Here is a 144,179-nt window from a genome sequence, read left to right on the forward strand (position 1 = left end):
GAACACCTTAGACACACTGTCCACAGAGTGCAGCAACGTGGAGGTTTCCTGTTATTTTGGGGTGGCATTATGTAGGGTCGACGTACGCCCACAAATCGGCTGCATAAAGTCCAGTAGAAACCAAGTATGACGCACAGCCGTTGAAAAGTGCGACAGGAATAAATGTTACATGTTGTCAAGTCAACCACGGTGACAGAGTCCCCCTTTTTTCCAGTGAGGGAGTCAGGAACGCCGTGAGTCCACTACTGGCAGCTTCCATGGTCAAGATGTTAGATGTGCAGGACAGCGACGTCGTGAAGGCGGCTCTCAATCGAGTATCGTGATCGATGGAAGTCTTTCAGAATCGTCACTTGGCCCAGGACAGTCACTCAGAGCGAATTGATCTCTTCTGGCTTTTTCCTTTACTTATTTTTTTATTCATTGTAATTTTCTCCCCCACCCACGGTCCGTATGGGGTGCGGGTGGATTGGCTGACAGCGGTACAGTCAACCCGCTCTTCAACCAGCTATATTAAATGAGACGAAAGAACAAGAAACAGAAAGGTAAGATGTTGCAATGAATTTAAAGCCTTTTAGAGGTGAAAGTAAAATAGAAGTTTTTGTATACTACAGATAGTGTAAGCCGTTACTTGCTTTAACCATAAATATATGTCTGAGTGATGCTAAACGTTATTGTCTTTACACAAAGGAAAGTATTATCTTCTCAATAATTTTCCAATCGCAAGCTTCACCCTTGATTTTTATGTATGAATTAGTGGATTTACTGATGGCGCTGCCGGCCGCGGTGGTCTAGCGGTTCTAGGCGCTCAGTCCGGAGCCGCGCGACTGCTACGGTAGCAGGTTCGAATCCTGCCTCGGGTATGGATGTGTGTGATGTCCTTAGGCTAGTTAGGTTTAAGTAGTTCTAAGTTCTAGGGGACTGATGACCTCAGATGTTAAGTCCCATAGTGCTCAGAGCCATTTGAACCATGTGGTTCATGCTGGATTTGTCAAATGTCACACTACCGAATCAGGACAAATAAGTTCACCCTCGTGACACACGATGTGTTCGACATGTTATGCAGTTACATTGCCGATATAGTTGGAAACTGCAACTGGTAGGCCGTGCGGTTTGAGGCGTCATATCACGGACTGAGCGGCCCCTCCCGCCGGATGTTCGAGTCCTTCCTCGGGCATGTGTGTGTGTTGCTCCTAGCATAGGTTAGTTTAAGTTAGTTTAAGTAGTGTGTAAGTCTACACCGAGATCATGACCTAAAATATTAATATTAATCTGACTGACATTGTTAATGTGAGAGAGTGGTGTGCCACCTGTTAATAGGACTTTTTGCACTTATAGTTGAAACAGTAATAATAAAAGTTAAAATGAGGCAAAGTAGGAGAACATTTAAAATCATTTCATGCCGATATACTAATAAACGAATCTCTTCCCTGGCACTTACAACTGGGAGAACCTGCCCTGTGGTTTGGACTCTACTGCTGAAGGGGGGTAGGAATGTGGTAACATCAGGATGGAGGACTGGTGCGTAATATCAATGGGGTAAGAGTGGCTGTTGGGACAGGAGAGAGGATAGAGAAAAGGGGGATGTGGTGAGGCTTTTTAGTTTTCGGGAAAAGGTGGGTGGGGAAAGAAAGGCAGATAGGGAAAATGAGGGGAGGGAGAGGTTGCCCTGATGAGGTAGAATGGGTGGGGTGCGTATGCAGCTAGCAGGGTGGATAAATGTCAGGGTGATGTTCATGATGATCCGGGAGGGGGAGATAACTGAATTTTCTTTAGGAGGTTATGTGGAGAGAGTGTAGGTGTAAGGTCGGACTCCACTTGTACTAGACCTAAAACTTCCAAGACTATCACCTCAAGACTGTCTACTCCTAAGCCAAAAGGGACAAAACATCTGGAAGAAATATCGCCCATTCCTTCAATTGATAATACAACGAATTTTAAGAGGAAGGCAGGAAATTTATCCAAAGGGCTAAACTCTGATGAAAGCATTGAAACTGCAAGGGAAAAGAAAGGTAAGACAAAAATAGAAACACAAAACAGGCACAAAAAGATCACCAAAGGGAAGTACTAGTGAAGAGAAAGACAGACTAAAGAAGCCAGAAAAGAAAAAAAAAGCTGCAAACAGCGTACTGTGTTCACCAGAGCATTGTAGAAGAGTACGAAAATAACTTTGATGAATAGGATGAAAATGAATGTGTAGAGAGTGGTGAAATATATTACGAATTTAATAAAAATGACGATTGGATTCAGTGTGTTTCCTGTTCACGATGGTCACATGAGTCTTACCCAACCTTTGGTAATAAGTGCTGTGGTGAGAGAAAGACAGACTAATGCTTCAACAAAACCAACAACTCATTAGAAAAGTCAATGTTTGATTAATATTTGTAATAAACTGATAAAATATTTAATAGTATAATTCTATATTCACTAACACATGTTCCAAGTGAAAATATATACGTTTAGCTGTCTGTTTCCTTTAAGTGTAGCCATTTTTATGTGATTCATCTTTCCCAGTACATCTCACCCATGCACTTACAGGTAAGACGGAGCACTCATCTGTATTTTCGTTTTATTATATCTTTTGTATTTTAAGATATATTGCCTCAATAATTTATTCAACTTCAATCTGTAGACACTCTATGTGAATATGCTGCCAGAAGTCAAAAAAGTTGAAAAAACAAATTTTTTTTCGGAAAAAAGTGGTCCAGCTCTCCCAGGCCTACTACACATGGACTGTTAGTGCGGTTTGTGGCAAAAAATGAAAAGGAAATAAACGGTAGTAGCATACGAGAGAATGAATAAATTGTTCGGTGATGAATTTCAACTGGGTGTGTAGACATAATTTTCACAGGAACAGAGACCTACTAATTACCGAATTGATAAGCTCTTCAAACTGAAGCGTTTAAGTAATGAGAATAGGGCAGAGAAACGTAATTCGTAAAGAAGGCATCATTACCGTTATCCAGTAGTATATTCTTGGATATCGATAATGATGAAAATGGGGGAGATACTAATAAATATTATTTTGTGACAGATCACTGAGGAACCAGCGGTTGAAGGAGATTAGTCCATAGCGACAAGCGGGTATCAGACCAAGACAAAAAAAGTTTGAGAAACGCTTTTGGACTTGTCCGAACCGACGATTCGATGCTGTCTGCTCTGGACTGGAGACATGGTACACAATCACTGTTCCAGGTCCTTTCATTACCGAATCAAAAGGGCCTCGTACTGCAACAGCGATATCAGCATCATGCCGATAGGCAAAATGTGATTTTCAATGAGTTGCACTTTAACCTATCTTATAGTGTGGCTGTACATCGATCTGGAAGGCTGGCTGGCACAATGGACAATTATGAAGTGTAATCGCCTTAGGGATACGACACAGCATGCCAGCTCCAATATACGGAGGTCAGTTTGAACAGGAGACAACCTATCACGGAGGAATTAAATCCTGAGATAATGCCACTTCAACTTACACATCCACAAAGGCCGGCTGCATGTGACATTTTGTGAGTTTTCTGGAAAAAATGTTTATTTGTTGCAGTGAACTAAACGTGGACTGGTTCCTTACTTTACACTTCGTTTGTGTTGTAATGTTGAACATGCAAGTTGTGCAATTACAGAAACGCTACCTAACTAAATGAGAAGCCAAAACTATCTGAAATTGCGTACCTTTACCTAAATAATCAGAGAACGTAACACTGCTTGCTATAGAAACTGTCCCTGAAATACTGTAGTGCGCAGTGCTGTGAGCAGTTCCACAATGAGAGACGTCACAGTATGTGACCGTACAGAACTAACATAATAAAATGCTATATAAAATTAAAAAGCAAAATTTGAGAGAATAAATAGCCCAAAATGATTCTACAAAAATTCCCTGTGATTCTAGGTACCCCAAAAGCCTAAATAAAATACCTAAGGTTGCATAATGCACCCACGAATGTAACTCTGCACTGAAAGAATGAAATCTGAACTAATCTTTATTTAAACTGAACCTGACAATGATTTTGAAAAACAACACCTAAAGTTGAATGCTCGGACTGTGACATAAAGGTGGACCTACGTAACACCCTTAGCTTATCTGTGTCAACGGGAACTTGGTACGGCGCGAAAGCGATAAACTCTGAAATATAGCGCAGAAGCAAACCAGCTAAATAGAAAAGAAAGCATTCTATAGTGCAAAACAAGGATGTGCAACTATTCTAAGCATATAATGCTTCAGTTTTAACCATTGTGTCCCACTCAGTGCAGTGTTGCGACGCACGTAACCAGAAAATAAACTTTCGTGGGGAAACGGTGGTACAACTTAAACTTTTCAAATGACTGAAAAGAAACAAACCTTTTTTCAAGAACTATAATTTGAATAATGAAACTCATTGTCAGACGGTTATAATCATCTTTACAATAATTACTCCTTACTTAAAATACGACTTCGCCATGAAGTAAATTATTCAAATGGTAAAGAAATGGTATCAAAACATGTGAATAGCTAACTTGTTTAATCATGTCTAAATAATGAAACAGCTGACCAAAACGGAAAGAAAAATACTTTCCATTGTCCAAACACATTATAAAGTACGCGCAAGCAAGCAGCACAGCAACAGCAGTATCACGAAATCGTCACTTCTGAAATTAATTTGTTCAAAATTCCATATGCTCCGTATCTTTGTCTCTTTGTTCCACAAGCTATTCCCAGACCGCTATGTAGCATGACAGACATCCGACCCATCAATAGCTTCTCTTAAAATGATGCAGCAACGATAGTGCTCCTAGCAACCAAAAATCACAATGATTGTACTCAGAACCAATGTGACGTAACATATTGAGTATTGGAAATCTCTGTTTGAAAAATAGCCGTTACACGCGTGTGAAGCATGACACGGCAAATGAAATTAGAGCATACGTCACCTTTCTCGAATACGAAAACAAGGTAGCAACCTTAGAAATGAAAATGGAGATCATCTTTAAAGGACGGTGAATATTTCTACTTCCTTGGAATGAACATTCTCCTGACACTTCAAGCAAAGTATCTGGCTATGATATGGCGGTTCATCACTCTTCTCCAACAACTATGTTGATGCTTACTGGTCCCATACCAATACCATGTTGTAGGAGATTTTCCAGTAGCACTTCAGGTCTTCTTTAACTAGATATTACAATGTCTAGAGGCTCTGATTATTCTAAAGTAGACATAGAACAGAACTGACGCATTCTTCTGTATTGCTTGTTATTTCTGTCATCATCTACTGGTATCCAATAAAGGGCATAAAAATAATCCTCCAGTGCGGCATAGGAATCTCAGGAGCTTTAACACTAATAATTCGCTGCCAATATAGAATCTTACATGTGCATTCAGAGCCGTAAAATACATCATACGTCCTGCCGTATCTCGCTAGAGTTGCTGTGTTGTAGTAGGAACGACTAAATCATATATCGATCACGTCTTATGTGACATGTCAAAGAGCGTCCTAGTACGTTCCAAGGCAAAATCTAAAATAATAACGGACAGCATATGATGGAATGTTATAAAGGCAGCATCTAAAGATTTCTCATTCCCGAACTCATTTGAAGAAGTGCGTCCTATACTTGCTCTTTCTCTGCCTCACCATATCCCTTCCCATCGCCATTTCCCACCACCATCCATAAAAACCGCCACGGTGAGCGACAGAATTAAGGGATCATTAATTTGAAGCCTCTTAATTTTCTCCCATAACGAAATTTGGGTCAAAAATTTTGTGTCGACACGTGTAAATAAAAGGCTAGAGCTCAGAAGTTCATGTGAGCTGTATGGTGGGTGAGTGTTCTCACAGTGGAACCAAATTTCATCATAATTCTACCGAACGCCACTATGGACGAGTCACAAGATGGGAAGGTCTTCACACTCACTCTTGCTTACAGTTCAACCCCTCGTCTGACGCCTCTGCAATGGAGGTGAAAACCGTAACGCCTAACTTTGGAATAACGTGGGTTTCTTATGGGTGACCGAGAAAAATATTTAGAACGCGCCGACACTCAGAACCGGCACAAAAACGCCTTTTGAGGTAGCATAAACGTCGTCAATGAATCCACCCCTTTCCTAGGTGACTTCATTTTATCACATTTTGTGCTCGAAAACGACAGTTTTCAGTGAGAGGCACGGCAGGACAACTTTCTTTTCCAATTTCAATGTGATCTGAAGCAGAAAAGGGGTTTTTATGCTTCTCATCCCTCATTTTCGTGAGCATTGCGGGATGCAAAATTCAAACCACAGGTACAAAACACGAAGGATCCCCTTTAGACCTCCTCCCCCCCCCCCCCCCCCCTACACGCCCATTTCGTCACCACCATTGGCACTACCGGTACACTTGAGTTGGGCACTTTAAAAATGGCCCGGTAGAGAATACTCATTCACTGGTCCCTACCAACACGTTGGAAAATCAACCCCCTGTACATTAGCACGTGCTTGCTGCATATGAATTCAGAGGGATGTCGAAAGGGTTGCATAAATGGGCGGAGAGTAGAGATCGGTAGATGGCTGTCTCCGTCCAGAAACGTTTTAAAAGAGCCCAACAAAAGTGTGCAGCTGGCACCGATGGTTTTGCCGAACTTGAGGTTCCAAGAGGCACCATTTGCCGTTTTAGTCACCTGTGATTGAATACACACTCCACAGAAGGGGTCGAAAAAGGAGGAATGAAAGCATTAAAAACCCTTTTCTGTTTCGGATCACTTATAAATATCGCCGAATGGTTTTCAACGGTACGTAGTGCTTTTATTCTGTAAATTAAAGCAAATCTTGTGGCCACTCTACACTCCACGAAGATTAGAACACTTACAATAATGTTTCAGCCACGCAGTGTCCTTACAAAAGGATTGTAACGTCTGGGGGTTGAGGGGACTTTACAGAAGAGAGAAATTATCTCAAGAGCGTCGCCACGTTGCGCACAGCACTGCAAACTGTCGCTTTCCGCCGGCCCGAGCGGTTCTAGTCGCTTCAGTACAGAACCGCACTGCTGCTACGATCGCAGGTTCGAATCCTGCCTCGGGCATGGATATGTGTGGTCTCCTTATGATAGTTAGATTGAAGTAGTTCTAAGTTCTAGGAGACTGATGTTAAATCCCATAGTGCTCAGAGGCATTTGAACCATTTTATTTTGTCGTTTTCGAGCGCAAAATGTGTGAAAATAAACACTCCTAGGAAAGGGATGGTTTCATTGTCGCCCTTTATACCATCCCCTGATGTCTCCCGTGTCGATTGTGAGAGACATTGTGGTCTAAATGTTTCCCTCGGCCACCCATAAGAAACCGAAATCGTTTCAATGCTAGACGTCGCCGCGCGGGATTAGCCGAGCGGTCCATGGCGCTGCAGTCCTGGACTGTGCGGCTGGTCCCGGCGGAGGTTCGAGTCCTCCCTCAGGCATGGGTGTGTTTGTCCTTAAGATGATTTAGGTTAAGTTGTGTGTAAGCTTAGGGACTGATGACCTTAGCAGTTAAGTCCCATAAGATTTCACACACATTTGAACATTTCTTTTTTGTTAGACGTCATGGTTCTTACCTCCACTGTAGAGGCATTAAACGAAGGGGTGATATGTGGCTAAGAGGAGGTGTGACAAACGTCCCTTTGAGTGACTCATTCATGACGACGGTGAGTAGAATTGTGGTGAAATTTGGTGCCAATGGGGCTTCATTAACCCATCTTACAACTCACATGAACTTGCGAGCTCAGATTTTTTTTTTTCCTCATGTGTCGCTACCTTGCTGTTTGAAGCATTGCCGAGCCCAAGGGTGACGTCACAGGGTGCCACACTTCCACACCGTTACAGAGCAGGGTTGGAGGCCCTTCTGAGGCTGATTTAAAACTTCCGTGTTGCTCAAAATGGTTCAAATCGCTCTGAGCACTATGCTACTTAACTTCTGAGGTCATCAGTTGCCGAGAACTTAGAACTAATTAAACCTAACTAACCTAAGGACATCACACACATCCATGCCCGAGGCAGGATTCGAACCTGGGACCGTAGCGGTCGCCCGGCTCCAGACAGTGGCGCCTAGAACCGTATGGCCACTCGGGCCGGCTTCTGTGTTACCTTGGGAGACATTGGCGGGGTGTCAAAGAAACGATCCTTTACTTGTGTTGCGCAGTGTAAATACAGTTCTGCACTTTTTTTCGATCTATACTGTATTCTTCTGATTCTTATTGTGATACGCTATTTCTGAGTTATGCCTGAATTGTATCATGGATTAGCTGTACAATAAACAGCTTCCATTGTTATTATTCAAATAAAGACCGTCTCATGACAATTTAGACCTGTCTCACAACATGGAATTGTGGGGTAAAATATTTTCGATGGCTACCACCTTCAGCTGCTTTTCTTTCCATTGTTATTTACACAATGAAGTGTTTTGACTTCACGAGGCAGGTATGTCCAGTTTCTGTGGTCAGTAAAAATGCCAAACTTCCTTTGTGTTGACTGAGAAAATCTATACATATACGTAAAACAAGAATGAATCATAATAAGGTGATCTTTTGTTTACAGCTATCTAGAAACGTCCTTCACCTGAAAGATTTGAGAAACAGAATTCCACACTTGAGAGTGTATTGAATTGATAGTTACGGTCGAAGAAAGAAACATGCCTCGCCAGCCCTTGCCCCTATCATGAAGGAAACCAGAAAAATATATAATCTGAATACCCAGCGCTTGGGTCACTCGCAATTTTTTATTCAGGTATTCTAGTATCCTTACCTCTAGCATCCTCACCATACTGACAAATTGATTTCACAGCACTAGCTGTTTTAGACACTTTTATTTAAATTTTATATAAAGCTGACACGAAACACAAATAATCTGTGTATGACACTTCCGAATTCAAGGAAAAGGGTTTTAGAGACGAACATAAATTTTGTTTATTTAGTGGTAAATGCTTAGTACATACAAATAAAGATGAGTTTTTGGATAAGCCGAAACTCTTAAGACAAGGTGGCATGAGAAACTGATGACAACAGCGAAACTCGACACTAACTTGCAATCAATGAAAATGTACATTTATTAATGTTTCTTAATAAATTGCGAGGAGGAACATAAGTAAAAACAATCAAAGATGGCTATTTCACTACTGACTTAAAATTTAAAAAAATTATCTGTAATATAAAAATCTCACTATCTCAAAAAAGAAAAATAAGGGGATATATTAATGAAACTTCCTGGCAGATTAAAACTGTGTGCCCGACCGAGACTCGAACTCGGGACCTTGGCCTTTCGCGGGCAAGTGCTCTACCATCTGAGCTACCGAAGCCCGACTCACGCCCGGTCCCCACATCTTCACTTCCGCCAGTATCTCGTCTCCTACCTTCGTGCTTCGGTAGCTCAGATGGTAGAGCACTTGCCCGCGAAAGGCAAAGGTCCCGAGTTCGAGTCTCGGTCGGGCACACAGGTGTAATCTGCCAGGAAGTTTCATATCAGCGCACACTCCGCTGCAGAGTGAAAATCTCATTCTGGATATATTAATATATGCAATATGCAAGTCTGCCTGACTAGTTATTTTACATAAACGCAGAAAAATCTGCCGTTCCAGAAAGACATAGTGTTCCCTCTACAAGGTGAATGAGAAGTCCAACACCAACTGCACCGAAGTATAGCATCTCATTCACGTAACAATTTACAGTCTATTGTCGCACGTAAGAATGGTAATACTCGGTCTATGATTTTTTTCTTCGGGAAAATGTAGTCAAGATGTACTGGAATGGTAATATTCACCCTTCGGTTTCTTCATTTGTTTCTGATTCGTATAAATACAGCTAACTGCTTTCCCCTGATATAGAGAGCGACTTTGTCACGTTAACATTCGGCAGAATTAACGTAACAAAGGTGGGAAAGAATATGATATGTTTCCCTTAGCTTAACCTGTTAAGAGGGTTTCATATGAATATCACACATTGTACCTTAAAGAACTGCTCGTTTCCTTTCGATTGTTACTTCAGTCGTAAATCGATATTCCACGCCGTAATCTTACTCTTACCTTGTGACGAGACGTATCGGTAAGGCGGGTCACCAGCAGCACTGCACCTGCATAAAGAAATTTACTCTGCATTAGGTGGCAAACTGCAATCGACTTTTCTTATAGTCAGCGAGTTATTTCAATGCAGTGTTCTAGAGAATACGTCTAAGAGACGTACTTAAAAAATAGATATTTCACGCTTCAGTGCACAGAAGCACTCAAGTGAAATAAAGTGCTGTTCGTGTCAAACATAGTGTTGCCGTACTGTTGTGTCTTAAACCCTCAAACGCAACAATTTCTCGCATAACTATTACACATAAAAATGATCTGCCCGTTCTCTGAGTGTCAGGCTAGACTCCAAACAGAACTCATGGAGCTTCCATATCAGCTGTTTAGAGGAGTATTTAAGGATTTTAAATTGTCATAAGATATAAGTCAAAATATCTTTATGTGTAAAAAAGCGAAAGACAGAATTTTTTTATTCAATTTACAGTTCGCTCCAAACCATGTTGAAACGAATTCTACTGTACAAGGCACAAATAAGAGGTTACACATTAGTTTTTGGTGACGCTGTGGAAGGAATAAGAGAGCGCATTGTCCGTAACCCTGACATGCTTCCCATAGATGGCCATTTGACACCTATCAAAAATTTTCATCTGAATCCGTAAAATGTGACGACGGCTTGGATAAATTCTTCTACAAAAGTTTATTTCGACAATGTGTGCGACATCGTGCCGTAAAAAAAATGGAACCTGCTCTCCGGTATCGTCTTTGGTAACGAGCCACAATCCTTCTTCAGTGGCGCCACAATAGCGCAATCGTGAGTAGTCATGAGCTGTGTGAAACGCTGCAGCCATACCTTCTTGTATGGACCTGTAAATATGATGGAGAATATGCAGTACGTGTAGGAATGTTTTAGAATTTTTTACACTCGTAGGTAGTTTTCAACAACAAAAATGTACTAGTAATGAAACTGAATTTGTTTGGTAGAACATACAAAATCACGCAATGGACGACCTGCTACATAATGACAGTCAGCAGGTCTTTGCTTGAGAAATAAATAATAATAAAAAATAAAAAATAACAAACTCGTAACTAGTGACAGAGGAACACGATCAGCAGTATCATTAACAACGAGATGCGATATCACTTCATTTGAGGTTGCTTCGTATCTGACCCTACCTTACACAATCAGATTGATTGATTATGCCACGGTTTCTCACTGATCTTTTATGGTTTCGTTATTGCATGTACGCTGCAATCGCGGAAGTCTCACCCTAAGTTGTGACTCGATCCTTGGACAGTACGGGCTACTGACATCAGATGGCATGTCTCCCGAATCACAGATCACTTGTCGTAAAGTAGTTTCCAAACCAAAATAAAAATTACTTTTAGCGAATAAAAACTATGCTCCCTTGGTTTCAAACCAATAGTCATCTTATAGGGCAGAATTACTGTCGCAACATACAGATTTATATAGAGTGAGCGATCTGAGACAAACGAGAAGCAAGTGCGCGCAAGTCTCTGTTTATTTACGGAGCTCACGATCTGCATTTGTATCGACAATCTGAAAAAAAACTATGAATTTTATGACACAGAGGTATTTTCCAATTCACGACATATTACAATTTCTTGTGATCCATTATCGTAAAGAGCACTGTGTAATTTGTCCTGTCTTGTTTTTACGCTGCCTATGGGAGTAATGCATTGGGAATTGTAATGTAAGCATATTTTCAGATTCATTGCTTAACACTCGTTCTTGAAAATTGGTAAAACAGCCTTTAACGAGACAATTGAATCCTGTTCTCAAAAGTATGCAACTAAGATTTTTCAGCATTTCCTACGGCGAGGAAAATGAATCCCTCGCCATTCATCCCTTCTTTAAATAATTCCAACGTCCAGTTGGTACGAGACGCACACATTTGACCAATATTCTAGGATATGTGACAAGAATCTTTTGTAAGCAACCTGTTCTGGAGACGTACTGCCGTTTCCCAGTATGTCATCGACAAACCAAAGTCAACCTTCTCCTTTAGCTAGAAACTGAAAGTTGTTTGGTAAATTGCACTTCAAGTCTTCTGCCATTTTGTCACTTTCTGAAACCGCGAAATAATCTTTGCAATGGGTAGCTTCGAATAGTCGTGTAAACTCCTCGTGTTACCTCTTTGTGGCATCAGTGAAGCGCGTTTTTGTCTTTGGAGCGCTGCTTCAGAAAATGAGAAGCACTTACATGAATTATTTATTTTTTTGATTTTTCCAATGAGTTTGATGTGGTGGTAATAGGAAAAATGTAGATCACTTGATAAATGTGATATAAATATCCATGCGATTATTTTGCATTCATTTCACTTGTAGTGTGTTGTAACGTAAAGTGGTATTCATGCGTGTAACCTCATGAAAGTTCAGGTCGCGACCATACCCGCGACACTCTCACCCCTGCTGTCGTTTTGGATGTTAATGCTCCTCTTTATTCCGTGCTTGCTGAGAATAATTGGTGAGATACACTGCTTCATGTACGACATTCTTGATTTGTTTTACTTTTACCAGACATGTTTCAACACTATTTGTTTTATCATCGGTGGAATATTATTATTTTTCAGTATAACATTATGTTAGTAAGGTGCATTTATGTTGGTAGATTTGTAACTACCACACGTTTTCTTACAGCCTGTCAAGGCTTTTGGTTCCTTTAGCCTTAATTTCCGTTATTTATGATATGTTGGGGCACATATTTTCTTTATAGCGGAAGTTCTGACAGTTTCACATTCATTTTTATTTATTTTATAACAACACACTTTCCGTCAATTGCAGCAAATGCTACCTCTCTGACATAAAATCGTGAATCCAGGCTCACAACTGTGACGATACTCCATACGCACTCCATTTGATTATAGGTTGCTTGTGAGGACCAGTGTCAAAATCTTATGGAAATACACGAGTAGCAATGTGGAATCAATTTAAGATCCCCTGTCAGTAACGGTAATTACTTTATCTTAATAATGAGCTAGTTGTGTTTCACAAGAATGGTATCTTCTGAATCCGTGCTATTTGACAACTGATCTTTTCTTTGAAGCAGTTCATAACGATCAAAGGTAGTGTACGCTCCAAACACTACCACAAATCGACATTGGAGATACGGGTCTGTCAATCAGCGGATTACTGTTATTTTCTTTCTTGAATATTGGAGTGACCTGTGCAACTTACCAGGCTGTAAGTGCGGATCTTCCGTCGAGCGAGCTATTGTGTATGACTGATAAGTATGGAGCTATTGTACCAGCGTACCTTGAAAGAAACCTAACTGGTATTCGCTGTAGACCAGAAGATTTACCTCGTTAATTGATTTAATCCTTTTTGCTAACCCGAGGACACCTACATTTAAATTACTCATGTTTATTGCTGTTTCGGAATAGAATTCTGAATAGATACATAGTCTTCTTTGCTGAAGGAAATTTGTAAGACCATGGCTAGTAATTCGGCATTAGTGTCCCTGTCATCGATAATATTACCATTGCTATCGCGCGGTCACAGTATTGTTGTATTCCATTGCTGGTGTACTTTACATACGACCAGAATCTATTTGGAATTTTTGTCAGATTTCGAGACAGAGTTTCCTTGCGGAATCTATTAAAAGCATCTCGTATTAAAGATAGCGCTGGATTTCGAGCTTTTGTAAAACATCGCCAAGCTTGGAGATAATTCTATCTTTTCTATTTGGCCTGCTTTTTTCGTTGGTTCTGCAACAGTGTTCAGTCATGTTCTGTGTGCCACGGGGGAACAGTACCATCCCTTGTCAGTTTATTCGGTAGGTACATCTCAATTTCAGTCGATAGTACTTCATTGAATCTAAACCACATCTGGACTACGCTTGCATAGGCAGCTTGGAAAGAGTGAAGATTCTCATGGGAAAGCGTCAAGAGTACCTATCTACACTTTATTTTAGGTTGATTTGGATGTTACGATACTCAGTATTGCTACAACGACCTTGTGGCCACTAATCCCTGCGTCTCTCATGATGCTTCCTGCTTACTCTGAATTATTTCATGGTAAGAGGTGAAGTATTCAGAATGAGATTTTCACTCTGCAGCGGAGTGTGCGCTGATATGAAACATCCTGGCAGATTAAAACTGTGTGCCGGACCGAGACTCGAACTCGAGACCTTTGCCTTTCGCGGGCAAGTGCTCTACCAACTGAGCTACCCAAGCACAAATAATGCCCCGTCCTCACAGCCTTACTTCTGCCAGTACCTCGTTCCTTGCCTTCCAAACTTTACAGAAGCTCTTCTGCGAACCTTGCAGAACTAGCGCTCCTGAATGAAAGGATATTGCAGAGACATGGCTTAGCCAGTCTGGGAGATGCTTCCAGAATGAGAGCTTCTGTAAAGTTTGGAAGGTAGGGGAAAAGGTACTGGCAGAAGTAAGGCTGTTAGGACGGGGCCTGAATCGTGCTTCAGTAGCTCAGTTGGTAGAGCACTTGCCCGAGAAAGGCAAGGGTCCCGAGTTCGAGTCTCGGTCTGGCACACAGTTTTAATCTGCCAGGAAGTTTCATATCAGCGCACACTCCGTTGCAGAGTGAAAATCTCATTATGGAATCATCCCCCAGGCTGTGGCTAAGCCATGTCTCCGCAATATCCTTTCTTTCAGGAGTGCTAGTTCTGCAAGGATCGCAGATGAGCTTCTGTAAAGTTTGGAAGGCAAGGGACGAGGTACTGGCAGAAGTAAGGCTGTGAGGACGGGGCATTATTTGTGCTTGGGTAGCTCAGTTGGTAGAGCACTTGCCCGCGAAAGGCAAAGGTCCCGAGTTCGAGTCTCGGTCCGACACATAGTTGTAATCTGCCAAGAAGTTTCAAGAGCTGAAGTAGTTTTCGCTACCATTGGCACTTTGAGTGGTCTCCCGAACCAACTGATCAAAATAAATTTTTGCGTGCTGTTGATACTGCGTTATTCAAACAATGATTAACGCGTTTTCAGTTTCCCCGAGAAACAAAAACAACGTTTAGGATATTTGTAGATTTAATGAAATCTTTTGACAATGTTGCTAAGATCACGGACTATGAAATCCTGAAGGTAGAAGGGACAAAAAACAGGGAGCAAAAAATATCTACAGTTTGTACAGAAACCAGACCGAAGATATGACTGTCTAAAGACGTGAAAAGGAAGCAGTTGTTGAGAAGGGAATGAGAGATTTTTGTAGCCTAAACTATATGTTATTCAATCTAAATACTGAGCAAGCTGTATAGGAAACCAATGAAAACTAGAAAGGAAATTATAGTTCATCGAGAAGAAATAGAAACTACAAGTTTCTCGATAGCGTAATTCCGTCACAGATGGGAAAGGAATTGAACAGGATGGAAGACATTATGAAATGAATATCGACGAAAATAAAATCAAGGGGAGTGATACGTATTCGAACTAAGTCGGATGATGCCAAGGGAATTAGACTGGGAAATGTGGCAAAAAATAGCTGATGATGGCCAAAGTAGGGAGGACATAAAATTCAGACTGACAATAGAATAAAAAGCGTTTCTCACAAAAAGAATTCAGTTTAAGTCAGTGAATATGGGTTATCTATCTTGAGCTTACTGCAATTTAATTAAAGAGAATTACACCAGACGCGTTTCGCTTTTATTTATAAAGCATCTTTTTTGCTGATTCTGCAAACTGGATACATACGTTTTGCACATTTTTTATTGTTTTAGTTTAAAAACAGCGTTTTGTTTATATAGTTTGTGAGCAAGTTACTTACGGTGTTTCTTTACATATTCTGCTTCTTCCCTCCTTAATAGCAACGGGTGACGTCGAAAGACTTCGATTCAAATATGCACTTGGCAGTTTTTTCCGTTCTGCAATATTGCTTGCGCTGAATTGCTTACACTTCTGCAAAATGTTTCTCACCCTGCACATTAACAGTGTTTGTGTCTATTCCTTTGTTTCCGTTCGCGTTGTAAGTCTTGCCAACCTGTGAAACTACTTGAGTGTGTGTGTGCGTATGTGTGTGTTAGTGTAGATTAGTATGTAAAGTAACACCTTAAGACACTTGCACGCCAACTGTGTAATCAAAAATCTGTTTTAACTTAAAACAACCAAAGAGGCGCAATTCACTTTAATTAAGTTGCAGTAAGCTCAAGAGGGATAACCAATATTGGCCGGCCGTGGTGGCCAAGCGGTTAAAGGCGCTACAGTCTGGAACCGCGCGACCGCTACGGTCGCAGGTTCGAATCCTGCCTCGGGCATGGATGTGTGTGATGTCCTTAGGTTAGTTAGGATTAAGTAGTTCTAAGTTCTAGGGGACTGATGACCTTAGAGGTTGAGTCCCATAGGGCTCAGAGCCATTTGAACCATTTTAATAACCAATATTAACTAACTTTAACTGCTGCTGCGGAAGATGGCAATGCAAACACTCGTATAAATTTAAGTGGCTCTGGCTCTGAGCACTTTGGGACTAAACATCTGAGGTCATCAGTCCCCTATAACTTAGAACTACTTAAACCTAAATAACCTAAGGACAGCACACACATCCATGCCCGAGGCAGGATTCGAACCTGCGACCGTAGCGGTCGCGCGGTTCCAGACTGAAGCACCTAGAACCGTTAGGCCACACCGGCCGGCTAAATTTAAGTATTCGGAAGTCTTTTCTAAAATTTTTTGTATGTAGTGTTGCTGATATTGCCTCTTACGGAAGTTTTCATACAAGAAAAGAACAGAATACTTTGAAATGTGGTGCTGTAGAAGAATTCTGTAGAATAAATGGGCAGATCACATAACAAATTGAGAGGAACTGAATCTAATTAGAGGGCAAAGAAATATATGGGACGGCTGGACTACGGGAATAATTGGTCGGCAGGAAACATCCTGATAAGTCAAGAAAATATCAGTTTGAGAACAGAGGGAAATATGAGAGTTTAAAACTGTAGAGGGAGACAATGGCTTATGTACTGTAAGGATATACATATGTGTGCGGGTTGCAGTAGTTATGCAGAGTGAAGAAACTTGCACCGTAGGTGAGTTGTAGCAAGGAACAGATGATGTTTTTCCGCCGGTACTTTAGTCTAGTGACTGATTTTAGAAACACATGACAGAATACGAACTAAAGACGGCCATAAGCATTTTCCCGATTTTCTACAGCTTGTGTTGTTAGACATGAGGTTGTGGTTTGGGCTTCATTTGTAAATGTTCGAATTGTACAACTTTCAGTGCTGTATAGTATATTAAAGTTATTTCAAATATACTATTAATTTTTCTGGTAGAGAAATTTGTACGTCTATTTGTCTAACATATGGACAGTTCGTTGCAGTCCACCACCTTGTGCTTTGAGTTAGGACAACGTCTTTAACCATAGGACACGTGATAATTGCTAGTGAACCGAGTTTCTTTAATATCTTAACTTCTTTAATGTCCTAACAGTTTTACCTGTCCTCAAAATTGATAGGCTATTTCAAAATGTATTATACTTGTAACTGGTTTTGGACCATTCTGTTTAATTTGATTTCACTTAGTAATTATCAGTGTGTCGCAGAGTAACACTGTAATAGACAGACAATTAAATACAGTATTCACAAAATTTTCTTGGATGCAACGTTTTTAAATTTTATTGGATTATGTTTCCAGTTAGGAAAACCTTAATATACTGGTGTAATTTTTGTAATTTCCAAATAATGTAGCGACATTTATATAAAAATGAAATAAAAAATATAATAAACTTGTATTAACGACTCGCTATATACTCTCCCCTGAAGACTAGCGTAGAGAGCTGGACGAAACTAGTGTTTCGAACACCATAATGACAGCAACATTATCGCCTGAAGTAAATTCCCTCACTGAGAAGCAGTTAACAGGCGAAGAGGAAATTTCTGCTCATTAACAGTTGTGGCTGATAAAGGATCAGAGTGATTCCTCACGATTGCTGAAAAATCTCCTAAACATCATTACATGAGCTACAACTCTCATGAAACACAATAACCACCCGTTTGTTTTCATACTATTGTTGTTCCTCCACAGTGTATGTTGCCAGTGACGTTATTAACGCCCCTGGGATGCACGTATGATAGCGAGTGAAGGATTCCGACGGTAAAGCTCAGGCATTTGTTGATGCCGCTGCAAAGGAGTGTGCTCGTTGTGGGAATTTCGGTAGAGCATTTGTAGCTTCTCACATGCATAAACAATATCATCTGCGTGACAGCCACCGGGAACGTCTGGGGAGAGGACAGGTACACGAACTGCTTCAGTAAGACCGCCAGTAAAAATTATAATTATTCAAGATTAGGGGTTCCGTTTCCAAGTTTCAAACACAGGCGGGGCAGCATGGCAACAAAATATTCCTGATAGCCACACGACATTACTCGACATTCCAGAGAAAGCTTCATAAATTCATGCAGTCCAGTAATGAACGACTCGAGGGATAAAATTTCTAATCTGGAGACAATACAGTAGTCTGTAGCAAATACCAATCAACGTCCGAACTCCACTTGCTCAAAGCGTCCATTTGTTAATAGTCAGCAAAAGACGGCACTTAACAAGTTCTTCTGTGTGCCTCTATGTGATTGGAGAACTCTGCAGGACCATATAGTCGGACCCGGTACTTACTGGCCTGCGACGTTCCACAACGCTTTGACGCAAACAGTTGAGCGCCGCGCCGCGTCACGTCCCAAGTCTTGTCGCTTAACGGCGACATTCATACTTAGGCCCACCTGCATTGCAGCACTGCGGGTGATGACATCCCACGTGTACAGAGACGAAAAGGTATGACAGCCGCCTTGCCAATACCTTCGTAATGAACAAAAACTGCAGATGTACTGTTACTAACTCATTAATTAGCACTGAAGCCCCTGGTATCGACTTCTGATATTTGTTCTGTACAAGAGCATTATACCGCTATCCTCTATTTCTTTTATGTCAATTTTCCTCGATTTTCTTTCCATTGTGTACTGTATTTTTATTTACTTTCCCAGATATTATGGTTATTTCAGACGAAAAGGTATGACAGCCGCCTTGCCAATACCTTCGTAATGAACAAAAACTGCAGATGTACTGTTACTAACTCATTAATTAGCACTGAAGCCCCTGGTATCGACTTCTGATATTTGTTCTGTACAAGAGCATTATACCGCTATCCTCTATTTCTTTTATGTCAATTTTCCTCGATTTTCTTTCCATTGTGTACTGTATTTTTATTTACTTTCCCAGATATTATGGTTATTTCGTTTTATGTTTCAATTAGTTGTCCTTTTCGAGGCTTTGAATAGGGTTTATTTGACAAATTATTTACTGGTCACTGCTGTTCGCCACTGAAATTGCAGTTAGTACTTTTTAAACAGTTTATTCAAACGGAGGTCAGTTGTAATCGCTAAGTCTGTGTAGATGTTCTAAAAAATAAAAAAATAAAACTAATTAAGCGACACAACGTTTTGCACATAATAATTTACTACGTCAAGATTGCTTGATAACTGTTAACGTATTAAAGATCGCATACTTACGGCTAAAAGCATCATGTAAGCTTTTAGAAAAAGCAATATTATTCTTTGCAGAACGAATTTTATAATTTTATTTTGGTAGGCTGGTGCCTTTAACACCACAGAACACTTCTAACAATGTTCAGTAAATTAAATAATTAATAAACTTGATGAATGTCTACGTATGTAACTATCAAAATATATTTCATAGTAATATCGATAGATCACACATAACAGATGATGATCTAATTGGGGAAAAACATGCAGGATTATCCATTACTATTTAACGCTCGAGGAGTATCAGCGGTATTATGAAAAACTAGACAGTAAAAATGTTTTTGAGAGAATCTATTTAAATGCTGCAGAGCGCTCTGCTGTTAACTGGTTAAAGTTTTAAACACTATTACACACGTTGCGAGTTCTGTTTATGGTACGACTGCCAGTTGCTAAAATTTGGATTATTATTCTTTGCCAGGGGTCTAGAACAGTAAAATTACATTAGTGTGCTGCGAGGAAAATAGCGTAATGTAATATGATCACTGATATTTATTGTAAAATAAAGGAATAAATCACAACATCTAATGAAAAAGTAGATAAATTTAAGAAGATCCATAAACGAAGTAAAACAACAGTTAAGTTTACATAAACATGGTTTTGATGTGGGATAGCAGACAGGAGAATGACTGTTTCACTGTGTACGTTCACAATCTTAACATTATTTTTACCTATTTAAGAACTGCAATAACAATAAATTCTTCCTATTTTTTAAAGTAAAAATATATCCTTCCTCAGACCATGTGAATTGTCTTGGGACGGGACATATGGTACTGTAATGATTTCTTATGTTTCACGAACATAGCCGGTAGATGTCCAGACGATTGTGGCCGAGGTAGAGGTTTCTAGAATCAACACAGCTACAATATACGACATTGCTTGACATTCAAGAGCACAGCTCATGAATTCACTGGAAGTGAAACTGCTGATTGGAGGAAGATTTCGGCCCAAAATTCAGTACATTGCCTCAGTATTTAAGCTGAAATCCTAACGGCAAACATTAATGTATCATTTATAACGATATAGTACTTTTCTTTTCAAAAATATAGAATACTCTAGACAAACTATATGCTCCACTAAGCCAAGGATCAATCAAGATCAGAGTTCAATTCTATATTCAGGTATCGAGTGTTAAGTTTTCCGAAGGTTGTATAAAATGATTAAGGCGAAAGATAGGACAGTGATATTGGAATGGATAAGATCTGCTTTCTTCCCCAGACTTCCCCTGTGCGAAATTTTGTTTCGTCTCTAATAGCAGGGAGACTACGCCCTATAATTCACAACTTCCTGGAAGGAAATCAGTCGTAGACCGTTGTGGAAGGGGGGGCTGGGTGAGGAAATGGGAAATAAGTATATAACATTATAAAGAAATTTGCTTATGAAAAATAGTTCTAATCGTTGTAATGTCACTGAGCTCAATATGTATGCGGCAGCAACGACCGAATTATTTTTGTGCCACTGAGGGGTAAATTCTTTTCTTCACAATTTCCATTTACGGTTTAGATAAATAATTTGACGAAAATATCTCCTTTGCTTCCGGATTTTGAGATTAGAAAACTGAGGAAATCACATGGCATCAGATATTAAGAATTGGGAGGGTGGAGAACAAAAATTGTTCAAATGGCTCTGAGCACTATGGGACTTAACATCTGAGGTCATCAGTCCCCTAGAACTTAGAACTACTTAACCTACCTAACCTAAGGACAACACACACATCCATGCACAAGGCAGGATTCGAACCTGTGACCGCAGCAGTTTCGCGCTTCCGGACTGAAGCGCCTAGAACCGCTTGGCCACCGCGGACGGTTGGGTGGAGAAATATTTTGCTTAGCCTTTCGGCCATCTCAAAGGTTTGATGCAGCCCGCCAAGAATTCCTCTCCTCTGCCGATCTTTCCATCTCAAAGTAGCGGTTGCAACCTATGTGCTCAATTATTTGCTGGATGTATTCCAGTGTCTGTTTCCATCTAGTTTTTACCTTTTACAGTTCCCTCTAGTACAATGGAAGTTATTTCCTGATGTCTTAACACACGCTCTATAATCCCACCATTCTTCTTGTCACTGTTTACCACATATTCCTTTCATCGTCCAACAAATTTTAAATATTCTCCGTAACGCCACATCTCAAATACCTCAATTCTATTCTGTTCCACTTTTCCCAAAGTCCATGTTTCGCTACCATACAGTTCTGTGGTGCAAATTTACTTTGTTTAAAATATCTTCATCAAATTCATGAATATATTTGATACTGGTAGAATTCTCTTAGCCAGGAATACCTTTATGCAAGCATTACTCTCCTTTTTATGCCCTCCTTGCTCCGTCCATGAAGGGTTATTTTGCTGCCTAGGTAGCAGAGTTTCTTAACTTCATCTACTCGGTGATCCACAATTCTGATGTTATGCTTCTCGTTGTTCTCATTTCTGCTATTTGTCAATAAATTCATCTTTCTTCGATTTACTCTCAGTACATATTCTGTACACAGTAGGTTCTTCATGCCATTCAACAGCTTCTCTAATCCTTCTTCATTTTTACTAAGGATAGCAGTATCATCAGCAAATCTTATCATTGATGTCCTGTCACATTGAATTTTAAGCCCACCCTTGAACTTTTCTTTTATTTCCGTCATTACTTCTTCGATGTGTAGATTGAACTGTAGCAGCGAGGGACTGCATGCCTGTCTTACACCTTTTTTAATCCCAGTACTTCATTCTTGGTCTCCCAGTCTTATTACTCCCTCTTTACTCTTGTACATGTTGTATATTACCCGACTATCTCTGTAGTGTACCACGTTTCTCTCAGATTTCTGAATATCTTGCACGATTCTACATTGTCGAACATTTTTTCCAGGTCGACAAATCCTATGAAAGTGTTTGACTTTTCTTCAATCTGATCGTCATCTAACACGTCCTCAATTTTTTTTTTTTACCATTCTTCTGTATATTATTATCGACAGCAACTTGGATGCATGAGCTGTTAATGTGACTGTGCTATAATTCTCGCACTTCTCGGCTCTTACTGTCTTCGGCGTCATCTGTGATGACGTATTTCCGAAAGTCTGATGGTATATCATCAGTCTAATACACTCCACACATCAATGTTGATAATCGTTCTGTCGCCACTTCCCCCAAGGATTTCAGAAACTCTCGTGGAATGTTATCTATTCCTTCTGCCTTATTTGATCTTAAATCGTCTATGGGTATTTTAACTTACAATTATAGTATTTGATCCCCTACCTCATCACCGTCCACACTTGTTTCTTCTTCTATTAAGTCATCAGAAAAATCCTCCTCTATCTGCTCTCTCCTCTGCTTTAACAGAGGAATTGCCATTGCATTCTTAATGTTAACGACCTTGTGTTTTATTTCACTCAAGGCTGTTTTGACTTTTCTGTATGCTGAGTCTGTTCGTACCGTCTTTGATTTCTCTTTCGCATTCTCCACAGTTTTCATGCAGCCATTTCGCCTTAGCTGGCCTGCACTTCCTGTTTATTTCATTCCTAAGTGACTTGTATTTCTGTATTCCTGAATTTGTCTGAACATATCTTCTTTCGTCGATCTACTGATTTGTGGCTCCTGTTATCCACGGTTCCTTGTCAGTTACCTTCTTTTTACTTATGTTTTACTTTCCAACTACTGTGATTGTCTTTATTTAAGACGTCCATTCCTCTTCAGCTGTACTGCCTACTGAACTGTTTATTATCGCAGCCTGAGAGAACTTCAAGCCTATTTCTTCATTCCTTAGTGTCTCTGTATCCCATTTCTTTGGGCTTTAATTCTTTCTGAATTTCATCCTATTCTGCCTCATTACTAAATTACTATCTGAGTCTATATATGCTCCTCGGTATGCCTTACAATCCAGTATCTTATTTCGGAATCTCTGCCGCACCGCCATATAATTTAACTGTAATCTTCCCGTATCTCTCAGCCTTTTCTAAGTACACCTCCTCCCTTTGTGATTCTTGAACACAGCTCCTCTTTTATTCCTAGTACCTACCCCATATTCTCCCGTAACTCTTTCTTCTGCTCTCTGCCCTATAGTCGCATTCCAATCGCCCGTGACTATTAGATTTTTCTCTCCCTTCACGTACTGAATTACCCGCCCAGCATCCTCATATAGTTTATCTGTCTCTTCATCCTTCCCTAGCAAAGTCGGCATGTATATCTGATCCAATGTTGGCGGTGTTGATTAGCTGTCAATTCTAACACTGAACTGTTCATAGTAACACACTCTCGGCCCTAACTTTCTATTGACAACGAATCCTACTCCTGTTATACGATTTTCTGCTGCTCTTGCTATAATCATAAACGTCTTTCTAGTTCACTTCACTTGCCCCCACTATGTCTAGATTGGGCCTCTACGTTTCCACTTTCAGATTTTCTCGTTTCCCTATCACTTTCAGATTTCTGACATTCTGCGCCCCGACTCTTACAACGTTGCCCTTTCGTTGGTTCTTCAATATTTTTCTCATGGTCACCCACCCCTTGGCAGCCCCAGCCGGAGATCTGAATGGAGGAATAGTGTGGGATCTTTTGTCAATGGACATATCATGATGAAACTTTTTCAATTACAAGTTACATATCCTTTAGATACACTTTATGTGTCCTTAATGCAGTGGTTTCCATTGCCTTCTACATCCTCATGCCGTTGATCAATGGCAATAAACAATATAGACGTGACGATAATAGAGGCTAGTAATGTATAGTTCTACAGAAGAAAGCTGAAAACTAGATCTTTTGAATGGAATGAGGAAGAAACTTGACAAAAAGAGTAGGATGCATGAGGCATTCACGAATCGTCGGTTTGGCAGTGGAAGGAAGTCTGAGGGGAAAGCACTTAGGCTGGACGACAGTAAGGAGGTTCAAGTCGGCTCTTATGCAGGCACTTCACACGCTAAATTTACGTGGAGGGTGTTTCAAACTGATTGTGCACGACTTCACAGACAAGGATAAAGAGTAGTGGGCTAGAGAGTGGTGCAGCATCTGTCGTTGTAGGAATGCTAGACAGGGGCAGAAATGATTAGCAAAAAAGTAAACACAGTAAACAGGAAATTTACTTAACTTGTATTTCCCCAAGTGCACGAAGACGCTTTACAAATAACGCAACAGCTCTCATTGCCAACACTGAAGCTTCTCTATTGTATAGCATGAATAATTATGTCGGAGCAATGACTAGGTAACGTCTGCTTAGCATCACGTATCGAAGTGCCTCCGAGTGTGAGTGTGCGGTAGTGTGGCTTCCGCCAGCGATGGTATATTGCGGCGGCAACTATCGTTATGTACGAGTAAGATACCACCAGAGTATGTCCTTTACAGTACCTTGTTTACAGCACTGCCAACCTTGAAAAAGTTTGTGAGCCCTCTTTGCCATTATTGTACATTGTTTGTTGTTTTCTTTTACTTTGAGATGAGTGCATAGACCAACCTAAGGTCCAACAACAGGTTCGTGTATGGCTTACACGAGACGGAAAGAATTTGTGATCCCTATGATCAAGTCAAAGTTTTACTTCGGTGAAAGCACAAATCACAGGTGTAGAATGCCAGGCCTGCAGCGCTCTTCTTCCTGCGGCAGCCACCACTCTCGTGTACGCTCGAGGCCACGTCCCATATTAAATGTCGTCCTTATATTAACTGGCAAAGCGATATGAATACGTGTGAGGGTGGCTACACGTAGAGTTTACGCCCAGCAGAAAGGGAGCGAGTTGTTAACTTCGTACTGTAAATTATTCTTACAGAGGAAAGCTACACGTCTGTACACTGATTCCCAGAACTGAACAAAAATTCAGTACTCACCTCCACTTTTATTTCTCAATAGTCTACATACACTAACAAGGGGAGGCCGCCAATTGTGAAATTCAGATTCGATTCATACTGCGCATAATAAAAGTTCATGGCCAGAGGTGTAATGTGGCAAAGCACCAAGGTGCACTTCTCAGCCGTTGTCGAGAAAATCGACAGTTAAATGAAACCGTTGCGGTGAAATACTCTCTACGGTTAATAATATTCTACAGCGTCATGGCGCAGCGGTAAGCGCTCGGGTTCGTAATCCGAAGGTCGCCGGATCGAATCTCGTACCATGCAGCTTTTTTTAAAATTTATTTGAATTAAAAAAAACTAATAATAAAAAAAAAGTTGCATGGTGCGAGATTCGATCCGGTGACCTTCGGATTACGAACCCGAGCACTTACCGCTGCGCCATGACGTTGTAGAACACTATTAATCGTAGAGAGTATTTCACCGCAACGGTTTCTTTTAACTGTCGATTTTCTCGACAACGGCTGAGAAGTGCACCTTGGTGCTTTGCCACATTACACCTCTGGCCATGAACTTTTATTATGCGCAGTATGAATCGAATCTGAATTTCACAATTGGCGGCCTCCCCTTGTAAGACAATGTTAATCGCCTAGTGAAGTGCATGAATCCACACTTTGTCTGAATAAACGCTGGCTGTTGTAATACTACTGTTTTATTTGTACAACAAATTACAATATCAAAATCGCTTAGTAATTACTTCGTTCTCAGTACCAGTTTCGGCATTTTACTGACATCTTCATGTGTCACTGATCCACTAACAGCTTGGTTATAATATGTAACAATTGCAGTTATGCACTCTGAACGTCATGAAATTTTTCTGGACATGGGTTGCTATCCTAGATTTGTTCCTAAAGACACATTCTAAAACTAGTGCCTAACTGGAATTTATATATAGGATGTCCGAGCAATGTTGCGACGAAGTTCGAGGGGTTCTAGAGGGTGTCTTGAGGAACGAATCTAGGATAGGAACCCATGTCCGGAAACGTCATCCAACGACGCTGCAGAGTGTCGACGATACAGACGCCACAGCCTGCCGGTAAGTAACCTTTTCGGCAGCAAACGTGACTTTTTATGTTGCTGGTTGACAGGTGGAGGTCTCGCAATGTTGTTTGTAACTCAGTGATGACAACTGACTGCTACGATCGCCAATGCAGAAGATGGAGCCAGTTGCTTCGTAAGAAGAACTTGTCTACTACGAACACGAAGTTCTATTGCCGTGGTGGATCACGATTTCGGACACGGGTTTTCTTCTGCAGCTTATTTTTCTCCTGGAACACTCTAAAATCTCCAACGTTTTTTGACACACAGGAGAAAAACAAAATGCGTGGGGAAACGCTGTCTGAAATTGTCGTCCACGGAGGCAACAGAGGCTCTCTTTCATAGGAGACAAGGCCTTTCAACGCAGCAGCTAGCTGGCTCCATCTTCTACACTAGCTGCCATCATACAAACACAAACTACATTGCGAGACATTCCACTTGCGGTCCATCAGCGTGCAAGGTCACGCTTTGTGCCGAACGGGTGGCGTCACAGCAGGCGCTGGTGCCATAACTTCGAGGTACTGTACCGTCGTTGGATGACTTTTCTGGACATGGGTTGCTATCCTAGATTTGTTCCTCAAGACACATTCTAAAACTAGTCGAAATTTGTTGCAACATTTCTGGGTCATCCTGTACATCATAAGGAAACTGTTAGTGGATTAGTATCCCAGGGCAGCAATCATTTGTGGAAACCAGGATTTTTGTGAATTTTGTAATCATCAAGTGATATTGGGTAATAAATAATTATATAAAAGCTTAAGAGCTCGCATATTTATGTCTCGCAATATGTCAGTTACTAAAAATATGCTTCATCTTTCCGTGAAATTATTTTTTTTACTGTGGCACTCTTTTGCACACATACTATCTAACATTCTGCGTGGTGTCTGGTTGTTCTAAGTAGTGTCTCCCTCCCCCTTTCGCGCAACGACGCTCTGAGCGTGTTTTTTAGGGAATTGACTAATTTGAACCTGGGACCAGTTGCTGGTAAGGAGACGCCAGACCACATGTGACATGTAGAGTTCAGAAGAGTTCAGTGAGACTAGCGATGATATAACCAAATACTTGATTTCATCGTCAGCTCCACTGCACTCCCTGTAAAAGAATCTTAATACTAACTAAATTTAGTGAAAGGGGTTCAAGGCTTTCCTATTTTTAGTTAGCTGGTAAAATAACGTCGAGAAAGCAGTTAAGTTTACTATTGGAAATTTTATTTTACTCACAAAACATTGTTTATAAATTGCACTATTGAGAAAAGGAAATATTTTAATACGGGATGATAAAAACCAACAGCGTTCAACAAAAATGTGAACGAATATTCCCTGAGTGGGTTTCCAAGTTCTACAATGGATCGAAGGATGACTTATGCCATATCACATCTATAATCTAGGTTTAAATTAAGTTTCACAAAAGAGAAAACTATCAAAAAGGTCTACAGTGACCCTCAATTATCTTTAATGACTTATCTAACTTGTCGTAAATTACAGTGGCTGACGTGGCTTCTCAATGACCATATAACAGAAAAATCATCGCGTTTCAGATTTTTATTTCAAGTGGCAAATGTGAACACCATGAGCTTTAATTGACGATCGACACTAGTATTTCGTAAAAAGGGGATGTAACAGATGAGACTTCTGCAGTTCTGAGTGAAGCCTTATGCACTCCAAAATGCTGCATCACATGCGTTCATTAGCTTGTCGGTGTTCGTCAGGGGGCGGCGGACGGCACAGCTCCATGCACCTCGCCGTCTCAGAAGCCACTCTCTCCTAACTTCTCCTTACTACAATTTACTGAAGCTGATTTTAAAAAAACTATCTGGCTCTGTTTTCATCTGACCAATCAGGCTCTCAATGTTAACCTTATGCTCTGCCTACAAAAATTTTGTCTATCCAATGAGAAAAGTTATACTTTTCGTGGTGGGGCAATGTTTTTAACCTTTGCAATGTAACAGAGACACGAAAAAGTCTCACGCTAAAACTTGCAGCTGGTGTGGCCTTTTAGTGTTATCGTAAGATCTATACTGTTCTTCTGGAGGGATCCATCTTTTAACATGGGCTTGGGGGTGGTCCTGGCGGTTACTTTTCGTGGTGGGGCAATGTTTTTAACGTTTGCAACGTAACAGAGACGCGAAAAAGTGTCACGCTAAAACTTGCAGCTGGTGTGGCCCTTTTAGTGTTATCGTAAGATCTATACTGTTCTTCTGGAGGGCTCTATCTTTTAACATGGTATGGGGGGTGGTCCTGATGGTTGGCTGGCAACGTGGGTGTCCGTCCCTTATCGTAGGGCCTTCTAGCTTAAAACGGTTCTGCTCTCGGCTTCTGTTCTTGTTTCTTCCCTCGGAACTGCGTCTATTTCACGGTGGGAAGGTATAACATGCATTTAGGCGTTCTTTTGTTAGTCTGTGGTATTCAATTTGCTCACTCGTTGATCGTATTACTTTGGTTAATTTAATGTCAGGATTTGTTCTGAGCTATGTGACATACTGCGGGATTTGCTTATCATATCAGGGTTTTCATGGAAGGTGTTGCATTTGCCTGACACCTTACAACTATAAGTTGATCCTTGTTTCCTTGCTAGTACTGAAGTAAAGTTCCAAGAGGGAAAAAAGTGAAGTTTTCGCAAAGTTAGTGTTTGTATTGTTCAAAACATAAGAAGCCACTGCGTAGTAACGCATTTACCCACATGGTCAATCGGACGTTTAATTAGTGCACTACACTAATAATTCTGTGTGGCTCAATGGCCCGGTGGAGTTGCTTTCTTGGGCGTCTCTTAGGTTAGTTGCATCCCACAGCAAACCTACTGGGGAGATGGGACCCACAGTCTAGTTTGGAATCCGCGGCGATTCTTCACGACCTTGAAATGTGGCGACAAGGTTAAAGGAAGACTGAGAAATATCTGTGGTTGCACTGGGATTCTAGCAAGTACCCTCTCAGTCCCCAGGCATGTACTTATAGATACGTGACGCAGTATCACTCCTTCTTGCTGTAATTTGTGCACCACCAACTTCCTCACATATTGCCTGCAAGTTCCGTCATCTTTCTTTCTTCCTTGTCATCAGTACATTTAGTGACGTTAACTTGCTGGCCTGTAAAGCATATTCTCTCGATTACTTCGCGAGCTCGCACTGCTGGATAACAGCGTGCACTACTTTGAACTGGAACGTGAGTATATCCAGTATCAAATACTACTGGCCATTAAAATCGCTACAGAAGAAGAAATGCAGATGATAAACGGGTATTCATTGGACAAATATATTATACTAGAACAAACATGCGATTACATTTTCACGCAAATTGGGTGCATAGATCCAGGGAATTCAGTACCCAGAACAACCACCTCTGGCCGTAATAACGGCCTTGATACGACTGGGCATTGAGTCAAACAGAGCTCGGATGGCGTGTACAGGTATAACTGCACATGCAGATTCAACACGATACCACAGTTCATCAAGAGCAGTGACTGGCGTATTGTGACGAGCCAGTTGCTCGGCCACCATTGACCAGACGTTTCCAGTTGGTGAGAGATCTGGAGAATGTGCTGGCCAGGGCAGCACTCACACATTTTCTGTATCCACAAAGGCCCCTACAGGACCTGCAACATGCAGTCGTGCATAATCCTGCTGATATGTAGGGTTTCGCAGGGATCGAATGAAGGGTAGAGCCACGGGTAGTAACAAATCTGAAATGTAACGTCCGCTGTTCAAAGTGCCGTCAGTGCGAACAAGAGGTGACCGAGTCGTGTAACCTATGGCAACCCATACCATCACGCCGGGTGATACGCCAGTATGGCGAAGACGAATACACGCTTCCAATGTGCGTTCACCGTGATGTCGCCAAACACGGACGCGACCATCATGATGCTGCAAACAGAACCTCCATTTATCCGAAAAAATGACGTTTTGCCATTCGTGGACCCAGGTTCGTCATTGAGTACACCATCGCAGGCGCTCCTGTCTGTGATGCAGCGTCAAGGGTAACCGCAGTGATGGTCTCCGAGATGATAGTCCATGCTGCTGCAAACGTCGTCGAACTCTTCGTGCAGATGGTTATTGTCTTGCAAACGTCCCTATCTGTTGACTCAGGGATCGAGACGTGGCTGCACGATCCGTTACATCCATGCGGATAAGATGCCTGTCATCTCGACCGCTAGTCATACGAGACCGTTGGAATCCAGCACGGCGTTCCGTATTACCCTCCTGAACCCACCGATTCCATATTCTTCTAACAGTCATTGGATCTCGACCAACGCGAGCAGCAATGTTGCGATACGATAAACCGCAATCGCGATAGGCTGCAATCCGGCCTTTATCAAAGTAGGAATCGTGATAGTACGCATTTCTCCTCCTTACACGAGGCATCACAACAACGTTTCACCAGGCAACGCCGGTCAACTGCTGTCTGTGTATGAGAAATCGATTGGAAACTTTACAATTGTCAGCACCTTGTGTGAATGCTCTGAAAAGCTAATCATTTGAATATCACAGCATCTTCTTCCTGTCGGCTAAATTTCACGTCTGTAGCGCGTTATCTTCGTGGTGTAGCAATTTTAATGGTTGGTAGTGTAGGACTGTGTCTACGCTTCGCTTTTTTTCAACTGTGCTCTATGTTTGGCAGCAGATGTGGGACACGACAAAGGAGGTGGAAGCGCTTCTGGGACCTTGCGCCGTAGTCATGCGCGGAATCGGGCTGTGGCAACCGCCCGGAGGCCAGCCAGCGGGCGCCAAGTTTCTGATCACGGCCGTGCTGTTACTCCAGCATCTCGCCTTCCTCGTCGGGAGCCTCGTGGAAATCGGCATCGACCCGCCGCCTCTGGACGTCATCTTAGAGGCGATCGTCACTATCGCCTGCAGCTTCACCTGGGGAGTCAGAGTGAGCGACATTCTTTGTTTTATATGTCTGTAACACCGTCGTCTGTCTTCTCAGTGATTCGATAGGGTCTGCCAAATTTGTTTAGGACTCCTCAGGATCACGGTGATAGGGTTGGAGTAAACAAGAAGTTGATAATATTTCTCACTATGTAATAAAGCAAATTAGAGAGTACCCCGTGTCTCGATTTTAGGGCCTGAGAAAGCTTGACATTTATATTTATTTATTTATTTATTTATTGCTTATTTAACCTGACCAGGTTAGGGCCTAAGGCCCTCTCTTACAGCTCACTAGGACCAACACGTACAAAAAAAGCAACAATCACAATAACATTATTTTTTGCATGATTAATATGAATAATGATCAGCAATAATAATAATAATAATAATAATAATAATAACACTAATAATGATGATACAGTAATGGCGGAATTAAGAATGAAATTAATTCATTTTTTCATAAGAAACTCAATTATAACTACTTCCTTTCTTAATAAAATGTGGTAATTTGAAAGAATAATAATAATAGCTCTAATAACAATAACAATAAGTTAATAAAGGAGTAAAGATTGACATCGACTAATTTAGAACTTTTGAAGCCTTGTTTTTATTAGAAGAAGTGGAAGGGGTAATAAAGGGGAGGGGATTGAAATGAAAGTTACAGTGGCTACTAGGAAGGGAGAGAATTCTAAAAGAGAACTCTTTAGACAAGGGGGGAGAAAAGTGGTATTGAAGGGAGCATCGACAAGAGTGAGCTGCCAGAAGAAGATAGCTATTTTGATAGAAAGCAGGCTATTAGCTGCGTTTTGAAGTTTGAAAGAATTTTAATATGTATTTGAAGAAGATTGTTTTAAACTCGGGTTCCTAATATGTAAAATGATTTTGAGAAGATGGCAGTGGGGTTTAGTGGTACAGAGAGGATTTACTTTGTTGAGAACAGTATTTTTGCTGTATTGTCCAGATACTAGTGTGAGGGTTGGAGATAAACAGCCGTCCGGAGTGGCCGTGCGGTTTGAGGGGCCATGTCACGGATAGTGCGGCCCTCCTGTCGGAGTTTAAGTCCTCCCTCGGGCATGGGTGTGTGTGTTGATCTTAGCATAAGTTACTTTAAGTTAGTTTAAGTAGTGTGTAAGTCTAAGGACCGATGAGCTCACACATTTGAACATTTAGAAGATAAACAGGTAGGAGCGCAATGATTGAGAAGCGGATAAAGCAAACACAGGGTATGATAACTTCTGTGCTTATCATCATGTACTCATGATAACTGATGATACACAGGACTGATTTGGTAGAAATAGCGTACATTATAAATGTATCGCATATAAGCTATTCATTGCCAGCCCTAGCAGCCGTGAGCTCTCATATGAAAGTCCTTGTCGAACAGCCGGCCAATGGTGGCCGCGCGGTTCTAGGCGCTTCAGTCTGGAACCGCGCGACCGCTACGGTCGCAGGTACGAAACCTGCCTCGGGCATGGATGTGCGTGATGTCCTTAGGTTTAAGTATTTCTACATTCTAGGGGACTGACGGCCTGAGATTTTAAGTCCCATAGTGCTCAGAGCCATTTGAACCATTTTTTGAACCTTGTCGGACAGGACCTCCATAACCAAAGGTGGTCAGTATTAGTGATTTTACGAGTTTCTTTTTAAGCTAGAGAGTAAATGATTTTTTATATTCCTTTGATGAATGAAATAATACTGACATATTACTGGCTGCAGTTGCGTGTTCAGTCCAATCTAGGGGGTAGTACAAAATTATTCCCAAACTCTTTGCAGGAAAAGAAAGGTGAGTTCAGATTTGTTCAGCATTAGGGGTGGAAGAGATACTCTCCTGAGAGTGACTAAGATTTCTTGTGCTTTAGATGTGTTACGTCTCTATGACCCATGCCTGTTCTGACAAAGCAACTAAATGAGCATTTACGTTCTGAATAGCTGTGCACAGATATCTTGGGCTTGCTTTTACGTATACCTGAAGGTCGTCAGCGTGTAAGCGCTATTTGGAATGGAAGATAATAGTCGACTCAACACTATCATACAGTGAGAAAAGTAACGGTCCTAATACTGATCCTTGTGGGACCCCTGATGCTACATTACACCATTATGACCACCTCGTTCCGATCATTACACACATCGGTATGTAAGCTAGGAGTGGAACCATTGCACGGCACTTGAAGAAAATTTTTTCACTCTTGAATTTAACAAGTAGAATATCACAGTGGACTGTGTCGAATGCTTAACTGAAATCCAAAAATCACATAATAGTTGCCTCATGTTTCTCCACAGCTTGTCTCTGTTCGGCAGCCACTTTTAGAAGAACAGTCGTCGTTCTGCGATTTTTCCGGAAAAAGATTGGTATTCATGTATGTTATTTGATGTTGAGTACTTGTAAATCTGATCGTGAACAATGTATTCTAACAGCTTAGATAATTCTGGTATAATGCAAATGGGAATGGACCCGTATTCAGAAGGGTAGAGGCTTCATGAATTCCTTTTTCCAGGCCACTTGGAAGATGTTAGAGGTCAGAGAATGGTTAAAATATACCCGTTGTTATGGGCAGAATGGATCGATGAGCAGATTTACCGTTTGCATTACAATATCATCGTGTCCTGCAGCTGCCGAACGAAATCGTGGAACTTACTTCCTGACTGTGTTGACGCTTACCTCACGCAGACAAAATTTTTCCGTGTGTACCGAACACAGCTACTTCAAGGGAATTGATAGGTTGCGTCCTTGCGAACACATCAAGTACAGATGTAGACGTGGCGAAAAACTCATTTAGATTCTTAATAGGAACTAGAGGTCCAGCTGCAGATTGAGGCTTGCTTACTCCTAGCCTTCGTAAATTTTTCCACAGGACGAATCTTACTTTAGTTTTCAGTTTATAATTCGGTTGCGTAGTCGCTTGTGGGCGAAATGATTCTCGGCAGTCTGGCGCGCAGCTTCTCTGATACTCATCAGGTGCTTCAGTTGATCGGATAGCCACAGTGCTGGATTTCCCCTGACTCTCACACTTTTTTTCGGAGCGTGTTGATTGTAGAAATTATTGAGTCTCTCAGTAAATTTATGTACTTCACAATTTATGTCGAAGTTATTTCCTGTCATTCCGGGCCAAGAGATATAGACGTCAGTTGCAAACTCAGACGTATTCAAGCTCTTTAAAACTCTAAACGTGGCCACTTGTGATTTTTTCTATGGACACTACAGAGAATAAGTCATGAATATTTCATCATGAGCGGATAAGACTGATACAGAAATTTGATCAGTGCAAATTACTCGGTATGGAGACTTTGTTGCAAAAATATCGATACAGATATGTCTGCTGTATGATGAGTTGGCCCAAGTGGAAGCATTGTACGATTTGCAAAAGGAAGTATACGCTTGAATTCTGAAACTGAGAAACGGTTGTTTATAAAGTTTATGATCACATGTCCTGCTACAGCCATGTGTTCACGCCAAGATTCAAAATAAGCGATTGCGGATTAAAAGCGAGGGAGCTATGCAGCTGTTGGTGGTTTGTATATTACTTAAATACATTTTCTGTTGAGAGGTTTGATTTCAATGAACATGTATTCGGGTTTTTTTCCTCGTTTTTGGACCTGAGCGCGATATTGGGGAGTAAGTTTGGACGTATTATGCAGCCATACCACCACCTCTTCTCATGTCTTAGAAGAACATAGTCATCAAGGCCCACAGAACTGGAAGAGATACTTGGCGTCAGCAAAGTCTCCACAGGAAATACGGTATGAAAGCTGAGGTCCTGATCTCAGTCAAGCAGGGAGGTAAAGACTGCACGTTTGCATACGCGACTTGTAGCGTAAAGCCATCTCGAATCGTTTCCACTACAACGCTGCAAGGAGGGACAACGGCTGCTGTGGACTCCGCCAGCACCTGGCGACATGTGAGATGGATGGGAGGCATTGGGAGCGGTTCAAACGCCACTAAGTGTCTGGAGAAGGTGAAGAGCTCGGGGTCTGAAACATTTCCGAGGCACAAAGCATAGTGGTCGCAATATTATATAGGCGTGTGACGAGGGCCTCCCGTCGGGTAGACCTCTCGCCTGGTGCAATTCTTTCGATTTGACGCCACTTCGGCGACTTGCGCATCGATGGGGATGAAATAATGATGATTAGGACAACAAAACACCCAGTCCCTGCGCGGAGTAAATCTCCGACTCAGCCGGGAATCGAAACCGGGATCTTATGATTGACAGTCTGTCGCGCTGACCACTCAGCTACCGGGGGCGGACAATGATTACGAAGGAGTGGGGAGCAGAGAGTATTCGCTGTGACAGAATGTGGCTGGGAATGGTGATCTGCATCAAATGTTGAAAAGTAATTAGTGCGCTATACAGTTAGGGAGGGAGGAGAGAAGCGGATCATTTAGAAGGCCGATGTGTCAGCAGAGAGTAATAGATTTAGTAAGTACAAAATTAAGGGAGAAAGTTAATAATTAAATAAGAAATCACTAAAATAACGCTAGTTGTCATTTTGTCCATGGTAGTTTAATCCCAGCAGGTCAGCTGATATTCTAACCAGGAGAAGAGCTATAATTACAGTGCTGCTGTTGCATAGAAAATAGGGAATTTACAAGCAAACAGTGTTAACTGTAAACAAAATTAGGTAATACTATAATTGAGAGACCTGTAGGGTTAATAAATGAAGGTATTAGTACAAAGATAATTGAAGAGTTACTATTAAAAGAACGAGAGGGTAACGCATAGATACAGAAACAGTCACACCGTTGATACACTTTGAAGAGAGTACACATCTTGCAAGTATCAAAAGTAAAAAATTATCAGGTGGTTAGTAGCAGTACCCTACTTTACATTCAATATTACTATTAAAGAGTAAAAAATTCTCAGGTGGTTAGTAGCAGTAACCTACTTTACTTTCAATATTACTATTAAAGAGTAAAAAATTCGCAGGTGGTTAGTAGCAGTAACCTACTTTACTTTCAATATTACTATTAAAGAGTAAAACAAACGAATTATTTGTGATTACGATGTCTTTAGCGACGGAGTCCTTGCATAAAAAGTTCTCGGTTTACTTTCCGCGTCAACTCTGGATAAAATTCCAAGCTTTCGATGACTACCTCCGTCATCTTCGTCAGGGGTAAAAATGATTGTCGTGGACCGGTAAGGCTTCCACTTTTATAGGCAGTGGAGGGCTTCTCATTGGGTGGATGACGTCACGATGAAAACGGCGCGTACGGAGGTGGCGGACTCTATGTCCACAGATTCTGTTTGCGCGCTCTATCCAGCGTTGCTTGCTCAGCCACCGCTGATTTTTTCTAGGTTTCAGGTAACGCTGATGTTCCACACAGCGATCGGCAAATGTTCTTATAGACTGGTCCACATAGTTTTTGCCACACACCGGTCCACGACAGTCAGTTTTACCCCTGACGAAGATGACGAAAGTAGTCATCGAAAGCTTGGGATTTTATCCAAATTTGACGTGGCAAAGTAAACCGAAAACTTCTTATGAAACGAATTCTTTGTTCTGACTAAGTCTACCGACGCCTCTCATTCCGGTTTCCACTATTTCCTAACTTATACAAACATCAGAGAAGCACTTGCACGATAATTTCTTAGACAAATCCAAATCTCTATTCACCCATATGGGCTTTGCCCTCTTCAGTTCCGTACGCTACAGTCTAACTCATCACCTCATGTTTTCATACACTTCTTGCCATCCTTTCACTTTTTTTAGTAAATGTTCTCCATACATTCCATTCCTCGACGATTCTGAGTCCATTTAACTTTCAGCGTTGTTCCTCAACATAGCTGATGGTTCGAATCTAATCCTTGCATTTTACCACAGTCCATGATTAACTTCCATACAACGTTTTGCACCTATCGTACATTCTCATAAAGATATTTCTCAATTTAAGCACTATGTTCGATATCAGCAGGCATGTATTAGTGAGGAATGCCCCCTTTGTCTATGATAGTCTACTACTTAGATGCTCCTAGTTTCGTCCACCTCGTGTTATTATGGTTCCAAGGTAGTATAATCTCTTCACATTGTCTACAGCAAGGTGAACCTCAGTTCTGCTATTTATTTCATCGATAATTTCATTTCTACTACTCCTCATTACTTATTACTTTCGTCTATCTTTTGTTTACTCTCAGGTTATATTCCATGCTCATTATACCGTTCAGTTTATTCAGAAGCCTCTTTAATTCCTCCACATTCTCACTGAGGACAGCAATGACAGCATAATTAAATTCCTTTGACATCAAATTTTAATCCAACTCCAAAATGTTACTTTTATTTCCGTTATTGGATCTACGATGTAGACGTTCAGTATTTGGAGAGAAAAAAATCCATATGTCTGTGTTAATCTGAGAAATTTTCTTTTGTTTTCTCTTGTTCTTGTTCTGTTGTGATAGATCGCAATAATTGCCATTCATCTTCAACTACTGAGTACGGTAGTGTTTGCGATGGGAAATGAGAGGTTGTTGACGTTTGGTATACCTGAGATGATAATCACGGATCAAGGCATCAGCTTCACGTCAGAACCAATGAAACAGCTGTGCCACCTGTTACATAGTGGAGAAATAAGAACTAATCCATTGCACGCAGAGGCTAATGGGAAGGCTCAGCATGTTTACCACATAATTGTCGATAGCCCCCATAACGACAGGGATATTTACTTACCATATGGTGTGGCTGCGTATAATTCAAAAGTGCACGACAGCAGCAGTCTCTAATTTTATATGGTGGTATAAAGAAGGAAAATGCCTTAAACATATTGACTTATTAACCAAAGTTAGGAAAAATGAGGAACCCATGCAGAACTATGCTATTACATTGAAGGATGTGTGGAAGTGAGTGCAGAAGGAGGATATTACGATACTTGTGTATCAGGATGAAATGGAATGGTGTATTGGTAAATTGCCAGCGTTTTGACATGGCCAGTGGGTGATGGTCACTAGCCTGTATATACAGAAGGGTCTGGTGAAATAAAGTTATCTTGTGATATCAATCTTTTTTTGTATTTTCATGACCTGGTTACGAATCAGAAAGTCAAAATACGGTTAGGAATTAAAATAGGTCAAGCATAAAGATAAGTAATCTATTATAAGCTGAAGACCAGATAATTATACAGGAAACAAGATAATTTACAAAGAGCAGTATAAGATAGAGTAAAAACGTAGTATACTACAATTTATCAATGTCTGCAAACACGACAGAGATAATGGCTTTCAAAGGGAAAAATACTGTCAGACAGAATATAATAATAAAATACCGAATTAGAACATGTATCTCACTTCAGTTACCTATGATGTGTTATTAGTTGTAACTACGACAATGACATTTAGAAGAAGGTCAATCAATTTCAGGCTATCTGCTAGACAATTGGAAGAGCTTTGGGAATAAAAACAAAAATGGAAACACAAGCGAAATTCCAAAATGTTTTCTTTGTACCTACTCTTGCACACGGTTCTCAATCATGGACAATAGTAAGAAAAAGAAAAGTCACATACACATGCAGCACAGATGAATTCCATTAGATATGTCGGGGTCTGTAATAAAAAGAATAAAAAAGGAATGAAACGAAGGGATCAGATTAAAAAATCCTTCAGTTAACGATAAGTTGGAAGAGAATAGAATGAACTAAATGTGTCATTTTGATGATATGATAGAAAATAGGTTGCAAAAAAATCACGAATTATCAGCCAACTGGAAAGAGAGAACTAGGTATTCCTTGTGAGAAGTGGATGAATGATGGAGTCCAAAACAGGTGGCTATAACGGCTAATCTTTGGAAGGAGATAATGACGATGGTGATTATGATATTACAGGATACACAAGTAGTGGAATTGACTTCACAGGTCAACGTGGAGAACCATTGTCCAAGTGGTGGAGATTAGATCTTTCAAATGCGCTCCACACGTCTTACTGCAGGTGCCAGCATTGCTGTCTGGGCAGAAGACATGGGGCCAAAGATGGAGAATGGATACAGAACCTAGCGTATAGGCTGTGAGCAAAATGCCCTACATACTAATATCTCGCAAAAGGATAGGTAGGATACTGTGTGTATTTTGAGAGTTATTATTGAATGTGATTAATTATAGACGGATCAAGGGAGCCATGGGAAGCGTTGTAAAGGGCTTTTGTTCGTGTTTTACTCGAGATACAATTTTTTGACACCGGGGGCATTTATTTCATCCACTTGAATGAATTTTGCAGCAGTAAGAATTGTGGGAAGTTGTCTGATGGGCACAGCATTGAGAAGGAGCTGGATCGTCTACAGTGTGTGTTCAAAGACAATGGATATTGACGTCCCACAAGATCAAGAGGAGAAGTAGCGGTTGCAGTTCAGGGCGTTGCTCCCATATGACGGAAATATTTCGTCAACCTTATCCATAGTCTTCAGGAAACATAATGTCAAGGCAATCTTCAGCCCACCTAGAAAGACTTGTGCTTTTCTCGGTTCGGCAAACGATGACCTGGAACTGTGGAGGGCTGGAATTTACAGAACATGTTGCGAGTATGGCGAAGCCTACATTGGTCAAACAACGCCCAAACAGAGTTGAACACGATCGACACACTCGCCATTCGCAGGCCAGTAAGTTAGCCATATTCATGCATTGTGTCTCCCTGTTCTGTGACAAAAATCATCGCCTACTAGACCCTTCTGAGATTCAGTTATTAAGGAATCGGTGGAAATACGTTTGGCGGAGATTTCTGACCAAATTATATGTTAGACAATTTTTCAGGTGCTTAAAAGTTTATCAGAAGATTTCCAAGAGTAGTTTAAGAGATTCATGATTTCTAGGTAATCAACTAAAAGTTGATAACAGAAGATTTTAATGTAGCGGTAGGGCAAGAAGCAATAGCTCTGTAATGGGAAACTGTCGGCGACATACCAGACATGAGGAAGTTTATACCATAGTTGAACTTACTGAAAAGATTAGATTGTTCTCATTAGCCTCCTCCCAAGTACAGTAAAAAAGGAAATGGAGCTGACAAGTGCAAATGGAACTGTTTAGTAACCGTTATTTTTCATGAAACCAAAAATAAAGTTTACAGGATAGAGTGCCTCTAAACTGGTTTAGAATTTCATGTAATCGTAGACTAATAAGATACACAACGGAAACGTATGAAAGGCAAAAACAAATATTTCTTCAAATAGGGAAATCAGAAATGTAGATCATGAAAAGTTGTTTATGATTATTGAGGTGTACTAGATTAAATTAGTCAATAATTTCCAGCTTTTGTCAAAAACAAAGGAGCACTTACTTTAGTTAACATTGATTAGGTGATGTGTGATGGTGACTGGTGAAATTTATTCACAGGCAACAGGAGTGATTGAATAATTTATCCCTTTCAATGCGTATTTCTTTTACTACTTGCAGGAGAGGTCCATATGCTGTAGCTTTCCTGACAGTGACCACACTGTGGAAGGGAAAAGTTAACCCCTCCCTACTACCATTACATAACACAGTAATAGGGTATCTTTCTCATTTAAAAGCAAAACTAAGTAGTATATTATGAAATCAGACATTTAATGAAACAATTAAAAGAAGTACACACACTAACGCATGCACACTCTTTATACACAAGTACTCTAGATACATCAGATTGTTCTACTGCAGCTACTCATTTTTTACTTTCTTTTTAATTACTTTATGAAAGGTCTAACAAGGTGGAGAGGAGGTAATATGTTGCAGTGATGAGTAATATTGGAACAAGCTAACCTGATGGCAAGGTACTCACATGTTTAATGGAAATGGATAGGAAACTGCTACGCATCTCAACCAAGTATAGACAAACCGTCAAGATTCTTCCCTAGCCTAACCAAATGGGAGGCATTCCTTATAGAGTGTATCTGGGAAGTAGGGACAAATATTAAAGTACTATAGACATAAAAAAATTATTGAAATTTTGTTACAACCATTACGTAACTTCTCCCATTTACCTATGAAAAATTATGTCGTCCATATGACCACGCAAGGCCGTGCAGTGAAGAGCAGTGTGTTCATTGAAGTTGTGGATGACGCGTTCACAAACATCTTTTGATACGCCGTTAATAAAAGTTTTAATTTCACTCTTCAATTGAGGTGTTGTTGATGGTTTGTTCACATACACTTCTGATTTCACGGATACTTTTCATTCAGCAGAGTAATCGTTTTACGGGATGTGTGACATGTCGCACCACCTTGTTGAAACCAAATATCCTAATTTTCTTTAGTAAGAGGGAAAACCAGTCAGAAAGCATGATTCGATAAGGGTCGCCGTTCACAGTGACGGCAGTTCCCACAACATTAAAAAAAATACGAGCCGATCACTCCTCCTGCCCACTCCACACAGTAGCGCGTTGAGGATGAATTTCGTCTTTCAGTGTCGGATTTCCGTTAGCGCAAATTCTGCATATCTGCTTACTGGCGTACCCACTGAAGTGGGAGTGCGGCTCATCTGAGGAAATTACTATTTTTGTGAAGTTCTCGTTCGCCGCTTGTCGAGCCAAGACCAAGTGCGCAAATCGACGTATATTTCCATTATCTGCAGGCTTCAACTTTTGGGTTAGCTGAATCTTGTACGCATTACTTTCCAATCTTTTGAAAGGATTTCATGTAGTGAATTGTCTCGCGCGACAGGAATGTTTTCTTGTGTTCGAATACAATGCGGTCGTCCTGTTTTCTTAACGTTTGAAACACAACCCATGGTCTCAAACTTCCCGATCACCTTCCGAACAGATGATTCTGTTGGAGCAGCATTACGTCCGAGTGTCACACGCAATTCACGAACGGCTGCCGTGGGACTTTCACTGTTTTTGTGAAAACTTTTTATGTCTTACATACATTGCTCAGCTATCATCTGCTCTACGACGAAAATGATGCTCACCACACAAAAGCTATCAGGCTACTAATGGGAAGGGTCGCAGATAATAAACATGAAAAAGCCATTGCTGTCAACCATCACACGACAAAACGGCGCCAAATTCAAATTCTTCCTTACTTCCTGGACACTCGTTAGTTTGCAGTATGTGATCATATAGTGCCGATGATAGCGGGGTATATTGTGTTCTTTAGTTACTCCTGGGACTGTAGAGTATCCTTCCACCTAACGGCCAAAATTGATGCCCACTTTACCGCCAAGTCTTTCAAGAGAGCAAAATTTGGATTTAGTTAAATGCACTAACGATGTCGCAGTTCATTAAAAGAGAAGGTTATCTGGTAGAGACCACATTTCATCATGACAGTTGGTAGCACAATATCTGAGAACAGAGAAAATCTTAGCACCCATTTATTTTGAAGTTTGTACCACGAGACAACAAAGGACTTGGAAGAGCAGTTGAACGAAATGGACAGTGCCTTGAAAGGAGGGTATAAGATGAACATCAACAAAAGCAAAACGAGAATAATGGAATGTAGTCGAATTAAGTACGGTGATGCTGAGGGAATTAGATTAGGAACTGAGACACTTAAAGTAGTAAAGGAGTTTTGCTATTTGGGGAACAAAATAACTGATGATGGTCGTAGTAGAGAGGATATAAAATGTAGACTCAAAATGGCAAGGAAATCGTTTCTGAAAAAGAGAAATTTGTTCACATCGAGTATAGTTTTAAGTGCCAGTAAGTCTTTTCTGAAAGTATTTGTATGGAGTGTAGCCATGTATGGAAGTAAAACGTGGACGATAAATAGTTTAGACAAGAAGAGAATAGAAGCATTCGAAATGTGGTGTTACAGAAGAATGCTGAAGGTTAGATGGGTAGATCACATAACTAATGAGGAGGTATTGAAGAGAATTGAGGAGAAGAGGAGCTTGTAGCACAACTTGACTAGAAGAATGGATCGGTTGGTAGTACATGTTCTGAGACACCGAGGGATCACCAATTTAGTATTGGAGGGCAGCGTGGAGAGTAAAAATCGTAGAGGGAAACCTTCAGAGGAATACACTAAGCAGATTCAGAAGGATGTAGGCTGCAGTAGGCACTGGGAGATGTAGAAGCTTGCACAGGATAGAGTAGCATGGAGAGCTGCATCAAACCAGTCTCAGGACTGAAGACCACAACAACAACCACGAGAGAGATGCCCTAGAAGTATACATGTTTACTAAAGAAAATCTAGACTTACAGTAGTAAGTACATAGAACTCCTACATTCTCATTCATATGTAGTTGAAAATCACTTACAGCCGGAACCAGCTGATGGTGGTGTAAACAAATAGTGAATACAAGATACATGGTGGAAAGTGGACGGATCCTTCAATAAATATGTGGCTCTGGAGCCAAAAGCGAAACTAAAACTTATTTACAAAATATCTGTGAAGTATGATGACAACTCAGACAATGCTGTCGCTGTTCTGCTCAACAAGAAAAGAAACAGGAAGGACACAAAAGATACATCTACCAGCTTCCTCTTTGCTATGAACAAGATGAGTCCCAAAATTACGCCCACCTGCATGGAAAATTATTATTAACACAAAACAAATAATTACAACACGTTTTAAATTGTATGAAAAGTGCAATATTTTCTCCTACCTACATACAAATTCATTACCCCACACAAATAGTTCTGAAATTAGTGATTGTGAATACTAAGTTGTTGATTTTGGGGGGGGGGGGAGAAGGGGGGAACCATACAGTGAGGTCATCGGTCCCATCTGATTAGGGAAGAATGGCGAATGAAGTTGGCTATAGTCTTCAAAAGGAACCATTCTGCCATTGCCTGAAGTGATTTCAGAAAACCATGGAAAACCTAAATCAGGATTGTTGGACTTAGGATTGAACTGTCGTACTCCTGAATGCGAGTCCAGTTTGCTAACCACTGCTCCAACTCGTTCAGTATGAACACTTGATAGCTGTGACACTACCAGTTAAATCTCTGACGAAAAATTTGGCCCGTATCCAATAGATAATACTTAAAAAGTGAACGATTTTCGTTATAAATATTACAAGTACTTTCTTAGTTACATAAAATTTATAGCCATAATTTTTCGGACGTATCTGTATGTGATTAGGAATCTGTATGAAGTTATGAGAAAGTCTTTTATTGATTTTACTCCAATTTAAAAATGTGTATTATTATTTCCTGTATTTAGTGTGTGAAATTTCTCATCGAATTTTAAACATTTTTATAAAATTGTAAAGGAGACATCTTAAATTTCAGTTTTATTTCTATGTATTTTCACCCGGTCATATCTGAAACAGAATGGTATTATGCCTATCTGGTAATAATGTAACAATCTATTTAATTTTTATTTTTCTAAAAAACAACATTAACAAGCAAATAAAGTTAATTATCTTTTATTTCTATGTAACATTTACTTTACTGTTGCAAACTGTTATGCCCAGGATCTAGCAAGATTCGAGAATGACTCAAACACCCAGAGAGGCTGGCCGTTTGTCCAGAGGTAGTCCACAGAACTTAGCCATGTGTGAACATGAGGGCAACAACAACAGGTCAATAGACAACAAAGACTGCATGGCACAATAACATAGTTCAAACGAGTAATCCAAAGATGAAAACCTAACACATGGCGAAGTCTGAGACCAGCGCCATACAATGCGAATAATTTGATGATACAGTCAATACACAACTGAAGGCAACCCATTGCACAGCTAGATATATAATGTGGCAACAGGCTCTAATTGGCGGGCAAGTTGGACGAGAGCCTGCAGCGCGGCAAGGTCAGAGATGCAGCGGCGATACTAGTACTCGCCGGTGTAGCAGTGCCATCGCTGAATTCGCCATATAATACTCGGGACACATTGCGATACCACCCATGCAACACCCCAGTGCCACAAGGCGGCCGAGATGTCAGGTCTTTCCAATCATTTTCACGACTGCTCTCATGCCTATAGCTATGTAGATCACACGGACAAGAAAGCATTGTCATCCATGTCATCCAGATATGAGTTTTAAAAATTCAAGTTCGTAGCTCATCTAATAAAAATTTGTTAAACAACATGAGATTCCTAACTACAGGGTGATTCAAAAAGAATACCACAACTTTAGGAATTTAAAACTCTGCAACGACAAAAGGCAGAGCTAAGCACTATCTGTCGGCGAATTAAGGGAGCTATAAAGTTTCATTTAGTTGTACATTTGTTCGCTTGAGGCGCTGTTGACTAGGCGTCAGCGTCAGTTGATGCTAAGATGGCGACCGCTCAACAGAAAGCTTTTTGTGTTATTGAGTACAGCAGAAGTGAATCGAACAAGAAGCACAACAATTCATATTTCAGCAGAATGGAGCGCCACCACATTGGCACTTATCTGTCCATAACTACCTGAACGTCAACTACCCGAGGCGATGGATCGGCCGCCAGGCAGCCCGTGACAGAGCACTTCATCACTGGCCTCCAAGAAGCCCTGATCTTACCCCCTGCGATTTTTTCTTATGGGGGTATGTTAAGGATATGGTGTTTCGGCCACCTCTCCCAGCCACCATTGATGATTTGAAACGAGAAATAACAGCAGCTATCCAAACTGTTACGCCTGATATGCTACAGAGAGTGTGGAACGAGTTGGAGTATCGGGTTGATATTGCTCGAGTGTCTGGAGGGGGCCATATTGAACATCTCTGAACTTGTTTTTGAGTGAAAAAAAACCTTTTTAAATACTCTTTGTAATGATGTATAACAGAAGGTTATATTATGTTTCTTTCATTAAATACACATTTTTAAAATTGTGGTATTCTTTTTGAATCACCCTGTACACAAAGGATTTGAAACACACTGGAAGACAACACAGTACAGTACCGCATTTGCTTGTCATCATCAGCATTATAGAATATGGCAACGATTGTGAATTACTGTTTTACTTAGACTTTATAGATCTAGTGAAAGATTTGTTTTAAATTTAAATGAACACAAAATTACGACCCTTTGAAAAAGAAAGCTTTCTTTTAATCGCTGGTAATACAGAAGAGTATGTTTGTAACAGTACTAGAACATCTATTAAACTTCATCAGGATAGAGGAAAAGTCAAAACTGATATGGATGCCAGGAAATGCAAATCCATAAGAGGAAAAATAATTGTCTGTAGTTACAGAATGAGTATTCATGTCTTTAAGAGAAATATATGGATATAAGCTGAACCTAAATCATCATAGGTTTAATGAAGACATATCGCTATTTGCCTCTTGTTCTGATAACTATCAACTGAAATAACTATGTCATGGAGCAGCTTTGCACTGAAATATGAAAGACGGTTTTGATGAGACTTAAAGTGCGGGTAGTCCTATTACTGGGGAATGAGTGTGTGTGAGCAGATGCAGGAATCCTGCATCGCCATTCCAAGCAATGTCCTAGTGGAGGTGGTTGGCCACTGAGAGACTGAATTGCTATGAAGAGCGATGTATGTATTGGTGTTGTATGAGTGACTGTGATTAGTGCTTATACAGTGGAACGTTGGGTTTATGTTGTTATGAACGAAGGGAAACGAGAGGTTGCAACCCAATGCTGGTACATAGCGTACTCCTCCCAAACAGCACTAAATCGGCCTCAGAGCTTAATGTCCCCCATCCGACAAACAGACCCCCATCAACATTGTCACTGGCTCACTTCATGAAACACAATGGAGAGAATCCAGAATAGCGTTACAGAGACTGCTGATCATGAACTTCATTGACAATGAAAATTTCCTACAACAAGGGTTCGATCTGACGTACCTATAAGTAGAGCACAACCATACACGCTTCCCTCAACGTCGTCGGCGACGCATGTGGGTTTGAGAAGACTAACATGATGTATAAATAGAACTAAAAGCGAGTTACGCTCATTATCAATGAATTCACAGAGCCAGTCATGAATTTTTGTGTTTAAGGCATTTAATACAACAGCATCGTGGACAGCACTACAAATCAACGAACAAATATGATTTTATAACTAAACAGAGGTGACTATATTTCTGGTTGTGAGGGCATGGCTGAGCTTTCGAATTACCCCTGTAGATGTCAGAATTACCCGCATTGGATGGTGCTTTCAATAAGAATGTGTCACACAACAGATAATTAACAAATATGAGACATGTGTTGTACCTCACAAAACAAATGAAACTGAATGTTCATCTAACTATGAACAAGTGGTACACAGTGCACCCTTTCTATTACAAAACTCCCTTCTAGCATACATGATTAACAAACTATTACAGGGTCTTCTCAGACACGAGAAATGCAGGGAACAAGAAAGCTACAGCGGTCAACATGAGTCAGTACGAATCTGAGATGAGAAAAAAATGGCAAATATTCGATCATTCGGGAGAATAGGGAAAGAGTGTAAACTACGTATGAATCAAATGGTTCAAATGGCTCTGAGCACTATGGGACTTAACATCTTTGGTCATCAGTCCCCTAGAACTTAGAACTACTTAAACCTAACTATCGTAAGGACATCACACACATCCATGCCCGAGGCAGGATTCGAACCTGCGACCGCAGCAGTCGCGCGGTTCCGGACTGCGCGCCTAGAACCACGAGACCACCGCGGCCGGCACGTATGAATCATCGGAAGACAGAAGCTGTAGTGGTTGAGCAGTGATTGCTTGAAACAGTCAGCAGACTGAAAAATGACACATGCAACTTACATTCCACTGAGTCAAAATGAATCCTTATACACTCTGGAAAGCATAGAAATATGAAATGTGGCGTATCCTAAAAGCATACCTACAATATACGTTATTTTTTCTACCCTGCTCGAGCAAATTGCAAGTTCTGACCGTATACAGCAATCAAAAGCGGGAGTGTAGTGAACGCCGCGACCTGCCGCAGATTGTGACGTATTATCTCTCCATCTGATCTCCACAACAAATCCCTAAGTGAAATATTCTCTTCCACCTCTGAACCTAGGTATCCTTCAACTTGTTCCAAGCAAAAGTGTGTTATTCTTCCCTGTCTCGAACAGTGGTCAAAAGATCTCTATCAACAGTGTCTTTGTTCTCTACTCTGCAAGTCCACGCAGTTTTCGTGTGCCAATGAAGATAGCTTTGTAAAGTGCTGATAAATGATCTTTTTGTTAGCAGTACAACAATATTCCCTCTGCACAAAATTTTTAAACTCCAGGCAATCATTACACACCTGGGCTGGCAGTTCTTAAACAATGCTTACTCTCCCACTCTTCAGGCAGTTCGATGGTTTAGCCAATACGACCACCTCCTCGTGTGCATTTTATGGAATTTGGTGTCCTGACTTCCCTCCACTTCTATCTGCATAGGTTAACCACTAGGAAACCTACTTATAACATTTCAAGCCAGAACTTATTCACCTCACATAAAAAGCGGTAGGGCGTCGGCTCAGAGCGTTAAAAAGAGAGAATTTCTTTTTAGAAAGCAGCCCAGATACTTCTCAAGGAATGTTAGGATGTTTATCTCTCACCGTCTGCGTCTCCTCTCACTTTCCTGGAAGGAGACTTCAGCACAAAACAGTGCCCTGTAGAATGCTTTGTTCGATTGCTTCTGCTTGAAACGCTCTCTGAGTGAAGGTGTAACATTAACTACTTATGTGAACGTAGCACTGCATCCCAACAACCACATCACGCAGAATGCGTAGGAGTATGCAAAACCTGCAGGAAGGCGGCTGGCAGGCGCCAGCCCAGACAAAAGTTGGGACAGTGTCTCGTAGCTGCTATTAGCAAACGGCTTGCCTTGCGCTTTGCTCTGAAGAGGTAGGCCACAAGCACATCACGTGGAGGGGTGAAAAACTGCTATCAGGAAGAAAAAGAAGAAGTAATTAGTATAAAGGAAGATGGTTTACTCATGGTAATCACTGATGCTAATGATTACAATTGTTAACAATTTTATTGACTTACAGGAATCAACTTCCAATAGTAATGATTATAAACCAGATTACGACTAGTACATGAAATACCTAAGGCTGGCAATGGACTACCACGTATCACCATCTGTCTGAAAAGGAGAGAGTGTATTACAAGTTTTACAATGGTGTAAGAACGCTTCATGCCAAAAACATTCAAAATTGGAGGAGTTCTCAGAGAATTATGACGAAATGGATGGTGAGTATTGGTAGCAAACACAGGAAAGGTTACAGATGCATCAGGGAACAGACTAGTTTGGAAGCTGGAATTGTCACTGAAATGAAAATGAAACACAGACAGGATGGTCAAGTAGAAAAACGAGACAGAACTTCTTTCGTTGATTCAAAAAGTTAAGATAAGGCTAAAATGTTGAATTAAGGGAAGATGATGATGATATATTATTAGGAAACATGGAGGAGCATGTCTCAAAACGGAGGGAAATCTGAGGCAGAGGTACTTACTCTACAGTAGCTGTCAACTGACTAATAACAATACTTATTGTGTGTTCAAAGAGCAGTCCAGCTACTCCTCATGGAATGCAAAAATGTTTATCACTCACAAACCACCCCTCATCCAGCGGTGCAGCCCGTTATTTCTTCTGCCATACAGCCTATGCTTTTAATTCTTATGCTGATGAAGCTCATGCGGATATTACTTGCAACCTGGCAGCTATCCATAAACCATCTTTCTATATCCTTGTTGTTGCAAACGTTTACCACCTTAACATCGATGACAGGATTTTTTGGACTATAAAGCATTCAATAATGTAAAGCAATGCAAGACATACAAAATTCTGAGTAAAATAGGAGGAACCTATGGAGAACAACGTATATTGTGCAATACATAAAAGCTGAATGAGGGAAGAATTACAGACATCCTCATATTAAAAAGACCATAGCCAAGGATGCAATATTTGTCCTCTATCCCCTAACATCTACATCAAACAAGAAATGAAACAAATGAAAGAACAGTTCAGAATGATGTTAAAATTCACAGTGCTAGTGGTACTGCAATTTTCTGTGGAAAAAGGTAAATTGCGAGGACCTGTTCAAAGGAATGGTAGATACAGTTTGGGCTTTACTGCTGAGCTTAAAGAAAAGGTTGTGGTATTTCAAGTAAATATCGTCGAAAATTATTGAAATTATGAATGAAAACACGTTTATCTATGTTTTCCCAAAAATATCAAAAAGTCACATATGAAAAAAAATACTCATTTTTCACTCATTCTACAACAAAAAATGGACAAGAATTTATCATCAAATGGACAGCAAAAAAAGGACTCAAAAAAATTACTGTCATACAGACAACAAAGAATGAACAACACAAAATAATGAGCATCAAATGGACAACAAAGGACAGAGAACAAAAGGTCCACCAAATGGAAATAAAAGATGGACAACCAAAGGTAAGGATGATAAAATAGGCAACAAAAAATGGACAGTAAAAATAATGACCATCAAATCGACAACAAAAGAAGGACAATAAAACTAATGATCAACAAATGGCAACAAAGAATGAAGAGCAAAATACAATATCCAAATGGACAACAAAAAGTAATAATGATAGAATGGACAACAGAATATGTGTGAATGATGATAATGTGGTCTTACACTCTGAAAAGCATGGGTATTGATGCATGAGACCTGACTAGGCAAGGTTGTAGTGGAGGTGGTTTGCTATTGCCTTCCTCCAACTGTAATGGAAATGAATGCTGGTGAAGACAGCACAACAACACCCAGTCACCTCGAGGCAGGGAAAATCCCTGACCCCATCAGGAATCGAACCCATGACCCCATGCACTGAAATTGAAAGCCTTACTGCAAGACCAAGTGAATACAAAACTGAGGTGAATGAAGATAAACAAACAAAAAACTGATATAAAAGAAAAAAGTGCATGTGAAAAATTGAGTTAGATAAATAAATAAAAATTTGAGGTAAATGAATAAAGAATTAAGCTAAATGAATGAAAAAAGAGATAAATTAAAGAAAAATGAATGTAAATCAAAAACACATGGAGGGAATTGAATGCACAGTATGATAAATAAAGTTAAATGAATGAGAAATTGATGTACATCAACGAAAAGTTGATCAAGAAAAACTGAGTGAAATGAAGGTGTATGAATGAAGACATGAGGTAAATAAATAAAAAAGAGGTTATTGAATAAAAATTTGCGGTAAATGAATAAAGAGTTACAGTAAATAAATAACAAATTTGCTACATCAAAAAAATGAAGGTAAATGAGGGTATATGAATCAAAACTGATATTATTGAGGACAAAATATAGGATAACTGATGGTAAGGAATTGAAATATTAACATAGATGATAGTGAATGAATGAAAAATTAAGTTAAAGGTTGGTAAATAAGTGTAAATGAATGAAACATGGAGATATATGATGGTATAGTAATGTAATTGAGTAAATAAGAAAGTAAATGATGGTAAATGTATGTAAATCACTGAATATTTGAGGCAAGTGTTAAAAATAATTATAAATGTAAAAAAACTTATGTGAATGAGTAAAATAAACTTGGATAAATAAATAATGCACAAAGGCAAATAAATAAAGATTTTAGGTAAATAAATGAAAAACTGAGGAAATGACAAATGAATAAAAAGTCAAGAGAAATGAATATAAATAGATGAGCAATGTCGTTAAGTGAATGAGGAACTGATGCAAATGAAACTAAATTAATCAGAAATTTGTATATAGGAATAGAAAGTGGGGATAAAAGGTTGACATAAGCAAATGTAAGCACTTAGGTAAATCATGGAATGAATGTGAATTGTACTACATTAATAAAAGACTGAAGTAAATGAATAAAAATTGAGGTAAGTGAATAAAACAGTGAGGATGAAGAACTGAGGTAGATGAAGGTAAGTAAATAAAAAATTGGCATAAATGAAGGTAAATTAATAAAAATTGAGATAAATGAATGGACAGTTAAGGAAAATGAGTGAACGTTCAGGTACCTGAAAGAAAAATCAAGGTAAATAAGTGTAATATGAAGGTAAATAGATAAAAAAAGGAGGTAAGTGAATGAAAAATGAAGGTAAATAATTGTAAATGACAGTTTACTACATACAACAGCAACACACAGCAGACAGTAAAAGCTGCATGAAATATAATGTGTTGAAGCTAATCATCGAATATGGGAGAAAGTTAGACAAAATAAATGGAGTTTGCAAGATTTGCAGAAGTAAGTAGTAGCTTAACAGATATTATTCAAATAATGGCAATAATAACAGTGACATACAGAATAATGCTAATGGTATGATACACTTACTGAAAAATTGTACTGAATGTGAGATGATGAAAAGTCTAACGTAATACTGGGAGAAAAGTTAGGTAAACCGAGATTAATTTGTAAGAAATGTTCCAACAGTGACTGTGTTTGTAGATATTACTATAAAAATGTTACTAATGTACAAACAAGAACACAGCAACAATACAGAACCTTGAAGATATGTTCTTTGTGTATATTGTGTAGAATTTAGACTGTTCTGCAAAAATTGTGGAAAGATACAATAAGTTTGTCAAGAATGAAGAAAATGAAGAAGATCAGCAATTACTTCAAATTAAGAAAAAAAAGAAACTTTAAACCCCATCTATCAGATGGGCCTAATATATAATCAGAAGAACACAAAATTTATTAATGACTCAGGCTCAAATACTTTTATTTTAAAACCTACAAACATGAAGCTAAAACATTAAAAAAGTGAGGAACAAAAGATGTATTACCATCAACTAAAAATTAAATAGAAAAGACCAAAAATAAAAATCTACATCGACATTTATGTTTACAGTCACGTTTATGATGAAAACTTATGTTTATGTTCAATGTTCATGTTTACATGTATGTCATGTTTATGTTGAAGGTACACATTTACATTGACTGTTAACATTTATGTCCACCATTTATGATTATTATAAAAACATACAAATACCAGCAGTTAGCTGTATGTCAACTTATTTAATGGTTAACATAAATGTTGTCCTCTTTATTTGTTTTATAAATCTTTTGTTATTTTATCTTTCTTGGGACATATTGAGTAACGTGCTTTTATTGATGGTATTGTTTCCTGATATAATTTCAGGTGACAAATCTTTGTTACCTGGAATACTGTAAAGGAAAAAAATTCGCTAGTAACCAATAAATTTTCGTTCAAACAGTGTAAACCTTGTACTTTTAAATGATATGGCGAAATTTTTTACTTTTAATGAATTCAAAATATATTTAGCATATTTGTTGATTAAGATTTTGGTCTAGACATTTAAGAGAATTTTGTTTATTAGATTTTTCTTTAGGACTGTAATTTCCTTATAGTTTTACATAATTTGGTTTATTTCAATATACTGTAGCTAGTTGTTCATTTTCTTTTTCTATTTTATATTCATCATATTTCCTAATCAATTTTAATATATCATGTTTCTATTTTTGAAACTTATTTAGTTTCTTCATTTTTAGATGATATAATTAAGTTATATAAATCTGGTTCTTTAATTAATATTGCATTATGTGTTATAATTAGTAAAGTGTTCCAATCACACATGCAGAAAGTTGAATAATACATCATTTGGTAAATGGGTTTCTAAACTGTTTTGGTTCTTCTGTTTTGATGTAGATAATATTTATCTTTATGAAACTGATACATTAAACCAACATCTCTAGCTTTAAACCAACATTTATTTTTTCGTTAATTAACATTAATACTTGTTGATCATTACAAGCAAATTTATAGTTGATAATGTCTATAAACAACTCCAGTTCTCAACACTATGAAAGATAGATATATCGATTTATGGTTATTTGCATTTATTTACATACATTTCAGTTTGATTTACATTAATTTGCTTACATTTACCTTAACTTAGTAACATTTGTAGTGATTTATATCTTTCAGATATCATTTATCTTCATTTTTCATTGATATCTTCATTTATCACTCTTTAGTGACATATGATCATTGCTGTTATTTATCTTAATTTTTTATTGACTTACATTTTATTACCACCATTTTTATTAATAAATGTTTACTATCAGTTATCATCTTTTATTTACTCATTTATGTTCATCAACCATAACTTGCATTTTATACTCATTTTATTGCTTCACATCCATTTATAATCATTTACTCTTATTTTTATTGGTTTAGATATATTTACTCTCATTTACCTGCTGTTTATATTTTTTATTTTGATTTGCTACTATTTGGCTTACCTTTTTATTTATTTATTTTCATTTTCTACTTATTTAATGGAATTATTTTTAGTAATTTTAACATCTTCAGATGATACACTCACATTTTCCAAAACAATGTAATGAATTAAATATAAACCATTGAATAAGTAAGACATTTTCTTATTTATACAATTGAGCCCACCCACATGTGAATTGTATAGCTGCATTCAGTTGGTAATCGTTTAAATTGATATAATCAATTACATCTAATGGTTTAGATTTTCCTCTGTTGATGAATTTTGAAAAAAATGTAATACATTCATTATTAGTTACAACATTTTCCACAGATTTATTTCTATTTTCTTATATAGTTTTTACTGATGGTTATACATCCTTAGTTACCAATTTTAAAATTTCTTAGTATTATATAATTGAATGATAAAATAAGTGTATATTCCATTAATTCATTACTACATACTGTATTTTTCTGATTATATATTATGCCAGCATGAGAGGTATGGCTTAAATCTTGTAGAGTACTTTTATTTTGAAGTATTTGCTTAATAACTTAATTTTATATGTTCTTGGCAGACTGATTATATCTTCCCTTATTGGTTTTGGAAAACATACTAAATCCTGTATAATATTACATGAGGAACTTATATTTTCAAGCTTTTATTATGGTTGCTGCCAGTGTCATAATTCTCTATGTTACTTTTTTGAAAATCTACAAATATGATTATTGTTGAAAACATTTCTTAGAAGCTGATCTGGGTTTCCCCAACTTTTTCCAATATTCTGTTGTACTTTTCTCCATCTCTCATTGGCTACACCTTTTTAGTAACTTTCTTATATAATCTGCAGTATTCTGCACAACATTCTTATCACTGCCTTCACTTGAATAATATCTCTTGCATTGAGACTTACTTATACTAATCTTCCACATTAGTCCTGTTTCACCCAACTTTCTCCCACATTCGAAATTTGCTTCAAAAATATACATTCAGTCCATTTTTTTAGTGTGTACTTTTGGTACCCCAACTGTCGTCCATTTCATGTTATTGTGGTTTATGATCTTTTGTTTGTGGTGAAGAATCATTTATAGTTATTTAATATTTTTGTATTCATTTACCCTCATTTTTGTTTCATTTATTTTAAATTTTCGTTCCTTCACCTAAATTTTTCATTAATTTACCTTCATTTTTTTCATTTACATAAACTTTTCTTTATTATTTTTCACAGTTTTTATTGATCAACCTTTAATGTACATCGGTTTTTTATTAATGTACCTTAAGTGACATCGGTTTTTTATCATTTTTCTGGTAAGTTACCTCAATTCTTTATTCATTTACTTTCATTTACATCAATTTTTTGTGCCTTACGTTTGTTCCCATACATTACTTTTTGTTAATTTATCTTCATTTACCTCAATTTTCATTTAGTTAGCTTCATTTCTCATTTATTTACTTTCAGTTATCTTAATTTTTTTATTCATTTACATTGATTTAGAGCCATTGTTCATTGATAAACTCACCTCTTTTTATTCCATTACCTTGATACTTTGTTTACTTATCCCAATTTCCCGTGGCGATTACCTCAATTTTCATACTTTTAAATTACTTTTTTTATTCATTTATGTCCGTAATTGTTTCTTTAGCTGATTTTTCTATTCATTAACCTTAATGTTCTATTTACTTACCTCAAGATTAATTCATTTACCATATTTTCTATCAATTACTTCAAATTTTCATTTACATACATTCCTTTCCCATCATTTAACCTAAGTTTCCATATTTACAATTTTCTTTCACTGACCATCACTTACATTCATTTTCCATTTATTTACCATGATTCACTATCATCCTCCATAATTTTTAAATTATGTACCATCAATTTTTTATTTATTAACCTCAATCTGTCATTTCATTTCACTCAAATTTTTTCCACTTATCTCAGTGTTTCATCCATTTATCTTCATTTGTCTCCCAATTACTACATTCGTATCTTTCTTTTACCTTCATTCATTATTGATTTTTATTCATTTACCTCAATTATTTATTTATATAACTCATGTTTTCATACATCCAGTTCCATTTACCAGTTTCTCATGATCAACTTTTGATTCTAATATAACAACTTTTTGTCTTAATGTACCTTAACTTTTCGTTAGTTTTACCTCATTTTTCATTCATCAGCCTTAATTCTTTATTAATTTACCTTAATTTTTTCATTATCTCCACTTTTTATTTATTTCTCTATATTTTTCATTCATTTACCTTCATTTGCCAATTTTGATGCACAATTTTTTTCTTCTACATAATTTATATTTACCTACATAAACCTCAATTTTGTATTTATTTTCACTAATTTAAGTGAATATTTTTATTTATTTGCATTTGATTACTTTAGTTTGCATTTGTTGTCCATTTGATGGTCATTTTTTTACTGTCATTTGTTTGTTGTACATTTCTTTTTCCATCCACTTTCTGTTGTATGTTTGTTAGCTCACTTTATTGTCAGTTTTGGTCATCTGTGTGAAATGGCGATTTAGAGTGAGCTGCCTTAATTACATATTTATTTATAACCATTTTTATTCATTTACCTTCATTTTTCATAGACTATGTTCATTTTTAATTTTTTAGAGGCATTTACCTCATTTTCCTTAATTTTCATCTGGTGTCACACATTTTAACATTTGTTGTTCATTTTTGCTTACTAATATTTGGTTAATGAAACGTAAATATTCGATTAAAATACAGAATTGTTTCATAAAGTTATGGAAATATTCGAAAAACAGTGAAAATTGTTTAAAACTGCTTGAAATTCGGAAAATTTTGTTTATTTTCTTCTATTGTCCAATTGAGGTGAACAATGAGCTAGAACATCTACTTTACATTTGTGTTCCAGTGTCTTAAATCGTTTAGTAAATCAATGAGCTGTAAAAAGAAAGTTTATGTAATATCATAGGATGTGATTACCTAAATACAAAATATGTACAAAATATTTGTATGAGGATCAATAATGAATTTAAAATTATTTTGTCAAATTTAATTGTTTGGTTAGATGTTTAATTGTTTGGAGATAAAATCATTAAAATGAGACATGAAGGAACAAAAAGCAAGTGATTTTATTGAATTTTATGCTTATAACATTTTCGGAGTTTTTGTTTAAAAACCATTTTATACCGAGTTTGGATTTTCCAAGAAAATAAAAAAATAGCGAAATATCGAGTAAATGGTGTGGAAAGCAGTACAAAATTTGAGAAATTGTAAAAGAAACATTACCTATTAAAAGACAATTTTAAAAACATTGAAAATATAAAATACTCGAAAAATGATGAAAAGAGTCAAGAAAAATGATGAAAATAGGTGAAATAGGGGGTTATTTTACTCATATCTGTGTGATAAAAATTTTACTGTAATTTGTTGATAATCTGCCAAAAACATGGATAAAATGTTTTTGTCATAATTTCGATGATTTTTGTCGACATTTACTTAAAATTTCGCTATTTTCTAATGTTTTTAGAAACTGAGCCAGAAACCACAACGATGTCTACTAGGAATAAACAGTATATCTTATTTGGTGTTGCCTGTTTTTGTGCATCAAATCCAAAGGAGTGTTAAACAGCTGATTAGCCACTATACAGTAGGCAAAACAAGAAATTCTACTATTTTGGAAAGAAAAACAATACATGACATCCAAAGTAAGGCAGATATAGGAAATAGTGGAATATTGGCAATGAAAGCATTTTTCTCTCCAGAAGTTGGTTGGTGTAAAATGTAGGACTTAATTTCAGTGAAAAATTTAGGAGATTGTACATGCTAAACTCTGCATTTTATGCCCTTTAATCATTAAATGTGCAAAAAGGGAGAAAGGAAACCTTATGCACTTCATTTTGTTTGAGAGACGGGTACTGGAAATTAAGTGGAGTGATAAAGTATGACATGCATAATGCCTAATCGTCGAGAATTAATATCATAACAGTTATTCAGACAAAGGGACAAAATGATGGGGCATAAGTTAAGCATTAGGGAATAACTTCTATGGGAACCACAGAGGTCAGAAATTGCATGGGAAGACAGCAGTGAAAGTAAGTAATTGAGAGTATGGTATAGGAAGACAGTGACTGGAGTAAGGGACTGAGAGCACTGGTTCCGAGTGTTAATCTGAGATGAAAAGAACGCATAGCAGAAAATTACTGTACAGCTGGTGCAAAGCAGACTGCAGATTGATGTGACAAAAAAATCGATTGCATTTCACTTTAATAGTAATGAAGTGCTTATTGCTGCTAAATATTTCTGGCAACATTACGTTAACGTCGAATTAATTACTGATATATTCTGTGAATCCCCTACAAGTCCCAAGACTACTTCAGAGCGTCATATTGAGGTATGTGTTACATTGAAATTAACTTTACATCATCCGTTAGAAGAATTATCAAGTCACTGTTTGATCCATTTCAGTCTCTACGATCCTGTATAGACCCAAATCAAAGTGACAGATATATTTTATGTGATGTAGCACAGGACGTCACAAGTCAGTTACAAAAAGTACTATATTTTACTCAACAGGCTTGTATGGAACTATGTGTAGGTCTTGCCCTATATGCACATAGGACAACCCGATAGTAGTTTTAACAATAGATTTAATTACCATCTTAATGATTAAGGTTCTAGAGCAGCACTAAGTACCCTTTTTTGGCAACAAGCTACTGACTCAGTCTCAAATTTGTGAATTTTACATCGAGAAAAATCAGGCGAATTCACTTAATGTCCTTGTAGATGTAGAAATTATGAAGTTCATTAAGCAGTGTCCCGAGCAAACCCTAAATGGACTACTGGAACTACGTCATGAGAACATCCTAGGTAACATTGATTTTTTAAATAAAAAGCTTCAGTAAAGTTGTTCATTAATTTTTAGGCAAACAGATGGACTATGACCCTATATCGAATGGTTAACAGGTTTTGCTTGGCCTAGAGTCGTCTGTTCTAATTGCAAGGTAAATGTTTTTAACTTCTGAATGAGTGTTCCAGGCCATTATTGGTCTTTAATGGCAAGAGGTTGGAATGATATTTCTTGATGGTTCTAAAGGCTTTAAAAATAATTTTTCGGCACGGTGGAGAAATCCATACTTTCTGCCTACCAGACGATCCGCAGAGTGCACCCTTTATTCATAGACAAGGAATGTTTGGTCACGTCAGTGTTGCAACTTTAATGTTATGATTTAATATGTAAGTAAGTTGCTCTTTCTCACTATTGATTGTTACTGTAGTTTGACCACAACTGTATCGAGCGCTTTATCTAATTTAACAGGTCTAACCTGATGATGTGGCTTCTCACTACGCAACCGGTCGTTGAAGTAATTATTTACAACAGCACCAAGCGGTTACCATTCAAGACAGTTACATAAAATTATTTCTATGAATATTTTTAGGCGTTATTCGTCAATGTCCCATGACTTACCTCAGCTCTAACAGCAAAACTAAATAATATTAGACATGAACCTTCACGTACAATTGAAGTTGATTGTTATACTTGTTGCACGTCTGTGTGCACTGTCTGTTTATGATACTTTTCACTGTAGCTTCTCTAATGCAGCGGCACGGTTTCTATTTTTCATAAGATTATACATCCTGCAATTTTTTTTTCCAGTGTTTATACAAGTATGCAAGCACAAGTAATTTCGTCCTTTCATGAAGTCTCTCACAACTTTCTCGTATTTAAGATGTTCTCTATTTACGCGTTTTACCTGTTGCCTTGTTTGCATTGTAGATCGTGTCGGTTCTAGTACGGCAGAGCCGAGTGCAGCAGCTGGTGGTGGACGTGTTGAACATGAGGAAGCAGTTCACTGAAAACAGCGCAGTCTTACGCAAATCCTACCGCAGGCGCGCACTTATTGTGTGCGTTGCATGGGTGGTATGATCTACTACATTTGCAATATGATAGTTGTAATGAGATAGGTAAAAGAGAACGCACTAACAGCTCTCTTGTGTTTGCAGACATTTTAACAATGTGAGTTTCCACTCTCCAACCTTTGGTTCTCAGCTAGTAAAACATAGATAGTATTAGTTCACAGAGATCATGCAAGAAATTTGTGTCACTGATATGTTGTCCAGATAGGAAGTAGAATGGTGGCCACAAGCAGTAAGAAGGACAAATAGTTTGAGAGTAGTAAACGAGAGAATAATGACAATCTTACATGTGGTATCTGAAGGCGTTGTGGGTTGCATAACACTCGGCGATAGGGGCAGGTGAATAATCTTGTTTAGACACATCAATAAAGTTTTGCATCACCCCAATTCCCGTAACTCCTGACATTGACTGTGGATACTGTATCACAAATACATTCCATTTGACCGTTCAGAGATGTCTCTCAGCCTGCCCAAAGATGTAAACAACCATGCATGAGAAGCGCTTATTACACGGAAAGGGTCCGACAGCTAATCAGTTTCAGTCATTCCATCAGGAAGGAGGTCAATGACTCTTGCTGTCTGTAGTTCAACCATGCCTAGACGGTCCATACCGCGGTTCGATCTCGTCCATATTGTTACTTTGTGCCGGGAAGGGCTGAAAACAAGTGAAGTGTCCACGCGTCTCGGAATGAACCAGTGAACCAAAGCGATGTTGTTCGGACATTGAGGAGATTAAGAGAGACAGGAACTGTTGATGACTTGCCTCGCTCAGACCGCCCAAGAGCCACTACTGCAGTAGATGACAGCTACCTACGGATTACGGCTCGTATGTACCCTGACACCTTCGCCACCATGTCGAATAATGTTTTTCGTGCAGCCACAGGAAGTCGTGTTTTGACTCAAAGTGTGCGCAATACGATGCATTATGCGGAACTTCACTTCCGACGTCCATTGCGAGGTCCATCTTTGCAACCACGACACCATGCAGCGTGGTAGAGATGGACCCAACAACACGCCGAATGGACCGCTTAGGATTGAAATCACACCGATGGGTGTCGCAAATGCCTTCAACCAGACAATTGTCGCAGACGTGTTTGGAGGCAACCGAGTCAGGCTGAACGCCTTAGTCACACTGCTCAGCGAGTGCAGCAAGGCGGAGGTTCCTTGCTGTTTTGGGGTGGCATTATGTGGGACCGACGTACGCTGTTGGTGGTCATGGAAGGCGCCGTATCGGCTGCACAATATGTGAATGCCATCCTCCGACAACATCGGCAGCATATTGGCGAGGCATTCGTCTTCATGGACGACAATTCGCACCCCCACCGTGCAAAACTGGTGAATGACTTCCTTCAGACATGAATCCTATCAAACATGCCTGGGATATATTGAAAAGGGCTGTTTATGGACGACGTGACCCACCAACCACTGCCGGCCGAAGTGGCCGTGCGGTTAAAGGCGCTGCAGTCTGGAACCGCAAGACCGCTCCGGTCGCGGGTTCGAATCCTGCCTCGGGCGTGGATGTTTGTGATGTCCTTAGGTTAGTTAGGTTTAACTAGTTCTAAGTTCTAGGGGACTAATGACCTCAGCAGTTGAGTCCCATAGTGCTCAGAGCCATTTTGAACCACCAACCACTGTGAGGGATCTACGCAGAATCGCCATTGAGGCATGGGACAATCTGGACCAACAGTGTCCTGATGAACTTGTGGATAGTATGCCACGACGAATACAAGCATGCATCAGTGCAAGAGGACGTGATACTGGGTATTAGTGGTACCGGTGTATACAGCAGTCTGGACCACCACCTCTGATGGTCTCGCTGTATGGTGGTACAACATGCAATGTGTGGTTTTAATGAGTAATAAAAAGAGCGGAAATGATGTTTATGTTGATCTCTATACCAGTTTTCTGTACAGGTTCCGGAACTCTCAGAACCGAGTGGTCCAAAATATTTTATTTTTTTATGTGGTTGTATAGGGTGGTCCATTTCAATCACAAAGGGGAATAGCTCGAGACAGATATGAGATAAAAGTTGTAGGTGGCATAGGTGACCTCGCATTACTGCCAATGGCCGTGACCTTGCCGTGATTTTCAAGGTGATTTGGAGCTTAATGTGATTTTCTTAGATGGGAACCCTAGTAACTGATTTAAGATTTGAAAAGAGCAGCACAATTTAGGTATAAAGTGATGTTTTCTGAACAAAGGAAAGAAGCTCTTGCAGATGACGCTCAGTTCGAGAAGGAAACGGTTATGTACACTATGTCATCAAAAGTATCCGGACACCTGGTTGAAAATTACTTACAAGTGCGTGGCGCCCTCCATCGGTAATGCTTTAATTCAATATGGTGTTGGTCCACCCTTAGCTTTAACGACAGCTTCCACTCTCGAAGGCATACGTTAATCAGGTGCTGGAAGGATTCTTGGGGAATGGCAGCCTATTCTTCACAGAATATAGCAGTGTGGAGAGGTATCGATGTCGGTCGGTGAGGCCTGGAACGATGTCTGCGTTCCAAAACATCCCAGAGGTGTTCCACAGGATTCAGGTGAGGACTCTGTGCAGGTCAGTCCATTACAGGGATGTTATTGTCATGTAACAACTCTGCCACAGGCCATGCATTGTGAACAGGTGCTCGATCGTGTTGAAAGTTGAGGTCGCCATCCCGGAATTGCTCTTCAGTAGTGGGAATCAAGAAAGCTTAAAACATCAATGTAGGCCTGTGCTGTGATAGTGCCACGAACAACAACAAGTGATGCAAGCCCCCTCCACCTCCGAATTTTACTGATGGCACATCACACACTGGCAAATGACGTTCACCAGGTGTTCGCCATACCCACACCCTGCCATCGGAACGCCACATTGTGTACCGCGATTCGTCACTCCACAGAACGTTTTTCCACTGTTCAATCCTCCAATGATTTCGCTGCTTACGCCAAGCGAAGCATCGTTTGACATTTACCGGCGTGATGTGTGGCTTACGAGCAGCCGCTCGACCATGAAATCCAAATTTTCTCAAGTCCCGGCTAACTGTCACAGCACTTGCAGTGGATCCGGATGGAGTTTGGAATTCCTGAGTGATGGCCTGTACAGATGTATGCCTATTACACATTACGACCCTCTTCAACTGTCGGCGGCCTCTGTCAGTCAACAGACGAGGTCGGCCAGTACGCTTTTATGCTGTACGTATCGCTTCACATTTCCACTTCACTATCACATCAGAAACAGTGGACTTAGGGATGTTTTGGAGTTTGGAAATCTCGCGTACAGACGTATGGCACAAGTGACGTCCAATCACCTGACCACGTTCGAAGTCCGTGAGTTTCGCGGAGCACCCCATTCTGCTCTATCACGATGTCTGATGACTACTGAGGTCACTGATATGGAGTACCTGGCAGCATGTGGAAGCACAATGCACCTAATATCGAAAACGTATGTTTTTGCTGGTATCCCGATACTTTCTATCACATAGTGTGTGGTACCGACTTCATATTGTAACACAATTTATGCGCATAATAGTCTTGTTTACGTACTAAATTTGAATCATATGAAGTAAATATTATTTTCCACTACGGTGTCGTATTGCCGAAGACCGTGGCACAGTCTGTTCGGCTGCTCTCGTACAGCGCCGCTGGAACAGTGGGCGAGAGAACGCTGCGGCGGCAGCGCTCGACCTTCGCGGAGCGCGCGTTGAGACAGAGGTGTCGCCCACGTTCGCATACAGGAACACTATTCTTGTTTCACGGCCAATTTGCGTCATCAATTCGTCAAAACTGTTTCGCTTTATTTGGTTGAGTCATGTGGCTACAATGGCTAACTACACTCCAGATAAAATCGTAGACGTGGTTGAGATTTTATGAGAGTGCCACAGTGTTACGTCAACGCTGTCGTACATTATGCTAGACCTTAACCAACAGACTGCAGCCGGGCGTGAACAGGAATGTGGCGAAAATGATAATCGTATCGTAACCGTTCTCCCACTGGTCCAGCGACCTCAGCCCGGAATGAATGGGTTACATCGTGTACGTCGCCGTCGTGAACATGGAGGAAATGATAATCGTGGCGTAGTCGTTATTGCAATGGACCACCTAGAGTCTTATATTAGCTCAAGGTAAACTGAAACGGAACTAGGATTATCGAAGACAGTGGTTTTTAGAATCATGAAGACGCGGAGTTTTCATTCTTACCATACCACATCAACGCAAGAACTAAGTCTTCGGAAGTTCGAAGGACGTCACGCGTAATCAAGACGTGTTCACATCATAATGTTTTCAGATGAAGCCACATTTACACTAGTGGACATTCAAATTGCTACTCCTCGAAGATGTCGTGCTAGAGACGCGAAATTTAACCGAGAGGTAGAAGAGGCAGTGATATGCAAATGATTAGCTTTTCAGAGCATTCACACGAGGTTGGCGCCGGTGGCGACACCTACAACGTGCTGACATGAGGAAAGTTTCCAACCGATTTCTCACACACAAACAGCAGTTGACCGGCGTTGCCTGGTGAAACGTTGTTGTGATGCCTCGTATAAGGAGGAGAAATGCGTACCATCACGTTTCCGACTTTGATAACGGTCGGATTGTAGACTGTCGCAATTGCGGTTTGTCGTATCGCGACATTGCTGCTCGCGTTGGTCGAGATCCAATGATTGTTAGCAGAATATGGAATCGGTGGCTTCAGGATGGTAATAGGCAACGCCGTGCTGGACCCCAACGGCCTCGTATCACTAGCAGTCGAGATGCCAGGCATCTTATCCGCATGGCTGTAACGAATCGTGCAGCCACGTCTCGATCCCTGAGTCAACAGGTGGGGACGTTTGCAAGACAACAACCATGTGCACCAACAGTTCGACGACGTTTGCAGAAGCATGGACTATCAGCTCGGAGACCATGGCTGCGGTTACCCTTGACGCTGCATCACAGACAGGAGCGCCTGCGATGGTGTACTCAACGACGAACCTGGGTGCACGAATGCTAAAACTTCATTTTTTCGGATGGGCCCAGGTTCCGTTTACAGCATCATGATGGTCGCATCCGTGTTTGGCGACATCGCGGTGAACGCACACTGGAAGCGTGTATTCGTCATCGGCATAATGGCGTATCTCCCGGCGTGATGGTATGGGGTGGCATTGGTTACGCGACTCGGTCACCTCTTGTTGGCATTGACAACACTTTGAACAGTGGACGTTACAATTCAGATGTGTTACTACCCGTGGCTCTACCCTTCATTTGATCCCTGCGAAACCCTACATTTCAGCAGGATAATGCACGACCGCATGTTGCAGGTCCTGTACGGGCCTTTCTGGGTACAGAAAATGTTCGACTGCTGCCCTGGCCAGCACATTCTCCAGATCTCTCACCAATTGAAAACGTCTGGTCAATGGTGGCCGAGCAACTGCCTCGTCAGAATACGCCAGTCACTACTCTTGATGAACTGTGGTATCGTGTTAAAGCTGTATGGGCTGCTGTACCTGTACACGCCATCCAGGTTCTGTTTGAGTCAATGTCCAGGCGTATCAAGGCCGTTATTACGGCCAGAGGTGGTTGTTCTGGGTACTGATATCTCAGGATCTATGCACCCAAATTGCGTGAAAATGTAATCACATGTCAGTTCTAGTATAATAGTAATTTTAATGGCCAGTAGTGTACAAATGCTGGCGAGGCACTACTGTCATTACTGATCAGATGTCCAACACTGGACAGAACTGTTGACAACGAACATCGTTGGATCCTTACCGGTTGTTTCGGAATTGTCAATGGCTGGCTGAACGGTCCTTATTTTTAATAGTTACGCAAATCAACATAGTTTTCTACATACGTTGATACATAATTTGCCTGGGTCACTTGTTGACTTAGAGACCATAAACGAATGTGGATGTAGTTGGGTGGTACATCGCCACGTTACTCACGAACCGTAAGGGCATTTTTAAACGAACAATATTCACATTAACGGGTTGGTCGTAATTTATGCAGTGTATATAATGGATATTAGCCTGGGTTGACATTACTTGCTCCTTTTTCGCGTAGAAAAGAGGTGTTCCAAAACAAAATATCAATACACATTGGGCAGATATGACCTGCCTACAACAACCCAAGAACACGAGGGTTGTGGTTGTAACCACGCCGGGCAGAACTTGGCGCTCGACCATCAGGCGGCTAAGGGTGACTAGTGAGTGACACACGATCGGTGCGTTTAAAGCTGTACAGCTATCAGATTTATCGTCCAAAATTTCTCGCGGGATGGCATCTAACTGTACTTTTTTGTCCCTGTAAAACGTTACCTTGTTAGTAGCATTCTATTGCACTGGCGCGGATGAGTCTAGAGAAAATTCACCTTAGTTCTGTAATGTTACAGATCAACAATATACTGCATTATTTTCTTAAAATGAATTTCTCACCGTGCTTTTGGAGGGCTGAGAGCTGATGGTACACCTAATGACTCACATAAGATAAAAGTGTTCATTTTGGCAATAGCTCAAAAGACTACAATAAGAGTAATAACTAAGCGCAGCTTTTTGGAGCTCATCTTCAATATTGAACTATATGTTGCAGGTTTTTCCACTGCTCGCCGTACCCATGTGGTTTGTGGAACCCGCGCTGACCAAGACACTGGTTACGACGTCTGAAAACACCACAATAGTCATTCGGAAAACTCCGTTCGTCATGTGGATGCCTATTGACACGCAGACACATCCAAACTACGAAATAGCGTACGTGATACAGATAGTACTCCTTGTTAGCGTTGTCCAGGCGGCAGTCATAGTGGATCTTTTTTTCGCCTCCTTAATGATCAATATAACAGCCGATATAGCTATACTGAATAATAACATCGCAAACATGCGACTGCATAAAGAAAATGGAGTTGTGAAGAAGTCGGCGGAAGGAGTCAAGATATCTGGTGCATGGGAAGTCACGTATAAGACGAAAAAATCACTAGCAGAGAAAGGTGAACCGTACGACGAGAACGCAGCCACGACCACACCATGCACCACCGATCCCAGGGCGCAACTGTACAGAACGTTAGCGAAGAATATTCAGCACCATCAAGTCATAATGTCGTAAGTACTTATATTTCATGAATGGTGTACAGGACATAAATCTGTTTGAAGTTAAACCTAATGTTCCTCAGCAGTGTAGAATTACGCAGCAGTCAATATCGTTTTATTGTTCTCTTGTCGAACAAATAGTCACAAGAAACTTCATATTCATTCTTAAGTCTCCTGAATTTCTTTTATGAAGTTGTATAGCTTTCTATCCTGCGAATAAGTTTTATATTCATTATTTTCCTCTTTCTCCCATTTACCTTCTTTTATTAAGATCACTCTTTAATGTTATTGTTTGCAGATGTAATGACCGAAACAAATGGGGTCTAGTTTTTGCCTTCTTATAAGCAAAGTTGTTTCAGAGATTGTCTGAACATTATACCCTTGCATTGGGTTTCAAATAACTTTATATAAATAACAACTTGATTTTTGCTATAATCTACAAGTAGTTTTGTGCACTTATATTCCTCGTATAATGTTTCAGTTATATCCATTCCCTTACCTGGGAATTATTTTAGATTAGTTCGATTCGTTTAGATTTTATGTCATTAATTTCCGAATTCTATGCGAAAATAACTCAGAACTTGCCATGTTTGAATCGGGAGCAGCAAATGTTAATGGTAACACTAAACCCCAACGAGAAATACATGCAATTAGACATTTGTACACATATACCTCTGCAAAATATCCGTTCAACAATCCTTTTGTTTGGCGGCCGGGGTGGCCGAGCGGTTCTAGCCGCTACAGGCTGGAACTGCGCAACCGCTACGTCGCAGGTTCGAATTCTGCCTCGGGCATGGATGTGTGTGATGTCCTTAGGTTAGTTAGGTTTAAGGGACTGATGATCTCAGAAGTTAAGTCCCATAGTGCTCAGAGTCATTTGAACCATTTTTTTTAACCCTTTTATTTACTTTTCTCGGCCGCCCCTTTATCGGAGCTACTCTATTCCTCGCAATATTGTTATTGTTTCTCACCAGCTATTTCAGTCACTAATTTTCCTGTTACTCGCTTCGTTCAGTTTTTGAAAGTAACAGAGTCACTGTAGGAGTAGTCTTTGCTCTGTTTTCGGTTCACATCGATTTGTTTTCTACACTACATGTTCATGTGATGGCTCTCCCCGTTAGCGATCACTACGCTTAAACCACCGTTGTCCCGCATATTATCACCTGCTATAGCGCGAAACAAAATGGGCTGCCAAGTTAATTCGGAAATCACAGCTCTGATGTAAAAAAGAAAAAGAACAAATTTGGGCTGTGAAAGTAAACGAATAACCATCCTTTTCAGCGTATCATACTGGCTGTTCAAAAATGGCACGGGAAAACATTAAAACTTTGATGAATCGGAGACCAGCGATGCAACGTGGTATGGAAAATTTTGGAATTTGGGCATTAGTGCGTACTAATACGTCATTCGTGCGTTCCAGACACGAAAATGACGATAAAGACTCAAAAAACTAAAAAAAAAGGTTCTTTAATTTAAGGGAAAGAAAATATAAATACAAACCTGAAGTATAATATATACAAATTATATCTTACATTAGCGGTACATATAACATGTTCTAAAAAGGAAGGTCTGTTATTCAAGTTGATGCTGAAAGTGCAGCAACAATATTTCTGAAAGTGCTCAAATCGCCTGAGTCCAACATTTCTACACATCTTACAACGCCTCTACCATAGACTAGCGTACTGGCTCGAAGATATAGGCTGTATATCACACCGCAAATACATAGATTGCGGCGGTTACATGACTCCACTATTTTTCCATAAAACACAATCTTCAGTCGTCACCAGAGAACGAATCCAAGCCGCCTTAAGTCAACTCATAGAAACCTGTTTACTGTGTTTTGATGGCCTGTAGCTTCGTTAGACAACATTTGGATTTCTCTCTACAACTTTTCTTGCATCAATTGCTACAGTATGCGACTTAGCAGACGTATTCTACAATTTTCACTTAAATGATACATAATCACAGAACATGTTTCAGAGGCACAGACATTTACATTACACTTCTTAGTTACCTGGTTCAATGAATTGACCAGTCGTGAAAGCAGAAGTTGAAACGGTAATCATGAATACCTGTTAACCTTCCCTGATTGCTGTAACTACTGCCACTTACGACGATTAAACAACCATTTCCTACACTACTTTTAGGGACATTCGCTTTTTCCATCGCACTTAAAGTTCCTGCATCTCTTTTTTGCCGCTTTTGAGGTCATTTTTCTCTACTCGAGATAGCCTTGCTTTACTCGCGAGTAGCAGTATGTGTTCCGCTACTTTGCAACAAAGTGTCAGTGAAGATGTGACTGCCACCTTCCGCTAGTCGCGTGAAATGGTGTTGTTACAGGGTCTACGGTAACCTGATGCTAGAAGATATTCTCTTATCTCCTGCCGGCAGCGGTGGTCTAGCGGTCCTAGGCGCTCAGTCCGGAACCGCGCGGCCGCTACGGTCGCAGGTTCGAATCCTGCCTCGGGCATGGATGTGTGTGACGTCCTTAGGTTAGTTAGGTTTAAGTAGTTCTAAGTTCTAGGGGACTGATGACCTAAGATGTTAAGTCCCATAGTGCTCAGAGCCATTTGAACCATCTTATCTCCTGATACTGAAGACAGAATTTCACGGGAGCCATGTCATGTTCTATAGTCCACAGTCTGTCTTACGATTTCAGCTGCTTTCCAAAACCGCGACTTGTTTATGTCTAACTGTTCTGTTCTTTTAGCAACTCTCAAAGGAAGACAAATTTCAGTCTTCATAGGCTTGCCCCAGTAGGAAAGCACACGCAACTTTTTTTTTTCAGTTTATGATATTTACCTGAAACTGTCAGCTGTTTTGGAGGCGATCTCAGAATTTAAACACATTTGTTCTTCTTATTACAGAAGTTTACTCACCCAGATCTCACCAAAATACTCAGTGGTTACTAGGTTCAGCGAAATTAAATCGTTATCTTCAAATCATTGGCATAAATAAAAATTTATGTGGCCAATCCATTTCGTAGACTGTTCACATTAGATGGACATAACTGACATAGGTGACACCGAATAGTACCGTCTCTAGTCATACAGTAAGAAAACAGCTGTGTGAACAGTGCACAACAGTTACAACTAAAATGCATAAGACGTGTATAAACTATAAAAGATGCCGATTTAATTTCACTGAAACATGCAATAATTGTGTATTTTTGTGCGATCTGGGTGAATAAACTTCTGTAATAAGAATAACAATAGTGTTTTTATTTCAATTTACTTATAAAATAACGCTCTGTAAAAATTTTTACAGTCCTCAGCATATTCTATGGTGATCACTTACACGCTGTTCAAAGGAGTTTGGGGAACCCGTATGCCAGCGTCCGGTATGTTAAATCTGTTTTGACACAGGCGGTGCCTGTGGCCTTATAGCATGGTTTGAAATTTTCGGTTTCAGTGCTGGCAACAGTTAAAATCATTCACCATCTGTTGACTGTGTTAAGCATTACAGTGTCAGTAGACCCCTCAGAAGGAAGTGAGTACCGATGTCCCACACGGATGGTGGGTGTCATTTATGGACGTTGTCATATTCTATGTGACATTTCACGCAGTACAAGCTTCAAGGGCGTTCTGTTTGATCCAAAAAGGATGCACTGCCGTTCGTGTTGATGTAGATGGCAATGTTTTTCCATGTGTCAAGCGTAGGTTGAGGACACGCCACAAGGAGACAGATCACTACACAAGGCGAGATGGATAGGTCGTCGACGCGTTACAAGCGCACGTGAAGGACGATATCTGGCCATCTCTGCTTTGCGGCGTCATAGAGATACCCCCAGAACATTGGAAGGCGATCTCAGAAGGGCCAATGGAGCCGCTGTGTTCGATCACACTGTAACAGACATGTTACGGAAAAGGACGTTGCGACTCAGACGTCCTGTTCGATTACCACGCTGGACACAACAGCTTGCAACTCTCCTTCATTTCTCCTGTTCGCAAAAAAAAAAAAAAAAAAAAAAAAAAAGATAACTTGCAACTACGTCTCTAGCGAGACGTGTGATACATAAATGAGTCCAGATATCCTCTGACGCATGGTGACGGCCGCATTCGTGTGCGGAGACCTGTGGTGAGAGGTACCTGCCAAATGTTGTGCAGGAAACCGACAGATTTCAAGGTTTTGTGATGTTGTGGGACGGCTGCAGTGTTGACAGGTATATGGGTCTTGTCGTTTTTCATGGTAGCCTTACCGCCAGGCAGTACGTCGAACGGATGCTGTTAGGCCATGTGGTGACTCCTGCATACGGTGGTCGCCCTGAATTGCTTGTAATGCCAGGGTCTATGCAGCGGACGTCAGCAGAGATGTTCTGCGAAGCCTGGACATTGAAGCAATGGAATGGCCGGCGGTGAGTCCCGACAAAAGCCCCATAGTACATACATAAGACATGCTTGGCAGGCGTGTTCGCGGTCGTCCGGTTGCACCGTAAACTCTCCAAGAGCTCTCGTGGGCTCCCATTCAAGAATGGGAAAGAATGTCGCAGGGTGACCTCTGTAGACTTGTACGGAGCATGGCGCGTATGTGTCAGGCGACGATAAACGCTCACGGAGGGCAAACACTTATTGAGCATATAATGAAGTTTTGTTGTGTACTTCATTTGCGAAAGAAAAGGGTGTAGTTATATAACGTATCCAGTCCTCCATTATTGTTCGGTGGAGTATGGCAGACACCCAAAGTCATGTTCCCCTAAATCTTTTGAGCGCTGTAAAATAAGTGTGCTTTTTGCTTCAATTGCTAAAACCTACTAATGATTTTTATGAAGTTTTATAATTGACTTCTGCTTAAAAAGAAGAAAAGAATTCTAAAAGATCGTTCAAATACCTACATTTTAACTAGCGCAAAAATTATTGGTGGATGTTTGCTGTGTTTTCATTTCTAATGCAGTGTTGAACGACGTAAGCGATCCGTTTGTCCCAAACTCTTGGTTATATCGAAAGACACCATGGCTTTTACTCGTATTCGCTTTGACCTTTTTGCTACTGACAAACACTCCAAATGCATACGTATACACTGCGTGGCCCATTTACAAGTTTCAGCGCAAATATCTCTGGAACAACAGTATAATTGAAGAACGACTTTCACAAGTATGAACATATGGCAGGGACTCATGAAAGTAAATACTATGGGCTGTTCTAAAATGTAAGCAGATGCTAGTTTCAACACAAACTTACGTTTTTTTATAAATAGGCACTCCAAATTATTTTTCACGCAATCAATAACATGAAAAATAACAAAAAGAATGGCGATGGTTGCATCGTAATAAGTCAGTTTCATTTTGAGAAATTACAAAACGAAGTTAATGCTTTAGATAAGATAAACGCTCCGATATTTCCCCGATATGCAGACGTGAAACCTTCGTTGACATAACTGCAATGTGACTGATACAACAAACGCTGGACTGATTGCGATTTACACAACTATTACGTGGACTGTAAACAATACAGATGTCCAATCATACACAATGAAATGTAAGTAAAAGGTTTACTATTTCGCCCTTTATTGATGTTTACTGCAGTTCTAGAATGGGCTAACTTTAACGAAATACTTAATAACACGGGCCAGGGAAAACATAATTAATGGCTGACCAACGATCTAACATAAGGGTAAATGCTAGTTGCAAGTAGTTGCTCATTAATTACGTAACGGTACATGACACGTACAGGCATATCAGTAAACATTTTTAATGACAGCGTTACAACTGAGCTTCTGCAACGGTGAAGGGATTACTTAAACGTACGTTGATGTAGTACCTACAAAACAAACTTACGTCTACTCATAAACAGAGAAAATGTACATCGGTTTGGAATCACATTTCTCAAGGCAGAAACGCTATGACGTATGTTCGAAGACAGAGTCATTTACTTTGAAACACCGCCGTGCATACTTCAACACTTATCAACTCACTGCTGTCAGTATCTCTGGTGTTAGTACAGCACATACAGCTGTAATAAGAGCTTTCATGTTGTACACTGTTTCTGGAACCAGGTGATATACCATATTTTTTCTCCATGGGGGTAAGGTCCGGAGACCACGCTGGAAACCTCTGAGCAGGACTGCCCCGCACTATCCATTGGACCGTCGATGTGGGAATTGTTGGTTTAGTGCATTTCTTGCCGCCGGCCGTGGTGGCCAAGCGGTTCTAGGCGCTTCAGTCTGGAACCGCGCGACCGCTACGGTCGCAGGTTCGAATCCTGCCTCGGGAATGGATGTGTGTGATGTCCTTAGGTTAGTTAGGTTTAAGTAGTTCTAAGTTCTAGGGGACTGATGACCTAAGATGTTAAGTTCCATAGTACTCAGAGGCATTTGAACCATTTTATTTGACTTTGATGTTCCACCTGACGAAGGCAATGTGGGTTTTCCGGTAACCAGCATTGCATACTGTGTATGTTGACGTTCCCATGGTTTGTGAACATGGCTTCACCGAAAAAAGAGTACCCTAAGCATAAAGAGTTATCCGTACAGGAAAACCCACGGACGGTATTCCAGGCAGATGTGAAAGTCATCGCCTTGCAGTCCTTGATGTAGCTACACGTGATATGGGTAGCATTTATGCGTGTGAACAATGCAGAGCATGTTCGTTCGAGGGATTCCCGCCAGTCTCTCCATTTCAAGAGACTGGCATGAGGGTTTATTGCAGTGGCCGCCAGAAGAGCAACTGCTGCTGCTTCATATGTTACTCACTTGTGCCACATCGACACTGATACCAAATACGGTGGACAGTACACCAGTGCCATTTGCCTCCATCCAAGTCAGCCCCTTTCGCAGTGAGTTGTTTCCACAAGCGGTGCCGATTGCGCTTCGCTCCAGTAAACAGCTGCAGAAGCCAGCGGTTTTACTGAGTTGTATAACAGGTCAGCGCACATTGACCGATACTGTTGTGAACGTAGATAAATAGCACATACAAGAGGAAAACCATTACATATATATGAGTGTTTGTGGCAGGAAACTCTACTATTACTTTCGGCCCTCGTGGTAACAGCGAAAGCAAGATTACGGATGTCAGTCACATCGCAATTACTAGCAATATGGGGTTCACACTTGCATCCCTGGATATGCAACAATGGCGCGTTTTGTTTATTTCAAGCAACAAATTCGCTTTGCAATTTCTCGGGATGTAATTGACGCACTGTGATCCAAACAACGCTATTCTTTCGTGATTTTCATGTTATTGATGGCATAAGAAATAACACGGACTGTCTATTAAAAAAAAACATAAGTTTGTGTTGAAAACAATATATGCTTACGGTTTAGAATGTCCCATAGTATTTACTTTCATGAGGCCCTGCCAGACACTGATATCTGTGAAAGTCATTCTTCAATATCTATTGTTGTTCCAGAGACAGAAGTGCTGAAACGGTGCACGTGAAGAGAAAATATGTGAACGATACCACTCCAAAGATTGATGATATCTTCTCGGGTTATCAGCCGAGTCGTGGCTTCGTGTTGTCATCTGAAGATGACTAGTAGGAAACTCGTAGAAACTTTACAACATGACGCCAGGACTCCATTGATGGCCCGAGAAGATTACTTCAGTGATATTTACCGAGAAAGTCTTCATTTCCGTACGCTCCAAAAATATTCACAAGCCATGTATTTCATTACATTTAACCACAAGTTACCAGCTTATGGTGCTTTATCCCACGTTGTATCTCACTAGGAGTTTTACACGAACCTTAGTTTCCTCTACAGTGAAGAGAAACATATCGAGCGAGTAATATTTCATACTAAGTCACTATTCTCCTTGCTGTTTTCAAGAGATAAAACATATTGAGAAACGAGGCGTCAACGAGTGAAACACACTTGGTATTTTTGGTGTTACAGAATCATAAACGACTTGGAATCCATCATGAGCGAATCGAGTGTCCTCATGCTGGCCGTAAATTCAATAAACATCTGCCTACAAGGTCTTGGATTTGTAGACGTAAGTACTGCATCATGTTTAGAGTACAGTGGATAAGGTAACTACAGTAGAGTAAAAAAAAAAAAAAATCTGAGCACTTCCTCATCAGTCACTTACCTCCGACGGTATCGTCTTTGCCACCAATGAGTCGTCTGCTATTCTCCTCTCAGCACACGCAATTAGCAATAAATAAGGAGAGCTACAAACTGGCCAAATGCCACAAGCTTATATGTCTGATTCATAGTTTTTCCTTATATATATATCAATGATATGCTAATAAGCATTATACATCTTTTCTTTCCCAAGGTTTATTTCCAAATGACACTACTTGTTACATTGTGAAAGGCGTTGCATGTTATGTGTATGAATTAAAATATGGTGTAGAGAGTAACTATACTTCAAACTTAAACACATCGGAGCAAAGCACAAAATTTCTGATACAGAATACCAGTACAACAGAAACTACTTCATCAGAAGATGATCAAATAATCAGTGAAGTCAAACTCATACACTCTCACTATTTAAGATATCGTAAAGCTGGCAGCTTTGTCACTTAGGAATTACTTTGTGACAACAGCGCGCTGTAGCTTTCTCATCTTAAATATTATAACTAGGGTCAACATAAAGCAAATAGCTCTGTTGCAGTATGATCCTATCTAGGGCTTCCAAGAGCAGTTATAAGTACGTATATTGCACTTCGGTTGGTATCAAACCATTTTCATTGCAGGTGTAACGACGTGTATTTTGACTTCTTGCAAACTTTCTGCAATTGACGATTAATCTGAAGAGCTGACTACGTGAATGTAATTTCACAGAAGTGAGCTGTATCTACAGACCATTCTGCGTAAGTAACGAAGGTACGAGTACACAGAATAGGTTCCCAGATATGTGAGTGATTCGAAAACTTATTAAGTAACAGAACCCAGTATGTTAGCTATTGTTCATACAAGGGCGTCTTCAGGAGTGCCTCAGGGAATTGTGATAAGACCGCCGCCATTTTCTGTGTACATAAATGACCTGGCTGATAGGATGAGCAGCAGTCCGTGACTGTTTCCTGATGATGCTGTGATGTATGGAAGTCTGTCGTCCTTGAGCGACTGTAACTGGATTCAAGATGACTCACATAAAATTTCTCGTTGATCGATGCATGACAGCTAGCTTTAAATGTGGAAAAATGTGAGGTAAAGCAGATGAATAAGAAAAGCTCATGTGAGCCGTGGCTGGCTCGTGTTATGCTTTGCATTAAACCTTGGTTGCTATTCCGTGATTAGTCTCCCGCAGTTATCGTGATTATGCTGTTACCCTATCTTTCTGCGAGTCGTAGCACCAGCGTGTAGCGATATTCGCACCCTTGTACTATCTGTGTCCCCATGCTTATAGTTTCCGGCTGTGCCGTGTACGGGCAGTTGGTCGGTTGGCGTGGAGCAGCGAGGAAGTCTCCACGGCGCGTGTCTGGCCGGGCCCGCTGGCGGGTGTCCGCGCGCGGTCAGAGTGTGAGGGGCTGTTCCCATTGCTACGAGGTCCGTGGCTCACCCATCCCGGACACGAAAGTTGAGCCTTGATCTACCAGCCAGCCGCAACTGTTCACATTGTGTCGTTTGAATTCCATTGTGGGGTGTTGGAACCTTCCCGTGAGCAACAACGTGTGTTTGCAAGTTGGCGAAATTCTAGCAACCCTCCTGTGGAGTTTAAGTTAACTTGATTATTTTGTATTGAAGTGCACCAGCGGAATCTTCTGTCTTGTGGCCGTTAACGTTGCGGTTACCTGCCCTGGCCGTTGACGTAAATCCAGGCAGGGTATTTTCCTCGTCGTGTTGTGGCTGTCCAGCACAGTGTCTAGTTTGACAGCTGAATGTGTAATTCGTTTTGGGCGCCGATACCTTCTGCGTTGTTCCACTGAACTCCCTGTTGTGTGCTGGTCAGATGGAGCGGAAGTTATCCTGTCGCTTGGTCCATTGAGTGTCTGTCAGTTGGGTTGCCGTGGGATTGAAAATTTTTTGCCCGACTGCCTGTGTCACCTAAGCGAGCGTTAGTGTTTGAATTCCAGGCTGACCCTAGGAAACTTCTGAGCGCCATTTGATGTTCTACCTTTACTTATTTGTCCTTGTTGTTTGTTTATGTATGGCTTCTAGCCGATTTTAAATTAAAGTTGTTTTGTCCTTAAGGCTAAATTTAAGCTGTTTTGTACTTAAGGTGTGAGATTGTTTGGGCCTTCAGCCTAATTTAGAGAATTTTTTTAAGATGAGGCCTTCTGCCTTTTAAAATTCAAATTCTTGTTTTTGAGTCTTAAGTGATTGGCTTTCAGCCGGTTTTAAATTAAAGTTGTTTTGCTCTTGAGGCGTGAGATTGAATGGCGCATTTAGCCGGGAATGAAGTTCTAAAAGTAATGTTTGGCTTGCTCTGTTTTTAATGTTTTCTTTACTCTTGTAATGTTTGTCAAATGAATTAGGTAGTAAGTTCGAGTGTAACTGACAGCCACACATTTTGGCCCCTTTCCAGAAATTAAACTATCTGTCCTGTCCTGCGGGTATAGCAGGGGATCTCATCATGTTCGAGTACAACATTAGTAGTGTGCTATCTGAAACGGTCACGTCGATTAAACACCTAGGCGTAACGTTGTAAGGTGATGTGGAATGGAATAAGCATGTAAGGATTCTAGTAGGGAAGGCGAATTGTCAACTTCGGTTTAGTGGGAGAATTTTTGGAAATTGTAGTTCATCTCTTATGGAGACACTATTGCGACCCATTGTTGAGCGCTGTTTGATTGTTTGGGATCCCCGACAGGTGAGATTAAAGGAACACATCGGAGCAATTCAGAGGCGGGCTCCCTGATTTGTTACCTGTGGGTTCGAACAAAATGGGAGAATCAGGGAGATGTTTTGGGAACTGAAATGGAAATCACTGGAGGTCATCGTCTCGAGGAGTTATTGAGAAAATTTAGAGAACCGGCATCTGAGGCTGACTGCAGAACGAGTCTCGTGCCGCCAACATATACACCGCGTGAGAACACGAAGATAAGATTAGAGAGAGTAGGGCTCGTATGGACGCACACAGACAGTCGTTTTTCTCTCGTTCTTTTCCCGAGAGGAACAGGAAGGGAAATTATTAGTAGTGGTGCAGGGTGCCCTCCGCCATGCACCGTATTGTGGCTTGCAGAGGTAGCTGTAGATGTAAATGTAACTATTAAATGTTACAATTTTTTTCAACCATTCGAAATAGAAAAGAATTATTTCCGTAGATTATAGGTATAACTTTTTGACAGCTTATATACCTGCAGAAAAATGTATGGCAACTGAAATTTCAAAGGACAAGTGTGATTAATGAAATTTGGGACGTTTGTAATGGTTTAGTAAGGAACCCAAAGATTTTTACATTATAAATTTTGTTTCTAAATGTAACATACTGTTGCTCAGAATAATGTATTAAATGTGTGTCTTTGTTTTTAGGGATCCGTACGTCACTCGGTAAAGAGGAACACTTTGTTGGCCGTGAGTCTGCCCGCTTGTTAAGTCCCATTTGTTTGAGGAACGCGTAGAGGCATCAGGTTTAAATTTATGTCAAATACTGAGCTCCACTATCCTTTGACGGGCTTAAAAATTTAAGGCTCTAAGTCAGTGCAATCAAAAGATACGGCCGTTTGCGCTACATGTTTTGATATTTGCAAACTGTCTCATCAAAATCATAGAATGAAGGCTTTCACAGCAGGTATTGTCATCACTTAACACTTCCGGGCCATGCCGTGGTCCATACATAAGACTCTCCCCTGACGTTTCGCCTTCGACTGCGGAAGGCATCCTCCGAGGACAATTGGCGAACTGCAACTAGAGCACGAGTGAGCGTCGTGTGTATCAGCCATCCAGAGGGCGCCGCTGTCAAACACATGACGTCGGCTGTGCTATGATCTCTGATGTTGCCAACTTTCACAACTGAAATTAATCGATTGTCACGCTGTTGCTGCAATGTTGACATCCTTATCTCATCCAGCTTAATGCCTTCACCTTTTCTATCAACGGGCGCTGCAAACAGCTAGAAAAAGACCAGCCAGATGGTATCGTTATGTAGATGATACATTTGTTATATGGACCCATGGGGAAGAGGAACTGGATGCATTCCTGTTACATCTGAACAGTATTAATCCAAGAATTCAGTTCACTATGGATAAGGAAATCGATGGTCACCTGAACTTCTCAGATGTGACTGAACAAACGAGAGGACGGATCATTGGATCATAAGGTTTTCAGAAAAGACACACACACTGATCGTTATCTGCAGGAAGATTTTAACCACCACCCAAGACATAAAAAAGAGGTGATTAAAATATTAATAGACAGGGCGCACAAAATATCTGAACCAGCTCACTTAGATGAAGAGATTGAACACCTTAGAGTGACCTTCAAGAAGAATGGGTATTCCAACAGAGAGATAGTTCGTTCACTACGCCCTAGACTGACAACCAGGACGGACGAGGATCGACACCAACCCAAGGGGGAAGTGTTCTTTCCATTCATCAGTAAGGTCACTGACCACATTGGAAAAATTTTAAGCAAGTACGATGTGGAAAAAGTTTTCAAACCCACCACGAAAATAAAAGAAAGTTTAAGATCCACAAATGATAAGCGACATCCTCTAGCTACACCAGGTGTCCATAAAATTCCGTGCAGTTGTGGGAAGATCTATGTAGGTACAACAAAAACAAGCGTCAACACCCGTCTGGGCGAACATAAAAGGAAGTGCCGCCTCTGACATATTGATAAATCGGCTGCAGCGGAACATGTGTTTCAAGAAGGTGATCATGAAATTAAGTTTAGTGAGACGACCGTCATAGCAAAGACGTCGCATTGTTATGAGCGAATGTACAAAGAGGCCTTTGGGATGGCCAAACACTGCAATAATTCTAATAGAAAAGATGAAGCCATTAAGGTGGATAAGATATGGATGTCAACATTGCAGCAACAGCGTGACAATCGATTAATTTTAATTGAGAATGTTGGGAATATCAGAGATCATAGCACAGCCGACGTCACGTGATTGACAGTGGCGCCCTCTGGATGGCTGATATATACGGCGCTCACTCGTGCTCCCGTTGCAGTTCGCCGATTGTCCTCGGAGGATGCGATCCCCAGTCGAAGGCGAAACGTCAGGGAAGAGTCTTATGTATTGACCACGGCATCTCAGCCCGAAAGTGTTAAGTGATGTCTCGTCAAAATTTACAGATGGGCTAACTATACACATAGTTATGTTTGTCCGGAACCTTCAGAGCGCGAATTGCTCTGTCACTTGTCTAGTTTTTGTCTTACTACACAACTTGTAAGTATCTAATAGTATGAATTAATTACTTTGCTCTGAGGACATTGTGTTGAATATTAGTGTAGAAGAATTTAGTTACGTGTCCAACAGTACGAATTTATTTCCTTACTTAGAGCATATTGTGTTAAATATGTTGTGACCCGTTTTTCCCCACGCAGCCCCTCTGAAAACATGCATGAATAAGGGTGTGATAGTTTTGTTTAACTACCTTGTTTAATGCAGTATAATTTACTTTTTCTTCCCCTTACTTTGTTTCAATGAGGATAGGCCTCTGAATATTTCGGTTTCAAGAAAACTGCAACAACTAGAAGAGTAACTCTCAGCAGACTGGCAAGCTTCGTGCTTACAATTTTTCTGTGTATCGATAAAATCAAGTTTATAAAACGGAGCAAATGTATAACGAAATTATAACTGTATGTCGTAAATAAACATTAAGTCAGCGTTACTTTTTGAAAAATGAATTTCATTTCACTTACCCTGTCTTAGACTTCATGTGACAATGTTAACCTGGGGTTCAGTGGATATCTTTATGACAATTAATATATTGAGACGCCTTTCTAAACCCGCAGGACAGGAAAGGTAGTTGGAATTGTGGAAAGGGGCCAAAATGAGCGGCTGTCAGTTACACTCGAACACATAAAACTTTATTTATTTGACCAAACTACAGAACAAATTCTTCAACTTAGTTATCGGCTGAATACGACACACTGTCTTATGCCTTAAGGGCACAACCACTTTAATTTAAAAAGGATACATCTAAAAGCCATTAATTCAAAATTCAGACGCCAAAAAGAATATTTAGAAGGCTGAAGGCCTCACTTTAAGTAAGTTCTATAATTTGGCTGAAGGCCGAAAAATCTAACACCTGAAAAGCAACAACCCTAATTTAAAGACGGCTGAAGGGCGATGATTTAAGACTCAAGGTAAAATTAAATAAAAAACACAAGGCAGAAGGCCTTATCTTCAATTAGCCTGAAGGCCCCAAACAATATGATGCTCGAAAAACAAAGATCCTTAATTTAGAAACGGCTGAAGGCCCCATGACTTAAAACTCAACGTAAAATAAATTTAAACAACAAAGCCTTATCTTAAATTGGGTTGAAGGCTCCAAACAGTCTAACACTTAACAAGCAAGGAACTTTAATTTACAGCGGCTGAAGGCCCATGACTTAAAACACAAATAAAATAATTTTTACTAGGCAGACGGCCCAAGGCTTAATCTTTAAACAATATATTAATCAGGCTTAAGGCCCACACAGTCTAACACTTGACACGCAAGGAATTTTAATTTTAAAGTAGCTGATGGCCCGTGACTTAAGACACAACTAAAAAAAAATTTTAGTAGGCAGAAGGCCCAACGCTTTATCTTTAAACAATATTTTAATCAGGCTGAAGGCCCAAACAATGTAACACTTGAAAAGCAAGGAACTTTAATTTTAAAGCGGCTGAACGCCCATGACTTAAAACACCACTAAAAACAATTCATCCGTAATTCAAAACTATTGGCTATGAGCCATACAAGTACACACCACAAAAAATAAGAACAGGCGGTGCAGCTGACGGCGCTCAGAAGTTTCGGGGGTCGGCCAGCACTTGAAATACTAACGTTCACTTAGGTGAGACAGGCAGTCGGCCAAACCATTCTCGATCCAAAGACACCCCAACCAACATACAGTCAACGGACCTACCGACAAGGTAACTTGCGCTTCACTCGACCAGCAACAACTGGGAGTTCAATGCAGACGTACAAGGTGTGGATGCCTACAACCAAGCATACATTAAGCTGTCGAACTATCCACTGTGCTGGACAGCGACAATACGGTGAGGAAAGGACACTGCCTAAATCTACGCCAATGGCCAGGGCAGGTAACCGGAACGTTAACGGCCATGAGGCAGAAAATTCCGCTGGTTCACTTCAATTGCAAATAACCAAATACAGTTAGACTCCACTGGGCGGTGGCTAAACCTTCGCTTACTCGAACACACACGTTGTTGCTCGCTGGAACGTCCCAAAAGCCAACAGCAAGATCCACACGGCACAATGTGAATGAATAGTCTTGACTTGCTGGTAAATTAAATCCAAACTCAACTTTCGTGTGCAGGGTGGTTGTGCCACGGACCTCGTAGCAATGGGAACAGCTACACACACTCCGACACTGTGTGGAGACCACCAGTGGGCCCGGCCAAACTATGCCCCGCGGAGATTTCGTCGCTGCTCCACCGCCAACCGACCGACTTCTCGCACACGGCACAGCCGGAAACTATCAGCACCAGACCAAAGATAGTACAAGGAGCGAATAGCGATGCACACCCCTGCTGCCTCTCACGGAAAGAGCGAACAGCAGCATAATCGCAATAACCGCGGGAAACCAAACACAGAATAGGAACCAAGGTTTAAACCAATGCTTACATAGGCCCAACATGGCACACTTATTGTAACCAAAATTTAAAAAAAATGGTTATAAAATTCCATATATTCGAATATTAAATGCTTCCATACGTAATTATATAAGCTGATATTCCAAAAGGTGTTAAAGTGTCACAAACCGGTCCATTTTTATGGGTTATGAAATAACCTAGGAAGCATTAATTCGGGATGTAATTCAGGAATAGAGTACTGTTATCCTCACTGTTGCTACAATGCCGTGCCTAGTGAAACTGAAACCTCAAAATTTGTTCACTTTGCTGTGATGTGGCAACACTGTGCATTTATCAGCCCATAAATGTGCGATCAGAAGTGTATTTTGTGTCAGTTCGCAAGGTCCGTAGAGAACGTCCTCCAAATTTCCTAGAATTCTAACATAGTGACAACCGGACACAAATATGTGCACTTGGATAGATACTCGTTAAAATTTTACAGTAAGGTCGGTAGAGTCCACCCAGTGGACAACGTACACTATGAGATACATATCTCGAGAAGTATTTGTTTCCAGACATATAAATCCCCATATTTATGGCCTGACACCATGAATATTGGGATGTGATCCTGACGTCAGATTATTGCAAAATTCCAAAAGGGGTCCAAATGATTTTCCTTAGGAAGTTAAGTGGTAAATTATAATAATCAGTAGTTATGCATTTAGGCTGACTGGTCAAATCTAACATCAAGCAAGGAATGACATTATTCCTCTTATGGCGCGTTTCGGAATTTACTCATCACCTGATATCCAGGGGCAACGGCCTTGCCGCAGTTGGTACACGGGTTCCCGTCAGATAACCGAAGTTAAGCGCTGTCGGGCGTGGCCGGCACTTGGATGGGTGACCATCCGGGCCGCCGTGCGCTGTTTTATTTTTTGCGGGTGCACTCAGACTCGTGATGCCAATTGAGGAGCTACTCGACCGAATAGTAGCGGCTCCGGTCAAAGAAAACCACCATAACGACCGGGAGTGCGGTGTGCTGACCTCATGCCTCTCCTATCCGCATCCTCAGCTGAAGATGAGACGGCGGTGGGATGGTCCCAATGGGCCGCTTGTGGCCTGAAGACGGAGTGCTGCTGCTGCTGATATCCAGGAGCGATTGCTGCAGGTAGGTAAATAATGTTTCCTGTCGTATGAGAAACAAACAATAGCAGACTACTCTGCGAATGTTTGTTGCATACGAGCAATAATGTCATTCCTTGGCTGATGTTTAACTTTTACCATTGGTATCCAGACAGCCTGAATACACAGGTACTGATTATTGTCATAATGGTCGCCTGCATCTTGTATGACTTCATGTAACATTTGTATGTATAATTAAATACTGTTACATTTGATATGTTTAACAACGTACATTTACGGAAACTGCTGGATGAGCTCCTACTTCGGTGCGTGCCCTGCATATGCTTTCCATGTTTGGTCGTATTGTGCTAAAAATTTTTGGAGTGCGTGGTATTTGGTCGCACTCGTCACGTCAGCCGTCTCCAATTGGCTTTTGTGAGTTGTGTACATTGTCTTCATACAAACCGTCAACTGAGGATGGTTGACTGAATGATTAGCATGCATTTTCCCTCCGTTTAGATTTGCTTACTGTCAGCTCCAGCAAGTCGTCGAGCTACATTCCCCCAGTACTCCACTATGAGCTACGACAGGAGAATCAAAGTCTGTTTAGTGTTAAGTTCCCATTAATGTTATGTCATCGTTGATGGTACATAGTGTTTCTTCCTCGAAAAGATGTATTTAAAAAAGACGTGCTGCTATTCATACCTACGTAGCGAACAAAATTACACGGAAGTCAGTCATGATGATTAGTGTTGCTCTGGTCGCTAAACAACATTTGAATAACACATTTGTGGCCGAATGTTTGAGTGTAACGAAATAAAATGGACAAATGTGGTAACAAATTGACCACAATAAGATGTAGTTTAAAAAAAAAGAAAAAAAGAAGATTAATTTGATTGAAAGTAATCCAGGTATTTCAGAAAAAGTTTTTTAGTGATTTGAGAGAAAACTGCACCTTGAATTATTGTCCGAAGTTTCAAAGAGTGGGAAATGGACAGTGGGGTACCAAATACACCAGCGTGAGGTACAGATTTGGAAAATAACAACGGCTTGGAAAGAAATCATCGTAATTAAGACAAACTTAATTAATAATTTGAGGGAATACTGAAGTACACTCCAACATACAAAAAACGACGTACAGCGAAGGAATAATCCGAATGCGCCAAAAATCGATAGAAGTGATGGATATGTACAAACAAATAATTTCAGAAAAATTGGGTAATATATTCAAGGGAAAGTACTTCACAAATTAAGGAAGTCAATAACGCATTCGTCCACCTCTGCCCATAATGCAAGCAGTTAATCGGTTTGGCATTGATTAACACAATTCTTATGTGTCGTCCTCGGGTATATCGGGCCAAATTCTGTCCAACTGTCGCTTTAGATCGTCAAAACCCCGAAATGGTTGGAGGGCCTTGCCAATAATGCTCCAAAATTATTCACCTGAGGAGAAATCCGGCGACGTTGACGGACAAGGTAAGGTTGGGCAAGCTCGAAGACAGGCAGTACAAATTCTCGTCGCGTGTGGGAGGGCGTTATCATGCTGAAGAAATAGCCCGCGATGGCTTGCCATGCAGGGCGACAGAACGAGAGATATTGTCAACGCAGGGCTGGCTGTAAGGTTGGTGCGGACGACTGTCCACAAACCAAGCAGCATGGTAGTGGGGAAAGAGAGATAAAAGAGAGAAAATAATCGAAATAATGGGTATTCAAGTAGAAGACGAAGCTGCAATCAGAAGACGGGGTGAGGAACTACGGCAGGAGCAATGGAATGGGGTTAAAACTGGGTGCAGAACTTACGAGTTGCTGCCGAATAGGAGGGAGCGCCTGTAGCTCAGGAACCAACCAGAGAACTAGAGCAATTTCTCATCGGACATGGACCCTATCCGGCGTATCTATGTCGGTTCGGGAAGCGGGCTACACCATCGTATGACTGTGGCGCCATACAGGGCACTCCAGACCATGTAGTGTACGAGTGTAACTTTTTTAACGACGTAGCATGACAACTTGGGCAACAGTTACGTAATCGCGACACGCACCATATGCTCGATCAACAGGACACGTTCAAAAACTCTCAATGAGCTCGCAAACGAAATACCAAATGAAGTCTCAAGAGAGTTTCTAAGGAACAATTATAATTAGTGTAACACATTGTAACCTTCCCACAAAAATTATTAACGAAGTTAATAAAAATGGAGCCAAGTGTAACCTCCCCAGTGTAACCACCCCACGAAAATTTTGAAAAGACAATAATTAAATGTTAATGGGAATAGAGCCAAGTGGAACCTCCCAGCAATAATGCTAGTCAATGACAATAAATGAGGTAATAACAATCTGACTCAGGTGTAAACTCCCCTCAAAAAATGAAACACAATTCAATGATAATGAAATCTCAGTGACAATGAAAACGCAAATAGACCGAAATGTCGATCTTAGGCCCTGTGCAAAAATTAAACCCGAATTCTTACCTCAGTATAACTGCATGTCAAAATTCTGCTCTTATTATGTTAAGCTGGGTAGCGCTCATTACAATAGACCGCTCCGCGTCATCAATTGTCGTCAAATTAACAGAGGAGACAATTGACTTCGTTTGTTCATCATTAAGATAAAAGTCATCATTAGTGGTTGGAATGCACTGATTGTTAGTGAACGCAGGATTGTCGTCATTACACTGCGTGTCACAAGTCCCATCGGTGAAGTTGTTTAAGTCGGTAATTTCATTCATAATACCTCGCGATACACTATTCACAGTCTTTCGCGGCATTTTTACAATAGTCACAATTATTCACAAATGAAATAAGCACAATGCAAAAAGCAACAAACACAAATACAACAGAGCAACGAATTGCCGATGATCTGAGGAAAGAAAGTCATAAAATTAGTAAAAGCGTTGCGCCAAATGCTAATTATATTTTAGTAAATAAGAGCAGATATCTGACTGTGTCTTAGAAGATTCCCAAAGAAATACGATCCTGGCCGGATGTCGCCAAGTGTAACCTCCCAACAAAAATTGATAAACAAAGTTAATAAAAAATGGAGCCAAGTGTAACCTCCCCGGAATGTTATTTAATGCACAATGACAATAAATGATAAATTGCAATCTGAACCAAGTGTAAGCTCCCCACAAAAATGTAAGTCAATTCAATGATAATGAAATCTCAGTGACAATGAAAACGCAATTAGACCGAAATGTCGATCTTAGGCCCTGTGCAATAATTAAACCCGAATTCTTACCTCAGTATAACTGCATGTCAAAATTCTGCTCTTATTCTTCGCCATAGCTTGGAGGAAATGCATCGCAAATATTCTTTGAATTTAAGTAAATCTTTTCTTTAAGGAAATGCATGGGAAATATTATTTCAATTAAATGTTTCTTATGTTAAGAAAACTGCTTTGAAAACAAAATTATTATTGGGCAATTCTTGAACAAATTATTTACAGTTAACATACATTACATTATCAGATGAGCGCAATGCTGCTTCATTACCTTATTTAAAAAATACACCTCATCCCGAATCCCGACCAGAGACCCATGTCGACGCCCGTCGACTCCTCACATACGACAACGACTGTCTCGCACGCGCTACTAGCACAGACGAACTACATGCTCTCGCGACTTGCTACGTACAACTGCCCCGCAACTGAACTCTCGCGACCGACTGCCATTCGCAACTCAACTGCACTCTCGCACAGTCAAGCGCAGACTCGCCACGATAAATAACTCTCTGGTCAGAGATTCTGTCATGCCTCGCCATCGCTGTTACGTACGCGTTTCATAACCCTCCACTTGGGAGGGGGGGGGGGGGGGGCAAAAATTTGGCAGCGATGGTGAGTCATTTGGACTTGCCATGAGCAACAAATTTTTTCTTAACTAATCAACTTTACAATTACAGCATATATACAGATATAAATCATGAAGTAAATGTGCTGCACATGCACCGAATACAAAACATATCAGACAATGACAAAAAATATATACAATGAGTACAGAACGTATCAGCAAATCAGAAAAATGTATATACAGATCATATTGATAAATAATAAAAGTGCACACTTACTGACGTTCAGCACAAAACATATTAACACATGACATAAGTGCACATGCACTGAAAAACTCTTTAGCATTTTCACAACAAATAAACATAATGGCAAAAAAAATCATGTTGATAAGTGACATAAGTGCACATGTACTGCAGTTCAATAAATCGAAAAAAAATGATTTTCACTATGTTACAATAATTAGGATAGGAAAGGGAAGGATTGCATCATGGTTGTAGCACTTTAGGTTGCACACAGCTGCACTGAAAGTCCATATCTTTCCACAGAAGTACAACACCAAGTGACACAATTTGAAGTTCTTTCCCCAGAAGCATTTATCAGCGTAGCCAAGACACTGAAATGTCTTAGTAATATTCCATGTTATCATTTTGGCAGTACATGAGGTACACCAAACAGTGGGACCATAATAACGAATCCATCGCTCACGGTGGTCGACAGCATGTCGTGTCAACACCACGCTCTTACAAGGTACACCAACGTAGAATTAGTGCAAAAACCAAATATAGTGCTCCATGATCAGGACAAATGGATATTGCAGTAATTCAGGGTAGTGAGGTCAGAAGGTGCAGGACATTAAGTCACATACTACTCTTAATTAAGAATTACATTAGTAGTTTGGGGCATTCATAGCCCAGTTATTGAACATGTCTGTACCATGTATGTAGTATTACAGAAAAATGTTCATTAATTGTTTTACATAGAATATCTGCACTCATTCTCTAATTACAAATCATCAGAAGTCATTACTTAAAACAGGAGGTAGTCAATAATAATGTTGATACTCAATCATTGGTCATCCCAATACCGTCATCATTTATCAGTTACAAAGCATTATTAATTAATAGTATTCATTTTCCAGTTACAAAACAGTATTAATTAATCATTTGTCGTTTCAATATGGTAATAATCAGTATCCTTCTTTTCCTAGTTACAAAGCATTTTTAAATAATCGCATTCTTTTCCCAGTTACAAAGCATAATGAATAGCATTCAGTTTCTAGTTACAAAGCATAATTAGTAGCATTCTTTTTCCAGTTACAAAACATTATTAATTAATCATTTGTCATTTCAATATAGTAATAATCATTAGCCTTCTTTTCCTAATTACAAAGCATTATTAAATAATCGCATGCTTTTCCCAGTTACAAAGCATAATGAATTGCATTCAGTTTCTAGTTACAAAGGATAATTAATTAATCATTTGTCATTTCAATATAGTAATAATCATTAGCCTTCTTTTCCTAATTACAAAGCATTATTAAATAACCGCATGCTTTTCCCAGTTACAAAGCATAATGAATTGCATTCAGTTTCTAGTTACAAAGGATAATTAATTAATCATTTGTCATTTCAATATAGTAATAATCATTAGCCTTCTTTTCCTAATTACAAAGCATTATTAAATATTCATGTGCTTTTCCCAGTTACAAAGCATTATTAAATAATAGCATGCTTTTCCCAGTTACAAAGCATAATGAATTAATAGTATTCATTTTCCAGGTGACATATTATTCATAGCTGATCAGCATTACTCAGAACTCTGTTAAACTGGTATCATTATTTGGGACTGGTAATACATTTTTTGTTAGCAATGCATTGCTTGGGGGTAATTATAGGGGAAAGCAAGAAGAGAAAAAGAAAAAATTTGTTTCTGGGTTGTTCCTGTAAATGAAAATGTGTAACGTCATTCGTCATCAGTCAGCAGTAACAAGGTTATGAAACAAGTACACTCCTGGAAATGGAAAAAAGAACACATTGACACCGGTGTGTCAGACCCACCATACTTGCTCCGGACACTGCGAGAGGGCTGTACAAGCAATGATCACACGCACGGCACAGCGGACACACCAGGAACCGCGGTGTTGGCCGTCGAATGGCGCTAGCTGCGCAGCATTTGTGCACCGCCGCCGTCAGTGTCAGCCAGTTTGCCGTGGCATACGGAGCTCCATCGCAGTCTTTAACACTGGTAGGATGCCGCGACAGCGTGGACGTGAACCGTATGTGCAGTTGACGGACTTTGAGCGAGGGCGTATAGTGAGCATGCGGGAGGCCGGGCGGACGTACCGCCGAATTGCTCAACACGTGGGGCGTGAGGTCTCCACAGTACATCGATGTTGTCGCCAGTGGTCGGCGGAAGGTGCACGTGCCCGTCGACCTGGGACCGGACCGCAGCGACGCATGGATGCACGCCAAGACCGTAGGATCCTACGCAGTGCCGTATGGGACCGCACCGCCACTTCCCAGCAAATTAGGGACACTGTTGCTCCTGGGGTATCGGCGAGGACAATTCGCAACCGTCTCCATGAAGCTGGGCTACGGTCCCGCACACCGTTAGGCCGTCTTCCGCTCACGCCCCAACATCGTGCAGCCCGCCTCCAGTGGTGTCGCGACAGGCGTGAATGGAGGGACGAATGGAGACGTGTCGTCTTCAGCGATGAGAGTCGCTTCTGCCTTGGTGCCAATGATGGTCGTATGCGTGTTTGGCGCCGTGCAGGTGAGCGCCACAATCAGGACTGCATACGACCGAGGCACACAGGGCCAACACCCGGCATCATGGTGTGGGGAGCGATCTCCTACACTGGCCGTACACCACTGGTGATCGTCGAGGGGACACTGAATAGTGCACGGTACATCCAAACCGTCATCGAACCCATCGTTCTACCATTCCTAGACCAGCAAGGGAACTTGCTGTTCCAACAGGACAATGCACGTCCGCATGTATCCCGTGTCACCCAACGTGCTCTAGAAGGTGTAAGTCAACTACCCTGGCCAGCAAGATCTCCGGATCCGTCCCCCATTGAGCATGTTTGGGACTGGATGAAGCGTCGTCTCACGCGGTCTGCACGTCCAGCACGAACGCTGGTCCAACTGAGGCGCCAGGTGGAAATGGCATGGCAAGCCGTTCCACAGGACTACATCCAGCATCTCTACGATCGTCTCCATGGGAGAATAGCAGCCTGCATTGCTGCGAAAGGTGGATATACACTGTACTAGTGCCGACATTGTGCATGCTCTGTTGCCTGTGTCTATGTGCCTGTGGTTCTGTCAGTGTGATCATGTGATGTATCTGACCCCAGGAATGTGTCAATAAAGTTTCCCCTACCTGGGACAATGAATCCACGGTGTTCTTCTTTCAATTTCCAGGAGTGTAGATTATATGTAATGACATAGATTTAATTAACAACTGCTTATAGCACATTAATTTCATAAATAATTTCACCTGCAAAAATATATAAAAAATGGATTATTAAGCTGAAAGAAGAAATGAATTTTGTGCTGAAAAGTAGTGAACTTCGAATTAACAGGTAGTGAAATGTGTATAAAAAATGTGTTCCATAGCTGTACTTTCCAAAACCTTCAGTCATTATACTATGCAATATAACACCTGCTGTCAAAGCGAACTGCAACAAATACTTAAATAACTACATAGTATAAATATATAAGTTCAATATTATTCTCATCTGCAAAGAAAACTTCAGTATCCATATCATCATAACTCCATTATCATCATCACCTGTAAAGAAAAACTTCATTATTCATAGTAGCATATTCTTCATCATTATTCATCAGCATTCATTATCATCTGCAAAAAATCACTTCATTACTCATTATACAACTATTCCTTATCTCTAGCATATTTCATCACTAAAACTAAGATGTGTAGTTCTGTCTGACAGCTTGCATCAATCACCTTGTATTCTGAAAGAAAAAATTAGTTAAGACTGCTATTCTACGATGTGCATAGTATATTCTTGTTAATGCTTGTTGATCCTGATCCATTTACTCTTCTTCACTAGGTTTGCATCTTCTTTCGATCATTCCTTGGGTGAAATTCCCATTTCTGTTGAATTTATTTCTTACATGCATCATTTCTTTCTGAAATTGATGAACAGAGATTAATGTCTTGCATTTAAATCATATACTCATTAAATAACGACTGGTTTATGATAACATAATTAAGTATACAGCATAACATGACACGAAACGTAATATGTGAAAAACTTAGATAGTGTTCAGAGGCAAAAAATGTACTCAGCGTATCACAATGTAACAGTAAAGTAGTCACGATGTTGAGATATCATAAGGCAAAAATGTCAAAGTCAACTGGTGTTTGCTATGTCTTAACCATTTCATAATGCATACGAACAAAACATGAAATAATCGTATATACATAAGAAAGAAAAAAAATGTGACGTTCGTTGTGTTCAGTTTGTATGTAGTGTATTTAATAGCGGCGAGAATTAAAGACTTTAATGGAGAAAAAACGCGACAAAATTAACATGTCATTAGATAACATTGCATAATTATTCATAAAACACCTAAGTGTCTCTGGAAAAAAATGTGCACAGTCTGATATATAACGACAAGAAAAGCAACCTGCTAACCTTACCTTTCCGGGCACTTGCCAAGAAAAATACGGTAATCATCAGTAATTGGTCATGTAATTAAAATTGAATAAGTGCTCATAAAATGTGTAAATTCATCTGGAAAATATGCACGGTCTGATGTGTAACGACAAGAAAAGCGACCTGCTAACCTTACCTTGCCGGGCACTTGCCAAGAAAAATACGATAATCATCAGTAATTAGTCATGTGAATATAATTGCATAAGTGGTCATAAAGATTAGTAAATGGCATCATAGCATGTTACATCATAAAGTAGTTTCATTCAATAAAGGGTTTAACATTGTATACATGGTGGTTCCCCTTATGTTTTCTGGTTCTCAAAGTTTCGACTGTACAGCATTGGGGTGAGGAATGCTGCGAATCCGATATGGACCTGCGTATAGAAGTTCAAATTTACTGCACTTACCTTTTATTCTGCTGGATAAACAGTGTGTACGTACTAATATCTTCTGTCCAATGTGAAAGTCACGGCGTGTACAAACCTGTTTTTGCTGTCTTCTCCGGGGCTCTCCAGCACGTTTAATGTTGTTCAGCGCAATGTTAATTATTTCATGGTGTCGTAGTCGACGAGATGTAGGAAAGTTTACTAATTCTGTAATTTTGTTAGGTGGTTCAACATTTTTCAGTATAACAGACGGGGATAGCATAGTGGATTCATTTGGAATGGAATTAATTACATCTTGGAATGAGAATATGTGTGTGTCCCAATCAATATATCTTTTATGGCAGTATATTCTACACAGTTTACCAATTTATTTCATTAATCGTTCACAAGGGTTCGAAGACGCATGGTACCTGGATATATAGATCAGAGAAATGTTTCTAGCTCGTAACATATGTGTCCATGTAGCAGAACGAAATTGTGATCCATTGTCAGAAATTACTTTCATCACATGCCCTACATGAAATAGAAAATGTTTTACAAATGCTTTCGAAACAGATTTAGCAGTAGCTTTGCGTAATGGAGTGAGAGTAACAAATTTTGAAGTAAGTTCAACAGCGACAAAGATGTAGCAAAAACCCCTATTGGATCTCGGAATCGGACCAAAAATGTCTACAGTGGCCATATGTTTTGATTTAACAGGTACAATGGGATATAATGGAGGAATATGTGAAGTGGTGTCTGACTTAGCTTGCTGGCAGATTTTACATGACGCTAAAACTCTTCGTATACGTTTTTCCATGTTGGTAAAATAACAGTTCTGTCTCAGAATAAGAAAACATTTTCTGGCTCCGTAATGTGCATAACTTAAATGAGTATACCATATTAATTTGTTAACCAGTTCGTCAGGAATGCATAATAACCAGTTGTTGCTGTCAGGATAAGAGCGGCGAAACAGAATGTCATTGCGTACAGTGTAATGGTTTCTAATCGTAACATTATTCCTATCTTGCCAAAGGTGTTTAATGTCTTTCCACACGTTGTCTTTATTTTGCTCTTGTGCTATGTCCAGTAATGACGACGAAATAAAATTTTCAAATGCAACTTGTTGGATGTACATCACGCTGAAATTTGCTTTGCAGAAGTTGGTTGCGACGTCTTGCTGATTGTTGCTGAGAGAACGCGATAGTGCGTCTGCTACTACATTTTGTGTGCCGGGAATGTGAACTATTGTAAGATTAAATTCTTGTAAATAAAGTCGTGAGTAAATTTAGCTGAAAGTAAGAATTGTATCGCTCTGTGATCTGTGTAAACGGTGGTATGTCTGCCATAAAGAAAGTGCCTAAATCTCGTGAAAGCCCATACTACACATAATGTTTCTAGTTCTGTAACAGAATAATTTCGTTCAGCAGGTGACAGAATGCGACTTGCAAATGCGATATTTTTAATTACTGTAGAGCCATTTTCTTCAATTTTCTGGAAAATGTGTACGCCTAAAGCGGTGTTGGAACTGTCGGTGGCAATGGAAAAATTTCTGGTAACATCTAGGTGTGATAAAAGTGGTGCATTCAACAAAGCATGTTTCAGGTTCATGAATTCACAATGTGCTTGCTTATCCCAGGACCAAATACTGTTTTTACCTGTTAACTGGCATACTCTAGGTGTGGCTAAAGCAGAGTGATGAATAAATTTACGAAAAAAGTTAATTAAGCCCAAAAAACTGCGTAATTGCTTCTTCGTTGTAGGAATAGTATTGTCACGTAGAGCTTGAAGTTTTTCCGGATCAGACGCAATGCCTTCTGCTGAAATTACGTGTCCAAGAAATTATACAGAAGTTTTGCCAAAGTGCGATTTACTGAGGTTAACTGTGAGTTCTTGTGCACGAAAAGTTTGTAACAGTCGTTCAAGAATCATATTGTGTTCAGACCAGTTAGCTTCTGCAATAAGAATGTCGTCTACGTACGTCGTGATAATATTTTTCATGCAAACGTGTGTCGGATAGCGTCAAAACTAATAACATTTCCGTGAACAAGATTCTGCGTGTCAAAATTAATGCTTACGTTACTGGAATATGCAACCTGTACTGTGTCTGCTCAAATTCTATCGTACGTGCTGTTATTTACGGGAGGATGTGGCATATCCACTATTTGAACTGTTTTGTTATTTCTTCCTGACGTATTACGCTATGGATGACACCTATTGTCTGGTTCATTCATGATTATTTGTTGATGCTAATGTTCTTGCTGCTGATAACATAGACTGTTATTAAATGTACGCTGATAATTGTGCTCATTGTTTTTACGTCTGTCGTAATAGTCATTCCTATACGGTGCATTGCGATAGGAATTGAAATAGTGTGTTTCTATACGTAGTTATTTCTTTGCTGCTTTGCGTTACTATTTGTTGTAGCTGAACTATACGTGCACGCGGCGAAACATTAAAGTTTGGTTGACCTTGTAGACTGCATTGTTGGTTAGGTATGCTAAGCGGCTGACTTTCATGCTGTTGCGGTGAAAAACATCTATTGTTACAAAAATATGGTTGCTGTTGCTGCTAATTTTACACATACTGATGATTAGAATTTTTATCTGTTATTAAAATTCTCGTGGTTGTCATTTCTGGAGTGCCTAATGAAAATTGTCACATTCGGTAGAAATTTGTCATATCCGGTTTTCATTACATATTCTTAATACTAAATAGAGCAATAGTTAAAGAGCTATTTTGATAGATATAAAGGATAGTAGAAGAGAAGGCAGCAGTGCAGAAAACTAAAGATGAAACAGCACTACTACAGCTCGGGGCCCTATGCACGCTACGGCACATATTCATTAAAGCGTAATGAATCCCCTGACGTCTATTACGTACTGCAAATAAATTTTAGCTTTTGCGTTGCAGGCAATGGCGGTAAAAATCCAAAAACAAATTGTTGTATCCATGTTAATTCCAATTTCTGCATTATAGGCAATGCTGATGAAAATACAATAGTAAAATGTCGTATCATGTTCAAAGCCAGCTTCTGCATTACAGGTAATAACGGTGAAAGTACAAAAATAAATTGTCATATACAGTGCAAATCGTGTATCTGTGCTCTGTCATTATTAAATTCCTTAGATTTTCTTACAGATAAAAATTGCTCGTAATCTACGTTCTCGTCTCTAAATTTGAGAACACGTTCAGGTTTGTCTGAGAATCTGTTTGTCTGTGTCATTTCGGATTTCAAGTTGCGTAGCTTTTCAGAGTTTAAGTCGCGTGGCTTTTCGGATTTTAAGTCGCGTAGTCTCTGTAAATTGCTCAAATTATACGTGCTGCGTAAGTCTGACAAATGTTCGTAAAGTGGCGTCTGCTGTAATATGTTATTAACTGAAATATTTTTTATCTCTGTTACCTCTTGATGTAAACTTGACAATTTTCTCCGTAGTGAGTTATTAGCTGAATCGATCTCATTGACTGTCTGTTGTAGATTTTGGAATTTCGGTTTGATTAAATGAAACCGGTGAAGTATCGTCTGATTTGCTGTCATTATTACTTTCAATACCGTCAATACGACTGGCCAATTCATCATATTTTTCACTCAGTATTTTTACCTGATCATCGTTCTTAGTGTCAGAAGCATTAATCTGTTTTTGTAATTTACGTGTGGTTTCGTTCAATTTTTTAACGTCACTTTTGACGACATCGGAATCCTGTGTTAGTCCTAATTGTTCGAGTCTGTCGGTCACTGTTTGAAAATCTACTGAGTGTGTATCTGTTTTTGATTTAAGGTCAGAAATCTCACCACGTAATTCTGCGTTCAACTGTTCGATGGTATTAATTTTGTCCGACACTGTAGAAATATTGTTGTCTACGTATGTTTTTGCCTTCGCAAACATTTTACGTTTATCTTCTTGTCTCTGTGCTGTGATTGTTTCCATTACTTGACGTTTTACTTTATTTTGATCCTGAATAAATTTACGGAAACGCGTATCACTGTTTTGTATGTGGTGATTAAAGCGCTCGTCAATTTGAGTGTTCTGTTGTTCGAATTTCGCGTCTATCTTTGCATCCATTGTCCGCGAAAGTTCTGCTGTCATTGCTTTAAACTCGTCGCGTAATTGTGTAGCTTTTTCAGAGCATTGTTTAGCGACTCCGCTAATTTCGTCTCTAAGTGTTTCTGTTGTAGCTATTTGCATTTCCCTTAATTCTTGAGCAACAGATTTAATTTCTTCGCTACTTTTTTTTGAACAAGCCTCAATTTCCACGCGTAACTGTTCCTTAGTATCGTGACATTGCGCGGCAACGTCTCTAATTTGTTCATTAAGCTGTCTGGAACTGTTGTCTAATTTATCATTTAGCTGTCTGGAACTGTTGTCTAATGTATCATTTAGCTGTCTGGAACAGTTGTCTAATTTATCATTTAGCTGTCTGGAACTGTTGTCTAATTTATCATTTAGCTGTCTGGAACTGTTGTCTAATTTATCATTTAGCTGTCTGGAACTGTTGTCTAATTTTTCATTAAGGTGTTTGTTCTGTTCACTAAGTTGTTTGAAATTTTCTTTGAATTGTTTATTATCTTCACCCTGTTGTTTGGAATTGTTGTCTATTTTCTCACTAAGTTTTTCATTCTGTTGTTTGGTATTTTCATTAAGTTCGTTCTTAAAATGTAGCAATACTGCCATCAATTGATCCAAACCAAAAGTAGCTGTTACATTCTCAGTGCTCTGTGATGGAGTACATGCAATTGTCACGTTCTGTGTGACCATTTGGTCATTCTGTAATTTACAAAAAGATTTGTCAGTCGAACGTATACTGTCAGTCACTATTTCGGAATTAAATGAATCCGGCGTACTTTCAATACACTGATCATTTTCATTCAAAAATTTGTCTGTACGTTACTTGAATTTTCCCAACCGGTTATGTTAAGCTGGGCAGCGCTCATTACAATAGACCGCTCCGCGTCATCAATTGTCGTCAAATTAACAGAGGAGACAATTGACTTCGTTTGTTCATCATTAAGATAAAAGTCATCATTAGTGGTTGGAATGCACTGATTGTTAGTGAACGCAGGATTGTCGTCATTACACTGCGTGTCACAAGTCCTATCGGTGAAGTTGTTTAAGTCGGTAATTTCATTCATAATACCTCACGATACACTATTCACAGTCTCTCGCGGCATTTTTACAATAGTCACAATTATTCACAAATGAAATAAGCACAATGCAAAAAGCAACAAACACAAATACAACAGAGCAACGAATTGCCGATGATCTGAGGAAAGAAAGTCATAAAATTAGTAAAAGCGTTGCGCCAAATGCTAATTATATTTTAGTAAATAAGAGCAGATATCTGACTGTGTCTTAGAAGATTCCCAAAGAAATACGATCCTGGCCGGATGTCACCAAGTGTAACCTCCCAACAAAAATTGATAAACAAAGTTAATAAAAAATGGAGCCAAGTGTAACCTCCCCGGAATGTTATTTAATGCACAATGACAATAAATGATAAATTGCAATCTGAACCAAGTGTAAGCTCCCCACAAAAATGTAAGTCAATTCAATGATAATGAAATCTCAGTGACAATGAAAACGCAATTAGACCGAAATGTCGATCTTAGGCCCTGTGCAATAATTAAACCCGAATTCTTACCTCAGTATAACTGCATGTCAAAATTCTGCTCTTATTCTTCGCCATAGCTTGGAGGAAATGCATCGCAAATATTCTTTGAATTTAAGTAAATCTTTTCTTTAAGGAAATGCATGGGAAATATTATTTCAATTAAATGTTTCTTATGTTAAGAAAACTGCTTTGAAAACAAAATTATTATTGGGCAATTCTTGAACAAATTATTTACAGTTAACATACATTACATTATCAGATGAGCGCAATGCTGCTTCATTACCTTATTTAAAAAATACACCTCATCCCGAATCCCGACCAGAGACCCATGTCGACGCCCGCCGACTCCTCACATACGAAAACGACTGTCTCGCACGCGCTACTAGCACAGACAAACTACATGCTCTCGCGACTTGCTACGTACAACAACTGCCCCGCAACTGAACTCTCGCGACCGACTGCCATTCGCAACTCAACTGCACTCTCGCGCAGTCAAGCGCAGACTAGCCACGATAAATAACTCTCTGGTCAGAGATTCTGTCATGCCTCACCATCGCTGTTACGTACGCGTTTCAACATTGATCAAGATACCATGCACCTGTCCTGCACCGCCGGAGCGTGGACTTGGCTAGCTGCCTTACGGATGGGATCCGTCAACGTCTCAGACTTAAGGGGAGGGTACATAAATGACCGACCAAGACAACGCGCTAATGGTGACAGTAGTAATATGAATTCTATGTTAGATGTAGATTAAAACGGAATAAATTATTAGCAGAAAACTGCTGCGAATTCCAAAATCTTGGGCCAGCCCGGTGACAGGGGCATGCCCACTGGGAATAGCTCAGTGGGCACGGCCGACAAGGTAGGTTCATACCTTACAATGGCACACCTGGAACGCTGCAGATAGTGTACACTAGTCCCTAAGCATTTTTTCAATGCAGTATAGAATCAGAAAGCAGATACTAGAGTATTAACCACGTAGACAGCTTATTAGAAAAAGTAACATGTAGAATAAATAATGATAGCTTAAGCAAGAGATGCCCATAGTGAAGTAATAACATAACAGAATACACAAACAATGTAGCTGTAGTAATTGTAATGTATATGTAGAATTAGGACCCACTAATGAGTGAGGTAGTGTGTCGTTTCTCTATCAAGTTGCTGCTTTGAAAATAATTACCTCACAGACGCTGCCTTGTGGCAGGTTGCATTGGCATCCAGATACAAACAATCTTCATCTTCGAACTGTTTGTCTACTCTATGTACTACACAGAGTTGTACAACGTATTTTCTTAAACGAAATAAGGGGAGCACATTGAAAGAACAAGAGGAATTAAATGTGTAACACCACCTCCTTCATACTTCACTGTTGGCTCTACACATGATGACAGGTACAGTTCTCCAGTCATTCGCTTGACAGTCGTACCCTCTTCTTCGTAACTCCCTACTTACAGTCGTTGCGCAAGCAGGGCTGCAGGTAGCATTTAGAAACTCGTGAGTCGTCCTTCCAACTGGTTTTGGGCGATAGTTTACAACCACCCTCCGCAGTGCTCGACTACCTGTCATTACGTGAGGTCTGCCAGGTTTCGATTGTTCCTTGGAGTTTCCACTTCAAAATCACATTGCCAAAAGTGGACCTTGGCAGCTTCAGAAGGGTTGAAATGTTCCTGATGGATCTGATACTCAGGTGGTATCGAATGACAAGTGCACGGCCAAAGACACTGAGTTCGCCTGGCCGAAACATTGCGCTATTACCGGTTCTCAAGGGACAGCAAAATACTCCCCGCCACCTTTTATACCGGCGGGTCCACCTCTCTTAATTATCTGGTGCTCAGTTCGCGTTTATATAGTGGATTACGGATACTTTTGTTCAGATATAATGTGAGTGGTACTCTCAGATGAAGAGACTGACGCAGAAGAGGAACTCGTGGAGGGTCGCATCATATTAGTCGGAATGCCCAAACGAAGAAAAGATGATGACGCTCATATCACACTTCATGAGCTCAATCGAGATTTCCTGCCGGTAGCAATGAGTTATTGGTTGCTCATTTCAAGGTGGATGACGTTACAGCATGATACAATTTGGAAATTTGTGGTAAGTTACTATGGGACCATACTGCTAAGGTCATCGGTCCCTAGGCTTACGCACCGCTTAATCTAACTTAAACTAACTTACGCTAACGGCGACACATATACCCATGCCCGAGGGAGGACTCGAACCTCCGACGGGGGAAGCTGCGCGAACCGTGGCAAGGTGCCATAGACAGCGCGAACCGCGGCAAGGCACCTTTTACCGCACGGCTACCCCCCACAGACACGTTGTAATGATATAGAACTACTACTTGCACCAATCAATGAGTTTATCTATTGAGGAAGTAAAATAAATCACGATGGCAGCAGGAGAGAATAGCAAGAAAAACAGATTTGACTAGATCTCACAAAAAATAAGCCTCACTGTGTTTCAGATTACACATATCATTCATTTAAGAAATAGTCATGGTTATATTTGAAAATTGTGAACCTGTCCTCCAAGTTATTGTTCGAGACTTTCGTAAAGGTTAAATTTTTAAGATCCTGTGAGTAGTTAACTAAAAATTTCTTTCGGGTATACTTGCGACAGTATTTTTACGTGAAAAACCTGATGTTTAATATATACGCCAGATCTGGTTGTTATACAATCATTTCAAAAGTTGAGATGCAATGTTGGTTTCTATTTGTATTTGCCAGGCTTTCCGTCCGGGCGCGAAGAGATCACTTGTTCTGAAGAAATTGCTGACCTTCCCAGCGTACATCAACCAGACCGCCCACTTCTGCTGGTACGGCCAGGAAATCATAGACCAGGTACGTGGTGGAGTCGACTCATGCCGGTGATTGGGAGATTATGTGTCACTCTCTTTAGATGGAAAGAGTGTTTATTAGCTTAATCTTATAACTATATGAGTTTCCTTCCCTGTTCACAAACAAGCTACTGAAATTAGTTTTTCTGTTAATTTCCCTGTAGGTACTTAGCGAAACATTATAACGTGAAATAAGGTACAAAGAAAAAGATCAGTTTTTCTGTTGACTCCACTGTAGGCACTTGGTGAAACATTATTACATGAGAAACAATTAGTGTAGTTTGTTTCACTAACTATTTGGTGCTCTATGATTACTAACGTATTTTCTCCATATTTAGTATCAACAATACACTTATTAGACCATTGTGAATTGTCTACTGTTTATGTTTGTGCCATTATGCTCAGCAGCAGTGCTGCCATACGGTGGACTAATAACCCAAAACCTAGGTCGACATATGAGTAATTATTGACAAACGTGTGAAATAAGCACTTTAATTTTTTATAGCACAGACTAGAAATTACGACAGAAACATTAATTAAAAAATTTCTGCTGTTGCTTCAGTGGACTGTATGAATAACAGACTGACCTTTATCCTTGAAAGACATCATGTTTACGCCAGTGACTGCTACATTTTTTATTTCTATTGCAATTTCGGCCTTAGGCCATTATCAAGTGCAGATGTTTTGGCTTTAAGCCATGTCTACTTTACACAACCTGACACATTTATATGTACGTATATTACAGCAAATGACAACGACATATAAATGTATCAGCTTGTATAAAGTGGACATGAATTAAAGCCAAAATATCTCCACTTGGTAATGACCTAAGACCGAAATTGCTAAAGTGGGATTAAAAAGTTTAACAGTCACTGGAGTAAACATGATGTCTTTCAAGAAATTACACATGACTGTGAATCCCAGTTACGAAAACTTAAATGAACTTTATCCGTTTGTCAGCGACATGAGGGTACGTCTCGAGAGGAGATATTAGATGTCCTGAGGGGTTCAAGAAACTATAGTGGAATGAATGTGGTGATATTTTTGCGAAAGATCATTTAGATTATGTTTTTCGGAAAATGTATTCTGTGTACAATCACTGCACACTCACAAATTAATTTTAGGTCTACAGTTGGGCGACGTAACAATAACTTGTGGAGAATATCATGAAATTGCTTTCTGGATAGTAAAATTGAACGCATAGCTCTTTGTAGATATTCGCCGCCCATATTTTCGTTGGCATCGGATGTTTCCACGAGATTAAAGGGATTTCTCGAAGGAAATGCGTTCTCTACGTACTGCTATGACCGTCAGCAATGAAGGAGTCTGTCCCGCAACTGCGCCGCTTACTCCAAAGTGAGCATCGTTTGTGACAATTCTCGAAAAACACGCCTCTGTCGATGGCAGGTTGTTGTGCTGGAACAGCTTGGTAGCTGCCTCGTCTCGTGGTCTGAAGTTGGTAGTCATACGGCCCCACGGTTATCGATTGTTTCTTTGCTAAAAGAACCACCAACGCGTGCTCAGCTCTCCCTTAGAGCAAATGGTTTGCCTATTAGTGTTTGTTCTTCTCAAGAAAACTGTGGGCGCCTAACTGAAATTCAAGATATAGTGGCAGTGACTAATGTTGTGAGTTTAAGGCCTAGTGGTGTGGGCTGTGCCCTAAGTGGGATCTTATCTTGCAACTCTTTTGGGTTAAGAACAAAGGTCCGCTCTGCCTCATCGCAGCCACGCTATTTGTACATACTAGCATAACTTGTGTTTTATGGTGCCACAGCAATCTTGCAGAACGGCCGGTAATAGATTCTGTTTAAAGTAGATTGTAACATGTGCTACGTTTCTTGTTGAATTGTGCCAGTAGCTGTATTCTAAAGATAACTGAACTGCCTTAAATTCTTCTACACTGTCAGGTTAGCCTAGTAGTGTTTGTATAGCGGCTGTTAACGTGGTTGGTGGCTTGCGGAGGCTATTTTTGAAGGCTGCTTTTACATGTGTTAAAATGGTTTAAATATTTTCTGTGTCGGTTTAATATTTTTTGATTTTTGCTGTGCCCGCATTTGTATTTCCCTCAAGTAAGATTTCACCAGGGCGAGCCAAAGGTTTATTGTTGTGTGTTTCATAGTCTAAGACAGCTTTGCCATGTGTGTTTTAGGAATAACACTACTTTTCTTGTCCCGTTGAGGCCGGGAACAGACAACCGAGATTTACCTCTGTGTCTATTGTGTCGCCAGCGCCCTTGCGCCACGAGCTGGCATCGACCTGATCAGTTGTAATGTTTTCGTGTTTGATCTACTTCCTTCTCGCGACAAGAAAATCTTGAAGCGTGGTTGAAGATTAAAGTGAGGCTCGAGTAAAATTGTATTCCATAAGATTTCTTCGTTCTAAAGAAAAGAAACATTAATGCTTGGTGTTCGTTAAGATTTACGAAGTTCTAAAGAAAATAGCCATTCATGCTTAGGCCTCTTTCAAAGCTCGTATTGTTCAAAAGAAAAAGACTCATTTATGCTTGGACCCTGTAACACATTAGAAAAGAGTTTTGATTTTCAGTAAACTGGTTGTAAAGATTGCTAAGTAACAAGCGATGTTCTGTGTTTCCCTGCCCTTCTTCAAGAGTCTGACTATTGGTGTCCTTTATCTTAGTATACATCCTTCTTGACCGTATCATTGACACCAGTAGTCAACAGGCAATCAAAATTAGGCTGTACATATATGGTCAGACGAGCATTTGATCATTTCAACAGCAGCAGAAAATGGTACAACGTAAGTAACATTCGCAATGAGCAGGAAAGTAGGGAAGATACTGAGTTAGTGTGAACAGTTCAGCTACACGATTCTCCTCAACATAATCGACAGCAAACCAACGCCAACTCATTTGTTCAGATATGCACGCTGACGTCACAAGCAGAAGGTGAAGAAACACACGAAGAAAGTGAGGACATTCAACGGAAGTGCAACATGTAAAGCGAGATGAAAATGTAATAATTACGGGGGACTGAAAGAGGGAGCTACGGGAGAATATGGATTCGGCAGTAGGAATGAGAGTGAAGAGAGACTAATTGACGTCTGCAATATACACTGATCAGCCAGGACATTATGACCACCTACCTAACAGTCGGGGTTTCCACCTTTGTCATGGACAAGAGCGGCGACGCTCCTAACATGGAATCAATGAGGCCTCGGCAGGTCGCTGGAGAGAGATGGAGCCACATCCACACACACAAGTCATCTAATTGCCGTAAATTCCGGGGAGGGGTTGGGGTGATGAGGTCTGACGCCACGTTCAATAACATCCCAGTTGTTTCGATCAGGTACACATCTGGCGAATAGGGGGACAAGCACATCAGTTTGAATTCGCCACTTTGTTTCTCTAACCACTCCTCACACTCCTGGCCGTGTGATGTGACGCATTATCTTGTTGAAAAATGCCACTGCTGCCTGGAAATGTAATCGTCATGACGCGCTTAAGTGTCTGCAACCAGTGTACAATACTCCCTGGCCGTCATGGTGCCTTGAACAAGCTCCACTGAACCTATGGATGCCCAATTGCATGTTCCCTACAGCATAATGCAGCCGCCGCCTAGGCGCGCAGTCTGGAACCGCGCGACCGCTACGGTCGCAGGTTCGAATCCTGCCTCGGGCATGGATGTGGGTGATGTCTTTAGGTTAGTTAGGTTTAAGTAGATCTAAGTTCTGGGGGACTGATGACCTCAGATGTTAAGTCCTAAGTGCTCAGAGCCATATTGTAGACGCATTGAATTTCTTAGTTGCGTTTACAACTCTCTTCCACATAAAAGTTATCTCTGACCGAAATTTCCTCGGACTTCACTTTCATGGCAGTAATTTGCAATTATTACCTAGATGTTCGGCAAATAACTAAAGATGAAATTTCTTTCTTCTTCCTTTCTACTAAAACACACTCTGTAATGCTTAATGTTGGTGTTTATCAAGACTTTCTCGTGCTATATCATCAGCAAAGTGGTCGTACGTGTATGGATAGCTTTTCCCTACTTTACATCATGATGGTCTTTCCTACTTGGGTTTTGGGGTGTTACAATGGGTTAGGTGTGTTCGGTACACTCTGCCCAGCATTAACATCTTACGTTAGTTCCGACACAGTTCATCGTCTGTTCTGTTTTACCAGTCTGCCCAACCTACGATGCCCGAGATATGTAATGAGGAGTGGCCGCCCAACGTCTCGATGTGGTTTCACATTGCTTTCACCACGTGTTGAAGACACACACCAAAACACTCCTCGAAAACCCTAAATGCTCATGCCGAGCCTCCGGCCATCACACTGTGTCCTCGGTCAAACTCAGATCGCGCGCCTTTGCCATTTGACACAGGGACAGCACGCTCACTGGTACTAGATGCGTTTGACTAAAAGTTATCCCTAGCCAGATGACGTCGCTATCGCCTGGACGGGTTTATATCGACAGTAGGTCATAATGTTGTGCCTTATCAGGGTACAATGTGTTAGTTTTAATTTCGGGCAACTAAATATCTAGAAAACGACGAATCGTACGAAAAAGAGTCTTAGATGAAATGTTAATATCAGTAAAGCTGACACCTGTCTGCGCTAGATATGGCCACCTCCTAACCATTCATCCTGCTTGGTCGGGGTCAAAATTGAATTTTAAAATTCTGAACCCTCTCTAGTTTCATTACACATTCGAGCTCTAAGCCAAACACTATGTACAGTTTACTAAAACTATTGTTTCACACTTGTGGTAGCGCTGTAATCGACAAACATCTGGTGTGCCTCTTTTTGCAATTAGGATCCGTTGCATTTGATTCTAGAATTCATTAATGATGTAAATGTAAGTCACTGCGCTCTAATGGTTCATATTTATGTTCGAAATTTACTTTAGTGCTGTGAATTTGCTATTACGGTACAACATGGTTAGCCGATTCAATATCTGATTGGAAATTACGTTTCGCGTGATCCAGGACAACGACGTAAATATATTAGTTTTCCGTTCCCATGGGATGCTTCGTACTGGTGAGTCTCCTTGCCTTTCGTCATTGGCGTGTATGATTTCGGTGAGTCCCCTTACCTCTCACAATTAGTGTGCTTGATTTCAGTGGTTTCCCTTGCCTGCCACCACTGGGGTGCTTGAATTCAGTGAGTGCCCATGGCAGGTGCTCCCTTCACTACTACTTCATGGTCGTTTTACCTTATTGTAATTAGAACGAAAAATGATTCAGCTGGGGCGTATTCTCTTTATTCTCTGTGCGACCGGCCAGTTCCAAACTTGACCATTTTCAAGCTCGTACTTAAGTTTGCAGCTCATTTTACATTGTAACACATTGTTGGTACATATGGACAGGAATATGTCCACATGTACTAGGTATGTATTAAAATCTAATACGTGCTTGAAAGTGACATAAATTTGAAACTGATCGATCGCACAGATAATAAAAACAATACAGCCTACTTGGACCCTGTTTTCAGTCTCAAAACACGTCGAAGTTATGGACTCCCACAAAAATATTATTTTAAAATCATTGGAATGGTTTTGGTTTGTATTCCGCTGTTAGCCCCGTACCGGCCAGCACGAGAGCTACGTCAGTTGTATGGAAACATACAATGAGATCAATCGCACTGATGGCGGGGTTCGAGGGCGGCCAACGAAATCAAGCATTTCAATGCTTTGGACTCACCTCAATCAATCCCATAGGGACAGAAACCTACGTTACCATACAAGTAGCCTGTTTGCCAGAAATGTTAATTTCTAGCCATATTATTTGTACTGTACAATCACCTTCGCAACACTAAAGTAAATTTAGAACATCGGTATCAACCGTTAGAAGGGAAAGGTTTACATTTACATCGTAAATGTGTCGGTTCTTAATTGCAAGAACAGGGACACGTGAGTCGATTACAGCACAATCTAACACGAATGGGAAGCAATGATTTGAGTAAACCATCGAATTTTTGCGTCGAATTCGAATATGCAACAAAATGGTGTGTGTGGGGGGGGGGGGGGAGGTGAGGGGGGGGGGGGGGCTTCTTCCCATTTGAAAATACGAAGTTAATCCCGCCCATGCAGGAAAGGTGGTTAAGAGGTTGCCACTTGTAAGATAGATGTCAGCTCTGCTAATATAGACTTTTCACCTAGAGCACTTTCTTAGTATGATGGGTCGTACTCGAGATATTTAGTTGTTTCAAGTTACAACAAACTACCTGTATTTCAGCTAGTAATAGCAAAAACAGTGTTCAAAACTCCTCGAAGGTGGAGTTATACTTGGAAAAGGCCAAGTGAGACAGGAAGATTCGAGCGTGATTACGTCAGGCCCAAAGGCAAATATTCATCAGTCAGAGCACCAGAGTCAGTCTATCAGATCCCAGTTTTATAATTACTGTCCTCCGATTTCATCAATCTGAATGCTGGGCTTGGCACTTGTTCTCTGTCCTTTGTCCCACAAGCCACATGCTACGAGACCCTGCTATCTGATCTCACTGCCAAGCTGTAATACTGCCTGTCTAATATCAGAGAGTGAGTAGCGTGCTACAGACATTCTTTTGTGTTTCTCAACCAAAGATAAAGCTACTCTAACTGACAGAAAACTGACTGTACGTTCTTTTGAACATGCAAGTGCTGACGTATATACCAGTATTTGAATAGTACGATAGATCTGAATAGCAGAAGACTTTCAAAATATTCGAAAATGTTTTGTGCTGTTCAGAATGAACATTGTCTTCATATTCTCATCATGTATGTAGGTCTGTGTTATTTCTTATCACTAGCTTCTAATTTGAATATTTAACTGTATCGTAATTATTGTTCAATTTATCTGCATAAATATGAGTTAGTTGTATCTTTTGATCTTAAATTATGCTGTTAATGTGATCCCAGAGTGGGATGCCACTGTGTGTCAATCCGTATATTATGTCTAACTACCTGTAAACAAATTAATTGTGCTATTTCACCACCTCATTCTATGCAACTCAGTACATTTTCCTTAACAAGAGCTAATCAACAACATCTAGCTTGTCACAACCGTGTTAATTTTAACCAAGATACGATCTTTAGATCCGCCAGCGCACTTCATACAGCGTATGTCACAAAGTGATTATTCCAGAGTAAATATGAAGTCGTCAGAATTTCCTTCCTGTTACTGTCTTCATGCTGATGTACTTGGCTATTACTTATTTTGTCTGCCATCTATATCTACTTAGTCAACATGGATATCCTCTATCATGCTCTGCTATACTCTTCCCATCTCCAGAATACTGATCTCGAAAGGCTTTTCATACTGTAATCGAGTGTTATCTTGTTACTTTGTTCTGACAACATTAAGCAAACGGCCCTCACTGAGTACACCTAGTATGTTCCTCCATGTATATGTCCCTAAGACAATTAGCATCTAAGAATGGAATACCATGTAAACTAGTTAATTTTGGATTTGAGAAAATGTGCCGTGGATGGATACTCGCTCATGCTACACATTATGCTGCTGAGAAGAGCGTGAATGTCACGAATTCTGCGGCTTTTTAGGCATCCATTTTACCATAGTCCACACCAGAAAAGTAAGCGAAGGGATGGTTTCATTGATGCCTTTTATGCCACCTCCTTAGGCCATTTCGTGTCGATTCTGAGAGGCGATGACCTGATAAATTTTCCATGGCCATCCGTAAGAAAACGATGATTTCAAGCCATGGTATCGCGGTTGTGACTTCCATTGCAGAAGCGTCTAGAGAAGGGATGAGATATTAAGGGGTGAGTAGTGAACTTCTCCTCATATGTCACTACCTCGGCTGCCTTGGGCAGAGTTTTGCTGATATTTGATGCCAACATGAAATCATGAACTCACCTTATACCTCATGTGAACTGAGGTCTGGTCCTTTCTTCGTATGCGTCAACACTTCATTTGTTTGAAGCGTCGCCGTTCCTGAGTATGACTGCAAAGGGCGCTACGCTTTTGCATCCGTGCAGTGGAAGTTAGGGGACATCTCTCAGCCTAATTTTACATCTACATCTACATCTGCATACATTCTCCTCAATCCACCATACGGTGCGTGGTGGAGGGTACCTCGTACCACAACTAGCATCTTCTCTCCCTGTTCCACTCCCAAACAAAGCGAGGGAAAAATGACTGCCTATAAGCCTCTGTACGAGTCCTAATATCTCTTATCTTATCTTTAGGGTCTTTCCGCGAAATGTATGTTGGCGGCAGTAAAATTGTACTGCAGTCAGCCTCAAATGCTTATTCTCTAAATTTCCTCAGTAGAAATTCACGAAAAGAACGCCTCCTTTCCTCCAGAGACTCCCACCCTAGTTCCTGAAGCATTTCCGTAACACTCGCGTGATGATCAAAACTACCAGTAACAAATCTAGCAGCCCGCCTCTGAATTGCTTCTATGTCCTCCCTCAATCCTACCTGAAAGGGATCCCAAACGCTCGAGCAGTACTCGAGAATAAGCCGTATTAGTGTTTTATAAGCGGTCTCCTTTACGGATGAACCACATCTTCCCAAAATTCTACTAATGAACCGAAGACGACTATCCGCCTTCCCCACAACTGCCATTACATGCTTGTCCCACTTCATATCGCTCTGCAATGTTACGCCCAAATATTTAATCAAGTGACTGTGTCAAGCGCTACACTACTAATGGAGTATTCAAACATTACAGGATTCTTTTTCCTATTCATCTGCATTAATTAAAATTTACCTATGTTTTGAGTTAGCTGCCATTCTTTACACCAATCACAAATCCTGTCCAAGTCATCTTGTATCCTCCTACAGTCACTCAACGACGACACCTTCCCGTATACCACAGCATCATCAGCAAACAGCCGCACATTGCTATCCAACCTATCCAAAAGATCATTTATGTAGATAGAAAACAACAGCCGACCTACCACACTTCCCCGGGGCATTCCAGATGCGTCGCAGTGGGGTTTTAAAAGTGTAGCTCTAATTCTTTTTTTTCGTATTGTATAACCAATTATCACATCTTCTCGGCACACTTATACTTCACAAATGATTTTGGTCAAATTCTTCATTTGTGTGGCTGCTGAATAATTAGTTTATTAGGCCTGGAACTGTTGAAATGTGTTTTTTTGTTGCAACACAAGTATCATCTTACTCTACAGCGTGTTTGGTTTCAGAGCGAGCGGTTGCTGGAGTCCGCCTTCAGCTGCGGCTGGGCGGACGCTGACCAGCGTTTCTGCAGTTCACTGCGCATCTTCATGCTGCAGGTGTCGCGCCCGCTTAAGCTGCAGATAGGCAAGATATTCACGCTCTCCAGAAACCTCTTCATGCAGGTTTGTAGACGTGTACACAAGCTTTAATACCGTAGGCAGTGATAATCAGCTGCTTAGAAAGGTAGTCTGAAAATATTTAGATTGTTGGAGCTCCGCAACTTGTTCGTACTTATTAAGCTCGTAGCCTACGGCGTCCAGCGTTAATTTCAGTAAAATCCTTTTCGGTCTTAGATTGACACATTATAAGACAATAAAACAAGTACAGAACAGACTTTCCAACTGTCTCTGCAGCGATCTTCTACTTACCGACTAAACTCGCTCTTTTGATTCGTTTGATGTGGCCTGTTACGAATTCGTCTCTTATGCCAACCTCTTCATTTCGACTTGCTCTCTTCGACCTTAATTATTTGTGGGATGTATTCTAATTTATGTCTTCTTCTGCAGTTTTTACCTCCTGCAGCTCCCTCTGCTCTCATGGACGTCATTTCCTGATGTCTTAACATAGGTACAGTAATCCTATCCCTTCATGTTGTCAGTCTTTTGCATAGGTTCGTTTCTTCGCAGATCATGCAATGAACCGTGTCGTATCTTATTTCACCTACGTTTTAACAGCCTTCTATAGCACAACATCTCAAATGCTTTGATTCTCTTCATTTCCGGCTTTCCCAAGTTCTGTTATTTATAATGATGAACTGTCAGTTGCAAAATTCTAACAAAAAAATTTTACAGAAGAGTAGAAAAGCTGGTAGAAATCGACCTTGGGGGAGATCAGATTGGATTGCAGAGAAATGTATGATAATGCTAAGAAATGCTGAGCACACGAAGTATTTTAGAAGATAGGTTAAGGAAAGGCAAACCTACTTTTGTAACATTTGTAGACTTAGAGAAAGCTTCCGACAATGTTTACTGGAATATTGTATTTAAAATTATGAAGGTAGCATGGTTACAATACTGGCACCGAAAGGCTATTTACGACTAGTACAGAAGCCAGACGGCAGTTATACGGCAGTTATAAGAATTGGGGGACTTTAAATGGAAGCAGTGGTTGGGAATGGAGTGAGACACTGTTGTAGCTTAACCTCGATGTTACTCAGCAGCAAGCAGTAAAAGAAACCAAAAGTAGGAATTAAAATTCAGCGCGAAGAAATAAAAATTTGAGGTTTGCCAATGACACTGAAATTCTATCAGAGACTGCAAAGGATTTGGAAGAGCAGATAAACGGAATGGACAGTGTGTTGAATAAAGGTTATAAGATGAACAGCAACAGAAGCAAAACGAGGATAATGGGATGTAATAGGACTACATCATGTGATGCTGACCGAATTAGATTAGGAAACGAGACACTTTAGGTAGTACTTGAGTTTTGCCATTTGGACAGCAAAATTATTGACTTCCGAAGTAGACACAACCGAAAATGTAGACTGGCAATGGCAAAGAAGCGTTTCTGAAAAAGCCGTATTCCTTAGCTTCGAATATAAATTTCAGTGTTACGAAGTCATTTCTGAAAATTTTTGTATGGAATGTAGCCACATATGGAAGTGAAATATGGGCGATAAACAGTTTAAACGAGAAGAGAATAAAATCTTTCGAAATGTAATGCTACAGAAGATTGCTGAATGTCAGATGCATAAATCATGTAACAAATGAGGAAGTACAGAAGAGCGTTGGGGATCGGTTGACAGGACAGATTCTGAGATATCAAGGAATCACCAGATTAGTATTAGAACGAAGTGTGTGTGTGGGGGGGAGGGGGGGTTCGAGAGGGGGGGGGGGCATAAAGCTTAGAGGGAGACCAAGAGATGAACAGAGATTCAGAAGGGTGTAAGTTGTAGAGACGAAAAATCTTGCGCAGGATGGAGTAGCATGGAGAGCTGCATCAAACTAGTATTTGGACGGAAGACAACACATATCACGTGATTCATTTCTACACGATACAGTGCTTAAGATGAACGTTCTCAGAAATGTCTTCCTCAAATTAAGGTATATGTTTAATATCACTAGACTTCTTCTGGACAGAAATGCCCTCTTTCCCTGAGTTAGTCTGCTTTCTGTTTTTTCTTTTTATCTGTCATGTATTATTTTGCTTCCAATGCAGAAGCATTTTTCACTTTACCTAATTCGTGGTCAATAATTCTGGTCTTAAGTTTCTCGCTAATCTCATTTGTGTTACTCATCAGTTTTGTCTTTCTTTTGTTTCCCTTTCAACCGTTCTGTACTCATTAGAGTTCACTCCATTCAATCAGTCCTGTAACTCTTCTTCACTTTCAAGGAAAGCTATGTCATCAGCGATAACTTTTCATCCTCTGCTTGAATCCCACTCCTGAACTATCCATTTACCTCCGTCTTTTCTTCTTCGATGCACAGAAGGGACGAAAGATGCTTCCCTGCACTTCGTTCTAGAAGTTCGATTCTTAGTGTTCCCTCTTGATTTAGTACGCATTGCATATTACTTGTCGCTGTCAATATCTTACAAATATTTTTTTCTGAAAACTGTAATATATTGCACCATTTTACATTTCCAGAAACTAGAACACTATTTGATCGTAAATTTCAGTATTTAATTACTGTTTTTGACCATTACAATCATCATCAAATCGATCTAAGAAAGGATGAAGTTGAATATATTCGAGGTGTTGGGGTATAAGTGCAGAAACTGTGATCTGTGTTCTCTATCCTTCTAACAGTCTTCCTGCTGGCAGGCTCGTAAATGCACCACTAAGTGGATTCCGTCTATGAGTTTTGCATCTCTACATCCACACTTCTACACCTGATCTGCTCCTCTCCGTCGCCCCCTCCAACCCTCCGAAAAATAAGCATTAATGGCTTGCTCTCGCCACCTGTATTGGTGGTTGGTTGGTTTATGGGGTTGAAGGGACCAGACTGCAACATCCATCGGTCCCGTACTTGGTGGTACTAACGAACCTACGTACTGCACCTAATAGCTATAATTATTAGTCTGAAAATAAAGTAAATTCTGATATAATGTTGTTCAGTACACTCTCCTCAGGCACCTGTAAAAATATCTGCACCTATACCTCTAACTCCCGTTATGAGTAAGATCGTTATGGTAAGTTACTACAGGGTAACTTCCTGCATGACTTGAGATACAACTGAGAAGTGACAAGCCCCTCTCCTTAAACTTAGTAAGAGAAGTAAATAAAATTTTTAGACGTGATTGGCATCATCAGAAGATATAAAAACGTGATAATCTGTGTTGAACATAGCGTCTGACGCAGGACCGCCGTTAGAGATGTAACCATTCCTGATGATACAACTTTAGAATCACTTGATATTACAAATCCCTAAATTAAAGTTCCATTCAACGAAATCATTGGGATTATAAAGCGTATTCTACAGTATCATAAGAAGATTAGTGCAACAGAAGACACTGAGCTCGTTTAAAAGCTTCTCTTGAGTTTTCCTACAACTTTTGCTCTTTCAGTAATAAAATATATTGCCAAAAAAGGCCTTTGAATGAACAATAGCTTAGCTGCAACATCAAATTTATGTCCCACAAATAAGTTTTTTGATAAATTTCCAAGCTGGAAAGATCAGGTCAGTTACTATAAATGGAAATGTAGCCATCTTAGCAATGATAAAAGGTAATATAAACGATATCAACGCCTTTGCGCGACGGTTCACTTCCATGCACAAAAAAAAAAAAAAAAAAAAAACTGTTAACTGTTCAGACCTTACTAAAAATAACAATAGACATGAGCTCAGCATTTATAGGAAAATCTACATACACTGATAATATTAATCTCACCAAATGCTCTCGTCTAATGCGATATGAAAGAGCTTTTTTTACTTCCTTACTGTACCAACTTATTTTAATGCCATTAGACAGCCATGGAATACCTAAAGAATTTGACACATTAATAGAAAGAACGTTAAAAGTACCTTCTTTACATCCATGATATGCCAACTTATTCTTTTGCCATTAGACATGAAAAATGCAAAGAATTACAAATATTAAATAAATTGCCGTATCAAACGGATACACAGAGAGCTTTATCATGCTAACATACACGAAGATAAAGAAAAAGAGGAATACCACAAACACCCAAGAGCACAGGACATATTAAAAATTAGACCCAGATTACATATTTAGAAAGTTTCTGAACGGTGAGAAAAACGCTTTGAGAACGCAACGCTCATAAGCGTTTTAAAAATAAATAATGCTCTAAATCTTCGGCTTCGACATTATACATATAACAAATAAAGTCGATTTTCAAATTTAGGCGCCTAGAAAATACGTTACAATCATTGTGATGAATTTTACATTGGACAGACGCTTAGAATTTTTAGTATTAGATCCAGGGAACATTCATCTGCAGAACAAAACTGCATTTCATTCACACCTCATTGAACACAAGTATACAGTAACCAGCATAGATAACAACATGGAAGTAGTACCTCAAAATTCTGAATGAACAAATAGAATTCGCACGAATCCTCTTTCTTCACTGCATGACGTGCTGTTGCAGTTTTTTTACATTTTGTTTTGCTCTCTGTTCTTTGCCAAACACCGTCGACAGCTTGTTCGCAAGTATGTAAATCCCTTCCCGTTTGGATTTTTCACGGCTTCTTTGTTCTCTTTTTCTGAGATCGTTGTGCCTATGGCAGAGTAGTGAAACTACCGTAGGTTACATTAGACTGTAATAAGTATGCGTAGACTACTATTGTTTCCCAGTAGCTTCGCTCAGTACGACCGTAACCGCGTTAGTTGTAGGTTGGCTGTGTTGCATACTTCTTGGGCTTTAGGTCATTTCGATCTTTTTTTTTTTTTTGTATGCGATCACTGTCTTACGAGATCCACCAAGAAACTAGAAGTGGTGAACCGTCTAGAAACTAAGTGAATATAAATACAGTGGCACGGAATCAACAAAATATTTTAGTTCTCTATAGTTATTCTCCTGTGTGATACTTAAAAATGAATTTATATACAGGAAAATTGCAAAAGTTAATATTTAATTCAGTTTTTACTCGAAAATTGTTGATTTTTTAGCGTTAAATATAGGAATACAGTAGACTAAACAAGAAAAATATAAAAATTTATCATACAACGAAAGAAAATGCTATTTCCTCAAAAAGAGAGAAAATTTTAAAAAAGAAGCAAAACAAAAACACATCAAACATCTGTTCAGTACTTCGTCGAGCTTGTGTAAAGCATTTCATTTATTCATAAGCAACTTTCACTCTTCTTGCCTTTGATCATGATCTTTCTATTGAGCGCAAAAAACAGCTGTGAAAATATAAATTTTTTATGTTTGTGCTTGTTAACTTTTCTTGTATCGAAAGTAATTCCTTTGGTTACATAGAGCGCAGAAGTTATACAATCAGCTAATTTTTATTACTTATAAAATGCAATTTATATTTTGTAAGAATATACAGCTTGAATACACTGTGGAGTCACACTGAACGATGTGAAGTTTTAGTTATGCGAGGAAAGAAAAAGAAAATCAGTCGTTGGCTCCCGGTTTCTCTCTCATACATTTATTTATTTTTCTCTTCCTACCGATACTACCGGTAATCCTGCCATTTACTGCGTCATTTATCAGAGTACCAAAACGACCGAATCGTAGTTTTGGTAGAGGGCAACTTTAGCCTGTGACTTGTCTCGTGTCTCAGTACTGTGCTTTCAACTATTTTCTAGTGTCCTTTTTACGTCGTACACACATATTTTAGAGACTGCATTTGTGATTTTAACTAACGTCTTATTACAGACTCAATTTTGCGCTTAAACTTTGTTTTTCTTACGTTTTTGACGCATCCTAATTTGGCTTATGTTTACCTTACGACATACCTCTGGCATTCTGACACGCGGCACATGCAGCCATCGATATCTATCGGCCGAACATCCTAAGCTGTTTATATTTCAGCTGTAGGCACAGCATCCGAACTGTGGTGCTACATCACGGGACACGAGTGTTCATCACAGTATTATCACGCTTTTGCAGCTTGTGATGATGTTAGTCATCATTAATAATTTTGTTTACTTTGTTGTTAAGTTGAACGACACATGTGCGTTATTTGTCAGATTCTTCTCAGGTAACGTGAAACAAAGCTTCTATTTTGACAGTTTTAATTCACAATAACGATCTTAATGTAAGAATATGTGAGTAAACGCCGCGACTGGTGCCAGATATGCATGAGACTCAACGCCACACTACGTATTAACCCATCCAAATATTGGAAAGCATTCCATCAATACACCAGCAGTAGTAATTACATACCTCACTGACCGTTCCTCCACAACAACAATCCATTACCTGACAACCTGAGCAAACATCACCACTTTGCGTCCTATCTCTCCGACATCTTCTTCATTCCTGATTCCCTTCAACTTCTGAAAACACAAATACTGCTGTCCTACCCCTAGATCCAAGCTTCAACTACTACGCCAACATACCATACACAGAATTAAATACACGTATCGCCCGGGTTCCCGGGTTCGATTCCCGGCAGGGTCAGGAATTTTCACTGCCTCGTGATGACTGGGTGTTGTGTGATGTCCTTAGGTTAGTTAGGTATAAGTAGTTCTAAGTTCTAGGGAACTGATGACCATAGATGTTGAGTCCCATAGTGCTCAGAGCCATTTGAACCATTTGAACCAAATACACGTATCACAGCATATGACACAAAACAAGTCTCTCCCACGGTCACGACCGCATTACCTATCGGCATCTAACAGAATGACCCCTCTCCTTTCTTTCCACACTCTCAATGCTTTATAACACGATCCTCTCCATAGGTTGCTATCCTGAACTGTAGCAAACTTGCAAAACCCTACGATTCCTCAAACTCACAGACCCCTACAGGTACCTTCTCTTATCGCCCCACCAGCTAGACCTCATTGTTCAAGATTTTTTAATCCATCGTCTCCCAAAGCATCCAACACCTGAACCACCACCACCTTGTTCCTGTTCACCAGTGTGGCTTTCGTCCCAACTCCTCCCCTGATGACAAGTTCCTTTACCTTCCTCATCTCCTAACTCCAACTCAATGCCCAAAAAATCCACTATTATTGTCTCCTCGGACATGGAACAGTCCTATGACCAGTCTCTCGCTCTGCACTCACAGTCAGGTCAAAGATTTATCTCTAACCCAGCCACATATTACAAACACTTCACTTATCAACAATGCCCACCCTCTCCTCCCCACTCTGTCTTCATACTTGTATGTTGCAACGATAGACACCTTTTTATACTTCTAATATGTTACATATCGCGACACCTACGTTATTCACGGCGGGAATTTTGTCTGTAACCACTTTTTTCAGCACTGCTATACAAAGTTTCGAAATGTTTGAAAGACTTTTTTTACCTTTCACTGTAACTGATTCTGCTTTTTTTTCAGATTTTGAATACATCGTACACGATCTTCAACATGATGATCAATTTCTAAAGAAGAAATGAGCGCTTCTGATGCTTCAACTTCAGACCACTGTTATTTCAACAATGATCAATATGAATTACTGCACACAAAGAAGTGCCACTTTTTATATTGCACACAGATGAATGCATCTCCTTATCGAATCAGTTTCATCTAAGGAAAACTGTAACGTTGATAACTCTAAAAGTCTGCGTTGTCAATACGAAAAAGCAACGTTTTGATCCAACACATTTTGTGAAAAGTACAAGTGATCTAAGTCACGATTTCACATGTATAGAGAATGGGGCAATAGAATAAGTGTATTATTATTTGTACTAGAGAACGCAGCAAGTACTGAAAACAACACATGAATAAACTATTACAAAAACAAACAACGGAAAATCCAGTATGGAATGTAACAATACGAGAGCTAAAGCTATGATTGTGTGAATCTTTTTATTGTGCCTATCGCGACTCAGCATCTCCGCTGTATGGCGAGTAGCAACTTTCCTTCTCTGGTATTGTTACAAAAACAGTTCGATGTTGACAAGATGCAAAACAGAAAAAGATGTATAAGATGCACACGCACTGACACTTAACATTTTATTGTTGGGCTCGTGATACTGTGTCAAATCCGAGGGCATTAACTGCACCATGTTCTTAAATAAAATTTTCTCTTGCATAAAATGCTTTTCTTGTGCTCTATTCTTTCCACTACAATCCTACACATTGCCTCCAACATCCAATATGATTTCTTTAAAGTGAAACAGACACTGCACTAGTGGATACATGCGTGAATCTCTCTCTCTCTCTCTCTCACTCTCTCTCGCTCTAGACTTGTGAAGAAAAATTACCATATTACAATGGAAAAAGTTGACAGTAAATGATTGGAATAAAAATGCATTGCTAAAAAGTGGGAACCATCTTGAGCAGTAAGAACATTCTTTATCATAAGTTGCTGAAAACAGCTTCATAAGCAAATGAAACAAGAGCAGTATGAGAAAAATAGAAAACACAGGTGCAGTTTGAGGGAAAGAAGTATCTGTGCGGCATGAATGAGGTGTAAAACGTATCATTTTTCGAAAGTTATCTTAATTACATGCTTTGTAACAGTTCTGTAATTACGGTATAGATGAAATATTTAAAATTAAAGAGTTTGTCGATAACTTTAATTTTGCAAAGACTAGTCGTAAAGGCACTCTAAAAACCTGTGGTCAGTTTGAGAATTGTGATTGGGCAAAACGTGATACCGCTTAAATTTTATATACCCTAATTCATTCCATTTATTACACCAGATATGGCTACTGTATCTGATAAGATATTTAACTGAATAGCATGATATACAGTGTGTCTCAAACCTTTTAGGTCAAATTATAACACGTGATAGTGAGACCACAACTGATTACAGTATACTGAGATGGGCGGAATGCATATCTATTGTTTTATGGATGTACACAGCGTGTTCTGCATAACAACAATGTAGCGCATAGTAATTGTGCTAAGCGACAGCCATCAGTTTCAGCACATGTGTTGTAACGGCGCATGCAGTTCTTCTGTCCTCACGCAAAGATCCCGTGTGGCTCTTGTACAGTGGAACAGGCAGCGGGTGATAAACAGCGCATACCCCTGACCACCAAACATACAAACTATTCACAGTTTAGGTCAGAGCACATGCGTGATGCGATGGCCACGTGCATCGCACTGGCGCATCAACTGTGCTGCATGTACAGACAATCTCTGGTGTCAGAAGTGCAGTGCTTTGGACAGCTTGTGACGTGCCCATGGTGAGATGTGTTATTGCATACAGTGCATGACGTTTATTCGAAGATGAACCATTGCTCGTCACGAGAGCTGGCAGTCAACTATTTAACATACAGGGTGGCAGGATGTAATGTCCATAAAACAGCACGAATTTCCGGAGAACGCTTTTTTAATGGGTGGCATCCTTAATGGAATAAATTTATGTCCATGGGTACCAACTTACAAAAGAGCGGTGTGTTCACGCCACAGAAATCAACCAACCTTCCTTCCAAAGACATGTGTGATCACTAGACTTTGAGTAGATGGTGTCATGGTGTTGGATATTGTAGCCGACCACACAGCAACTTGCCCACTAAACACACACTCTGACAGTACGGAGAGCACTGCTGGAACAGGTATTACATCCGTGATATAAAGACTGGATGCAAGCACTGGGACAATGAGTTTTGATACACTGCAGCATTACGATGGATAATCCATTGACAGTAGTGAACCTGGGGCTCAATATCCAATGGTCCACTGCCTGCACACGTTGTTTATGATAGGGGTGTCATAACAGTCCCAAAAAAAAAGGTTAAAATGGCTCTGAGCACGATGGGAGGTCATCAGTCCCCTAGAACGTAGAACTACTTAAACCTAACTAACCTAAGGACATCACACACATCCATGCCCGAGGCAGGATTCGAACATGCGACCGTAGCGGTCGCGCGGTTCCAGACTGTAGCGCCTAGAACCGCTAGGCCACCACGGCCGGCATACCAGTTCCAGAAGCACTCTCTGTACTGTCGAGTTGTGTGTTTCAAGGGCAATTTGACATAATGCTTATTGCTGTGCGGTCGTCGACACGATCCAGCACCATCTTAGATGACGTTCTATACCGTGAACGACTCCTTATTTCGTTGGTCCCCATCAAGAAAAGTTTCTTCCATTTAGGATGACACTTGTAGGGAAAGCATTCTCCGTGCATTCGTACTGCTTTACAGGCACTACATCCTGCCGCTCTCTGCATGAAATACTTGTCTGGAAACTCTCGTGACGTTCCGTCTCTGACTACACATCATTCTCTATACCCAGTAACACAACTCACCATATATTACAAGCTGTTTGATGCAGCGGATAAGTGCAACCAGGGATATGGATGTACATGCGTCTCAGATTAACGTGCTGGTGCGATGGATCCGGTCGTTACATGACACGTGTGCTATGAGCTAAACTGTGTACAGATGTCTGTTGGTGGTCATGTGTGTATGTTCTTCGTCATCCTTTCGTTATTCCAGCGTATAACAGCCTGCTGGGATCTTAGCGAGACTACAGTAGAACTGCATGCACCACTGCAAGACACGCACTGACACTGGCGGCTGTCGCTTCGAACAGTTACTATGAGCTGCGTTGCTGTTATGCAGTGTACGCTGTGTATGCTCGTAACACTATAAATATACATTTCCGACCATTGGTTACCCATCTCAATGGAATGTAATCGGTTGTGGATCCACTATCACCTCTTTTAATTTGACCCAAAAGGTGTGAGACATGCTGTATTTTTCATCTAGATTTATCATAAACAGAGATAAAAATTAAAATATGGGTTTTCTGACAGAAATTCACTCAAAAAACGAGCGTTATTCCTTTTCTTCAGTTTGAGCCATATTAGACACAATATCAGGTATGTAACATGTCTACATAATTTACCATCTCTTATCAAACACAGCACGTATAATTCTCATTTCCTTATTAGTTACAATAGATTAATTTTTGTTACATATATGATGGGTTTGTCAGAACTCATATAGGTAAACTGCAGTCACCTGTGATGTGGAGTGAAATCAGCATTGTATGACGATGGGTAACGGTCTAGAATTAATTTTTGCAACAGATATAACACCTGTTGATAATTAGTGTTAAGAAAATCATACAGAATATTCAAAAATGCTTATGTCAGAGTCGAGCGCCGTTGCTCAGGTCTGCTCAGCTGCAGAGGTCGGTGGTCTCCTCATTTACAGAAATTACAAGTGCGTGGCAGCATGAACGTGGACACTCTTGTTATGCAAACGATCAAATGAAAGGTTTGACAGACTGCAAGCATAGATCGATATATCGGTTAAGAGCACAACATAGTACTGGTGGACCGTCGATCAAAGAATTATGAAACAGCTAATGTACTCGTATATCACAAGAAACAGTACCATACATTTCAATTAAAAATTAAGTATGAAAAAGCTTTGAGAATTATGAACGCAACATCTGTTGAATCTGCATCAAAACCGATTTCATAAAAGAGATTGGGAACATTTTTAAAGAAGTGCGACTGATCGTTGCTCCAGACATGAAACGGAAAGCGAAGTAATAGTTGAAAACATGTGAGCTCCACCAAAAAGTAAAAACAAAAACAAAAAACGCGAAACTGATTTCAAGTGGCTTGAAATTGTAATGCATACGTGCATTCCGTTCACGTGTTTAGGCCAAGTATTACGTACATTTATGCGATCGGGAATGCTCAGTAGCAGCCAGGCTACATGTACATTTAACAATTAAGCGTCAGCAAGGTGCATTAGTGATGAAATCATAGGAGGAAATGTTGTGCAAACTTAGAAGGGATAAGATCCGACTATTTGGGAGTAGGATCTTACAATCTGAGACAGTGTTCGGAGACAAATTTCCTTCACAATGTCCGCAAACGTGACGTCAGATCCGCCTAGCAACAGCGATCTGAACGCCCACTGGCTGAAGGTTTGGATGTGTCCTTATTGGCTGAGAGTCTCTCTTGTCCTCAGCGCCTCAGCGCTACTACTGTGCGACGAGGGATAGAAGTAAGGCAGAGTCGTTTCCTTCTCACTACAATGCCACTGAGGGTGTTGTACATGGCATCCCACGCGTGAATATAGCTGAAGAGTATCCTGCTAAGGGGAGTAACAGTGTTTGCACACAGCAGCCATTGTAACAGAATACACACCAAAAATCAGTACATGCGAGAATACGAACGTGATGAACAGTGACTTAAACAGTGAATAAAGAATTTGAACATGAATGGTAAGGTAGAAAAAAGGATTAACTGAACAATAACTTAAACAGTGACCTTGGACAGTGTACGGGCAGTAGTGACTCGTGACGCAGCAGAAAGTGAGCGGTGGCAGCAGCTGGTTGAAACCGGTTTCGGAAGTCAGTCAGGGCCACACACGTGAAGGCAGTCGGCCCCACACACCCGGGACATCAGCGAAGAGTGCGCAGCGCAAGAAGATCAACGATTGGCGAGGAGGGGCAAGAAGGCGTCACCGACGGCAGCGTTCTAACAGTGCACATAATTCAAGGGGAGAGGAGCTCAGACGCAACGGAGCTGACATCGTATTACATATCTTATGTTAACCTAGAATTAAAAGAGAGTTAAGAATTAATTTCACCATGGCTGATAAGAAAATAATTAACTTGCGTCACAGAGACGTGATTTATTCTCCTGAGAGAAGTGAAAGTAATAACAGTGACACTTCTGAGGAGAATGAGGCAAATCACGAGACCGTAGAATTAGAAGCTCAGAATAGAGATTTTAATGCAACAGAACCAAATATGGCTGATGATAGTCGGGAAGTGGGTCAGCATTTACAGCCTGAACACACTAGTAATGTAGTGGAGGAGGAGTACTTGTCACTTGAGCAAATACAAGGAACAGATTATGAAAATGACATAGTTGAGTCTAGGGTTTTGCATAGTGTAGCGTCAGCAGACACTGTTCCTGTGGGTAGCCAACAGGAACTGAATGAAAGCACTAAGGTAAAAGAACCTGGTATGAGTAAGAGAAGTCCTAGTGAAAGTGACTTGTTATCCTTAATGGTTGATAAGTTTCAAGCTCTTGATCAGAAATTGGACGATAACAATAGGTCAAGTAACAGAAAGTTTGACGAATTCGCAAAGCAGTTTTATAAGAAATTTGAAGATATTAAATTATATGTTGACAAATCCCTGGGCAGATTTAGAAAAGTTGTCAATAGGAAGATTGCAAATATGAAAACTGAATACCAATCTGAAATGACAGATAGACTAAGAGAGATAGTGGGGCAGGTGAGTGAGAATTCTGCCGAGATTAAAAAGCATGAATCAAAGATAGGTCGATTAGAGACAGATGTAATGGAGGTAACAAAGCAAGTAGATGGTTTAAACGGTAAATGCACAAAGGTGCATATCTTACAGATGGATAACATTAAGAAAATAATAGAAAAAGAGTGCAAAAGCAATGCAGGGGCACTTCATTCAGAGCTGCAAAAGATAAGAGCACGTACAAGAAACCGACTTGAAAAAGCTATATGAATATGCTAGTCAGGTAGAGGCGGAAAAAAAGGGAGACTGGAGACGTGGTTCGAAGAGGGAGAGTCTAAAGATAGAAGTAGACAACAGTTAGCCTCAAATGACCAGTATCTGTGTGTGCAAATTCCACAGGTTTTCGTCACGAAGACAGATCGATCCTGTAGCCTTCAAGCGTGAATTTGAGGGCATCATTCCGGAAAATTGGGATGACAAAAAGAAAATAGGCAGTGTTATAAGTAGGTTGGAAGGCGAAGAGTCATCCTGGGGTATGAAGACTGGATCTAAAAGCAAAACATATGAGGGGTCCATGCAAGCATTCATGAACCAGTATTGGTCCAGCAGCGCTCAGAATTGCGTTCGTAGAGACCTATTTGAAGGTCGAAACTTTAGTAATAGTGGTTGCTGAAGCTACAAAGAGTTCTTCCAAGCTTATGTCAAAAATAACTTGTATTTAGATGATCACATGAAAGAAACGGATTTAATATCAATAATTATGATCGAGTTACCTCCGAGGGTACAAGAAAAATTAATAGGAATATCCAAGTCAGATGTAAACGCAATTTTGCAAGTGCTGGATCATTTGGATCCATTGGCTGGGAAAAATCAGAATCTAGAAGGTTGGAGAGGAAACCCCTTGGGAAATAACGGACTTAATGAGAATAGGATACAAGGAGAAATGACAAACAGACAGGTACAACTACCTCAGCACACACATAATTGAATAAATCCTCATGAGACAAGACACTACGATAGACAGAACAACACAACTGGTCAAAGGATTAATTGGAAACCTCAGACAGCGTTGTGCTCTGTACAAAACTAGAGCACCAGGCACTCAGGTAATTACAATACTATTTCAGCTTCTCTTGATATTGTCAATCTTCCTCTTCTTTCAATCAGAACTATTTAATATCATCTTTAATTCTTCGCTATCCAACTTCAGAGTATACTACTTCTTTGCAACGTAAAGTGCATGGTGACACACACCAGATGCTCAGGCATGAGAGATATTATTTCCGTGTTTCGTCACATAGGCAATACTCCCTTCTTTCTCTCAAAACGTCATTCTATCATCAGTCTTTTCTTCATCTTCGATTATAGGACCATGGGAATAACGAGTAACTAAGGTAAGTGACAAAAAGAGTCAGTACAATAAGGAAAAAGCTATTATTAGAATATACAGAGACAAAGATGTTAGCCTGTTGGAAACAAATTTAACAAATTCTAAAAAGACACTGTGGAGACAGCGAACAAACATCTTAGCTAAAACATGCAAAATAGAGATAAGTGTGTATCATTCTGCAATTGTGCTTAGATGAGTGAACAGTAACGAGATCGAATGGTAATAAAATGCGAAACGTGTGTTTAGCCTAGTGACAAGGTAAGCCATGACCAAAGGATAAAGAGGTAAGTCCAGCAAAATAAGGTGAAGAATTCAGGTTATATAAGTATGGGAAGTGGGTCCAAACCCCATAGAATAAAAGAAAGAAAAGGTATAAGTTATCGCTATACGGTATGAAGTATGAGGATAATGAGGGTCATGCAAATGTGTCCTCACATCCCATAATGGGTAATGGTAACCCGAGAGGTACCTTAAGCAAAGATAAGAAATATTGAAGTAAGGTAAAGGGAATTAGTAGGCTGCAGAAGAGATAAAGAAGTAATAATAGGCACACTTACACGATCAGTATGGTCATTAAACATAACGGAATAGTACAGGCGAGAAACAGTTGAACAGAGATAGGCAATGCTTCACTTAACTACGCATGCACGTGAAGTAATGATTTATATATGACAGGTAAAAGCCCTGGAAGATGCACACATGAAAGATATGAATTGATGGTCTCCAATGTATGAGTAGAAGAAGGTAATCCATACTAGGTAGAAAATCTTGACGCAAGTCGAGATAATGAGATATTAAATGATTCACCAAAAGAAACCAAATAAGAAAACAAAAAGAGAAGGCGATAAAGGGAACTGATCTCCTATGGAAATGTAAGAATAAAACTGTCTTAGGTAATTGTAAGGCATACACGAAATGAAGGAATTAAAGATCAATAGCCAGGATCTGAAAACCGCAGCTGCATTACTTGATAGCACAGAACTGACTAACAAGCATGGAACAGAAATTGAAAAAAAGTATATCGAATGTTACTTGGAAGCTATGGTAAAATATATGTGTAAATTGTTACATATAATCCAGGAATAGGGCCTGGAGAGACACAGAGCGCAATGGAGCTAGACAGCCGGTCGGCAAAGCCTCAGCAACGGCTACACACCACACACCACATCGCTCGCTGTTGCCACAATCACAGGGGTGTCAGCACTACACATTCTTCTCGTCTCGTCTCTCACAGCTCACTGCTGCCACACTCACATGGGCGTCAGGACCACACTTTCTTCTCGTCTCCCAGCTCACCCCATCACGAACTTTAGGTTTCATAAATTATTTCTAGTGTAGTGAACTGCAAGTTGATTTATAACCAATAGAATGGCCACAACAAGGCCAATGACTGAAAGTTATAAAAGTGAGGAAGACGGCATTCGCTGACGAAAAACAAAAAAAGTAGTGAACCAGCGACTTATAGGGCGGCAATTACAGAGCCGATGGTATAGTACATGGTATTGTACATAGTAGGGAATGGGCATTATAAATTAAGATAATCATAATGGCAGTTTTATAAGTTTTGATACGCTGTTTTGTATTGGATTCAAAATAATTAATATGTAAATGCTTAGATAAGCTAACAGGAAGTGATACATGAGTAGAGGTTCCATCTCAGATAAAACAAAAGTACATCTGAATAATTATTCAATTTTAAATGAGGTAAAGTACATATGAATAAATATTCAATTTTAAATAAGGTGCATACATGTTAGGTAATGTTCATGGCATATACAGAAGAGAATTAAAGCTAGAAAGGTGGGTGCCGCTATAAAGCCATCAAATAAAGATCAGATCAGATAAAGAACAGAAGTAATTTTGAAGATAGAATAGATAGATAGATACTTAAATTTGATAGGATATATATCTGTATCGCTATATCATGTTAAAGATAGTGTAATAATGATAACAGTAATCGATAAGCAATTATACTAGAGAATGTTTCAGATTAAATAATACAAATGATTAAAGATGTAAACCAAGGACAAGAGACACTCAACCGAGAATATTTCAAAATTAAACAAGGTCTTCGAGCATACTGAATTTTGAAAATAAAAGGAGGGGAAGAATGTGTAATGCATATGTTCATTCCCTTCACTTGTTTAAGCCAAGTATTACGCACATTTATGTGATCAGGAATGCTAGGTAGCACCCAGGCTACATGTATATTTGACAATTAAGCGTCAGCAAGGAACATTAGTGATGAAATCATAGGAGGAATGTTGTGCAATTTTAGTAGGGACAAGATCCGACTATTCGGGAGAAAGATCTTACAATCTGAGACAGTGTTCCAAGACAAACTTCCGTCACAATGTCCGCAAACGTGACGTCAGATCAGCCTAGCAACAGCGATCTGAATGCCCATTGGCTGAAAGTTTGTCCTTCAGGAAGACAGGGCGATTTAGTAGCGAGGCGCCACTCAAAAAGCACAGTAGAGTAACCGGGGGCGGCTCCAAAAGAACGATCGTGAGTAAATATTCCAGCTGTGAAACAAGAGTTAAAGTGAAGGTTAGTTATCCGTGAGCGCCACGTGTCGGGGGCAGTGTGTATCACGATTATGGAAAGTCAGAAAGGCGTTAATGTGTTGTAAAAGGTTGAATAACGGTGTAGCCAAGAGCCGCCATATTGGAAATTCTATGAAGTGTGTGTCAAAGTATTTTCTTTATTCAATCGAGAATAATACAAATCGTTGTTGACATTTAACAACTGGCAAACTGAAATACTCCACTTCAGGGCCACCTACATTGAACCTGGCGCCTGAGCGCCACTACTGGGCGACCAGGGACTACCGAAGCAGCAAGACACCAGGTTAGTGATACAGAAACCAGAGGAGCAAGGCAGAGTCACTTCCTTCTCGCTACAATGCCACTGAGGGCGTTGTAAAGATTATTGTCACTGATTCGTTGGGTATAACAGGAATTCTTCTAACGTATTATACTCCAAACGTATTATACTCCAAGCTGTTCTTCATCAGGACGTACTTGGCCACAAATAAGGCTTCAAGCTGGTAAAATTACAGCAACGAATGTGTTTCTTCAGGGCTCCAAAGACATGAAAATCTCATAGGTAGAGGCCCCACCCCAAGCGAAATTCATATTTTTGAAGCGCTGAAGAAAGATATTCGTGATTGTCGATTTGCTTCGCATGAAGAGGTGCATGCCTGTGTACAATCATGGTGTCGTAGGCAACTGCAAACATTTTTCCATAAAGGCACTGACCGTCTTGTCTGACAGTGAAATAAATTTATTAACAGTTAAGGTGACTACTTTTGAAATAATCAACAGTTTACTTCTTTTTCCATGTGTCTCGCTTTCATATGCATTATAGGGTTGAGGGACTCGATGTCTCTTCCTGACCTACGTGCGTTGAAATATTATAGGTATACAGAGTAACATCTCTTTCGTACTCTATACTGCCTGATCAAAGGTATGCAGACATCAGTTGCGGAACTGAATGTGGGACGTTTCCACCCTTCTCCTTTATGACGGATTGAACTCTGTTGGAGACTCATTCTCTGCGATGTCTGAATATCTGTGGAGGACTGGAGGCTCATTCTCCTCAAAAGCTAAAGGCAGAGAACGTAATGATCTTGGACGCTGGTGTCGGTAGTGAAATTGGCGTTCTGAATCACCCAAAAGTGTTCCACTGGGTCAGGTCAGATCTTTGGGCAGACCAGCCAGTTTCAGGAGTACTGTTGTCCGCAAAGCATTGCCTCACAGATAATGCCTTATGACAGGGTGCAATGCCATATTTAACACAAACAGCTACATCTACATTTATACTCCCCAAGCCACCCAACGCTGTGTGGTGCAGGGCACTTTACGTGCCACTGTCATTACGTCCCTTTCCTGTTCCAGTGGCGTATGGTTTGTGGGAAGAACGACTGCCGGAAAGCCTCCGTGGGCGCTCGAATCTCTCTAATTTTACATTCGTGATCTCCTCGGGAGGTATAAGTAGGGGGAAGCAATATATTCGATACCTCATCCAGGAACACACCCTCTCGAAACCTGGACAGCAAGATAGGCTGCGATGCAGAGCGCCTCTCTTGGTAAGTCTGCCACTTGAGTTTGCTAAACATCTGCGTAACGCTATCACGCTTACCAAATAACCCTGTGACGAAACGTGCCGCTCTTCTTTGGATCTACTCTATCTCCTCTCTCAACCCGACCTGGCACGGATCCCACAGTGATGAGCAATACTCAAGTATAGGTCAAACGAGTGTTTTGTAAGCCACCTCCTTTGTTGATGGATTACATTTTCCAAGGACTCTCCCAATGAATCTCAACCTGACACACACCTTACTAACAATTAATTTTATATTATCATTCCACTTCCAATCGTTCCGTACGCATACTCCCTGGTATTTTTCAGAGGTAACTTCTACCAGTGGCCGGCGAGTGTGGCCGAGCGATTCTAGGCGCTGCAGTCTGGAACCGCGTGACCGCTACGGTCGCAGGTTCGAATCCTGCCTCGGGCATGGATGTGTGTGATGTCCTTAGGTTAGTTAGGTTTAATTAGTTCTAAGTTCTAGGCGACTGATGACCTCAGAAGTTAAGTCGCATAGTGCTCTGAGCCATTTTTCTACCAGTGTTTGTTCCGCTATAATATAATCATACAATAATGGATCCTTCTTTCTATGTCTTCGAAATACATTACATTTGCCTATGTTAAGGGTCAGTTGCCACTCCCTGCACCAAGTGCTTATCCGCTGCAAAATAAAATTGCTCTGAGCACTATGGGACTTCTCACACATCTCAGGTCATCAGTCCCCTAGAACTTAGAACTAATTAAACCTAACTAACCTAACACATACATCCATGCCCGAGGCAGGATTCGAACCTCCGACCGTAGCGGTTGCGCGGTTCCAGACTGAAGCGCCTAGTACCGCTCGGCCACCAGCGGCCGGCTATCCGCTGCAGATCTTCCTGCATTTAGCTGCAACTTCTCTGTATACTACAGCATCATCCGCGGAAAGCCGCGTGGAACTTCCGACACTATATGGAAGGTCATTTATATATATTGTGAAAAGCAGTGGTCCCATAACACTCCCCTGTGGCACGCCAGAGGTTACTTTAACGTCTGTGGACGTCTCTCCATTGAGAACAACATGCTGTGTTCTGATTGCTAAAAACTCTTCAATCCAGTCACACAGCTGGTCTGATATTCCGTAGGCTCTTACTTTGTTTATCAGGCGACAGTGCGGAACTGTATCGAAAGCCTTCCGGAAGTCAAGGAAAATGGCATCTACCTGGGAGCCTAAACAACCATCGTCTCCGAAAAGTTTCTGCGCATAACGCTGCCAGAATGTCTTGATGTCGTTCTGCATTTAGTGTGTTCTTAAGTGCAATGAAGGACCACATTCTAAACATGATAAGTAACGCAGTACAATAACACCACGCCCTCTGTACTTCACTGCTGGTGCTACACATCGCGATAGGAAACGTTTTCCAGGCATTCAACAAACTCAAACACTTCCATCGGATTGCCAAGGTATTCTGAGTAGTTCATGAGTACAAATCACCATGTCAAGATTCGCTCAGCACTGAATGCAGAAATGTGTAGTTTAGGATGTGCTGTGCATCATTTCTTTAACTCCCTACGTACAGTCACTGTGGTAACTAGAGTGCTGGCAACAGTTTGCAACTCATGAATGGTTTCAAGCTATTTTATACATCCACCATCCGCATTGCGTGGCGATCACTGTCAGTCAGTAGATGAGATCTGTCTGGCTTTGGTTTAGTTGTGATTGTTCCTTCATGTTGACATTTCACAATTAAATCACCAACTGTCCACTTGGGAACATTTACAAAGGTGGAAATATATTTTATGGAGATGTTGCTCAGGTAACATTCAGCGACTTGCCCACGTTGGTGAAGTCAGTGACCTCTCCTGCGTGATTAATTCTGCACTTACTAGTTCTCTACTGCCAACACAATATTAAATGCTTTCTTTGTACCGTCAGATACGCCTCTCACAACATTTAGTGGACCATTCCGCGATACACTGGCATTTGTGGGCATTTTTGATCAGATATCTCCGTTACAGCTGACTGCACACTGATTTGCTTGCTTACTTTCCATTTGCGTAATTGTACTAAGTCGAACTTCTAATTTATTTATGTGAGATACTTTGCAGTCGTATAAACTATTAATACCAACTTAATTTTATATCATAAGCTGCACAGCTGCCTTTATTTTGCGTTATTCCCAGTAAATGGGATAGTGTAGCTTTCTTACAATTCTTTGTGTATACTGTCAGCGGGTGGCACTCCACAACGATGGTAATTTTCAGTGACACAAAAATACCATTATTAGACAGTCAGCCACTTCCTTTTAGTGGTACTCTGAACCGGCAAGATAATGTGCGAGATATATGAACTTTCTCCTGTACTGAAACCACTTGTATTTTTATAAATGTTTGGCTTATAGTGTAAGTTCAAAAATGGTTCAAATGGCTCTGAGCACTATGCGACGTAACTTCTGAGGTCATCAGTCACATAGAACTTAGAACTACTTAAACCTAACTAACCTGAGGACACCACACACATCCATGCCCAAGGCAGGATTCGAACCTGCGACCGTAGCGGCCACGCGGTTCCAGACTGAAGCACCTAGAACCGCACGGCCACAACGGCCGTAGCGGCCACGCGGTTCCAGACTGAAGCACCTAGAACTGCACGGCCACAACGGCCGGCTATAGTTCAAGTATTAGATCAGAATAACAATCAAGCATCGTGTTGTTTTTGGTTGTAAAATCTTTATCTACGCTTATGTAATACAGTAATACTTTGTCTTATGATATATCATACAATGAGAAACTATCATCACTTTTAAACGTAATTCAGGAAACTTTTTTTTTTTACTTTTAGAGTAACATAATAGATGTAGTGGTTTCCTGAGGACTTTTTACTAGGATCTTATGTATATTTTACTGATAGGTCAAATAAATACTGTTACAATCCTGACAATCTCGGTGACCCAGAGATTCTAAAACTACTTGAGAATTTCAGCTATGAAGATGGTATCTGCAGTGAAATACAGCGAGGTGATGAGCTGGATTTAGTCCTTCTCTCACCACGGGATGAAAATGATAGCGATTGTGATGATGCTCCCAGGGACAATGCAACACTCGTTAGTTTTAGTGACACTGGAAAAGGAGTTCCTTCGCAGTCAATGGATGTATAAGCCACATCATAAGGAAACAGAAACGGGGTTATTGTGCAGTATGTGAGAGAAAGCAACAACAGATACAAGGAAGAACTATCAAAGAATAATAAAATAGTGCCATGTAAGTGAATATCAAAAGAACTGAAAGCCATGAATGCTGGCAGTCAAGTACATTTCACTGGTAGTATATCAAAGACTTCTCTCATAAGATGCCTGTGGATATATTCAAGGAATTGTTAAATGAAGAATTGATAGAGTACATTGGTAAAGATACAGTGAAATATCCTGCTCAGGAAGGATATTTAATATTTCAACTATCAGTTGATGAGTTACACAAATATTTTGGAATTCTTGTTCTTTATGGTTACAATTCAGTCCCTTTTAGAAGAATGCATTGGAAGACAAGAGAAGATACTTCAATTGTCTTATAAGTAATTCACTCAGTAGGAAAAGGACTGAACAAATGAGCCACTTTCTGCATTTCAATGATAACACAACTATAGATCCAAGTAATAAAACTTACAAAATTGATCGTCTTTTGAAACACTTCAACATCAAGTTTCTGCAACTTATTCAGCCACTAGGACGTTCGTCCTCTTTAGATGAAGCCATAGAACCCTGCTATGGACGTTACAGGATGAAACAATTCATAAGAGAAAAACAGACGCGCCATGGTTACTACTTATGGTGACTTGCAACATCTTACGGCTATGTTGTGAAGTTCATTCCACACTCTGGTGCTGGTGACAAAGAAGAAGGTAAAACACAGGGAACTTCAAATACGGAAAAAAACTGTGTAGGTTTTCTTCCTTATAATTATGTTGTCGTTATTGACAACCATTTCAACTCTCTCACACTTTTGGAATCACTAAGCATGCATGAATTACGCTGCATTGACACTATCCAGAGAGACAGGATTGATAAAGCACCAATGAGAGAAAAGAAAGGAACCTCGTGGATCCTATCATTTTCTTCAAGACGAACATCTAACGGTGATAAGGCAGCATGACAACAGCCAAGTGACATTAGCAACAAATCTGCACATCAGTGATTATCTTACCAAGGGGATCTTGAAATGATTAGTAAGGAGTAACAAAATCACTATGCCTTAACCAAACTTAGTACAACTCTGCAACAAAAGGGTGAGAGGTGACGATGTTTTCAACAAACTGAGAGGTCTATATGGAACCAGGATCCATTCCAAGGAATGGTACTGGCCTCATGCTATATTCTGCCTTGACTGTGGCCTCGTCAATATGTGGTTACGTCGCTACTAATGGATAAACCTCGAGGGCCCATGGCAAATCCACGAAAGATGTGCCAATTGATGTCCGCAGAGACGATGTTGGGCACTTCGTGGACAAAATTCTAACTCAGAGGAGATTTAAAAATTATGGAAAATGCACAAAATTTTGTTGTATAAAATGTAATGTTTGTCTTCACTAAGATTCTTGTTTTCCGGATCACCACAGGCAAACATAGTGCAAAATACAGAACATATCGCTGATATAATGTGATTTTGGTCTTCATCCTTTTTTTTTTAGTTTCCCAATAGCATCACTAAAATGTGAGTTGCAAAACAGTAATGTATCATTTTTATGAAAAAAAATTAGATTTAACATTGTTTTCTTGCTACCTAATAAATAACATTGTGTTGTTGAACTGTAAATATTAATGCCCATCGTTTGTTTTATCACACGTGAAATAAAACAGTGTAAAAATTTAAAAAAATAACATTTTAGTCATTGATACATGCTGCTACCCTTAAAAGAACAACTGTGACTTAATTTCATCAAAATCAAAAACAAAAAAGTTTTAGGCATTAATGGGTTACCACGGCAAAACTAATTCTGTTTTCGAGTTTACAGTTTCGATATAACATGCGGGAATCAATATTCTGTTTAAAATAGTCTTCGGCGTCAACAGGTTAAGACGGGAAAACTAATTCTGTTTTCGAGTTTACAGTTTTGATAGAAAACGTGTCAATCAATATTCTGTTTCTATTCAGTATTCGGGCCTTGCAAATTATCACATTACCTTTCCACTAGTTACATAGTGTCATGGGCGTTAATATGAACATAGATTTCTTTTCCTAGTCTTTTGCATGCATATGGTAATGTAAATCCACGTAGTCCACTGGAGGGCACTTGTATTTGAAACATGTCGGTTCTATTCATTTTCTGAACAGTATACGTTTAATATTCATAGAAATTAGGAATTCTTGTGAAAGTATTTTTCTTTCTCTGATATATTTTCAATACTTTACGCCTGTTCACTTACGAACTACGTTCTCCAACGAAGTACATTTCGATTTCACTATATTTCTAGCAGAGGGAGTATAAACCGTCGTTAGCTGTGAGGGCTGTTTCTTAGTCATAAATTTAATTTTTCAGTTGGCCAGGTATGTTCGTGTTGCAGTGGAACTTCGAACCATGTGGATACAGCGACAGAAACCGATATTTTGTTATTACACTAGCTCTAGTGTTTTCAGTTTATCAGGTGTGTAGGATACAGACTGTAGGCAGATCTGAATTGCACGAATTAAGGCTATAAAGTGTAATTCATAGAAACTGATAGCTAGTGACTACGTGTGATCTGTCATCAGGTTTATGGTTTCAGTTTCCTCTTGTTTTAGCTTATGTTAAAACACAATTTAATTATTCAGTTGTGCTATGAGAATGTTTCTTGTTGCAAATTTAGCATCGTCACCAGACTTGGACATAAAGATGAACGCGCCTGAAGAGGTCGTCCAGAGTGGTTTCGTTTCACAGCCGCACTGCTGCACACGAGGGCTTTGCACCAAATGGCAAGACCCTCTGGCAGAAACTAGAAGGAAAGTGTCTGCGCCTTTGTCGTCCAGCGGTGTTGATGTATAAGAATCTCCCCTATAACCGACGTTACTACTCGCACAAAGTTACCCTATTTCTCTTGGTTATTGTGATTTTTTTCGTCCTCTGTTGACAGTTCTTGGGTTTCATGTTTTTCATTCCTTTCGGTTTGTCCCTAGGGATGTGTGTACCTTCTTTTCTGCCCACTGACCGTTTTCCTCCGAAACCACGTAGTGGCAGTCCCATATGTGCGTTACTAAAATTAATTAGGGGTTCGGCAAACTGCTCTGCCCCCACGAGACGGTAGTCCTCTGGTTAGGCAAGCGTAAGATGGTCTCCAATTCCCGGGGAAATTTGGTTTGATAATTTTCATTTAACAATTAATTCCACTGACTTCTCAAACAATAATCAGGTCAACCAGTGACATATGCCAATCAATACGTAATGTTGTCGACAGTATCAATCTGTGGACAGAACTATAAATTATCTATTATTCAATCACTCACTCTTTGTAATGAAGTGGGCAGGACTAAAGTCGTTTCTTACGCACGTCTTGTTGTAGGTTAGAGAGAAGTCTCTCCTTTGCACACTGAACATTGATGAAGAGTAAATTTAGCACAGGTTACTGTCTTCATTCATAAAGAAGATACAGTATCGTGAAACGGGACGAATCTTTCTTACACACCCTGTACTCATATGTAATGCTATAAAATTCACTTAAACTCTAATCACCGAATGGAAACAAGCAGCTAAGAGAACCAAGCTATGAGCTTAAGCAGAAGATGAGGATATGTTCAACAAGCCATCTCACTGCATAAAGACTTGCAGCGTGATTAATTGGAATGTGAACATCTCAGTGGCACGACAGGATATTGATGATGAATTGCATTAATCAACCAAATAGCCACTAATGGTGCATATTCATCACCCCCCACTTGATCATCTCTTTAATAAAATGAAAATGAAAGAAAATAGAATTCAAATGACATGTTACCACAGACCATAAACCCATAAAATACTTCAGTAATCTATTCATTACAAGAGCTTCTTACAAAATTAACAATCGCTTCTAATGGTGTAGGATTAAAATGAGCTGTTATTCATAATAAAGAGCCTCCTTCCTCCTAGTTGCAACGAATTTGGCAAATATAGTGTGTTTACAAGATAACTTGACCAGACAGTACCAGTTTTTATTTGATGGGACCGGCAGATCATCTGCCATACTATACAATAAATATATGTCAGCTGTAAGTTTAAATGTACGCTATGAATTCTGCAGTAGCTTAGGAACTTACCTGACTAATCTTTTCAGAAAACCGGAAAACTTGTATGCATGAAGTTGGAAATGATAAAATAGTCCCTAAGAGGAATAGAAAGCATATAGCATGGTGGAGTGAAGGGATAAAAAATATTGCAGATTAGACGAAAAGTGCCTAAGAAACGTACCTACGGAAAATAATCATCTACACCAAACTATCAAGATAGATTAAATTATAATGACAGAACCACAAGGGTGCAGAGAGAAGTCACGGAGGCTAAGAATAAGTACTGGGGAGAGACACGGATATGCATTAACCTATAAAGAGGCAATAGAAAAGTAAATAAAACATGGAAAGTGGTTAAACAAATGCGAACACAACATAAGGATGATACAGGAATGAGTCTCACCTCCATAGGGAAGTGGAAAAATTAGCTAACGGAGATACGGCAGAATTCACATACGATTATAAAAATCAGCCTTCCAACTCAACACCAACCTAGCAACAGACACTAGCAGAATCAGCGATGTCGGTAAAGCACTCCAACACATGAAAAATCAGAAAACTGTAAGTTTGTGAAACGTACCTGTGGAACATGTAAAGGCAACATCCACAACAGGTTTAGATATTTTGGTAGAAATATTTAACAGATGCTAAAGCGTTGAGGATCCGCCAAATGAATGAAAAACAACAATTACTTCATCCGTATTTAAAAAAGAAAGCCAACGCGATTCTCCAAAATATAGGGGAACTGGCGTTAGTTCTCCACTGACCTGATTGCGCGTTTAAGTAATAAAGCATAAAATAGAAGCAGAAATAACAGAGTTGGAGGAATAATCTTGGTTTAGAGACGGACGTTCATGTTCAGACTGTATATTCTCTCTTTAACAATATGCTGAAAAATAACATGTTGAGAACAGGCTACCAAGAGGAATGTAGGTTCACTTAACGTACGGCAGAGTCCCACTATGTAAGTTCTGGATACCAATGCAAATTTTTTGTGCCGTTAATAAGTAATTCCAGTCAGTTGGAAACTTATAAGGTAGTTGCAACGGTATGGTTAAAGTAGGTAACAAATTATTGTGGTGTCACCGCCAGACACCACACTTGCTAGGTGGTAGCCTTTAAATCGGCCGCGGTCCGTTAGTATACGTCGGACTCGCGTGTCGCCATTATCAATGATTGCAGACCGAGCGCCGCCACACGGCAGGCCTAGAGAGACTTCCTAGCTCTCGCCCCAGTTGTACAACCGACTTTGCTAGCGATGGTTCACTGACAAAATACTCTCTCATTTGCCGAGACGATAGTTAGCATAGCCTTCAGCTACGTCACTTGCTACGACCTAGCAAGGCGCCAGTACCAGTTACTACTGATGCTGTAATAATGTACCGTCAAGACCGACGTTCACCATTTATGGATTAAAGTTAAGTATTCCACCAGCTACGTCCGTTTTTTCTAAAGTCTAATTTCCCTGTCCTGTTTCAGACCTCACGCCAGCCTGCGTGAGCTAAAACGCGTGCCTTTTGGCTTCCTGTAGTAACCCGGTGTTGGCTCTCCTGCCAACTACAACAATTATCAAGAATTCTCAGTAAATAAAAGTACTAATTACCGCCAACTTTATACAAAGTACACACTGAAAGAGTTTTGCAAGACTGGCAGAGGAAATGTTGAGAAATAAGAATCGCTGTAGGACCAGATATAGTATGTACTTTACGTTACGCCGGTGACCAGGTTCTGACAGGTGAAAAATGTGGCTCCACTTTCGTCTTCAGGAAACTGCACAAAGAATGATGAAAATAGGGCATGAGAAGAAACACAAAAAAGACGGAATGGATAAAGATGAAAAGATTTTTATGTAGGATTCTAAAAAATTAAAATTCCTATGGATTTAGACATTTGGGAGTAGCTTGTAGAATAAGTGGAAGAGGTGCACAAGACGTCGCAAATAAATATAGGCTGGTGGAAAAAGTAATTGGCATACTTAACTCCTTTTTATATAATTACAAAAGAAAAACGAAGTCAGTCGTGGAGGGGATCAAGACATATAGCTATGGAATATAAAGCTAACCAAAAAACGATAAAAGAAAGTGATGCCCGGTGAGACGGACCATAGAAAAATAATTTGTTGTATCTGCAGAGAGGAACACGTAAGAAATAAAAGATTTCGGGAGGTTACAGGAATGAAACATGAAAGAATTTAGGAAATTATAGGGAGAAAAACACTAAAGAAGCGCTATACTGGATACTATAGATAAGCATAACATGAGCTTTTTGTCCACCCCATTGAATGGATGATAACCGATGGCAAAATAATGTGTAAATGCAATGGTTCCTTATACATTTTTCAAACGTAAATTACCATATTATCTCCATCTCGTTCCACCTATCCTCGTCTTTTTCTGTCTCTATCCCCCCCCCCCCCCCCTCTGTCTCTCTCTCTCTCTCTCCCTCTCCATCTCTTTCTATCTCGCTCGCTCCCACTTCACTCCCTCTTTCCTTCTCTCTCTCTTCTTTTCCTCCCCGTTCCCTTCCTCCCACTAATCCCCATTTTGTACTCATTGTCACATCACAGGTAATTTCATTTGATTTGCGTACGTAACTACAATAATATGGTGTTGTTACTGTACAAATTACTTAATTGACAACACAAGCAGTTAATTGTAACTAGTATTTTCATTCTCTCTATATGCTAATAAGCATGTCAAATCTCGTGATGAGTATGTACTAATGTAAAACTAATTCTTATCCGTCATCCCTCTGTGCAGCATTTTTTGTTTTATTTCCTCAATCTATGTAAAGGAAAATAATACCTAATTCAATACTCCATCGCATCACTGTAACATAGGTTAAGTGTGCTTCATTTGAGTCATGTAGTAGTGCCATACACGTGTTAAATTTTTCAGAACGTTAGTGGAAATGCAGAACTATTTCACCAATGCAGAAAATGAGTATACGTATTCAAACGCAGGTAATAAGTTGCGTTACTTCACTGCTCCCCTTTGTCTATATTATTCCTCATGAATACCTCCTGAGTTTTCATATTAAATCTAACAACCTTGTCGCTATGTTACTGTTAGGTGGATAGTCGTAGCAGGTGTAACGCATGTTTCGTATAGGAAGTTTTTCAAAACGCTTTTGACAATAATTAGAAAATAAAGATGTTATGACTGAAGACAGAATGCTATTCAAAATATATTCCTAAACTAGAAGTTGCAGGCACAAACAACAAACTATTTAATGTCTATTAATAAAATAATACATTTTCCCAACAATTCCTTACCGAGTGACAAGTGATAAACTTTTATACTACAATCTTTAATTGAATAATACACGTGGCAGTTGATTATACCGGCAATAAACGGTGATGTTTTACGGGTACACACTAAGATCTAAATAAGCACACCACAATAAGAAAGAGAAGAATAAAACAGAGGTAAAAAAAGCAGAACCGCACTTAGTTAATATGAAACGGGTTTCACTGCGGAATCTATGGATTGTGGTGGGAAACTGTGATGGGAATGGAAGCGATTATACAGAGAAAATGCAGTTGTACGGGGCACTTCTTGGGGTGAAGTACGGGATAAGAAATCTTTTGCGGCAGAGGAATCTTGTACATAATGCCAGCATATGTTGTGTGTCACTGCTGTATCTTTTGTCCTAAAACATGCAAAGACCCTCTTTACCGTTTTATCTAACAGATCAAAGAAGCAATTAACTTTCTAGCCACTTCCACTATAATACAAAGGCATTCACGGGGTTCAATAAGACGCAGGACTCACTTCCTGACTCTAAATGCACGTACGCTCTGTGACAAGGCACCTAGAAGGCATGGTTGGCTGTCAATGTAACTTCGAACTCGTACGAACCATCGGCGGATATACAGGGTGGTCCATTGATCGTGACCGGGCCAAATATCTCACGAAATAAGCGTCAAATGAAAAAAAAACTACAAAGAACGAAACTTGTCTAGGTTGAAGGGGAAAACCAGATGGCAATATGTTTGGCCCGCTAGATGGCGCTGCCATAGGTCAAACGGATATCAACTGCGTTTTTTAAAATAGGAACCCCCGTTTTTATTACATATTCGTGTAGTACGTAAAGAAATATAAATCCTTTAGTTGGACCACTTTTTTCGCTTTGTGATAGATGGCGCTGTAATAGTCACAAACATATGTCTCACAATTTTAGACGAACAGTTGGTAACATGTAGGTTTCTTAAATTAAAATACAGAACGTAGGTACGTTTGAAGATGTTATTGCGGTTGTTCCAATGCGATACATGTACCTTTGTGAACTTATCATTTCTGAGAATCCATGCAGTTACAACGTGATTACCTGCAAATACCACATTAATGCAATAAATGCTCATAATGATATCCGTCAACCCCAATGCATTTGGCAATAAGTGTAACGACATTCCTTTCAACAGCGAGTAGTTCGCCTTCAGTTATGTTTGCACATGCATTGACAATGCGCTTTCTCTGCCTCGTGATGACTGGGTGTTGTGTGATGTCCTTAGGTTAATTAGGTTTAAGTAGTTTTAAGTTCTAGGGGACTGATGACCATAGATGTTAAGTCCCATAGTGCTCAGAACCATTTGACAATGCGCTGACGCATGTTTTCAGGTGTTGTCGATGGATCACGATAGCAAATATCCTTCACTTTTCACCACAGAAAGAAATCCAGGGACGTCAGATCCGGTGAACGTGCGGGCCATGGTATGGTGCTTCGACGACCAATCCACCTGTCATGAAATATGCTATTCAATACCGCTTCAACCGCACGCGAACTATGTGCCGAACATCCATCATGTTGGAAGCCCATCACCATTCTGTCATGCAGTGAAACATCTTGTAGTAACATCGGTAGAACGTCACGTAGTAAATCAGCATATATTGCACCATTTAGATTGCCATCGATAAAATGGGGGCCAATTATCCTTCTTCCCATAATGCCGCACCAAGGCATTAACCCGCCAAGGTCGCTGATGTGCCACTTGTCGCAGCCATCGTGGATTTTCCGTTGCCCAATAGTGCTTATTATGCTGGTTTACGTTACCGCTGTTGGTCAATGACACTTCGTCGCTGAATAGAACACGTTATTGTCCCGTAATTTCTCTTGTGCCCAGTGGCAGAACTGTACACGACGTTCAAAGTCGCCGTCATGCAATTCCTGGTGCTTAGAAATATGGTACGTGTGCAATCGATGTTGTTGTAGCATTCTCAACACCGACGTTTTTGAGATTCCCGATTCTCGCGCAATTTGTCTGCTACTGATGTACGGATTAGCCGCGACAGCAGCTAAATACACCTGCTTGGGCATCATCATTTGTTGCAGGTCGTGGTTGACGTCTCACATGTGGCTGAACACTTCCTGTTTCCTTAAATAACGTAACTATCCGGCGAACGGTCCGGACACTTGGATGCTGTCTTCCAGGATACTAAGCAGCATACACAGCACACGCCCGTTGGGCATTTTGATCACAATAGCCAAACATCCACACGATATCGACCTTTTCCGCAATTGATAAACGTCCATTTTAACACGGGTAATGTATCACGAAGCAAATACCGTCCGCACTGGCGGAATGTTACGCGATACCACGTACTTATACGTTTGTGACTATTACAGCGCCATCTGTCACAAAGCGAAAAAAGTTCTCCGAGTAAAACATTCATATTTCTTTACGTACTACACGATTGGGGGTTCCTATTTTTAAAAACGCAGTTGATAACCGTTTGACCTATGGCAGCGCCATCTAGCAGGCCTTCCACAGCGCCATCTGGTTTCCCCCTTCAAGCTAGACGAGTTTCGTTCTTTGTAGTTTTTTGGTTTGATGCTTATTTCGTGAGATATTTGGCCCCGTCACTATCAATGGACCACCCTGTATAAATGGAGTCCTTTGTGACTGGTAGAACATTGCGTTCTGTTAGCGTTTAATGTTGTTGGCTGTCCTGATAGGATATACAAGGTGCGTGAACAGTATCAGATGTTGAGCGACCACTTTGAAACACATGTAAATGTTGCATGCATTATCAGCACCTGACAAAATTAGAAAAGGACCCTGTTGTGGGTAGATATTTCGCTGGCTGGTGAAATGGTGCAACATCCCAATTTTTGTGGCATTCGGATTAGACAGTGGCCCGATATTCGGATCAGTAGATATGACTGGCACGTGGAGAGAGACCCCTTCTTTCAAATCAGTGCATGCATCCAGATGTGTGTGTGTGTGTGTGTGTGTGTGTGTGTGTGTGTGTGTGTGTGTGTGTGTGTGTGTGTTTTAGGATATTATAGGCACTCAACGGAGAGGTCATCAGCGCCCTTACGCTTATAAAGAAAATAAAAAAAAATAAAAAAAATGTGGAGATAAACTCTAAAATTGTTGCACTCTCGTACTCTCGTGTTCTCGAAGTGATCACGAAGTCACTCCATCAAAGATGTGGTAAAACAAATTAGAAAGAAGGACACAGCTATACATCAAATTAAAGCACAGAGGAAACAAAACAGAAAAGAGCAAAAAGAAAAGGGCAGGGAAATGTGACTGGCTGACTACTTATAGAAAACTTGGGTGGAAAATCTTGTTAAAAATGTTGGACAATTCACAAAACTTTAAAACTTGAACAACATTCGTTTGAACGTTACCTAAAATTCCGCCGGCATATCCGCCGCGGCCCACTGATCGGAAAATAGAACACAGTCCAATAAAATGTGGCACACAGTGATCTGCATGCCAAAAGCACCACTCATTGGAGGATCCTCTCGCCAAAGTAAGAATCTATGCGTCAAGGACTGTGGCCTATGCGAAGACGAGTAAGAAGGACCTCGTCCCGACGATGTGGCTGGAAGGAAGTACGCCACGGCCGAGTTGTGGGCTTGTTGTCAGTCACTTCCAGCCACTCATCCTCCCACCGACGCAAGATTCTCTTCCTCAACTGCGAGGTGACGGCATGCAGTGAGGTGGCATGCTGAAATATCTGATGATCAAGACATACTTCCTTGGCCGCTAGATCCACCGTTTCGTTCCGAGCAATACCCTAGTAACCAGCAGAAAGACATCCCCTTCCCCAGTCGTTGTTGTTGGAAGAGGCCATACTGGATATTCTGAGTTACTTTATCTGCTGGATAAAAACTTTGGAGCAAGTGAGACTCGGAACTAAGAAAGTATTTAGCACTGGAAGAACGTCACATCGGCTACAGTGCCCGCAAGATCGCATATGAATCTGCATCAAATATCATAAATTCTGGAGACATGTGGATCTTAAGGACATGATCCGAGAAAGCAACAGCAACCAACGGAATCCCCCTGCTTAGACCAATCCATAAAGACAGCAACATACACTACTGCCCATTAAAATTGCTACACCAAGAAGAAATGCAGATGATAAACAGGTATTCATTGGACAAGTATATTATACTAGAACTGACATGCGATTACATTTTCACGCAATTTGGGTGCATAGATCCTGAGAAATCAGTACCCAGAACAACCACCTCTGCCCGTAATAACGGCCTTGATACGCCTGAGCATTGAGACGAACAGAGCTTGGATGGCGTGTACAGGTACAGCTGCCCATGCAGCTTCAACACGATACCACAGTTCATCAAGAATAGTCACTGGCGTATTGTGACGAGCCAGTTGCTCGGCCACCGCTGACCAGAGGGTTTCAGTTGGGGAGAGATCTGGAGGATGTGTTGGCCAAGGAAGCAGTCGAACATTTTCTGTATCCAGAAAGGCCCGTACAGGACCTGCAACATGCGGTCGTGCATTATCCTGCTGAAATGTAAGATTTCGCAGGGATCACAACAAAGTTTCACCAGGCAATGCCGGTCAACTGCTGTTTGTGTATGAGAAATCGGTTGGAAACTTTCCTCATGTCAGCACGTTGTAGGTCTCGCCACCGGCGCCAACCTTGTGTGAATGCTCTGAAAAGCTAATCATTTGCATATCACAGCATCTTCTTCCTGTCGGTTAAATTTCGCGTCTGTAGCACGTCATGTTCGTGGTTTAGCAATTTTAATGGCCAGTAGTGTAGTTGTCGTACTCGTACAAAGTGTCGAATTAAAAACAAAAGCAGGAGTGCAATCTCTCCTGTA

General features: G+C 40.2%; 1 protein-coding gene across 1 annotated transcript; it reads left to right on the forward strand.

The window, feature by feature from the left end:
• The first annotated feature begins 18,616 nt into the window (after positions 1–18,616).
• Positions 18,617–118,239, forward strand: LOC124619868 (odorant receptor coreceptor-like). Its single transcript, XM_047146488.1, has 8 exons — positions 18,617–18,701; positions 30,925–31,176; positions 59,885–60,028; positions 66,571–67,076; positions 74,892–74,991; positions 100,924–101,037; positions 110,144–110,299; positions 117,599–118,239. The coding sequence occupies exons 1-8, from the start codon at positions 18,672–18,674 to the stop codon at positions 117,644–117,646; spliced, it is 1,350 nt and encodes a 449-aa protein (XP_047002444.1). The 5' UTR covers positions 18,617–18,671; the 3' UTR covers positions 117,647–118,239.
• Positions 118,240–144,179: the final 25,940 nt, after the last annotated feature.

This window comes from Schistocerca americana, chromosome 6 (assembly GCF_021461395.2).
Source record: "Schistocerca americana isolate TAMUIC-IGC-003095 chromosome 6, iqSchAmer2.1, whole genome shotgun sequence".
In the NCBI taxonomy this organism is placed as follows: Eukaryota; Metazoa; Arthropoda; class Insecta; order Orthoptera; family Acrididae; genus Schistocerca; species Schistocerca americana.

Excerpts from the sequence above, each read along its gene's own strand:
- LOC124619868 (XM_047146488.1), top strand. The coding sequence starts at position 18,672 with ATGACATCCCACGTGTACAGAGACGAAAAG. Across the intron at positions 74,992-100,923 it reads AAGGTCTTGGATTTGTAGAC|GCTTTCCGTCCGGGCGCGAA; the intron begins GTAAGTACTGCA and ends TGTATTTGCCAG. Across the intron at positions 110,300-117,598 it reads CCAGAAACCTCTTCATGCAG|ATTTTGAATACATCGTACAC; the intron begins GTTTGTAGACGT and ends CTTTTTTTTCAG.